This window comes from Muscardinus avellanarius, assembly GCF_963383645.1.
Source record: "Muscardinus avellanarius genome assembly, chromosome: 4".
NCBI lineage: Eukaryota > Metazoa > Chordata > Mammalia > Rodentia > Gliridae > Muscardinus > Muscardinus avellanarius.
The window spans coordinates 95,389,133-95,530,713 of NC_137789.1; the positions used below are offsets into that span (position 1 = coordinate 95,389,133).

General features: G+C 53.2%; 1 protein-coding gene across 2 annotated transcripts; it reads left to right on the forward strand.

Annotated features, from left to right (window-relative positions):
• Positions 1-1,546: 1,546 nt before the first annotated feature.
• Positions 1,547-101,889, forward strand: ZMIZ1 (zinc finger MIZ-type containing 1; the record flags this gene model as incomplete). 2 transcript variants are annotated; one of them, XM_080695263.1, is made up of 21 exons in its annotated part: positions 1,547-1,606; positions 6,807-6,920; positions 13,157-13,262; positions 72,405-72,549; positions 82,534-82,648; positions 83,599-83,816; positions 84,739-84,937; positions 85,867-86,157; positions 88,192-88,374; positions 89,389-89,466; positions 89,980-90,154; positions 90,613-90,754; positions 91,850-92,060; positions 92,989-93,094; positions 93,577-93,737; positions 94,659-94,726; positions 95,067-95,135; positions 95,530-95,774; positions 96,788-96,954; positions 100,228-100,491; positions 101,782-101,889. In XM_080695263.1, 21 exons carry the CDS (start codon positions 1,547-1,549, stop codon positions 101,887-101,889), a joined length of 3,225 nt encoding a protein of 1,074 aa, XP_080551389.1. The 2 variants fall into 2 exon arrangements, with proteins under 2 accessions (XP_080551389.1, XP_080551390.1); XM_080695264.1 differs by having other exon boundaries at positions 85,885-86,157.
• Between the last annotated feature and the right edge of the window lie 39,692 nt (positions 101,890-141,581).

A 141,581-nucleotide genomic window follows, 5' to 3' on the forward strand; every position in this document is an offset into this window, starting at 1 on the left:
AAACCTCTTGCAGGCCTCATGTTCCCCAAACTAAAACCAGCTGAAAGTTTAGGGGGACCTCAGAGTACCCTTGCTGTCCTGGGGATCTTTGAATCTAGACGCCAGTCAAGTCCAGCCACCCACCTCCAGACAGGCTTGCCAGTGAGTTGACATGGACACCAGCCTGAACATGGACAGTCCTGACTCCAGCTTGGCTGTTTGTTTCCAAAAACAAGATGTGCCCCTGCCCTGTCCCCTAAGTGGCTCAACAGGGAAGAATAGTCTCCAAGCTGTGAGGTCACTGGCTGGGAAGGCCTGAGCTCCTGGTGTCTACTTGAAGCACCCCTGGGTGGGCTGAGAATCCCCAAACTTCAGAAACCACTGATTATTGAGTAAGCATTTTTCAAAGCTCTACTTGATCTCTAACCCAGGGGAAAATGCCCTGCCCATCCTGGGAAAAGTTCTGCTTAAGGACAGAGCTTCACGGGACCATCTAATTTTCACCTGGTCTTGTCCTACAAAATGGGGAGGCCAAGGCCTAAAAGTAAGACAAGCCTGTTCAAAGCCCTCTCTGGTTGGGGACTTGCTGCGCTCCCTGTAGGGAGGGAGAGGCAAAAAGGCCCAGAAGAGCTTCCTCAGTGCAAGTCTCTGGCCTTCTGGGCATTTAGGTTTGCTGACAACGCCCCCTGCTGGCCATTTGGGCCTCCAAAACTCTTTCGTGGTTGGCTGCAGTCTGTGGTCGGGGTGAGGGCCTGCCCAGGCCTGAGGTTTCCTTGTGCCTCCCCTCAGTCTCCCATCTCAGTTTCTGCATCTGCAAGGCGGACATCTAGCAGTATCTGCCTATACTTATAGCCTAGGCCAGGGCCTGACTATTCACAGAGGGAGCCCAAAAAATGGCTGCCCCATAGGGGTGACCTGGAGTGAATAGAGGGTTGGACGCAGAGTTCCTTGAACACAGGTCATTTCATCCCAGTCCCCACTCCCCCTGCAGGTCTAGCTAGCACAGGACTTGGAGAGCTGTGCTGTGGCACCTGTACACGAAGGTCGTCAAACAGGAAGGTCCCTGCATGCAGGCAAGGTACAGCCACATCGGTGGACTGATCCTTGAGCCAGAAATCTGGGGATGGGGTTGCTGTTCTCACGGACCCAACACACACACACACACACACACACACACACACACACACACACACACGCAGAAAACTGCATACACCTGCGTGTGCATTTCCTCATCTCCTGGTGGGCGTACCTGCCCAGTCCTCACAGGAGCCACACATTGAAAGCACCCAGGACCACCTCCTGCCCTCAGCCCAGTGGGGTGCATCAGCCGTGCCTCACACAGCCCTGCAGAGCCAAGCGAGAGGAAGGGCTGGTTGGGCAGCTTGGGGCAGAAGCCACCACAGTGGGAAAAGGGCTCTGGAACTTGCTGGTGTTGAGGCTGCAGGGTAGCTGGGAAGCTGGTGCGAGCTAGGCAGGCCTGGAGACCCCCAGTGACCTCCCTCCTCCCTCTCTCTACAGGCTGGACACCGTTCATGGCTCTCGGGTAGAACCCAGCGAAACGGCCAGAATGAATTCTATGGACAGGCACATTCAGCAGACCAATGACCGACTGCAGTGCATCAAGCAGGTGGGTGTGTGGCTGGGGGGAGCAAGGCTGTGCCACAACCAGGCAGTCAGTGATGTGATGGGTGGGAGGCCCCTGACCTAGTGACCACGCTCAGACAGCCTCACGCTGGGCTTACACACACCTGGGCTTGAATGCCAGTGCTGCCTTCCCAGCTGTGCAACTGTGGGCCAGAGGCCTGCCTTCTCTGGGCTCTGCTTGTGTGCACTGAGCCATGGCGAGCATGCAGGGAAATGCCTAGCACTGAGATCTACCTTCCACTGCCTCCCTCCTACACCTAAGCTCCTGCCCCTCTGCTCCAGCTGTTTGCTGATAAAGTTACAAGAGAAGAAAGGACCCTGGAAATTAAATCATTTTACAGAAAAGGAAACCAAGGCCAAAAAAGGGAAAGGGAGTAGTCCAAAGTCACACAGCTCCAAATCGGACCCACTGGTACTGGGAGACATCCTGACGTGTGGCGAGTTCCCCATCCTGCTGATGCGCACACCACACCCCACAGCAGTTCACCCCAGAGGGAGACCCTGGTCTGGATTGTTGGGAGGTAGGAAACTCCTCACCAGGTGCCCCCCGTGGTGCTAAGGAGTGATGCACCCACCCTGTGGGTTCAGTGTCCCGTAGCTCAATGGGCAGCTTCCTGCAGACCCAGGAGTGTCGTGCAGGAGGGCAACGTGAGAGGGGCATGGGCTTCAGCAGCAGCAGCAGACACTCCTGGAGCCACATCGCCATTCCCCCACTTGCCCACAGGGAAACCTCTGGCTAGGCACTTCATCCCTCTAAGCCTCAGTTTCCCAGAATAGAATGTGTCAAAGAATTGCCAAAGGGAGTGGCTCACAGAATACTGAGAGAGCATTGTCAGTGACATACGCAGCCTGGGCCTGGCTCATAGCAGGTGACCAGCTAATGGCAGTGCAGACTGTTGTCTTCAGTGTCTCAGGGGTGGGGAGGGCTGTGCTGGGGTGCAGGCCCCTGGCTTAGGTGGGTCAACAGAAAGCTCAGGGAACCATTGACAGCCATTAGCCTCAGCATCCGGGCTGAGCAGAGCTCACAGACCTCTGCCCCTATTTTCCCTCCCTGAGAGGCAGGGCTCCATGGAGCCTCCCCAAGGTGCCCTCCAGTGGAACCTTGGCTACTCCAGGAACGAAGATGTGTCCTCTCATTAGCATCAAATAGTGCAATCTTAGAGCCTGTGCAGGGTCTGAAGAGAGGAAATTGAAGACTTGTTACAGACTGAACCCAGTCCAAACAGTCTCCTGAACACCAATTACACGCCTCTGCTCACGGTCACGGAAGAGAAACCAGACCATGCGCCCGCCTCCCAATCCCTCCTCCTCAGGCTCCGTGGGGCTCTTTGCAGCTTGGCTTCTGACCCAGTTTTCCCTGCCCAGGAATCATCAGGCAGTGACCCCAGCCCCCAACACAGTCCCACGCCCTCGGCATGCCCACAGCTTCTCCTGACACTCGCTCTGGACCACTTCTTCCCTGCTCAGATTGGTGCCACCAGGAGTCCCTGTGTTCTTAGCCCTTCCCTGAAGCTGCCCCCTGGAAACATGGAGCATGCAGCTCAGATTTACAAGTCAGCAAACCTGAGTCCCAAGCAGCACACAGAGCCCCATGATTTGGGGAGATGTCACATCCCCCTGCTGGCCTCCCCTAGCCATCCCCACATGTGCCAGCATCGAGGGCCCTGCGGCTGGGACAAACAGTGGCACATTTGTGAGAGCGAGCAGTCATCAGGTGCTGTTAGAGCCCCCTAATCCTTCACACCCCTCCTCCTCAGGCTCAGACCCCGCTGGGGCTGACATCTGTCTGCTCCGCAGCTGCCCAGGGAGTGGCTGTGGCTGGCTGAGGACTGTTGATTCTCAGGCGCCAGTAACCTAATCAGAATAGAAGGAAGTGTATCTGCACACACTGAGGATGACCATGTGTCTGCTGGGGAACTTTGGGCTGCTGAGGGCTGTGGCTCGTGTCAGGGACCTCACAGCCCTAGTCTCCACCTGCCTCACCTCCCAAGCACGGCTTTTCCACACCTATTCTAGCTGCCACAGCCCTCTAGCTGAGCTGCCCTTCCAGCCTCAAGGCTCTAGGAGAACCAGGGCTCCCTCTACAGTGCCCCACTTGGAGCTCCCAGTCATCCAGACTCCATGCAGAGTGCTCCATCAGCTGCTGCGCCCAAGCTTCAGGTGCCTTTTGAACATCTGCACACCCAGCAACCTCACCCTTCCTGCCCTTCTCCCTAGAGCTCTGGGCCCCAGGGGCATGCATCAGGGCTATGGCAAGGATGAATTCCCAGGAGGCAGAACTTGTGCCACAATCCTCCCTAAGTATGCAGATTCTAGCCTAGCACCCAGCCCAGGTGGGACTCAGGTGCATGGGAAGGATGGGCAACTGGATAGAGATCTAGGAGAACGGATGGATAAGTAGATGGATGGACACATGCATAGGAGGTAGATGGACAGGTGTAGACAATGGGTTGATAAATGGGCAAATGAATAGATGAATAGGCAGCTGGTTAAATTGACTCTGGATGAATAGGTAGATAGTAGAAGAATGAGTGGACAGATGAAGGATAGATAAAACAGTGACTGGGTGGAGGGGAAAGTAGATAGATGTAAGGATGAGTTGATACATTTGGGATGGATGGATGTTTCCACACATGGATGGATGTGTGGATGAGGGGATCATGTGATTCATAGAAGGACTGGCGGGCAGCTGGATCGATGAGATGAATCCATCACTTCTAGGGTGGCCATCTCTGGCCTGGGCACTGGTATCCCCTGCCCCTACCTCACAAACTGAGCAGCCATAGATGTCACTCAACTAAGACTCAGGAAGAATTGTAGAGATGGGGACAGGGCATTAGTGTCTAGCACCAGCTGCAGCAGACGGCGTCTTCCTATGACTCAGCACACACCCCTCCCATCATAGGCAAGCCACTCCTGCCCTGGCCCCAGCCCCTTCCCACATCACTGGGGTCCACTGTGAGGTGGCCAGGTTGCTGGACTACTCAGCAGGTGTGCATTCCTTTGGAGAGCTAGCTGCCCCAGCCACTTCCTGTGGGACCACACCTTGTGCCAGTCTCCAGGGCTCCTGAGGTGGCAGGAAGCCACTTCCACCCCCAAGGAGGAGCGAGGAGTGGTGGTGAGGCCCCAGCGCACACAACAGTAGCTGACATCATCTTGGCTCCTGCTCTGCAATGACTTCCTCACACATGGTGTTTCTAGGCTGCGGCAGCCCTGCAAGCTGTCCCCTCCCGCTCTCCAGCCCAGTGAAGGCTACGTGGCTCTGTGGCTGATGTGGGGCTTGGACTAGGTGTGTTCTGCACACATCACCAGGTCCTTCAGTCTCTCTGCACTTCAGCCACCTCAGGGTTGACAAGGACAAAAAGGGGATGGACTTGGCCAAGGCTACAGAGCTGTGGTCCTGTGGCCCCAGAGTGGATGCTCCACCCATGAGGTGTGCCCACGGCTGGGCAACCCCTCGGGTGACGACGAAGGATCACAGGGACCAGCAAGATACTGAGTCTGGGAACTCAGGTGCCTGAACAAGATGGCCCGAGATGGGCCACAGAGGTCACTTGTGAACCCAGAGCACCCATGAACCCTAACAGGGTGCTGTGGCCACCTGTGAGCAGGCAGCTCTGAGCACAGCACACAGTTGCAGCTGACTCTGCTAATTGAGTGTGACATGACAGAAATGAACGGAACAACTTGGTTAGCAGGGACGCTGCTGGACAGGAAGGGGTTTCCAGTGGAGCCCAGGGGCCGCCCATGGTCTCCAAGAGTCACAGTCTAGAGGCAGATGTGGGGGACAGAGGCGAGGACCCACCGCTGTCCTCTTGAAAGCGTGGCTATAGGTAAAAGGTTTTCCTGCCTAGAGCAGGTCAGGTGCTGGAAGCTCCACCTTTGCAGAGAGAGCTGGGGAAGCATGCCCCACGAGGGAGCACCAGTGCGCCAGGTGCCCGGGGGGGCCACACAGGACTTATTCTGTCTCACCCAGCCTGGGAAAGGGGCTCTGTTGCTGCCAGCTTGCCCTCTCTCGCCTTCATTTCTTTCTATTCCTTGGTTTCCATGGTGCGAGGCTATTCTAATTGATTTCACTTTCTTCTCTCTATTTTTATTATTTGTTTATTTATTTGTGGTCCCGGGTCAGCAGCTACAGAGATGTAAGGCAGAATGTGACCAGGGCCCCGCCCCCATTCACGGACCTGCAGCTCCCCAGGTTCTCCCCGCCATGGTGCTGGCTGTGTTCAAGGGACCACCCTGGGATGCTGCTATCTCTCCCAGCACCAAGGCAACCGAAATTAGGAGCTGCCATCCTCCATGCAGGGGGCTTATGCTCTGCCTTGTGGGTACACTGGAGGGCCCCCAGGAGCACAGATCAGCCACGCCACCACTGGGTCAAAGCCCCACTCAGAGCCACACCTGCCCCCGCAACCTGTCCCACGGCCCTGCAAGTCTTTCATCTCCTGCTCTTAGTGCCAGTCTCCGAGGGCCTGGGAATATGTGGGGCAGTGTTACAGAATGAAGGGTGGCCTACCTCCTCCCCTCTGTACGTCGACAGCCCTCCAGCCTGGGCATGAAATAGAATCCGAATTCAGACACCCTTCTCAGTAATGCCAGCAGCCCCCAAACTAAGGCACAGGCCCTGGAGAACTAGGGGCACTAAGCCACACACAGCAGCCCACACACTGCGTGAGGATGACCACCATCACCATGTGCTTTGGTCCCCCTTCCCAGCGGAGTGTGGCCTACCTGCACCCTGTCCTATCTGCCCAGCCTGAGCTTGCATAGAAAACTGGTAGGAATTCAGACCTGGGCTTGGGTGGGGGTGTTGATCGAGAAGGAATCTCCAGGGACAGCCTGTCATGGGTGGAGGAGAGCAGTCCTCAAGCATGGGGCCAGATGCCACTTTCTGGCACCCAGCACCCTGCAGAGCCAGTGTCCAGAGAACACGTGAATATCTGATATCACTGGCCTTTGCTACACCTTGGTTTTCCGGTCTTTACAATCTTCCCCCTGCAAAGGCAGAAATGTAGAAGGCAGAGGGGGCAGGCTGGAGTATGAGAAATCTCAGGATCCTTTCCTGCCCCTCGGCCCTTTTCTGTGAGTCACCTCCCTGGTGAAGCCTAAGTCCTCCCTGCCCCAGACCTCCCATGCTATACTCACTCCTGGAGCCTCAAGCTGCTTCCTTTTCCTTCCCATAGCACTTACAGAACCCTGCCAACTTCCACAATGCTGCTACGGAGCTGCTGGACTGGTGTGGAGACCCACGAGCCTTCCAGCGGCCCTTCGAGCAGAGCCTGATGGGCTGCCTCACGGTGAGTCTGCATCTATCGATGCGCTGGTGCAGAGGGAGGACAGCCGGGCCAGGGGGACTGTCCACGGGGTCAGGTAAACCATCAGATAATGGGGGGTGAAAGGTAGACACCCATGCGGGCAGTCAACAATGAACTCTTTTTCCCAGCCTGATTTTCTCCTGGTGGAGGTGGCTCATATGTATAGAAATGACTGAGAAAATCACACATGAGGTAGGGAGAAATGGAGAAGGGAGTCCTGAACAACTCGGAAGGTGGGCTGCTCACAGAAAACCAAGAAAAGGGGCTGCTTGCATATACACAGGAGTTTGCCAAACAGCTGGGCACAGCAAGAGCACACCAGACCAGAGAACATCAGTGCAAAGGCACAGATGGCCAAGGAACACAGAGGGCTGGGTGAGGCGCTGGGGTGCAGGCTGCAAGAGGCCAGAGCATGGCTTGCCAGGCAGAAGTTGACCACAGCATGCGATGTCCCTGGCCATGTGGCTTGCACTCACCAGTGTGAAGGTACATGGGGAAGGCCACCTCCCAGAAGTCCTTGGTCAGCTTTGAATGGAGGGTACCGAAGCTGACAGCTGGGAGCCAGCCTACCCCGAGCTTGGAGAGAAGGAGATGCCTAGCCTGGTGGGAACAAAAGGTCTTGCCCAAGGGCATGATGCTCTCCACAGAGCTCCAGGTATGAGACAAGAGGCACAGCTTGGTCCTGGCTCAAAAGGGAAGAAATATGACAATAGCTCAGGCTGCCATCACAAAGCACCTGCTCCAAGCCAAGGCCATGCTGGCCGCAGCATATACTATCTCACTGAATCCACTGTAACGTCAGTCCTGTGAGTCCCCATTTTATAGAGGAGGACACTGAGACTTGGAACTGATGTCCCAAGGTCACAAGGCCTTGGACTTTGGCCTGGGTTGTAGTTGAGGCCTGTCTGCCTCCAGATGGTGCTCCTGGCCATTAGGGATGCCAGACAGGGATGTGGCCCAGACCCTTCTGGAGTCTTCTGTTTGTCAGAAGCAAATGCCATCTGGCTCCCCGAAGCCCACCTGCACTACCCAGTCTTCCTTCTCCTTCAGTGATTGGGCTCCTCCCCCAACTCCCTTAATCCTCTTTGCGGGGATCCTGGTTCAGCCTAAGCCACATGTCCAGGGACAGATGTTGCCCGAGGTGCCCTCTCTCTCTCCCCAGCTGCCAGCAGCTGCAGGCAAAGGGGTAGGTGGGCCACAAAGACTCGTGACCAGCACAGGCCTCCTCAGTGCCCCAGCAGGTCCAGGGGCTCAAGACTGCATCAGAGTGGGCTGGCCAGCCTAGAGAGACCAATAACTGGCCCTGCCTCAGCCCCTGTCATGTATCCGTTCATTCAACAAGCATTCACCAAGCCCCTGCCATGGACCAGCTGGACCATGTCAAGCTGGACCAGTCAAGGAGCTTACGTTCCAATGACAGACTGACAGCAGCCATGCAGAGGAGAAACCAGAACACACCAGAGCCCAGGGAGAGGGGCAGTCAGCAAACATCTCCCAGGAGGCGACCTTGGGAGGATGGAGGGCAGGTGCTCCAGGGTAGACGAGCTGCCAAGGCAGAGGCCCAGAGGCTGGGTCTGGTGGAGTCAATGGGAGGCCCAGGTGCCTGGGGCTCAGAGGGGAGGGGGCCGAGATCCCACAAGGCAGGCCCCCAAGAAGAGTCTGGGTGTTCTCTGGAGGGCTATGTGGAGCCTTGCAGGGTGGTGGCCAACTCTGAGGTCTATGATTTATGCCTGGAGATGGAGCTCTGATGGGGAGCACACTTGGAGGGGAGGACAGGGATCACTGAGGGCTTCCTGGAGGATGGAGCCAGAGAGGAGTCTGAAGGCTCTGCCTAGACAGAGGAGGCCATGGCTTCCCAGGCAGGGGAGACTAGACAGGGCAGGTGCTGGCCATCCTGGTGTCCCTCCCTTACCCCACCACTCCAGTTTGCTGTCCAGCCAGGAAAGTGTCCTAGCTAGGGCAGCAGATCCTGACTCCTGCAGCTCAGTGGAGGCAGTGGCTGGAAGGGGCCAGGGGTTAGAGGGTAGGTGACCTGGAAGTCAGAGATCCCAAGGGATCTAGGCAGGGCAAGATGGCTGACCTCACCACATGTGAGCACTCGGGGACCAGCCACCATCCAGGTTGCCATGATCCCCTGGCTGACCTCTGGGAGTGAATTCCAAACTCCTCCAGATCCGGCTTACCCTGAGGATATCAATTAAAAACCACTTAGCCTCAAACAGCAAATGGATACATTTTTTGCCACTGATTTCTAAGCAGCTCAGGCAGAATGGAAGTGAGAGGCTCTGAGCTCTGGGTCTAGCCTCCTCTGGGCTGCAGGCAGGTTGGCCCACCCCTACTCACATCTTCCCTTCTAGATGTAGAAGTCCAGGAACCCAGGAGCTCCTGGAGGGTGGAGCCTCACCTCCCAAGCAGTGCTTCCTTATCCGCAACTGGTCCTTCTGGCCCTGCTGGAGGCTCCGCCCAGCTCCTTCTCCTGTGCAGGACTGGACCACCTCTCTGGGTGTCCTGCTCAGAGCCAGACCTCCCTGGATTGCCCCTCTCCCTCTTCATGCTGGTAATGTGCTTAGGAAATGGGACAGAGGCACTAGTGGCTACAGAGCAAGAGAGGAGGTGGAAGGGACAGCGGAACCCATTGGCATTCAGCTTCCCCTCCCAGCCCTCTGCTGAGTACTGCCCCGTGGCCCCAACCACTGAGGCCATGGATGTGTGTACACGCATTCAATGCATGCTGGCTACCTACTTTGTCCTGGTCTGTTATCCTGCAAGGAGGGCATTTGGCACCCATTTCACAGAGGAGCAGACTGAGGCTCCGAGTGGCTGAGCCACCTAGTGAGTTGGAATAGCCTGCAAGTGGCAGAAGCAGACCCCAGCATTGTTCCAGACCTCAAAGCAACAGCAACAGCAGCAGCAGCCACAAGTACCTGTACCCTCGCCTCTGTGCACGGTGTGGTAGCAAAGTGTGAAATCAGCGTTCTACCCCACGGGTCCTAGGGCATAGCCATGGAGACAGCTGAGACACACCAACAGTCTGAGCCCGTTATGTAAAACCCGGGAGATGGTCCCAACTTTAGAGGGGAGGAAGCTAGAAGAGTCAAGCCACTTGCCTTGGGTCACACAGGATAGGTGGGCAACACTGAATCATGCCTTCGGTTCCCCTACCGCCTCAGAGGATGTGAGTTGGAAGGACTGGGGTCCAGCCCCCTCCTGGATGCAGAGCCTTTCTCTCTCTCTCCCTCCCCTGCCCCCTGGCTGCAGCCTCATGGCTCCTTGCTCACCGCTTTCAGGGCAGCAAGCTCCCCCCAGGGAACTGATGATGGTGGCCACATCACCTCCCCAAGTCCTCCTCTCTGAACTTCAGAACTTCTCTGAACTTCTCTCTGAACTTCAGTTCTCTGGCCAGCAGAGCCCGAGCAGCCAGCAGAGGGCAGTGGCTCTCCTCTGGCCTGTGGAGGGGAGGGCCTTACAGATCCTACCATGCCCAAGGAATGGGGCTAGGGCTCTCCAGAGCTTCCCAGCTGAGCCCATCCACCCTGCCATTCAGAGCTGGCCTCCCGGGACTCCTGTGGTGCTCAGGCTGGGCTGAAGGAAGCCAAGGCTAGCAGTGCATGAGGCATTCTAGGGCCGCAGGATCTGGCTTGGCTCACTTTCACACCTGTGCTGTGTGGCCTTGGACAAGGCCCTGCCCTCTATGGGCCTCTGCTTCTTGTCAGTGAAAGGAAGCTGTTGGAGCCAAGGACGCTTCTAAACACAGAGCTGAGGACCTTGGCACCAAGCAGACATGTCCTACTTTTCTGGCCCGTCAGTCTTGCAACCTGCACACAGCACCAGCCTCTCTTGCTCAACTGAGCGAGTATTGTTTCTAAAACCAGAGCAACATGATTAGCCGGTATTGGCCAAACACAGAGACCTTTGCCTTCCAGCCAGTCCTCTGGGCAGGTGAGGAGTTATTGCCTAAACCCTTTGTAGGCTAGGGAAGAGGTCTTATCATAGAAAGAGATAGTCTTTGCAGCCAGACTGCCTGGGACAGGTCCTGGCTCTGTCACTGACAAGCTTTGGAAAACTAAGCTCGCTTTAGTTTACTCCTCTGAAAACAAGTAATAATTCCCACTGTGGGGTGTGATGTTGCAAATCATTTGCTTAGCCCTCCTTCCTGGGAGCCAGGATGCTCAGGAGCCTACTCAAGGGCACTGTTGGCTGCACTCGTCCAAACATGGCTGCCCGTCCGTGTTCACTGCCATTCACCCCAAGGCTCTGCTGCCAAAGAGGAAGGGCTGCCCCCACAGCCCAGAAGCGTCCTGACTCTCCTGAGAGTGCCTGCAAGTTTGAAATGCTCCACAAGCCAGAATGAGACAGGAAGCTTTGCTTTTCTCCTTGACTAGCACGAGCATGGCCCAGAGACTCTGGGACATGCAGAGGGGCAAAGGGCCCGTGGGAAAGAGCCTGGGGAGAAAGCACTCCTGGGTCAGGGGCTTCTATTTGCAGAGGAGAATCTGAGCAAACACCCTAACATGAGAACCAGCTCCTGGGCCTCTTCCTCCCAGCCAGGCTCAGACATCAGCCCTGCACAGAGCATTCCCAGGAGAGGGTGGCGAGGGCCCAGGGCTCCATTCCAAGAGACACTGGTGGTCCTAGGAAGGGAGCCTGCCTCTTCTGGCTCCTCCCTGATGCAGCACCGCACTCTCTGGGTCTCCAGGGCTCCTCTGCTTTAAGTAAGGAGAGAGACCCAGAGGCGTGGTTTTCCCACCCATTTTAGCCCCTGTAGCAAACCCCTAAAATAGAAAACAGTGGCAGTGGGCCATTCTGATGAATCCAGGAGCCAGGCCAATGGCCACAGCAGCCTGAGACCCCTCAGAGGCCTTCCAGGCACATCTGGAGCAGGTGGCCCAGGGAGTTAAAAACCAAAGTGGGCCAGGTGTGGTGGCACACACTTGCCATCCCGGTGCTTGGAAGGCTGAGACAGAAGGATTGTAGGTTCAAAGCCAGGTTTGGCAACGTAGTAAGGCTCTCTTATTTTTTATTTCCCAAATAAAGCAATAAAATTGGACTGGGAGTGTAGCTTGGAGGAAGAATGCCTCTAGGTTCAATCCCAGCTGGAAAGAAAGAAAGAAGGAAAAGAAAGAAAGAAAGAAAGAAAGAAAGAAAGAAAGAAAGAAAGAAAGAAAGAAAGACCAGAATGAGAACCCACCAAATCGGTGGGTTGTACTCCTTCCCACTCAGCCATGGCTGCCCCAGCTGCCTTCTGAACTCACTCCAGTTTCCAGGGTCCTTCCTTCTTAATAAGGAAACCTGGTTCTGCTGCTGTTCATGAGGAAGGTGTGCAGGAGGACACCTGGGAACCAGTAGGGACAGAGGGAAGCGACATGGACATGAGCTTCCAGGATCATCTGTGGGGCCCCAGCAGCACCCTCATCCTAGTGCCCCTACCCCCGGAGCCTTATGTGTGCCACACCAGAGCTTGGCACAGGAGACAGGCTGCACATGAGAGCTCTGCATTTGCAGGCATAGAGCCAGCGCAGGGGCACACTGGGTGTGTCACCCATGCCGGGGCCCGGACGTCTCCCTGAGGCTGCGCCCTAAGCCCGCACCTCCTGTGGGGCACAGATGCTCACACAGGTGGGCAGGGCTGGGTCAGACCTGCATTTCTAATAGCTGCCCCATATGCTGCTAGCACTACTGTGCACCTCGCAATGTGGGAGCAGAGCACGAGGAGAGCGCGTGTGGGAGAGTTCCAGGGAGCCAAGACTTGGTAAATAGAGACCCACTCATGTAGACGAGAGACCCTAGCTAGGCCACCCTAAAAAAGGTAGTAAGCCGGGCGTGTTGGTGCACACTTGTAATCCCCGCGCTTGGGAGGCGGAGACAGGAGGATCAAGCAGGTTCGAAGCCAGCCGCGCTAGCTTAAGAGACCCTGTTTCCAAATAAAAATAATATAAAAATAGGTCTGGGAGTGTAGCCTGGAGGTAGAAGGGTTTCCAGGAACCCCAGTACCACCCAAAAAAAAAAAAAGTAGTAAGGCATCCCCAGCTGGCAGCTCGTGTGTGACCCCTGCAGCCATTGCCACTATTTGCTGAGCAGCTAACTGGGGACGGTGGGATCCCAGCTCGGGCAGACATGGGGCTTGGCCTTGGCCTGCCTGGCTGGCCCACTGCACCTTGTAACAAGCATACCACCCACCCTATGACATGGCTCACTCTGCCTTCCTCCCCTGCCGCTAGGTGGTCAGTCGGGTAGCAGCCCAGCAAGGGTTCGACCTGGACCTCGGCTACAGACTGCTGGCTGTGTGTGCTGCGAACCGTGACAAGTTCACCCCCAAGTCTGCAGGTAAGTGTCTGCGGGGATGCCGCGGCTGTCATGGAGGAGGGGCAGGGAAGCGACTCTGAGTTGAGCTGCCCACCGTGCTGCTGCCTCATTGGCCTAGGTGTGGCACGAACCTCTGAGGCGCCAAGGCAGGACATGTGCCATCTCCTCCGTCACCACAGCAACCTTGGGCATGAGCACTGGGCTCGTTCCCCTTTTGTAGGTGAGGAAACTGAGGCTCTGAGAAGCAGAAGAGACTTCCCAGGGTCACACAGCCAGAGTTGACGTGCTTAACCCTCACATGCCACTGCCCTCGCTCATTTATTCGTTAAAAAAAAAACTTACTCAAAATAAAACACAAAATTTAAACAAAATGAATCAGTATATCTAGGATTCCTAAAAGTCTGCCTTGTGAATTATTCTCTGGCATTGTCATTGCACAAGGCCTTCCTGTACCATATTTCACATAGGCCACAAAGGGTGCCAAACAGCATTCTGTCTGTGGGGTTTTAAGTATGTTAAAGATTCAATTTTGACGCCGGGCGTGGTGGTGCAAGCTTATAATCCCCATGCTTGGGAGGTGGAGACAGGAGGATTGTGCAGGTTTGAAGCCAGCCTCTCTGGCTTAAGAGACCCTGTTTCCAAATAAAAATATAAAAATGGGTCTGGGAGCATAGCCTGGAGGTAGAAGGGTTTCCAGGAACTCCAGTACCACCAAAAAAAAAAAAAAAAGCAATTTTGGCCATTTGAGCAGGTTTGTGCATTTGTAGTCCCAGCTCCTGGGGAGGCCGAGGCAGGCAGATCACTTGAGCCTAGGAACTTGGGGCCAACCCAGGCAACACAGTGAGACCCTGTCTCTTAAAAAAGAAAGAAGAAAGAAAGAGAAAGAGTGCAGGGTATGGTGGCTCACATCTGTAATCCCAGTACTTGGGAGGCTGAGATAGGAGAATTACAGATCCAAGATTAGCCTCATTAACTTAGCAAGACCCTCTGCAACTTAGCGAGATCCTATTTCAAAATAAAAAGTAAAATTGGGCTAAGTGTGTAGGTCAGTGGTGGAACTCCCCTGGGTTCAATCCCTAACATAAGGAAGGCAGGAAGGAAGGAAGGCAGGAAGGGCTTTACATTTTACATTTCCCGCCTTCCTCTCAACTGTGCATGGACAGCAGATACTGTGCAAGCTTTACAGTGGACAGTCCTGTGGCCATCTGACCTGTCACTTGCTGAGTGTGTGGCCTGTGGGCCTCACTTTATTGACTCAGGAAGGCAAAAATGGTGAAACCTGCCTGTAAGAAGTCATGGGAAATTCTAGAAATACATAAAGTGCCCAGCACAGTGTCTGGGGGATAACATTCTTTATTGATTCCAAATAAGTAGTTGAAAAAGGAAAAATAATGGTATTTCTTCTGTATAACAATAAAACAGACAATTTCATTGAATTCCCTAGTCAGTTCTCTGGGATGTATTTAGAAATAGCCTTCATGAAAACCTTTGAAGGGAATTTCAAAACATGCTTATGTAAGTCCACTCACCGTTCAGGCTCTGATGTGGCCCTGTGCTCCCTCCTATGGAAAGGTATGACGGCCTCATGAGCCAATCACTGTCCCAAAACCCCGGACCCGGCAGCTTGTGCCCGGATATCACTGGTGCGCAGAACTGCTTTTGCTACCAGCCAGAGCTGAGGTCACCAGGGGAATAAGACACAGGGTCCTGCCTCCAGGAACTTAGGTTTGGGGCAGAGCTCTGCAAACATTTTGTGAAGGACTGAATGGTATCTCCTTTATGGTTTGTGGACCATTTGAAAGCAGACATTGATGATAGGTAAAGAAATGAGTGTGGCTAGTTTCAAGAGAACTTTATGAAAACAAGTAATAGCCTATAACTTCCTGGTCTCTAATCCAGAGAAAGAGGGAGCCATTGGTCAGATGATTATAGGGGTGTGTGTGTGTGTGTGTGTGTGTGTGTGTTTAAATATCTGTACCTTCCAATGTGCTAAGTGGTGGGAAGGACAAGTCACAGATGCCATAGTGTCCAGTGGCACAGACCATCTGGGTTGGGGGAAGGCATCTGAAAGTTGAGACAGTTTTTGGGTAAGGAAAAGGAGGATGTGCTCCTTTGCAGGTGAATGGGTGGCCTGTGCAAAGGGAGGGAGGGTGACTTTGTGTCAGCACCAAGTCAAGGGTTGTGCCTTTGGAGCCCAGAGCCAGGAAGCCGCAGGCAAGGCGAGGCTGGTGACGTCAGCAGCAGCAGAGTGTTCAGGGCCCGTCTTGAAGGTTGCAGTCTTTGTTTTAAGAATAATGTGAAAGTGGCTAAATTCTCATTTCCCAAAAACGACCCCTGTTCATAAGAACATGTAGCATGGTAGGGGGTGGTGTGAATGCCAGCAAGCAGATGACTGGGGAGGTGGGGGTGCATGGTGGCAGCTGAACCAAGAAGGCAAGGGTGGAGGGGAAGGAAGAGAAAGGGATATTTAAGGGGCACAAGCAGAGCCACATGGTGGCACGCACCTTTAATCCCAGTACTTGGAAGGCTGAGACAGGAGGATTTGAGGCCAGCCTCAGCATCTTAGCAAGGCTCTAAGCAACTTAGCAAGAACCTGTTTCAAAATAAAAATAAATAAATAAAATGAGGCTAGTGTGTAGCTCTTATGTTCAATCTTCAGTACAAGGCTGGGGGGTGCTAAAGTAGGCTGGAGCTGTAGCTCAGTGGTAGAATGCTTACCTAGAATGCAAGAGGCCCTGGGTTCAAGCCCCAGCGCTGCAATGAGTCTGGGGCAAGGCAGAATGCCTAGCCAGAGAGCTAGCCAGAGAACAGAAGAGTCTGTCCCAGAAGCCCCAACTCGTCCCTGCCTTGCTGGCAGGTTCTAGGTGTGCTCTGTGGCTTGCTGCAGTTCCCAGCTTTGAGAGACACAGGCTATCATGTACATTTATAGATGAGGACACTGAAGTCAGAGAAGTCCTGTGACTTGCCTGGGGTCACACAGCACATAAGTGTTAGAGCTGGTCTTGAACTCTAGCCTCCTGGCCCCAGGCACAGGGCTCTGCCTCTTTCGTCACAGCACACCAGGGCTGATCTAGGCCCTAGACTAGGAGGCTTGAGGTTCCTGGCCGAGGATCTGGGAAGCCACGCCTTTGGAGAGAACCTTCACTTTGAGCAGGTCTCTCCTGAATGGCCCTGTGCTCCTCAAAGCGGCATTGCCAGCATCACTTCTCCTAAAACAAATTTGTTCTTTCCTCCATCTGCACCCCCAGCTGTGCACAGATCTTTACAATTTATAGATCCTCTCCCCAGGCTCTGTGTCCACTAAGTCACATGTTGCTTCCAAGGTCCCTGAGATGAGCTCAGCATACCCATCTCACAGCTGGGAGCACCGAGGCACTGCAGGCCCATGGCCTGACCATCACTTTTGAACATTTGTTGGTGCCCACAGACTTACAGCTTTCACAGGCCACCCCCTTTACAAGTATGGGCCACTCGCTGTGTGGCAGGGCAAGGGACTGGTCCTGGGGGGAGTCTTAGCTGCTGGTTTGAATCAAGAATGAAGGGCCCACTGAGGACAGGTTGGGCTGTGAGAGGAGTGGAGGTCACAGGGAACAGAGCAGTGACCCCAAGTCACACAGGCGCCAAGCCAGGTGGGGTCACCTCACCCACCTGGAAGCAGAGAGGGCTTGCTCAGCGCCCACCTCGGCCACCTGTGAGCTCTTAGCAAGGCCCCTACCGTGGGGCCTGAGGGGCCCAGCAGTAGCTAACACAGGGTAGATGCCAGGTAGGTAAGTGTGACTCCCAGCCTTCCTCCCTGCCTTTGCTTTGCTCCCTAGCAAGGCTGCTCCCACTGGGCTCTCCTTGTGGCTCGATGGTATGTGCGTGGCCCCGTGGCCTGCAGCCACCTCTCCTCCCTCCTGTCTCTCCTGCCTGTCTGGCTCCTGCTCTCTGATGGCCTGGCAGTTGTTCCTGCTCTTTCTCTCCAGGGAATCAACTGTCTTTCTGTCCGTTCCTTAGTCCCCTTGTTTGTGTCTAGCTTCCCATTGCTTTCTCTGTCTGGATTCTTCTGGGTCTTAGACTTTCTCCCTGAGCATGGTATATATGTGGCTATATGCATGGGCGTTTGCATGTGCGTTTGTGGGGTGTGTGTGTGTGTGTGTGTGTGTGTGCGTGCGTGCGTGCGTGCCTGGTGCATTTGGCTGTGTGGCATGTACACAAGTCTATATATGCACATATCTGTGTGTGGCTGTGGGGGCTCTGTCTGTACATGTGTGCACAGCCGTGGCTGCATGGTGTGTGCACGGCCGTGTCTGTGGGCGCCTTTCCACCCTGTTCATCCCCATCTGTATGGTCAGGAGGCCAGGCTGGGCCAGGAGGCCTGGGATGAGCTCATGCAGTGCAGGAGAGGCGCTTTGTCAGGACATCTGGCGGGGGCTGCAGAGCAGGAGCTGGGCCCGGGGGCAGCACTGCGGCGCGTGTGCCGCATGTGTATGTGTGAGAGAAGGAGCCAGAGTGTGAGCGCAGCGCAGACACTGCAGCCGCCGCCAAGGCGGGCGTCTCCACGTGGGGCCCTCTGTGCCCAGCCCCCAGCTCTTTGTTCTGGTGCAGCCTTTAGCCTTGGTGCACGTGGAGCAGGAGCGCTGGAACGGCTTGGTCAGGAGCCTCCTCCTCTGGAGGCTGGCGGGGGGGGGGGCACCTCTACCTCCTGTAGAAGGTCACCTGCCCAGCCCCCAGCACCAAGATAGCATGCCCACCCCGCCCCCACCCACAGCCACATGCCAGCCCCCAGCGACTTGGCAGGCAGCACTGAAATGTCAGCCTCCTCAGCACCGAGTGGTCCTTGCTGGCTATGTGGGCGCTGAACACCAGGCAGTCGCCATGCCCAAAATCCCCAAGAGTCCTCTACATGCCTCAGCTAGTGTCCATGCTTGAATAAATCTGTGTCGCCTCAGTTGACCCCAGTGAGCAGCCAGTGCACGTTGAGATGATGCAGGAAATGTCAGGCAGAGACCAGAAAAGGGAAGACCTACCCTGAGTCACAGTGAAGCCAGGGCTGATCCCAGACCCAGTCTCAGGGGCACTGCCTTGCCAGAGCCCTGACAGCAGCGACAGCCATGACCTCTCCTGAAACTGTTGGCAGAGTTAAGATGTGGCACACAGCTGGTGTGGCAGGTGCCAGGGCACCCAGGGCCATCCTGAGAAGCACTGGAGCATTTGGAGAAGGGACCATAGAACTCAGGGGAGTGGTCAGAGCAGGAAGAAGCCAGCCATCCTTAGGGACAGGAGGATGTCTGTCAACCAGAGTGCACAATCTGGCCATTGTGGGCTGGCTGTGGCCTGCAGACATGGCAGGGCCACTGCTTGGTAGTTTTAGAAAATGCATATTAATGGCCCACATTTGCTTCTTGGGAGATGGCACTGTCACGTAAATGCACAACTTCCTTTGAACAGGAACCTTGAGCTCGAATTCCTCATCACTGACTAGGTCAAGGCGGTCCCGAGTGCTGTTCCCAGCTCCCTCCCTCCCTATTGTCCTACTCCCAGTGCACTTGGAAGCCACCCTGGCCCTGCGGACACCTGTATGTGTGACCTTTGTTTTCAGCACACTCACACATTTGAACATAGCAGCCCCAGCTTCAGGACCAGACTAAAGCCCAAGAAAAGTAGATCTCCAGCTTTGTATCCCCAAACATCTGCCCAGTCTGGTTTTCCTGATGTGCTCCCCAGAAGAGCCATGAGGATGTGAATGCGCATGCTCTGAGCCCCATCCCAGCCTTTGTCAGAGGTTGGGCTGGGACTGTCTTGGAAACCGAGGCTTCTTGCTCCCACCTGGCTGAATGGCTGGCCGGGCAGGGGGGTGGTCTTGGAATCCTGTGTGTGTGGTGGGGGGAACGTGTACCTAGTCTCTTATAGTGGCCTGGCTCCTGTCTCCACCTTCATGCTCCCCTGTCTCCCCTCTCCACCCCTCCCTGCCTCTGCCCGCCCCAGAGCACGCAGCCTTCCCATCACCGGGGAGGACAAATGACCTCATTCAGGGACACCCTGCCAGAGCTGTCTCTCTAAGACAAAGCTGTGCTCAGCTCCCCGTGAAAAACGGCTCCCAGCCGCCCAGGGAGCAGGCAGGATTGGTGGGTGCAAATTGCAGGGGATTTGTTAGCGGCTGCTGGCTTCCCCCAGAGACAGCAATCAGGGGAGACCTTGCCCTTGAGACTCCAGGTCGCCCAGCAGACTGGGGCACCTTTCCAAGGCCAAGCATGGACTTCCTCAGCACATCGCCCCCACCCCATCCCACCTCTGAGCTCAGCAGTACTAGGATGTAGGGGAGGGGCACTGCTTCCTTCCTCCTGCTGAACCACCCCCTCCCCCCAGGTCTCCTGGAAAGGGCTCTGGATTTCATCACCAGGGCCCTGGAACTGACTGCTGGTGGGGTCTGCATGATGGACAAAACCTGTCTGTGTGCTGCATCCCACTATTCACTGCTCTGGGAGAGCCAAGACTCTTTTCAGATGCCCATGTAGAGAGGGGGAAACCGAGGCTCTTAGATGGAAAGACAGAACCAAGTCACTTGGTTAAAGGAGCTGGAAGCAGGACTTGATCCTGCCCTTCTGAGTGACCGAGTGACCAGTGGACAGTGGCCTTCTCCTCCCAGCTCCCTGAGGGATGAAGCCTGGAATCTGGTGGCATCACTCTGTTCTTGGAGAAGAGGGAGACAGGAGAGGAGCGTTGTGGACAGCGATCCCAGGAACAGGAATTGGGAAGAGAACAGCTGCATGTTCCCTGGGGTACGGGACAGTGGGAGAGGGCAGGTATGAAAATGGTGTCCAGGCCAAAGGTAAGCAGCTGAGCACTCGTTTCCACGGTACTCCACCTATGGCCATGACAAACTCGGACATAACAGTATGAACTTTTTAGAATAGTAGTGAAATTGTACACATGGTATGATCTCAGTCAGGTGCAGAAATAAAAGCTGTGTGTCCCTGACAAAGAAAACAGGGTATGTTCCAAAATGTCAACTTACAGATAATGGCTGTCTGGATGAGTGCGCGTGAGACGCTTTTATTTTCCACATTTTCTGCAGGGGCCTTTTTTTTTTTTTTTTTTTTTTTTTTTTTTTTTTTTTTTTTGCAGTATGGCACTGGTCATTATGGCTTTCTTTCAGGGCTTGGGCACAGTTGGCAGGGCTGGCATGAGACCAGACCCCATCTCCTGGCTGGCTCAGCAGTTTTCCTGGAGCAGCCCTCTCTGGTTCCCCGAGAGCCCCAGGGACAGGCCTCTGCTTGTCAGGAGGCCACTCTTCCTGTCTCCCTCTCATCTGCAGGATTAGCTCATTGGCATCCGCCCTCAGCCAGGGAGTGCATGGACAAGACTGCCTGAGGCCCACCCCATGGCTGTTTGCTTTCCAGGTCTGTCCAAAATGAGGAGAATGATGGGGGCTATAAGGGTATCAGTCCATGCTGGAGAGGGTTCTGAGGGCCAACATCCCAATAGGTGGTCCAAAACCTGATTAAAATGGGCCTGCCCCTCTCACTTGGACCCTCAGCAACCCCAGCCCAGAGCCCCAGACTCCTGATCAAGGAGGAGGGGGTCCTGTGAGGTAGGGGGCAGGGATCTGTGAGGCACATGTGGGAGAGGCAGGCCCTGGAGTCTTCCAGCTGAATGATGGAAGGTGTCTGGGATAGGTCCCTGGTTGTTGCCCCTGCAGTGAGGATCCTGTGCACTCCTGTCACTTTGGTAGCAGGGTCCCAGAAAACACTGATTGACAAGTGTGGGGATGAGCAGGAAGGGAGGAAGCCCATAACAGGTGTGGCTGGTAAGCAGGTTTCCTGACTGCCTCAGGCCTCAGGCCTGCTGAACTCTGGCAGACAGGCAGAAGGTGCCTCCTCCCTCCACCCGCGTGGGTGGAGGGAGGAGGAGGAAGAGGTGGAGGGAGGTGGAGGGCTGCTTGGGGTCACACTGCTCTGTGTGAGGGAGAAGTGCCAGCAGGGTCCTGGTGTACAGTGAGCAGAGGGTGTGTCTACAGACACCCACAAAACTGGCTACTCAGATTGTGATTATATTACTAATAGTTTTACTCAGTTATTTGACTTCCATATTGGAATTATACAAGGAAATGTTATATCACCACCATAACTGAAGGACCAGTCTCACTAGCCACATTCAGAAACTGTCAAAATATAGGAGAAACCATCTCCTGTTTCTGAGTTGAGCCATAGAGGTCTGCTCAACAGCTGGAGCCTGGGCCCCTTCTCTGCCAGTGGGGGCATTTAGAAAAGGCTAAAATAAGCTGGATGTGGTGGCACACACTTGTAATCCCAGCATTTCAGAGGCAGAGACTGGAGGATAGAGGTTCGCGGACAGCCTCAGCTACTTAGCAAGGCCCTTCACAACTCAGTGAGACCCTGTTTCAAATAAATAAATAAATAAATAAATAAATAAATAAATAAATAAGGCTGGAGGCATAGTTTGGAGGTACAATGCCCCTGAGTTCCATCCCTGGTACCGCAAAAAAGAAAAGAAAAGAAAAGGTTAAAATATAGTACACAGCAAATGAGGACTCTCCTCTTAAAAGTAGAAACAATCTAGCCAGGTGTAGTGGCCCATGCCTATGATCTCCATACTTAGGAGGCTGAGACAAGAGGATCACAGGTTCAAGACCAGCCTCAGCAACTTAGACCTTGTTTCAAAATAAAAAATAAAATAGAACTGAGTGCACTTCAGATGTTGAACACCCCTGTTTTCAATCCCCAGTACCATACACACCCAAAAAGAAGTAGCAACATTCCACAGCTGGGAAGATAGCTGATGTGATAGCTGATGGGACCCGTGACCTCTTTGGTCATCCTGTGGGTATGTCACCTCATCCACACCTGAGGAGGCCTCAATCAAGTGGGACAATTCTACTGGAGGCTCTTGGGTCTCAGAAGGCTGTGCCCCATCAACTTCTCCTGGAGTCTGGGGCATTTGCACCATTTTATAGCTGCGGGAAGAGTGGCAAAGTTATGGGTATGAACCAGGAATTTTAAGGAATAATTAGCCTCTGTGCCAGGCCTGCCCCGCTCTGAGCCCGGGGTCTACAAACACTTAAAAACGCAGCACCACACAGTCCTCTCCCTCGTGGTTTGCAATGAATGAATTTCTCCATTCTTGTGGGAACGATGACAGGAACCCTGCAAACTGCACACTGCACCATCCTGCATCTGTCCTTTCATGTCCAGCTCTGTGAATTCTTAGTGCAGGCCCATTCCCATTCCAAAGAAGAAACTGAGGCCCCGAGGAGAGGACAGGTGGTCTCAGCACAGAGAAGTCAGACCAAAGCTCTGGCCAGGTCACCCCCGCTTCTCTGTGGTTGCCAGGAATCCAGTGGTGCCCTTGAGTAGCTGGAACCGCCTCTCTGGAGGTGCAGGCACCAGAGTTATAATTCTGCTGGTCTGAGGCTGCCTTTCTGAGGCTTCCTGCATCTGCCTCCTGCCACCTGACCCAAAGGGATATTAGGGACAGAGGTCCTGCCAAAATGGTCCCCTTTCACTACCCCAGGGTGTCCTGAGGATGCCGTGGCTTAATAAAGCCATCAGCAGCAATTAATTCTGCAGAGAAAAGAGCCAGGTAAGAGGATTAAGGAAGCCAGAGCTTTGGTTTTAAGATGGAGCTTAGCATTCTCGCCCCAGAGGAGGGATTCCAGGGGATTCCAGGGTGTGAGAGCGAAATGGAGCAGGGGCTTGGCAGGAAGTAGGCAAGTTGGTTATGGAACTTTTCTTCGCAAGTGTCATGAGCTGAAGCCTTGTAAAGGCCTTCTGGGTTAGACAGGGATTTAGGATGGTGCACTTATTATCAGCCTTGCCTACTTAAATGTCCAGGGCTAGGGCACATCAGAGAAGGGCACCTGTATTAGGAAAAAAATCTGATTTATGTCCCCTTTCACAATGCAACAAACATTTGATCAGCAAGGATAACGTACTCCTCTCAGCTCGTGATCCCAGGTGCTCAGGTCCACCTCATCCCGCAGGTGAGGAAACTGAGGTTTAGAAAGACGAAGAAATTTAACCAAGGCAACCTGGCTAAACAAGGCCAAGATTATGATTCAGACAAGCATATCTGACCCCGAAGCCATCAGCTGACCCCTGCTGTCTATGAACAGGTTAAAATAAAAATCCTGGGAAAGACATGGTAATGACTGAAGATAGCTGTCAGGATCACCTGAATCTCTGGCAGGGGGCCGTGTCGAGTGTATGACAGTGATTTGTCCCTGTTGGTGGTTAAGCACCGTCCCATCTTTGCACTCACAGCCCCAGGAGTAATGAGGAGCAGAGAGCCTGGGTTAGTCCCAATTTCAAAGACTCTTTCCAGAAACTTTTCAGTTGTTTTATAGAGAAAAATAAAGGTGTGAACTCACCAGTGCTCTGGCTTAGAAAAGTCACCTGACCCCGAGTGCCAGGTTTTCCTCATTTGTGAGGAGGGATCTTGGCCTGCCTCATTGGCATTAAGTCAGTCAACTTAAACAAGCCCGGTATCTAGAAATTGCTGTGCATGTGTTAGCAACTTTACCCCAGCACACTGACATTCAGACTCAGGATGCTTTGCACACCTGGAAGTAGCACAAAACCCAGGCTCTGGCTGACATGGCAGCGTACGCCTGTGATTCAAGTACTTGGGAGGCTGAGCCAGGAGGATCACAGGTTCAAGGCCAGCTGCAGCAATTTAACAAAACCTGTTTAAAAATAATAAATAAAATAGGACTGGGGATGTAGCTTAGAAGTAGACTGCCCCTGGATTCAAATCCCAGTACCCTCCCCCAAGAAAACCCAAAACAAACAAAACCCCCAGGATCTAGAAAATATGGAACCTATTTGCATAGGTACAGCCAAAGTAATGCCAGCTGCACCCTACTTTTTCTGGTAGTAGGAAATGAATGAGACTATATTACAGCCCTTTGCTGGCCCCGGAGCCAGAAGCCCTCGACTGCCTCCTAGACAGCAGAGGTTGAGGGGAAATTCCAAACTTTCTTTCTTTCTCCAAGAAGAGGAGACTCATCCCCAGTGGGGGAGACAGGTGACCTTCAGGAGTGGAGAGCTGGCTGAGAGAGGCTGGGCAGGGCCAGGGATACCCAATCTGGGCCCTAGGAAGGGAATTTTGAGGATTTTTCTCTTATCAAATCTTTCCAGCAACTTTCCCTAAATTCCAAGATTAGAAGGAGAGAGAGAGAGAGAGAGAGAGAGAGAGAGAGAGAGAGAGTGTGGGTATGGTAGCACACACTTGTAATCCCAGCATTTGGGAGGCTGAGACAGGTAGGTCATGGTTCGTGGACAGCCTCAGCTACTTAGTGAGACCCTTTGTAACTCAGTGAGACCCTGTTTCAAAATAAAGAATAAAAAATAGGGGCTGGGGGTATGGCTTAGAGGTAGAATGCCCCTGGGTTCCATCCCCAATACTGAAGAGAGAGAGAGAGAGAGAGAGAGAGAGAGAGAGAGAGATGTTTACTGAATTCCTGTTTCGTGCCTGGCACTGTCCTGTGTGTTTTATGGACATTAGAGCTGATCCTCACAATCAGCCAACCCACTGTAGAGACTGGGAACCAGACAAACAAAGAAATTCAGATGCCTGTGCCAGCCATCCAGGCCGCCACGTGCAGAGAGAAGGAAAAGACTGGAGTGGGAGCTCTGGGTTTCAGCCAGCTCTTCCACCACTTTCAATGACCCTGTCCAAATGTCCAAGCAGCTTTTGGGACAGAGCAGGTCTCAGCACAGGTAGAGCTCAGAGCAGGAAACTGGAGCTGGGGGAGGGATCTGGCTCAGACTTCAGGACCAAGCTGACTTGGTTTCTGTTCACCTCTGCCACTCCCATCCTATGATGAGTGAGCCTGGCCTGGTCTTTTAGCCTCACAAAATGATGGGTCCAAAGTACATAACATGAGTCGTCATTGCATAAGGGATCTGAACATGTAGTTCTGATATGTCATTAAGTCCTGCTTTGCGGTCCAGGCTCTGAAACCTCCCAGCTCTGTGACTTTATGCAAATCACTTCACTTCTCTATGCTTGGGGTCCAGCGATCTAGAATCTGGGTCTCTTGGCTGGAGCTGCAGCAATTCTGTTTCCGTGGCAACCCAGCTGTCTCTCAAGGGACCATCTGGATCGTGTCACCCTGGCAAGGTGCTGCCCCGGCAACCAGGTGTTTGTGTTTTGCAGTAGAAGCTCTGCAAGGTGGTAATTGCCCTCGCTGGGGACAGGGTGGTGGCCAGGCAGGTGGCTGGAAGCAGAGCCACCTTGGCCATGCCAGCTGCCTTTGCTGTTCCTGGACCCAGAGAGAGACAAATCCCAGAGCCCAGGATCTCTGGCCAAGAGCTTGCCTTGAGAGGCACTAACAGATGCTTCTCTCTGTTCCTGTGAACATTTCCTGGCCTGTTGAGGCTGGCCAAGTGGGAAACACTGCCCGCGGCTGGACTCCTACAGGGAATTCCAGAGGACCCCATCTCACCTGTTTGGGATGAAGAGATACTATTGTCTCTGCCAGGAAACAGGAATTACTGGGGGGTAAAAATTAGAAGTCTGCCTTTCACACAGGCTCATAATTATAATGAGAGCAGAAGCTGGGTGCAAAGGATAAACTAAATTCACCCCTGCAACCCAGCACCTGGGCACCTATTACCTGCAGACTTAGTGATTGTGCTTAGTAACCCAGAGATTGTCTGTACCCTCAAAGAGCCCACAGGGCCAGACCAGGCAGGGACATGCTCAGGAAGGAGCTGGTGTTGACAGACCCATTCACAGGGTAGGGAAGCTGAAAGGGGGGCGGGTGACTTAGAACTTCCAGAACCCCCCCTGGGGGGCCAGCCACTGGACTGGGTTGGTGCAGTGGGAGCCAGTTCAGGGATTGCCACCTGCTTTGGCTTTACATAGGCAAACCCCTGACTGACCACAGCCCAAAATGCAAGCTCCCGTCAGTCTTTTCCAGATGAAGAGACTGAGGCCAAGAGAGGTGTCAGTTCAGAGTCGTCTAGCCGGGGACGGGTTGGGCCAAGATCAGAACTGGGCCAGTGCACCTCTTAGAGGATGCTGCCCTTCTTGCCAGGCTGCTGTTTCCTGGAAGTCCGGAACTTCTTTCTCAGCCACAAAGCAGTTCTCTGCCTGTCTGACTCTCACCTCTCCTCTCTCCCTGCCCTCTTCCTCTCTTTCAGTGTCTCTCTCTCTCTCTCTCTCTCTCTCTCTCTCTCTCTCTCTCTCTCTCTTTCTGTTCCTCTCACCCCCCCCTGATCTCCTGATTTCCTTTGTTTCTCCCTACCTCCTTGGGGACAGCTCCCTGAACCACTGTCTGCAGCTCAACTCTGCCACAGAGCCTCAGTCTCTTGTGCCTGCCCCAGGTCCACCGCCCACAGGGCACAAAAGGCCCAGGGCCCAGCCCTAGAGGCTTGCTATGGTTCAGCTCCACCCCCCTTCCCCAGCACCCTCAGCCAAGGAAGTGACATAATTGCATATATTCCCATTTTCTCCAGTCTCTTGAGCTCACACTCAGATGTGCGCCCCAGATGTTTAGAATCACTTCCTTCCAATTAAGTGTCTGCTGGAGGCTGGGAGGCAAGGGGACTGCGTGTGCCAGGCCGCCTCTCTGCAGAGGGGGCGTGGAGGAGAGAAAACGGGAACTCGCCCTCCCCATGCACAGGCAGAGGGAAATTGTTGCACTGTTGAGCTCCATGGGGAGCCAGGCAAGCAGCTGTGCAGTGCGCTGGGGATGCCCTGCCCTTGGCTTTGGGGTATGCAGACACAGGGGCCTTGATGGCCCCATAGAGATTCAGCACTCATCCCTGGGCGGGGCCTCTGGGCCTCTGTGTCCAATGGCAAGTGGGACAGAACAAGAAAAGAGAAGAGAAGGAAGGCATTGTCACCTGAAGAACAAGTGTGGGGACCAAGGTTCCTGGGATCAGGGTCTGGGCCTCTGTCCTAGGTGGGAAGGGCTGCCACAGCTCTGTGGCAAACCCTCTGTGTAGACACCCAGGCAGGTGGTACCTGAGCAGAAGGCAGGTGAGCTGGGAATCTTTCCGCCCAGCCCCCACAGTGGACTGTGTAGCACACGGGCTGCCTGAGGCCATGCACAACATGTGCCTGGAACTGCCAGGACTCCAGATTCTGTAAGAAATCTGTGTTTTTCATGTTGTCAGCCACCTATTATTCAAGACCCTGTGCTGACCATCTCTGTGTGGCTGAGTGTTTGCTCTCGGTGGCCCATGAAGGTGTCAGGCTTAAATCACTTGAGCAGTGGGGAGGGACAGTTGGTCCTGTGATTGATAGAGAAAGGAGGATCAGTCTGCCAAGAGTCTAGTGGTGCCAGGCATGGAGGTGCATGCTTGTAATCCCAGCATTGGGGAGGCTGAGACAGGAGGATCTGGGTCTGTGTCCAGCCCCAGCTACTACTTAGTGAGACCCTTTGCAACTCAGTGAGCCCCTGTTTCAAAATAAAGAATTAAAAAAATAGGGCTGGGGGTATATCTTGGAGGTAGTATGCCCCTGGGGTCCATCCCCAGTGCCACCAAAAAAAAAAAAAAAAGGAGTCTAGTGGTGGTAGCCACCCTGGGCTTGCCTCCTGCTCTCCTCCTTCTGAGTGGTGTGGCTTTATTTACTGAATTGTTTGTTTGTTGGTGCTCAGGTTGGAACCCAGGGCCCTGTACTTGCTGAGCATGCCCTCCCCCACTGCATACACACCCCAATCCCTGCTGCTGTGTGGTTTTAGGGGACGGATGCAGCCTTTTTGGGCCTCAGCTGTTTCATCAAGAATTGGGAATGCCATCTCTTTAGCCCATGGTTATTTGTGTTGAAGATAAAACAGGACTATGTAGGGGAAAGCTGTGCCTGTTTACCATATTTCAGTGGCTGAGACAATGGATGAGTGGATACAACTCCCCCCAAAAAATCACTCTTCTAGATAAAGTGTTGTACACCTGTAATCCCAGTACTTGGGAGACTGAGACAGGAAGATCGAAAGTTCGAGGACAACCTCAGCAACCTAGAAAGACTCTGTTTCAAAAAATAAATACAAGCCAGGTGTGGTGGCGCACGCTTGTAATCCCAGTGCTTGGGAGGATCACACAGTTTTGAAGCCAGGCTCAGCTACTTAGTGAGGCTCTCAGCAACTTAGTGAGGCCCTGTTTCCAAATAAAGTATAAAATACGTTTGAGAGTATAGCCTGGAGGTAGAAAAGCCCCTGGGTTCCACCTCCAGTACCACCAAAAATAAATAAATAAATAAATAAATAAATAAATAAATAAATAAAATAAATACATAAATAAAATGGGGCTGGGTATGTAGTTTGGAGTTAAAGTACTCTGGGTTTAATTCCTAGCACCAAAAAAAAAAAAAAAAAAAAAAAGGGGAGGAATCATCTGTGGAAGGGAGATGTCTGGGGTGGAATGGGAAATACCATTTGTTGAGCAAGGAGGTGAAGCAGGCCAGTGCCTCTTTGGAGATCATGATGTATATATGAAGTATAAATGAGTATTAGATATTGCTCTCTGATATGAATACAGAATGAATTGAGAGTTCTCACCCTACCAGGGCCCCGGCTGGCTCTGAGCAATACTTCCCACTAGTACTCTTCCCAGGACTGCCCCCATCATGAGTACTTCCACTCCTACTACAGTTACTATTTCTACTACTGCTATTGCTATGACTACCACCATCCTATTACTTCAAATACTACTTTATTCTATGGGTTGACCATCCCTCATCTGAAAATCTAAAGTCCAAAATGCTCCAAAATGCCACATCATGTATGTAAATGGAAAACTCCACACCTGACCTCATGTGCACTAAAAATGTATAAGATCACCTTCAAGCCAGGCATGGTGGCGCATGCTTGTTATCCCAGCATTTGGGAGACAGAGACAGGAGGATCATGGTTCGAGGACTGCCTCAGCTACTACTTAGTGAGGTCCTTTCCAACTCAGTGAGACCCTGTTTCAAAAAAAAGAATAAAAAATAGGGCTGGGCGTATAGCTCAGAGGTAGAATGACCATGGGTTTTATCCCCAGTACGGGTGGGGGGGGGGAGAATTACCTTTAGTTGGGCGTGTGTAATCCCAGTACCTGGGAGGCTGAGACAGGAGGATTGAAGGTTCAATGACAGTCTCAGCAAGTACTGAGACTCTCGTCAACCTAATGAGAACCTGTTTCCAAATAAAAATAAAATAGGACTAGGGGTATAGCTCAGATTCATTTCTTCCAGTCTGCAAGTAGGTGACCCTAGGCCTGTTCCTTAAACTCCCAAAGGTGAGATCTCTTGTGTCTAAGACTGTCAGCTTAGAGTCTTGCAAAGAGGGCATCTCCTTTCCTGTCTAGGAGGTCAGTAAGACTAGGGCAATGAGTTTGCCCTCCAGCCTCTCTCCATCCACCTGTGATTGAGGGCACTCCTGGCACAACCCAAGGTGTGAAACTTCTTGAAGATAAGGCTCCCATCACCAAGGCCTGGAAACCAGCAGAGTATCTGGAAAAGATCCAGAGTTTAGAGGTAGGAGGTCATTCAACCATTCATTCAGCAAGCACCTGTCAAGCATCAGGGTGTCCCGGGCCCTGTGCTGGGGGCCTGGACATAGTGTGAGTGAGGACTGTCATCCTTCCCCCCAGGGCTCTGATAATGACTTTGTCATCATAATGTTTCTTCCAAGGACAATGAAGAAGGCCTTGAGGATAGGTGCTTAGGGAAGGCTTTGCTGAGGGAAGAACCTTTCAAAGAAGGCACCAAAGAGCAAAGCTGCCCAGAAAGGAGTGCAGAGGAAGGCATTCCAGATGGAAGGAAGAGCATGTGCAAAGGCCCCAGGTGCAGAAGACATGAATTCCAATCTCCTCTCTACTGCTTACCTGGTGTCCCTGTGCAAGATGCTTCTCTCTGCTAGGCATGGTAGTGCACAGCTGTAATCACAGTACTTGAGAAGCTGAGACAAGAGGACTACATGTTTGAAGACAGCCTCAGCAACTTAATGAAACTGTTTCAAAATAATATTAATAATAACAAGAATAATAATGGTCTAGGGTTGTAGCTCAGAGGTAGAATGCCCCTGGGTTCAAACTTCAGCACCAAAAATATAAATGACTAAGCAATGATAAGGTATATCGCTCTGAGCCCCTGTGTCCTCATCTGTAGGATGGGGACAGTGCTACCTGCCCCTGGGGTTCCAAGCAGTGAACCAAGAGGTGAAGGAAGGGCTGTGAAAGTTCTGGTGCCAGGCGAATGCCTGGGGGCTCTGAGGGCTGCCTCTCAGTGCCTGGCTCCCAACCATCCCCGACACCAAGGACTCTGTCAGTACTGGTTGTTCCTTGGTGTAATTAGGTAATTAGGCCAAATTCAATTACACACCACACTCCCGGGCCTGTCTGGGGCCCAAGGGGGGCACAGGCTTCCCTTGCTGAGGAGCCTTCAGGAACACTGGCTTGGTTCCCAGGGCTGGGCCTTCCCACTGTGCATCCCAGGACATGGCCTGCATCCCAGCTGGGGAAACCGAGGCAGGGGAGAGTCAACATTGCCTGGCTCTTAGTCCGCCTGGGCTGCTATAGCCAAATTCTTCAGCCTGGGTGATTTCTCAACAACAGAAGCTTGTTACTCACAGTCCTGGAGGTGAGTTCAAGGTGCCCGTAAGTGCAGGGTCTGGTTCTTCTTGATTCATCCTCACATGTCAGACAGGCCAAAGGGCCCCATGGAGGCTCTTCCTCAAGAACATTCATCCCATTTATGATGAGGGAGCCCGCATGACCTAATCACCCCCTAGAGGCCCCGCCTCTCAGCACCATCACATTGGAGATTAGATTTAACACATACATTATGGAGGTTCACAAACATTCAGACCCTAGCATCTCAGGGCTGAGATCCCTGAGGCTGATCCTTGCTCTTCCTTGAGAACCCCCACCTGAGGCTTGGGTTTGCCCTCCCTGTCAAATGCCTTTGGGGGTCCTGCTTTCTTATCTTCTTGGACAAGCCCAGAGACTGGTGGGTAGGTAGAGTGGGGACTCCATTTTCCTGACACTCCTGCGTGTGTAGCAATCCCCCATCCCTGGCTTCCAGCTGGCGCTCCCCTGCTGCCTGACACTTTGACCTGCGTGTGGGTCTTTTATAGAGCAGTACTGCCAATCAAGTTGGACAAACCAGGATTTATATGCCTTTAAGGGACCGGCTGGAGGTGTCAGACAGGGGCACTCAAGCCAAGAGCAGCAGACGGGTTCTTTTGGAGAGACTATGCCGGACACTTCCTTAGACATATTAATCCCAGGAGCTCAAATTTGGACTTGGTCCTGACAGCTCTAGGGAACCAGGGAGAGTTTTAGACAAGGGAGTGATATGATCAAGTTTGCCTTTTAGAAAGCCTGAGCAGATAATGGGAAGGACAGGGGCAGAGGCAACAAAAACAGTTTGGAGGTTGGTGCAGTGATGGAGACAGAAGTCTGTTGGGGCAGAAGCAGGTGAAGGAATTGATGGTGAATCTCCGGCAGTGCCCATCCATGCCCTGCTCTGGTTCACAGCAGACCGGCCCTCAGTTGGTAACGTGTGATCAGCTGATGCTTGACTTTCAAGTTGAACATCTTAACTTTAAATTTATTTAATTCCAAAATGAAAATGGTTCTATGGGGTTTTTCTTCTGATCACACTATTTGTAAGACAATCAAGGAATACAAAAGCAAATAAGCTAAAATCCCACAACCATGGGATAATAATTTAGTGAATATCCCTGCATCATTCATTGAACAAACATTTTATTGAGCACCTACTAGGGGCCAGGTACAAAAACAAAACTACCAGAGGATAAAATAGACAAAACCTTTGTCTATGTGGAGCTCACAGTCTAACCAAAATTTATACAATATACAAGAAGGGAACCATCATGGGCCTGCTATTTTGGAGCAGCTACTTTGCCTTAAAAGGCTGGTGGTTGGCCTTCACAGGAAATCAGCAGAGGTCAGCTCAGTGGTGACTTATTGGGGCCTGCCCAGCTGGACATGGGAAGGCTACTGCCCCCAGCAACAAAGAGAGGCACAGCACCCACACTAGATGTCCTCACTGCTGGGGGACCCAGGGTCCAGAGAGGGACAGGGGGCTGCACCTAGTCCCACAGCAAGCCCGAGTGAGACCTCTCTCCAGGCAGCATCTCTCTTGGCTGGGGACTTGGCCTCCCAGCCAGACTCTTGCTACTCTGCTGAGCTCAGCTCTGCAGATGCTGATTTCAACATCAGGCCTCCCACTCCTTGCCCCGCCCTGGCGGCCACCTTTGGATTTCCCCCAGTCAGACATTCCTGCGTGGCCTGTCTGCTCATGTCCAGAGCCCCCGGAGGTTCAGGGACACCTGGGACCACACTGGGGAGCAAAGGAAGCTGCTGGATCCTCTGGGCAGCTGTGGGCCAGGCACCGGGGCCTAGAAGGGGAGAAAGCTTTTCCGAATTGGACCAGCTGCAGGAGGAGGGCAAGCAGGCAGCACCAGGTGATGAAGGATGCCTGGCAAACTGTGTGGGCCCAGGAACTGCTACCCTGCTGCCCAGAGCGTGCAGAGGTGCTGGGGCATGCTCCCAACTGCCTTGCCCCTCCTTCACCTGCCCTGGCACCCAACGCAGAGGGCGCCTTGAAAACCAACCAGGAGGGTTCCCTCTGGTCACTTTCCATCCTCAGCTTACACATGTCAGGGAACTCACTGACATTTCTGGGCGGCCCAGACTATCAGAAACTCTCTCCTGCTTTTAAGCCCACCCTTCTTCAGGGTACATGTGACTCCCATGGTGGATGAGGAAAGAATCTCGAAGGGTCTGATATCCGGCCCCCAATCTCCTCATGAGTAAGAAAAACAGAGTGGGTGAAGCCTCTGAGTCCCATCATATACCGGGAGAAGAGGCCAGTGATGGGTGGGAATCCTTAAGAAGGGAAGCCCTCAAATCTGCCTGGCGCTTTACAGTTTGGAGACTGTGCCCTGGACACCGCAGTGGGCAGGAGCACAGAGCTGGGAGATGTAGCTTGGGGTCCTAGAATAAGCCAAGAGTCTTGGGTTCGCATCCTGGTTCTACTGCTAAATTTCTGTATAACTGGAGGCAGCTGCAATTCCCTCTCTGAGCCTCAGTTTTCTTATTTGAAAGGTAAGACAGGGGCATCTTTACTCCACACTGAATGAGTTGCTGATTCCACGCGGGCATAGTGATGCCATCTGAAAAATGAAGCTGGCTATAAAGCAGCAAGGCTTAGGGACACCTGGGCCGTTCCAGACAGGGTGGTGTGCAGCAAGAAGGGCACGTGGATAGACAGAACTCCAGCAGGAAGAGAAAGTGCCTTTCCAACTGCAGGGATCTTATGTTAGTCCAACCCTGGAGCGAGCAGGAAGCCCCCTGTCAGGGCTGTGTCCTGGAAGAAGCAATGAAACCCCAGGACTGCTGAGACATGGACATTTGAGCTGCCTTTGTGTCTCTTCCCTTCAAAAGCCACTCTGAAATCAATAGGAAGAGATTCATTAGCAGTCTGGGTGGCATTGACCCCACCAGCTAGGCAGCCCATTTGTTAAGTAAGGGACCTGAGCTTTCTGTCTAAACAGGCTGCCTTTCCTGGGAAACACCCATACTGGGCAGGGAGCAGGTTAGGGCCGAGTCCCTGAACCAGGTAAGCGACCCCTATTTTTGGAGCAGAGCCTGTGATAATTCACTCTGCATCATTCATTCATTCATTCCTTGACTCATTCATTCAGGCACCTGGTCCTTATTTCATTCATACAGTGAATGTTTGTCAAGCATCTGCCGGGCATATTTTAGATACTGTCAACACAACACTACCAAACAGACAAAAGTCCCAGTTGACGCGGAGCTTGCCTTTTAGTCAGGGAGACACTATTAAACAAGATAAATAATTGAAACACACCAGTTGTCAGTGCCCGGGAGAGGTCCTAGGATGGTGTAAGAGGTGGGGTGGGATGAGAGCTTGTGCTGCCTGGGAACCCAGAGAACCCAGAGTTCCTGGCAATGGTCTGCATGGTGCATCTGGCACATTTGCAGAGGTCAGACAGGTGACAGGGCGTGGGGTCACACGAGGTCTTAAGGGTCATAATAAGAACTCGGGTTTTTACAATGGCCATCCGGGAGCATTTCAAGGACAAATGCTCTATGACTTGAGTTTCAAAAGGACCATCTGTGTGTCTTGTTTGCAAGCACTGCCACAACAGAAATCCCCCAAACCTGGGTGGGGGTGGGGCTTTAACAACAGACACTGGCCGTCTTGTAGCTCTAGAGACCAGAAGACTGAGATAAGGTTCAGCAGGGCCAAGCTCCCCCAAAGGCTTGAGAAGATCCAGGCCTCTCTCCCAGCCTCTGGCAGCTCCTTGGCTGGTGTCCGCAGCACTCTTTCAGCCTCTCACTGTGCCTGCCAGTCTGCTTCTGTGTCCAGACTTACTTTTTTCCTAAGGACACAGTCACCAGGTATGGTGGCACAGGCCTCTAATCCTAGCTACTCTGGAGGCTGAGGCAGGAGGATCATAGCTCAAGGTCTGTCTGGGCAACTTAGCAAGAAACCCTATCTCAAAATGAAATTAAAAGGGCCGAGGGTGTAGTGTAGCTTATTGGTAGAGCACCCTTGGGTTCAATCCCCAGTACCAGAAAACAAAAGCCCACATAAGGACGTAGTTCTATGGGATTAGGACCCACCCTCTTGACCTCTTGTTAACTTATCTTTGGCAAAATTCCTATTTCTAAATAAGGTCATATTCACAGACCACGGGGGCTGAGAATTTAACACCTTTTCAGCATCTCAACCTTTTATTGTTTTTTTTCCTCCTTCAGTTCCTCTCTGGGACCTGATGTTAGTGGTCTCACCCCTATTAGGCAAAGAAGAAGGAAGCCCAGAAAGCCCAATTGCCTTGCCCGTGGTGGCCATAAGCTAGTTTGCTGAGCCTCAGCCCCCAAATCTAGGTGCATCCCCTCCCTCCCTCCACAGCCCCTCAGCTCAGGAGGAGCATGGGAGGTTCTTCCAGTCACCATCCCAGCCCTGGGGGCAGTACTGCCCACTCACTGCCTGCCAGCCTCTCTGCCCACAGGCATGCTGCTGAGGGATGGGAGGTAGGAAACTCTCTAAGACCCCCAGAGCCACCTCAGGGACCTTTCTGTATCTGCCTTACAGTCCCCTCCTAACCCCACATCCTTCTCTTTCCCCCCACCAGGAGAGTTTCCCGGATCTCCCAATACCTTGGAATTGCTTCTCAGACATACTGAGTGGAGGTGTGGGGTGGGGGCTAGTGTTGTTTTCAAAATGAAATGATCATAGAATTTGGGCAGAAGCCAAAGGCAGAGTTCTGAGAATGTAGCTGGATCTGGGATGAGTGACCCTGCTGGGAGATAAACCCAGGAAGGGGCGGTCTGCAGGTAGAGGTCTCACTCTATACCATGTTCTGCACCTTGTCCCAATCCCCCCTCAGGTGTAGCTCAGCAACTCAGATGCTAAATAGAGACTTACATATGCACAGAGCTAAACTTTAAAAAGAAAGTAAGGAGCTGGGCTTGGCGGCACACACTTGTAATCCCAGAGTTTGGGAAGCTGAGACAGAGGGATCACACAGGTTCAAAGCCAGCCTTGGCTACTTAGTGGGGCTCTCAGAAACTTAGTGAGACCCTGTTTCCAAATAAAGTATAAAATAGGTCTGAGAGTGTAGCCCAGAGGTAGAAAAGCCCCCCGGGTTCCACCCCCAGTACCACAAAAAAAAAGGTAAGGAATTATTTCAGTGTGTATAATGTGGTGTGTTTGTGTGTTTATGTGGAGTGGGTGTCATTATATAACTAACTGCTTGTATGACCTGGATGGTCTCCATCCTTCTCTGGGTCTTAAAATCCCATCTGGGGAACAGAGTATGATAGTTATCAGTGCAGGCTTTCCAGCCAGGTTGTCAAGTAGTTTAAATCCTCTGCAAAAGTTGTCTAAAACTCTCTGGGCCTCACTTTTACCCTCTGTGTGGTGGAAATAATAAGCTGCCCTAACCAGACATGGCTGTTGGTGAGGATCCAGTGTGTCGGTGCTTGGAAGGTACCTGTACCAGTGCCTGTCAACCAGCAGGCACAAACTAGCCATGGGCCCGGCTTTAGTGCCACACAGGGAGAAGCCAGGATCCAGCATGCGGCCCGCTACTCTGATGCCCATGTGTGGGCTACTCTGATGCCCATGTGTGGACAGGGTTCCGGGGCCTGGGGGGGGGACCTTTGTGAGCATGAGCTGAACCTTACCTGTGCCTTCCATTTTCAAGAGTGTAAGGTCAGACTTGAGATTGGCAAGGGCAAAGGACAAAGGAGAGAGACACTGTCACCCACTGAGATGTGGCCTTTGCACTCTGACCCCTCAGAGTTGGCATAAGGGTTTCTCTTATTTTTTTCTTTCAGTCCTGGGTATTGAATCCAGGGGCATTCTACGACAGTGCTATACCCCCAGCCCTTTTTATTTTGAGACAGGGTCTTGCTAAGTTACCAAGGCTGGCCTTAAACTTTCTATCTTCCTGCCTCAGCCTCCTGAGTAGCTGGGATTAAGATGTGCCCCACCACTCCCAGCCCCAGGAGGGGTCTTTGGATTGGAGTCCGTAAGCTGACTCATGCCCAGTGCTGCCACTGGAGCCTACTGTGGGCCGCCTGACTGACCGCCCTGTGCTCTGAAGCCAGTTCCCTGAATGCCTACTGTGCCTGTGTGCTCTCCTATGCACCTGAAGAAGGACCAAGTATGCGAAGGTGGATGGCCCAGGCAGCTCTCTGGGTGTGAGCTCAGGCCTGTCACACTCCGGCGGATACCTGCCTGGGGCCTCCCTGTTGACCTCGCCTTCCCCTGAGTGCTCCAGCCCACATGGGTGACATCTCCCTGTCTTCAGGATCCTTGTTGAGACCTGCTGAATCCGCAGATCTGCCTGAAGGCAACAGAGCTCTGTGGCTCAGAACCCTGTGCCCAGAAAGCCATGTCTGGCCTCATTGTTCTGGCGTCACAGGAGCTTGGCTTTTGAGTGCTGGTCCTTCCTTTCTTCCCAGTGGCTTCTCAGCCCCTAGGCGCCCCTCTGCACAAAGCCCTGTATAGGAGGTGACCCAGTCTGCAGCTACTTTTGACCCCTGGGTGACCTATATCCCAGGTAGGTGACTTAGCTCCTTTTCTCCTGGCCTGGGCTGGGACAGGACCCTGGAGAACCTGAGCCCTAGAGGGGGCCCCTCCTCCGTGCCCCAGCTTTTACTGTAGCAGTCCCCTCCCCCCCAGAACCCAGTTGGTCCTGCAGAGGTGGGTTCCGCATGACAGACTCCCCCAGACAGATGAAGCATCCTTTCTCTGGAGCAAGCTGCCGCCAAGTCTTCCCAGCTGCAGTGCCGGTGATTTATTGGTGGCTCCTCCTCACCAGAGCCCTTGGCAGGGGGAGTTCAAACACCCCCAAGAAAAGCCACCCGCTATTGATCCCATGTCGGGCCACGCTGGCGGGCATTCATCAAGGAGTCGCCGGCACCGGGCTGCAGCTCGCCCTTTCCTCTTTCTTTCTTCTCCCTCCCAAGTCATTCCCCTGGGACCGCCCCCCCTCCCTTACCCGAGGTCAGTGGGAAAGCTGGGGAGTGCCTGCCGGTGGAGGCGGAGAGCGCCTTTGTCTGCGGCCTCTCTGCTGTAGATCCTTATCAAGGCTGGGGGGGGGGGGGTTTGCTCTGGGCCCCAGGCTTTTGAGCAAATCTTTGGAAGTTGGAAAAGTGGAGTTGGAACTTGGAGTGAGAAGCCCTACTGAAGCCAGTACTGGTTTCTGTAGACTTCAGTTTGGCCGTGGTAATAAAAGAGCTTACTAACCAAGTAAGCCAGAGCGGGTCTTCAGTAGCCTAGGAGCAGGCTCTGAAATTAGCATGAGAAAAGGGCCAGTTTGGGGCTGGGGGCCTTTAGTGTGGACTGCTGAATGGACGCTTAATAACAACTTGTTCTCCTATTTATGCGAATCTGTTAGTGAAGAGTACCTTTTTTTTTTCTTACCTAGAGAAAGTCAAAAACTGATATCTATTCTCAGGCCCCACCCTGCAAGCTTCTCCCTAAGAGGGTCCCTGGGAGAGCCTTGGGGGTGAGCAGGCTGTGCTTTCCAGGCAGTTCCACCAGATTTCAGTACCGCTGCTGTCTCCACCTATATGAGTGGTCTTTCTGAATTAAGTGTGTGGGGAACGGACACATATAGAACATTCCGAGAATGAATTTAGAAGTCCCTCTTGTTGGCTCGAAAGGTATTAAGAAGAAAATTGTGAACACTCATTACCCAGTACTTCTGGGAGGGCAAGGTGGAGGTGGTGGCTGCCTTCTGGTTATTTGAAGGCTTACCTGTAGTCTGAAAATCCAAGAAGTAAACCCTGTTGTTGTGTTTTAAAACCAGATTAACAGGAGAAACCAGGCTCTAGGGACGTCCACCTCAGTGTTTGCTTCTGCTTTCTAAGCTGAGTAGAAGGATTCCAAGAAAAGTCAGTGATCTGGAAAATATGCAGCCTTCCCTTGCCTTTTGGGGTCCCAACACCCCGTGCAGCTGCTAGGAGGGGCAAGGCTCCAGTGAATGTCTCAGTGAGGTAATGACTGTCCCCAAAGAAGACAGTATAACCCAAGAGGAGATGAAACTGAGCAGGCCCTGAAATTTGTGCAGAACGGGAGGAAGCCCTTCCCCTGGATGTTCTGGGGCTGGCCCTGCAGGACTGGGATGCCGATTAATCTCTCTTGCAGAAAGTGACTTCTTGTCCAAAAGGCAGCAAGTTATGAAGTATGCATTAATCCATTTAACCAGCTCCTCGGAGGGAAAGCCCCTGACAACTGCATTTCCAAATGCCATCCCGAAAGTGATATTTCAAGTGGCAGTGGGTGGGATTAGAGCCTGCTAACGATTTATGTCAAACAAGAAGCAAGATCATAATTTCTAGATAAGTGATTTGTCGTGGTGACTTCCAGGGAGGGCAGCAGGACAGACAAGTAGGTTTTAGGGGCAAGCCAGCAGCTCAGGCTGAAAAGGATAAAATCAGGAGAAGCAACCTCAAAAACAAGGGTACTTGTCCCACACCCTGCTCCCAGTGCTGAGAGGACTAAGTGCCTAGTCCAACACAGATTTTAAGCCCAGCCTTGGCCTCTTTTCTGTGGGGGTGAACGACAGGAGCCTCTCCTACCTTCCTAATTGTTTGGGGGTAGTTAGGTCACAGTTCAGAAAACTTTCACTGCCTGGTGGGCGGACCTGGAGGGAGGGGACTTTAAAATACAGTTTCTCCAGGGGCCCACTCTGGGGAAAAAAAAAAAAAAAAACAGACCTTTGGACCTTGCCTCCTACGGGCTCTCTGACGTGTTTGCAGGGGGCAGTGGTGGGAGCCGGCAAGCTCAGCTCAAAGCCCAGAGCCCTTGTGACAGGCTGGAAGCTAGAGACCTCCGTCACCACCGGATGCAAAGTCAGGAAGGCAGCAGCTCCCTGAGCGGGGTGGGGCCTCGAGCCCAGCCACCCCCGGCTTCCCTCCTGCCGCCCTCTCCAGGGTGCAGGAACTCCCTGAAGTCGGGGAGCCAGAGCTTTCGTACCTGCGTTCACCCTGCCTTGGGCCCCGCGCTGGGGGAACCCCAGGGGTGACAGGGGCTCCTGAGCCAGAGAAGTATGATGCCAGGCTGCCGACCTTCCCCGCCCCCTAACCCCTACATAAAATCCTTTAAACTAACGTTTAATCTGCAGGCCCCTAGCCTGCCCCGCCCCTCCCCCGCTGAGGCCGCCACCAGCCCGGATCCCTCCTCCCCGCCCCCAGTGGACCCTTATTAGCATGACCACTTGGGCGGATTCGCTGGGGGGCAGGGAGACACCCGAAGTCATCCACCGCCAGCGCCTTCCCGGCGGCCCCCTCGGGCGACAGCGCTCCGGGAGCCCCACTCGCACAAGTGTTGCCGGCAATTAATTGCCTAGGCGGGGGAGGGAAGGGGCCCCGGTCGCCGCCCCCGCCCGGAGGTTGGAGCGCCACTGGTCGGGTCGTGCGTTCCCTCGGCGGCGGCGTGCACCAGCACCACCCCTGCGTGCAAGTTTGAAATGTGAGCTGCCTCCGATTCAGACTCGCTCGCGCTCCCTCGCAGCAAAGTGGCTGGGCCGGCGGTCTGCGCGCGAGTGAGTGCGGGCGGCGGGCTGGGGGCGGGGAGGGCGCGCGCGAGCCGGGGTTCCCTGGAGACGCCGAGACAGGTCTGCTCGCCTTTCATCTTCCTCCCGCGCTGCTCCTCCTCCCCTCCCTTCCCCCAGCCGCGCGCCCGCTCCCCGGAGCCCCCGGCCCCACGCGGCCCGCAGGGTGGGCGGTCACGCCCGCGTCTGGGGCGCCCCGCCGCGCGCGGGCCGTGGGAAGCTGCGCCCCCCGCGCCCCCGGCCCATCCCCGTCCCCGGGGGCTGTGGCTCGCGCCCGGCGCGCGGCTGGCTGCCTCCTCGGCGGCGGCGGCCCCATTAGCGGAGCCTCCGCCTGTGATTGGCTTCGCCCAGGAAGCTGGAGACGGGCGATGAATAATTGATGTGTGCGGTGCGGTAGCCGGACGGCGGCGGCGGCGGCGAGCGGGAGCGCGGGGGCCGGGCGCCCTCGGAGCGGGCAGCGCGGAGCGAGCGCCGGACCCGCCCGGGCCCCGCGCCGCCGCGGGCGCGGAGGATGCAGGCGGCGCCCGCTGCCCGCGCGCAGCCTTTGTTCGGCGCGGGCTGAACCCTGCCCGGAGCCGGCCGCCCGGGTCGCGGCGGGCGGCCCCCAGGCCCCGCGGGCGGCGGGGCGGGACCCCGCGTAACTTGTCGGTGAGTCGGGGCGGCCGGGGCGGGCGCGGGGCGCCGCGGGCCGGCTCCCTCCGGCCGCGGGTGAGTGTGCGTGCCTGTGTGTGACAGACCGGGCGGTGCATTGTGGGTAGCGCCGTGTGCTGCATGGTGTCAGCCCGAGGCTGAGCCGAGAGAGTGGCACCGGCGTGTGCCGGGCCCATTTTGTGCGCCCACAGAGGGGGCCGTCCTCTCCCCCGGAACCAGGGCCAGGATGCCCCCCACGCCTCTCACCCAGAGGTGAAGTGTTAGCTCTGCCGCAGACATTTTACCAGGCTTCGTCCTCAGACTCCCTTTGCAAAAATAAGAATCAGCCTGGAGGCATGGGGTGGGGGCAGTGGCTGAGGGTCTGAACTTCAAGCTGCTCCTTTGTCAGAATGCAACCCTGATGCCAGAAGCCTCCATTGCGGCGGGGTGCCCTTCCTAGAGGCCATGGGTGCAAATCAGACTTCTGACAAGTGTTGTCTGGGGAGCCAGCTGGAGGAAGAGAGAGATGGGTCTGCACTGGAGGCGGGAAAGGACCTTCCCGGGTGCCCACATCAGGCTGCTAGAATCTTGTTCCAGATGTTGGAGAGACCGTTTCTCAGAACATTGTCAGGGCTAAGGACAGCTGATGGAATTGCCAGCATGTGGCTTTGATGTTGGTGCCCTGGGCACCAGATAGGTCCCAATTCCTGGGTTTACCTGGAAGCCAGTTGTGAAGAGAGCACAGGTGGCAATCCTTAGATGGTCTTTAGGAGAGCATCATTCTTTGGGGGGAGGGCAGGTGCTCTATTCTTGACCATGAGGCTGGACAGCCAGATGGGCACTGGGCATGGCTAAATGGCTCTTTCAACAGAAAGGTTTTGTGAGACAGCTGGTGAGGAGTCCATGCCCGTGCCAGAATGCTTCTCAGTGGCCCATCCTTTAAGAGTGGACCACGGAGTGGGCTGAAACCAGGCGAAGGCGATGGAGTGATCACCCAAAAATCAGGGGATCCCTAGATGGTATGTAGGAACTCGAGCTCCTCCAGTTCTGGGGCTCTGGACCAAAGCTCATGTCCCAGCCATCTCAGAGTGGAAGGCCCCCATTCCACAGCAGGTGGGTGGGGTGGTGAGTCTTGGGGTCCATATGGCTGCTGGGGAGCCTGTTCCCCTTTTCTCTGTATTATCCAGGCAATGACTATCCTGTAACTAGCTGGATTCAAGTCCCTCCTGAGCTATTTTTACCCTGAACTTCCTCAGCGAGAAACCACCAAACGGCAATGCTTTGGTGAGAATCTGGGTCTTTACCAGAAGCAGCCACCTGCACAGAGTTTGGGACTGGCTTCTTAATTCCATCTCCACTCCCCTGTGAAGCCTGCCCTTTGCCCAGAGCCCCTTCACCTCCCTCACCTCTGAATTCTCATCGCAGCCCTGTGCCCTTAAACACTTGAGAATCTCAGTTTCAGATGCTTAAACGAAAGTGCCTGAGACCACTCAATAGGGGCTGAGGAGGAAGCAGGCCTAGATCCTGCTAGAACAAGGCCTTGATGGCAGACGAGCCCCTTAAAGGCAGGGGCTGTTCATTCCTCTTTATTCTGTGCCCCAGCGCCGGCCATGGTACCTATTGTTTTTGTGTGGGGAGCAGGCAGAGGGCTTGAGTCTACATCAATGTTGGTTGAACACCTACTAAGCACCCATCCGGAGTTCCTAGGAACTCTTAAGATAAATCCTAGATGAGTTCCTGGCCTGGGGTCAGCCAATCAGAGTGAGAGAGGCACTCCCCAGGGTCTTTAGCCAGATCCTGCCTCAGGGCTTCCTGGATGGCTCTTCCTGGGTCACATCCCAGGAAGTAAGGGATGGTGTGGTCTATGTCACTAGCCACATTGGCTGCTTATAACTTAAGTGAATTCAGAGGGAAAGTTTTGTTTCTTCTTAGCAACTAGCCACACTTCAAATGTTCAATAGCCACAAGAGGCTAGTGGCTACCTTACTGGGCAGCTCAGATTCACAGTGTCCCAAAAGTTCCACTGGACAGCTCTATCCTAGAAGGGTGGAGTCTTACGACAGATGTCAGGTAAGGACACTAGGCCGTAGCTCATAGGTGTGACAGTACAGGGCTGGTCCAGTATCTAGAAAGACCATCCGTGTTCTTAGTGTTTTGAGAATAAGTCTGGGCAGGTGCTCCCTTTTAATACAGGAGAAAGCTGAGGTTCAGCTTTGCCTGGGGTCACCTAACCAGGGAGCAGTGTGAGTCCCAGTGTTCCACCCCTGGGCCAGTGTTCTGCGGCGCAGCAGAGGTCAGCCAGGGCATGATGGGCAGCGGTCCCAGGTGCCTCCTTGGGGACGGTCTTGGTGCCTTGTAGGCGTTAGTCTCTGTGAAGTCATCCATCGATTGGGCGGGAGCGCCAGCCCGCCCTGGTCCTCAAGAACAGGCAGTTCTGTGCTGGCAGTGCTAGGAGAGTGAGAGAGGTACTCTGAACAAGGGAAGTGTTTACCGATGGATGCGGCTTTGGTCCCTTAGGGGAGGCTGACTTCTCCGCCGGGAGGGAACTTGTCAATGGGCTTGTAGCCAGCTGCCTGTTCCTCCCCCCCCCGGGGGGGGGGTATGCAGGCCTGAGCCCAAGGGGGAAAGGGTTTGGCAAATGATACAAAATGCTCCTTGCTGTCACTCGCCAGGGCCCGCTGCCCCTCATGTCATGGGGTGTCCGCTGGGTCACACTTGCCCTCACGCCTCCAGAAGCCTTGCTGCCAGAGGAGAGTCTCCCAGGGCCTGCCAGGCAGCCACCACCTCACAAGGGAGCCTGCTCAGGGAAAAACAAGGCCCCTGCTTTCAGAGTGCTTGAGCTTCCCAGGGAGCACCTGGGCAGAACCCACAGGAGGAAGAATGGCCAGCCAGAGGGGTGGCAGGGCAGGCCTGGGATGTAGCAAAGACCCTCACCTCCTGCTCAACTGTGAGCCTGAGGTTTAGGGTTTAACGTGGCCTGCTGCTCTAGTTCCCTGCTCCAGCCAGGTGGGGTCAGTTTGCCTGAGGCTTTGTCCCTGTGTCTGCAACAGCCCTCACTGCCACCTCCTGCCCCCTCACCCTGGGCCAGCTGCAGCTGGTGGCCTCCTGCCACAGGCCCCAGGACAGCTAAAAGGGACATCTTCAGGATGGAATAGTGGCCAGGGCATGTGAGAGCCCGCCCAGAGGAGCTCCTGGAATGATAGGATCTGTGTCCACATTCCCAGGTTTCTAGTCCCCTTGAGCGAGGACAAGAGGAAGAGACTGGACAGGACAGGCCCCTGCCGCCTTCTCCCTTCTCTGGAGCAAGGAGGGCTGCCTGGGTATGTCCCAGTGCCCTTGTTCCTCAATTCCATGAGCCATGCACCCTTCCTAACCCTCCAGGGAGTTGAGCCCTGCTCCCCTAAGAACATGGGAGGTGGCTGTCCCACTGCCCACTGCCCCTGCCCAGGCTGACTCAGGAAGAGTGGCCCTTCTCTCTCAGTGCCCCAGCTACAACCCTGGCTTGTGCTTGGAGACAGCTCTGGGGGCTTCTTTGGGACTTTGCTGGGATGGTACTGGGTGCTTCCTGTATGTTTGGTGAATGAAGAACAGGGAATCTAGCCAGGACACCCCTGTTCTCTGGGGCGGGGTTCTCTTGCTTTGTGAAGCTCCCCCACATAAATCTGATGCTGTTCATGGAAACACAGCTCCCCAGGCCTAGCCCTCAAGTGATAATGTCTATGGTATGGTGCCAAATTAGTGTGTGACCTTTGGCAAGTGATTTCCCTGGAGGGCTTGAGTATTCTCATCTCTGTACTGAGGGCATGGCTTGTCTCTCTGAAAGAAAGCCTCCAGTCAAGGATTTCAACTACCAGGAATAGTGACCAGGGCGTGTGAGAGCCAGGGGAGGGAAATGTGAGCAGGAGGTGGGCCCTGCCTTGGGTGCCACCGTCAGCGTCTCGGGGTGCACTGAGGGATAGTGAGGTGCAGCAGAGGTCTTGGTCTATACCAGAAAAGCTGCTAGAAGGAAGAGGGAGAAATGGTGACCATGGGCTGGAGCAGCCTGTTGCTCTTCTCAGAAGTGGGTGGGATCAGATCTTAGACCAGGGGGGATAAATGTCAGGTAGGAGGAAGTTGCCACACCAGCTAGGGAACCACAGAGATGTGGAACTTGAGGAGACGGGAAGGTTTGCAGAACCTGCAGTTGAGCTTATGTGGGCCCAGTGCTGAAACTCTGGTCCAGAACACAGACTTTAGCCCCAGGGCAGTGGGGAGCCACTGTAGGCTTTGGAGCCACAGAGGCTCCTGGGGCTCCGGTGGCTTCAGGAGCAGGGCTGCAGCTGAGTTGCAGGCAGGAATCTGCATGGAAGTGGGGAGGTCTGTGACCTGCTGCGGGAACGTCCCTGTCACTGCTGACGCAGTGGAAAGTCTCTTCATGTCGCAGGGTTCCTGTTTTGCAGTTGCCTGTGGTGGGGGGCGAGGGCTGCCAGCTCTGCCTTCTGAGGAGCTCCGGGAACTTGATGGAACTTGTCCAGGCCTCCCCGTGGCAGCCTTCTGCGCTGTCCTGGAAAAACAGAGAGTTGATCCTGTTTGTGAACAAACAGTCCCTCAGGGTTACAGCCTGGAAGGTTTTGAATCAACCCTAGGCATTTCCCTTGGGGTTGGGGTTGCAGAACAGGTGAGAGGGACAAACCTCTGGGCTTTTTGGTCTTACACCTCCTTTGAGCCCCAATATTTAATCTCTGCCCCAAGCACCAAGCCTGAGGCAGCTGGTGATTTAAAGGCGCCCTTCCTGCCTCCCAAGAGTTTATAATTTGATTGGTGAATCCACAGATTTAAAAAGGTCCCTTCATATGGGCAGGAGAACCATGAAAAATGGAGAGAAGGGGCTGAAAAAAGCCCTGTGAGTTTCTGTTTCTTTTGTAAATATGCTTGTGTTTCTTTTCTTTCTTTCTTTCTTTCTTTTTTTTTTTTTTTTTTTTTTAGCGGTACCAGGGATGGAACCCAGGGGCATTCTACCTCCAAGCTACACTCCCAGCCCTATTTTTTTTATACTTTATTTTGAAACAGGGGTTCACTGAGTTTCATAGGACCTCACTAAGTAGTAGCTGAGGCTGTCTGAGAACCACCACTCTCCTGTCTCAGCCTTCCAGTACTGGGATTAATAGGGAGGACCACCACACTGGACATGTGCTTCTTTTTTATTTGACACATAGTAAATATACATATTCATGGGATACAATGTAACACTTCAACACTTGTGTACAACATGTAATGGTCAGATCAAGGCAGGAGTCCTTCTGTGTCTTCCCCATTTGGCTGTGTCCAGGGCCAGCCCAATGCCACTTCCCAGGAAGCCCCAACACACACATATACCATTCCCCAGCAATCCTTAAGTCCCTTGTAGACCCACAGCCATATGCCAGCATGTTTTATATGATTGGTTGTCTACCTGGATTTCAGCCCTGCTAGATGTAAGTTGAAGGACAACATGTGTCAACACTAGGTATTCCATAAATGTCTGCAAAATGACCAGCCTGGTGGTAGGTGGCAGCAAAGGCGATCAACCAGGAAGGGAACGAGGGGCCCAAGTTCTTGGCCTAGCCCTGCATAAGTCCCCAATTGGCTGTGTGGGCTGTGTGGTGTCAAGGAACCTCTGCCTTTCTTGGTGTCCCCATTTTTTTTTTTTCTTGTGGTACTGGAGATTAAACTCGGGTGCATTACACCTCCAGCCCTTTTTAATTTTTGTTTCTGAAACAAGATTGCACTAGGCTGCTGAGAGTCTGGCTAAGTTTTCTAGGCTGGTCTCAAACCTGTGATCCTCCTATCTTACCCTCCCAAGTACTGGGATTATAGGCATGCACCACCATGCCCAGCTCTATCCCCATCTTTAAAGAGTAGCATCAGATTTATTACATTATCTACACAGAATCCACTAGCTACATGTGGCTATTGAAATGTATTTTAGGTACATTTAAATAAAATTAGGTTTTCAGTTCCTCAGGCCTGGGAGCCCCATTTCAGGTTCCTGGCAGCTCCCTGTGACTAGAAGTTACTGTACTACGTAGTTGGTTGGTGGATAGATATTCCATCAGGCAGGAGGCTCTGCAGGACAAAGCTGTGTCTGGGAATCCTGTGGCCCTGTCACCCCTAGTGACATGGAGGACCTGCCTGCCCCCTGTTCACAGGGCCCCACCCAGCCCCCCAGGGCTCTTAAAATGGGCCCACCTAGAGTCCGAGATGGTGTCAGAAAGTAATTATGAAACCCACATCTGTCATTTCCTAGGTGAGTTTAGGTGAGTCACTTCTTGAAACCTCTGTCTCCTAATCAGTAACATACCCCCCCCCAATACCTGCGTGGCAGGGTTGCTGAGGCATAGATGATCCACACAGGAATAGCTCAGGAAGCACAGCCTCTGTTCCCATCAGGTGGACTGGATTCCCTCGCTGAGCTCCAAAGCTAGCTGGGCTTTTTTTTGGTTCTCAGTTCCCAAGCCTGAGAGACTGGGTTCTATCTGGACCGGCTTCCCTGCCCCCACCCAGGCCCCTTTGGGCGTCAGTTTCCTCTACTGTAAAATGTTCCTGCCTGACTTTGCAACGTGTGTTGTGATCAGAGACTGCCGAGCGAGCCTGTGGAGGGGCTCGTCCCTCCTTCCAGATTGACCACTGTAAGGTGTATTCAGGGGCTGAGAGTGTACTTGTTACCTGTCTGTCCCTGCTGGTGGCTGCCTGAGAAGTCCCAGGTGTGCCCTAGCTCTGGAGGAACTATGAGGGTCAGCACCCACACACCCGCTTTCATTTCCCTCCTGAGGAACGAACTGGGAGTCTGCTCCCGAAGCTCTGTGGTGCTGCACAGTGCTCCCCTCTGGTGTCCACTGCTGGTTTGTCAGGGTCTGGGAGCTGAGCCATGTTGAGTAAGCACTGGGCCCCATAGCCCTAAAGAGGTAGACTTGCAGGATAAGGACCATGGTGCCAGGCCTGGCTTCCAGATACCCTAGGAGAGTCCCTTGTTGAAAGCAAGTTCTGAAGGCTGGTGGGCCTTGGAGCCAACACCCCATTTGCACTCACCCCTCAGGCCTTGGCACCGCACTCACCCCTCAGGCCTTGGCACCTGCTGGGTGCTGGGCTGGGTACTAGGAGGCAGAGCAATCCTCTGCCCAGCCTTGGGAAGGGAGACAGTGATACCATTCCAAGAAACAGACTGCGCAGGGACAGGACACAGGCAGCAGGGGTGAGGGGCATCCCAGGGATTTGTTGCATGGGGAGGGGAGGGCTGGGCATTCTGGAGGAGGCTTCCCCTCAAGTGCTCCAGTGATATGTTCCATGTGGGGAGGGCATGACTCCCCCAGTGAGGGCTGGAGGGCCTCAGTCCCCTTCTCACACCTTCTTACCAGCACCTCCCCCCTCACCTGTGCCCTCCACCCCTGGGTTCTCAAGCCCTCTCAGTTTCTTCATCTGCAGATGGGAGACTCATGCTTATCTTGTGGGGCTGTGGGAGGATTTCAGCATCGCTCAGCTGGAGCCCTGAGCTTCACACTAGGATGCAGTCATCTCTGAGTATCCTCTAGCTGTCCTTGCTGCTCTGGGGGCCCCACGCCCTGTGGCCATCCACTGCAGACCCAACCATCTGCATGCCTCTCCTGTGTGCATCTCTCTGTGGGCCTTCTCTCCAGTACGAGCCCCTTACTGATGGCAGACGCAGGGTGGCCACCTTCCCCTGAGCATGAGCGATCTAGACACGCCTGTCCCTCGGCCCCCAGAGCTTTTGGCCAACAGCTCAGGGCTTGCTCATTGTTTGCTGAGAAAAGGCTTGTGGCTTCTCTGCAGGACTTTGTGAACAGCCCACATTACACATAGTGCATCTGCCTTTTATTTGCCAGTTACAGGCCCCAAAAGTTCCCAGGCAGTCCCAGGATACCCTGGTAGGAGGACAAAAACCACTGCCCCAGGATTTCAGGGCAGCAGGACCCAAAGCAAAGGACCCCCTCCCTTGCCCACTGAACTCAGTACAACCTTGACTACTGGGTCTCCATTGGCTTCTGGGAGGCAGCCTTGGGGGAGGGGGAAGTCCCAGAGGTTACATCAAGACAGGGGAAGAGCAAGGGCCCCACATGTGCTTCTCTTGTGAGCACAGGTTCTAGTTCCTTCCATCCAGGCCAACTTTGGCCATTGAAATGGGACCGGCCGTCCCCACCCTGTGCACCTTCCCCTCCTCCTGCTGCCACCCAAAGGCCCCAGTGGGCAGTGGGCAAGCCCTTAGGAGGAGCAGAGGAAGCACCACTGCCCCACCTCCCTCCCTGGTGAGCAGGGTCCCCTGTGGCCCACCATCATGCCTAGAATTAAGCCTCTCCAGCCTCAGGGCTGATCAGGGGCCCTTAATCCTCTCAGAGCTTTGCCTGATAGTGTGCTTTCTCCAGAAATACCTTCAGTGACCTGGATAAAATCCTTTTCAGGTGACAGCCCCTGAGATGTATTTTATTTTTATTTACATGATGATGATCATGATGATGATGATGATGATGATGATGCAGAATTGGGGGGTGGAACCCAGGGGCATTCTAACTCTGAGCTATACCCCAGCCCTATTTTGTTTTTATTCTTTATTTTGAAACAGGGCCTCACTAAGTAGCTGAGGCTGGCCATGAACCTGTGATCCTCCTATCTCAGCCTCCCAAGTACTGGGATTACAAGTGTGTACCACCATGCCCAGCCCTAAGATGGAGATTTCTGCCATGAGGTTTCTTCCCAGGTTATAGGGCTTCCCTAGCCCCAGTGTGGCCTCATGAGCTCTTACCTAAGTGGAGTCTGACCTCTGGAAAGGCCCCCTCCTTACCTGGGCTCCTCCCTTGGGCGCCTGTCACCTGAAGCCCCCACTGTCACCTTTCTCAGGTGGTCTTGACCTTGAGCTGTCTAGCACCTACAGCATGTTCAGCTTCCTCCTCTGTAGAGTGGGACACTCACCCATAGACCTGGAGGTCTATGGTCAGGGTCCAGCAGGGCTGGAGCCGCATTATAACTGGTCCATTGGGTGCATGCGGTGTGCGTGCAGGCGTCCTGCTGAGGACCCTGGGTGCTGCCCTGCCTGCCTGTGCTGGTACTGTGGACACACCTGTGACCCCACCAGGTACCCTGTACCATCACCATAGCACTGGGCATCACAGGGGATTGTGCAGAAATATTGTATTTCAAGTTCAGATTTGTATGATCGGTATTCCAGAAGACAAAACTGTGCATGCTGGTATGCTTTTGAATGAGGGAATGAACAAAAGAGCTGGTTCTGGGTGGGGCCTCTGCTCCCCAGGAGCTGAAAGTCCCAGAATTAAGACATCAGGGATGGAGGGCACTGGGTACATAGAACCCTGTGCAGGTCTCTGGGTGAGGTGGGAATACACCTGCTGAAGGGGTGTGTGCTGGTGAAGAGCAGTATAGCATGGAACATTTGCAAGTGTTACGTGGGCTTTGCATCTATGTGCGTGTCAGAGAACATGCAGCAGAACACATGTGTACATGTAGACGTGTAAAGGATGTTTCCAGGTTGAATCACTGTTGGATGAGGACGTAGGGCGATGTTCTGGTGTTAGTGTGTACTTATCAACACATGGGTGTCTCAGCATGTTGATGATATGGGGAAGGCACTGGAGAGTTGTGTGGCATGAGGGTAAGAGTATAGACGTCCTGAGCACCATTCCCCCTGCTATGCTGGGCTGCATGGGGGAGAGGAAGGGCCAGCTCTGTGCAGCCCTGGAGCTGATGTCAGGAGCAGAGGGAGCCCAGGTGGCCTGTTCCATCCTCAGGAAGACACTGCAGCCCTCCCAGGCCTTCAAGAAAGGGCATTCCTTGGCTTCTCAGGGAAATCTGCCCAGGTACCCACAGCTTCTTCTTGCCTCAGTGTATGTGTGGAGGGGGAGGGGGTGGCCAGAGAATGCTGTAGATTCTCAAAGCCACCTTCAGAGAGGGCTTTGAGATGAGTCTACAGCAGAGCACCAGAGTCGAAACTCCTGCCTTCCACTGTGAAAGCTCAGGTGCCTCTCAGGGCTCCTTTTTCCCCATCTGAAAAGTGGGCCTGTCGATTCCAGTCCTGTTTTGTGCCAGGGTTGAAGGGCCTGGGAAGGGCTGGGTCACTGAGCCCTAACAGCCTGGTCTTTCAGGCACGGAGCTGTCCCTGGCCACTCTCTTCCAGGATGGCCCTGCCGCCACCTCAGCATCCCCACTGGCCACTCTTCCCCTTGAGGTGAGGGGAGGAACACCTGGCCCAGTTGGCCTTACCTCAAACTCAGACCCAAAACCCAAAGTGAGCTTCAGAGTGCTTAGCAGACCAGGGTCAGGGGTCATCAGCTGCTTCCAAAACCTGCAGTTACAAGTTAGAGAAGGCGAAGATATTCAACCTCTCTCGAGCTCTTCACAGGCCAGAACTTCGGTGTCTGCAGTGCCCTCTCACTCTGGAAGAGCAGGTGTTCTCTTTATGCCCAATGGGCAGAGGGAAACTCAGGCGAGAGAGCGTGGGGCTGTCACACGGCGCTGAGGCCCCAGCTGGGGCCTCCACTGCAGAGGCTCAGTGTTCAGCAGCAACCAGGAGACCCCAGCAAGGCCCCATCCTCCCTTTCTTGAGGTGCCTGAGGGAATCAGGTCCAGATAGCAAGATTCTCTCTTGGGTCTAGAACATGGTCAGGAGCTCTGATCAAAGTTCTGAGACCCTGAAAATACCCACCGACTCAACATCCAGCACACCTATATGGACACTTGGGCCTATTCACACACACACACACACCTACTGACGTATATACACACACAGGCACACACTCATATACCATCTTTAGGCTTTGCTTCTTCATTTAGAAAACTTAATTATAACTTAAATTCTCATTTTAACCAACTTTGCTCTTAATGTTGAATAACTATCGCTTGTTTGTATATACTCCAGAAACAAGGTCCCTAGGGAGAAGTGGTCTGTTTTCTTAAGATGAATCCTAGAAGTCCAATTAGGAGTGATTGTTACACTTCTAAGGTTTTCCAGTCGCTTTCTGGCATGCCCTGCTGAGCTCCTAATTAGGCAGCCAAGGGTGCCCCAGCCTGGTGGGGCTGTTGTGTTTGAGGGCCACCCGGGGCAAGTTCAGGGTCTGAACCCCCAGAGGCCCTGAAGGATCTGAAGACAGTCCTCTCCTCCATTCCAGGGGTGGGCTGGAGCCATTGTCCACATCCCAGGTCCCTGGCTGCCTCTGGGGACAGCAGTACAAGGCACAGAAGCAGAACTGGGGTGCTCTGGGTTTGAGGGAAGCCGCAAAAGCAGGTCCACATGGCCCTTGTACTCAGGCTGAACCTGGTGGGGGAGCCGCCAGATGCCCTTCTTGCTCCATCTGGAAGCTCACCCATGGCAGGGTGCAGCAGCTTGTCCCCCATTCACTGCTGGGCAAAGCCAAAGCAATGAGCTGATTAGAGCCAGGACCACCCCTGAGCCAGGCCCAGGGGCACCAAGTCCTGCATCATGGTTCACAGTGATGTTCAGTTCCATGGGGTCAGTCAGTGGAGGAAGGCTTCCCAAGGGAAGGGAAGTGGAGCTGTGAAGTAGGAAGCATAGTTTAGAGGGGCAGAGGAGGGCCCAGGCCAGCACGGAGAGCTGGCAGAGGCCTGGGCCGCCTAGCCTTGTGGCCTTGGAATACATACACCTACACATCTGACTGTTTTGGGTTTTTGTTTTTACCATGGTGTAGCATGCTGCCTGATGGTCTTGCCCGCTCTGGCTGGGGAAGAAGGGTGCATAGTTAAAATCCACATGCCTTACAGCCATGCTCAGCCGGCAACCTCCAGGTTTCCTGAGCTGCACACGACAGCTGGTGTCTGCTTGTGCCCTGCGGGGTTGCTGGCCTGCAGCCTGGGCAGACTAGGTCCTCTATGTTTTGCAGTGCCTGCCATCGCCCTGGAAGGCAGTGCCCCCACCCAGCCCAGGCCTGTTCCCTGCGGCCTCTGGGAGGCTCGGGTTTCTGCCTGCCAGGTGAGCGGCTCCCCTTTTTCCCCGAAGCAGCAGCTCAGCTCACAACTCTGCCCTGTTCCCGGCACCTGGGCCCCCAGGTGCCATCTGCCACCCTGTTTCCAGGTGGCAGGTAGGCGGCCTCAGGGCAGGGAGAAAGCAGACATATCCCAGGTAGGGTAGCTCAAGCTCTAATCTGGTGGCAGCTAGTACCCGGGGCCCCGCTACCTAACACCTGGCCTGTCCACCTTTCAGCAGGAACAGATAAGAGCAGGTCTGGTACATGTGGGTGTGGGTGTCTAAGGAATAGTCCCCCTAAAGTATATGTCCATTTCCACCCTGTGAGTGTGAGGATGGGGACCACCCAGGTACCTCTTTATGCAGTGGAGTTTCTAGGTACCCTGGGTCTTACCTCCATGTCTTTCTCTGTGCCTCCATGTCTCTCTCACCATCATCCCCGCTTCTCTGTCTCCATCTGATGCTGGGCTCGTGAGAGCGCCTTTGAGCCACCTCCCCCATGTTGGGTTGCTCTACTTAATTTCATTTTCCCGGGGTTCCAACTCACAGAAATAAACCCTCCCTCCCCACCCCGGCACTTCTTTGATTTAACAAGCCTGCTGGAAAACAATAGTGATTTCCGCATCGATCATAAACAGAAGTGATTACCATACAATTACAGCCTGAACCATCAGCCTGGTTGCAATCACAGAGCCGCATTGTAAATCGGAGGACAATTGCCTGCAGAATTACCCCCAAATTGGTTTAAGTGGCAACAAAGGAGTGCTGGCATTTTGGCATTTTGGGGAGGAGTGGGGGAATGCTAGTAGTCCTGGCAGCAGAGGGTCCCCACTGGGGAGCTCCCGGGTGCCATCCTTGGCATGAGGAGGAGCCTGCTATGGAAAGCTGCCTGCCACCTGCCTCCACCCCATTTTTTTCCTTCAATTACTGCCCTTTGCCCATCTTGGCACAGATTGTTAGCTACTGTAAGTGTGGCTTCAAGTTAGGACAGTGGAGAGAGGTGTTCTGGGGAGCTAATTCCACCTTTTTCACCTTTGGCTCTCCTCAGCGACCCCATCCCTCTAGGGTCTTCTGGCCCGGCACTCCTTCGGCCTTCCTCCCTGTCTCCCAACACAGCAGTGGTCTCTGGTCAGCACCTCTCACATTCCAGCCAGGACAGTTTCTTCCCTTCCTAGAGCTGCAGTGTGTCCCCAAATCCTCCCAACCACCCAGGCCAGCAGCAGCCCACAGTAGCCTGCCAGGTGGGCCAGAGCAGCCACTCCTGCCGGCCACGGGAGGGCCGCGGGTGGCTCTGGTTAGCCCGCGTCTAATCTTCCAGCCTGTGGTTTTACAGGAAGGCCTTTGGCAGCAGGATGCCTCTGGGTCTGAAGACTGGACTCTTAAGCTCCAGCTGTTTCTGCAGGGGGCATATCTCCGATGGGAGGGGATTGCTCTCCAGGTCAGGCTGCTTTGAAGCTGCCAGGAATGCCTGCCTACTACTGGCACACTTAGATCCTGTCACATGTGACGGGGCCCAGGCTGTAAGTGCTTATGCACATCCTGCCTGACTCTTGCAGAAGGGTGTGCATATGCTTGTAATTTTGCTTCGGTTTTCAATTATTTAAAAAAAAAACACTGCTTGTTCAGTGTCACACGGTCCACCAGTTGGAGTATAGGGTCTTCAGACCCTTGTGAGGGCTTATTCTCAGGCATGCTCAGGGCAGGCTGGGGCACAGTACTCAGGACAGGCTGGTGAAAACCCAGTGTCCATCCTGCCCCGAGACATCAACTGTGTGAGCAAGCACGGGCCTTCTTCTTTCAAACTGTTCAGTGCGCACATCATCCTACTGCAGCACTGCAAGGGAGGGCTGAGCCCCCAGGAGACAGCAGAGGGACAGAGTGGGGACTAGGCTCCAGACAGAAGGTGACAGAAGCGATTTGAATAGTGCCCTGCCAGACTTCCAAGCCCATGCCCACCTGACTGAAGGCAGGAGAAAGCCTGATGTCCCTGAGCTCTCTTACTGGTCACTGTGTGGCCGCAGCCCACTGTTGAGCTGCCTTGATCACCCTGCAAAAGCCTCAGGACAGGGTCCTATCCAGGACTGGCATAACAGGTCCTAAACATTCTGGCAGCTGCCCCGGCTCTGCCCTGAGCTCTGAGGCCTCAGTGTGGCCCTCCACTTGGCCCAGGGGGCTGGGGCAGATCCAGTGTAGACTGGCTCCAGACCATGGTGGAGTCAGAGAGGACCCTGTCTGCCTGGCACCTGGGGCCTTTGCTCTCAGTGTTGGCTGGGGAGCCAGATGTGCAGTGTAAAGATGATGGTTTCAGAGCCACAAAGACCGAACTCCGGTTCTGCCATGTTGTATCCTGTGCTATCTTAACTTCGGGGCTGCTGCTATTTCTCCTTCCTTCCTTCTTTCCTTTCTTCTTTCTTTCCTTTCTATCTTTCCTTCTTTCTTGGTGGCACTGGGGATTGAACCCAGAGGCATTCTATCTCTGAGCTTACACTCCCAGCCTGATTTTATTTCTTATTTGGAAATAGGGTCTCACTAAGTTGTAGAGGGCCTCATTAAGTTTCTGAGGCTGGCTTTGAACCTTTGATTCCCCTGACTCAGCCTCCCAAGTACTGGAATTACAAGTGTGTACCGCTACGCTCAGCTCCTATTGTTTCTTTAATAAGAAAAGCTACCTGCCTTGTGGGACTGCAAGACTGAAGAGGTGTCTGTTGTCCTTCCAGGCTCTCCAGAAAGTATCTGCTATGGTCCTTGGCCTCAGAATCCAGAAGGAGGCATTGTGGCTTTGGGGGTGTTTTTCAAGCTGGGCGCAGGGCATGCGTACCTTGCTTGTTCTCTTCAGAGCCACCACTGGATCTGTGCTGTCCAGCCCAGGAGTCTGCAGTACCCCATGTGGCATTTGCCACTTAAGTTTAATGAGTTAAAGTGGAACCAACCTCATACTCAGCTTCTTGGTCGCACCAGCCACCAGTCAAGGGCTCAGTAGGGTCGAGTGCCCAATGTGAATCTGAACCATTTTCATCACTACAGAAATGTTGTTGCAGTGCTACCATATGTTACCATCCCATTTCACAGATGTGCCATCAAGGACTAGGCCTGTGAGGTGCCAGGCACAGGGTCTCAGCTGATGAGCCCGGCTGAGATGCAAACATGCCCCCGTTTTAGCACATGGAGCTTGTGTTTGTAGCCCAGCTTAGGTGCCTCCCTGTTCACAGGCCTCCACTGGGCTCACAGAGGGCCAGGACAATGTTTTCTTGCTGGGCACTTGATGCAAGTGTGAGTTGGGTGAGTAGTGGAATGAATGAGTGAGTAAACATTGCCTGGTGAAACTTGGGGCCAACTTAGCTCCCCTCCTGATGGAGTTAATGTGGGGAGACAGAGCCAGCTGCTGAGGAGTGATGGATGGCCCCTCTCTTGAGATAAATGTGGCAGTCAGAGTAATCGGATTGTGTGTGACGGTCTAATTTGTAGGCGAGGGTAAGAAGCGCCCAGCCATGCCTCGCCCCAGCCGCCTGTATTAGTTTAATCAAATGCCCAGTATCTAAATGACTGGTCCCAAGTGATGGATGATGCGAGCTTTGTTAAATGCTGTTGCCCTGTCGAGCCAAACTTCCCAAGGCCCTGCCAGGCTTCTCGCTCTTTAATTTGTTTCTTCTTGCTTGGTTATCTCTGCATGGGGCATGGAAGGGGGCTGGGGCTCTTCTGCCTGTCTAAAAGCCCCTGGTTTTTTGTGGAGGTAAAAGAGATGGGGGAAGCCGGGCGTGGTGGTGCACGCTTGTAATTCCAGCATTTGGGAGGCTAAGGCAAGAGGATCACGGTTGGCAGGCAGCCTCAGCTACTTAGTGAGGCTCTTTGTAACTCAGTGAGACCCTGTTTCAAAATAAAGAATAAAAAATAGGGCTGGGGGCCAGGCATGGTGGTGCACACTTGTAATCCCTGGGCTTGGGAGGCGGAGACAGGAGGATCATGCAGGTTCAAAGCCTTGCTGATTTAAGAGACCCTGTTTCCAAATAAAAATATATTTTAAAAAATAGGTCTGGGAGTGTAGGCCAGAGGTAGAAGGGTTTCCAGGAACCCCAGTACCACCCAAAAAGAAATAGGGCTGGGGGTGTAGCTCGGAGGTAGAATGCTCCTGGATTCCATCCCCAGTACCACACAAAAAAAGAGAGAGCTTGGGGAGAGTGATGTAACGTCACCTTTCACCCCTTCTGTGAGTCCTTCCTGGGTTGCTGCAGTCTTGGGGAGCCAGAGCCTGGAGCTCCACCAGCACTGTGTTACTTGTCACTGTGACTCTACCCTCCCCTAAGCTGCTGGTCTTTTTGTTTTCTTAGCGGAATGTTTCAGTATACCAGAAGTTCTTCACTGGATGGAGGAAACTGCTCAGCTTTCCCTTGTGGCCAGTGCTGGTTGTCTCCTTGAGAGTCTTTTCAAGATCACAGAGATATTCTTCTATAGCAAGCGCTTTCCAGGCAATACTTTGTTGTGCCATTTCCTGCACTGTACCCATACCTTTTGTCTATGGTGTGAGGTAGGGATCAAGTTCACAATAAGGTTGCTCAGACCAGTTTGGATCCTGGGGAGAGACATGACATAGAAGAGACACAGTCCTGTTCCCTGGGATTGACATTATATTCGACCTGAAATATACACTCTTGAAAGGGGGGCTCATAACAGCATGTGGAATGTGGTCCCTACTTGTCGCTGGAGAGTTGGGTGCTATCTCTGTGGTCATGCCTGCAACACATGGATACTTTGGCACTGGAAGAGCTTTTGTTCCAGAGTAGGAAGCAGAGAGTCAGCTATTACGGGGTGTGTGTGTGTGTGTGTGTGTGTGTGTGTGTGTGTTCTGGGGATTGAGCCCTGGGGCATTCTACCTCTGAGCTACACCCCCAGCCCTGTTTTACTTTTATTTTGAAACAGGGTCTCGCTGAGTTGAATGAGACTCTCACTACTTGCAGAAGCTGTCCTTGGACCTTCAATGCTCCTGTTTTAGCCTCCCAAGTACTAGGATTATAGGTGTGTGCCACCGTGCCCAGCTTAATGTGATTTTTAAAAGTAGAAGGTAACAAGAGCTCTGGAGAGCCATGAAGCAGGAAAGGGAAATGGGGAGGTAGATGGCAGGTGAGGTGTTGAAATTTATAAACTGAGAAGTCCGAGATGCTAGCCAGCAGAGATTGTGACATCCCAATGTGACTTTATCTCAGAACAACCCTGGTAGGAAAAGCCACCAACCACCAGCAGTAGTTCTGGTGAGGGGAACTAGGCACCCTAGAGGGAGGGGAGTCAAGACATACCATTTTTATGCCTCTCTCTGTATATTTCTTTCTTTTTTCTTCAGTACTGAGGATTGAACCCAGGGGCATTTTACCTCCAAGCTATACTCTAAACTCTATATTTTATTCTTAAATTTTGTGTGTGTGTGGGGGGGGGGGGTCTGGGAATGGAACCCAGGGGCATTTGACCTCTGAGCTACATCCACTGCCCTATTTTGTATTCTTTATTTTGAAACAGGGTCTAAGTTGCAGAGGGCCTCACTAAGTAGCTGAGGTTGTCTATAAACTGAGATCCTCCGATCTCAGCCTCCCTAATGCTGGGATTACAAGTGTGCGCCACCACACCTGGTTTATTCTTAGTTTTTTAAATAGGGTCTCACTAAGTTGCAGATGGCCTCACTAGCTGAGGCTGGCTGTGAACCTGCCATCCTCCTGTCTCAGCCTCCCAAGTACTGGGATTACATGCACCACCATGCCCAGTTTTTTGTTGTTTTTGTTTTTGTTTTATACTGGGATTAGAACCCAGGGGCATTCTACCTCTGAGCTACACCACCAGCCCTCTTTTTTTTTTCTTTAAATTTTTTATTTTGTTTACTTATTTTTGCGGTACTGGGGATTGAACCCAGGGACACTCTGCTACTGAGCTATATACCCTTGGCCTTTTGTATTTTTTATTTTGGGACAGAGACTTACTACATTGAGTCCTGAGACTGGCCTGGAATTCACAAGCCTCCTGCTTCAGCTTCCCAGGTTGCTGGAATTGTAGGCATGCACTACCCCACCTGTCTACTTTTTTCTTTTCTTTTCTTTTTTTTTTTTTTTGTCCTGGGGATTGAACCCAGGGGTATTTTACTTCTGAGCTACACACCTAGCCCTATTTTTATTTTGAAACAGGGTCTCACCAAGTTGCTGAGGCTGGCCTGAACCTGCAATCCTTCTATCCTCCCATCTTGATCTCCCAAATACTTAGGATTGCAGGCACTTAACCACCACACCCATCTTCCGTATTTCCAATCACATGCCCACACTACCTCTTCAGAATCACTGTTCAGAAATGGAACTGTGAGGCGGAATCATCACATGTAATGGAAGAACTGTGGTTCTGGAGCTTGCTGACATGGGCTGTGATCCCTAACCTAGCCTTTATCCAGAATGTTAACTCTAAAGGGAATGGTTTTGCTGGTTGTACTTGGGCATGTTCCTTAACCTCTCTGAGTGCCAATTTCCTTCTGTAAAATGGGGGTGGTGACCTCCACTTCACAGAATTGTCAGGAAGATGAATGAAGGACAGGGATGTGCTGAGTTCCTGCCTGGCCTGTAGTTCAGCTCCCGAGGACATGCCCCTGTGTGACCTGGCTCCCTTAATGGCAGAGAAAGAGCACACATCCTTGTCCTCAGATTCTCTAGTGGCTCGAGGGCCCAGGAAGGACCAGGCCATGTGACTTGGCTTCCAGGGGTAGTTGCATTTGCCCCAGTCCCCCAGGCTGGCCACCATCCCAGGCCCTGTGGCCTGCTGGGTGGTCAGCTCTCTGTCCGGCCAGCCCTGGGCTCCAAGTTTATCCCACTGATGCTCAGCTCCGACCCCTTCTGCTCCAGTGTTTCCCTTTCTCTCTTCCCCATGTGCATCTGTGTTAATTTTTCATGGCCTCCATCAGAGGCAGAAGGCAGAGCTGTTTCCTGCAGAGAGAGAGCAGGCGCTGGAGGGGAGGAGGGAGAGCGGGCTGCATGGTGATTAAACACTGCAGAGGCCTCAGCAAATGACGACTCTGGCTCTGGAAGACAAGCAGGAGCCGGCTGAACTGCAGATGGCCCAGGCTGCTGTCTGCCCCTGGGGCAGCTTCTTGAGAGCGCACAGGGATGCTGAGCCCTGCAAGACCTCTGTTCTCATAGCTGCTCTGTGTGGTGGGCCCCAAGGCAGAGGGCTGAGCACTGCTTCAGGGGACAAATGTGTTACCTCTAGAGTGGGAGCTTTAATTAATTAATTCACGTGGGCAAAGCTCTCAGGAAAGGTCCTGCCCTGAATCAGCTCTCCACCTGCATCCACTGCCAGAGTCACCTTTAGAGCTTCTAGGAAAGGAAGGTTCACATGCAGAGGAAACAAATACACGCACCTTGTCCACATTAGTTCATAACTCATAGATACAACCAGCACTCCGCCCACTTCTTTTTATTTCTTTGTGTGTGTGTGTGTGGTACTGGGGATGGAATCCAGGGGCCTTCTACCTCTGAGCTACACTCCTAGCCCTGTTTTTTTATTCTTTATTTTGAAACAGGGTCTCACTAAGTTGCGGGGCCTCAGTAAGTAGCTGAGGCTGGTGGTGAAGCTGTGATTCTCCTGTCTCAGCCTCCCAAATGCTGGGATTCCAAGTGTGCACCAGCACACACGGCTCTCCACCCACTTCCAGGCCCTTGAATGCAAAGGCTAAGGGAGGTCAGTTGCAGCCTGAGAGCATTTGCTAAGCACGCAGTTCTTCTGGCCCCAAGAGCATGCCTACCTTCTGAAGGCAGAGGAGAGACAAAGGAACTGTTCCTTCTGACCCCTTCACACAGCGTCCGAGCACTTGTATCGTGCTGGACTCTAAGCTCACCCACTCTTTGGCCCAGAGCAGAGACTTTCAAAGTGGAGTCCCTACGCTGGTAGCATTGGCATTGCCTGGGAACTAGTTACAATGCAAGGTGTTTGGCCCCACCCCAGAACACTGAACCGCACCGGAGGTGGGGCCAGCACTCTTATGGTGCAACTCGCCTTCCAGAAGATTCTGATGTGTGGCCAGCTGGAGATCACCGGTTCAATCCTGCCCTGTCCTGTTCAGGATGTGGATCACCCAGACATTACCCAGGAGCACTCACTGTGAGTGACGAGTATGGCCAGGAAGCTCTAGATGTAAGCAGGACTCTTGTCAACCATTCTTACTTTCATTGCAGTGAGGCAACTGAAAATTTAAAGAAACCTCACAAAGAACTATTTTATCAAATAGAGGATATTCTGCAAAGAGAAAAATTTCTTTTTCTGCCCCACTTGCCTAGGGTTCTATAAAGTTAGAGTCTGTCAGGTTTCCTTAAATGATGAATAAAAGCTGGGACTAAAAAGTGGATATTATTCTACCAGGCGTGGTGGCGCACACTTATAATCCCAGAGCTTGAGAGGCTGAGACAGGATAATTGCACAGGTTCAAAGCCAGCCTCGGCTACTTAGTGAGGCTCTCAGCAACTTAGTGAGACCCTGTTTTCATATAAAATATAAAATAGGTCTGGGAGTACAGCCCAGAAGTAGAAAGCCTCTGGGTTCCATCCCCAGTACCACCAAAAAAAAAAAAAACTAGATATTATTCTAAGATTAAAATGATCCCCCTGACAGGAGGGCCTGGCAGGCTGACTAGAGGTCAGTCTGGTGTTTGGGGCTGGGTGCCTGAAGAGGTAATGACGCCATACGGGTGCAGAATGACCAGCCAGGAAATTGACACGGACATGTGAAATGTGCGGCGGTCAGTCTTTCTTGGATAAGGGAGAACCCCTACAAAAAGGATTTGAGTGGAGAGCCCTTTCAAGGTTGTCATCGTGCACTGTGTGGGTCAGGAGGTGTCCGTGTCCACCTCTGCATGCCACACTTGGAGAGGCTGAGACAGCACTAGGTGCCTCCAAAGTATAAAACTCCTACAGCTGATACAGAATCACCTTCAGACCTCAGGCTCCCTGGCCAGAGTTGGAAGCAGGAGGCGCAGGTTGTGTGTTTTTCATCAGGAGCTGAGAGACTCTTAGAGGTTAGCCAGGGAAGGGTGGGGGAGGCAAGGGACCCAGTGGCTGGATGGGGGAGGCTATAAGGCTCTGGTCTTTGCAAGTTCCCAAGTTGGCCCTCTGCAAGTGACCTGAACCCAAAATCAGTAGTCAAGAGTAAGGATTATGGGCCAAGTGCTCCGCACTCAAGTCCCCTCCTATCCTCTGTTACATGGTGCATAGCCCTGGGTCACTACCAAAGCTAAGGAACCATCCTTGTGGCTCCTTTGTTAGAAGCAAAGATGCAGCCTGCTCTTGGGAGGCGGAGACAGGAGGATTGCGCAGGTTCATATTCAGCCTTGCTGGCTTAAGAGACCCTGTTTCCAAATAAATAAAAAATATAAAATAGGTCTGGGAGTGTAGCCCGGAGGTAAAAAGGGCTTCCAGGAACCCCAGTACCACCAAAAAGAGAGAGAGAGAGGAGAGAGAGAGAGAGAGAGAGAGAGAGAGAGAGAGAGAATGAATCAAAGATGCCCTGGGATCAGCAGCTTCCCAAGGCTTTGTTTCAGCACCCGGATCCCAGGTTTCATGGGTGGAATGAAACCATTTGAGTTTGGGGACTGTCACTGGTCACTGGCTCTCTAGGGAAGAGCAAAAGACCTGGGATTGGACATGGGGCCCAGATCAAATTGAGGGAATGCATAGCAAGCCCTGACTCATGGTTTATTATCATCCACAAAGTCCAGAGGGCTGTGAAGCTGAGAGCCCGGGTTTAGTAAGGGCCTAGGAAGGGCCTCGCCTCCTTCCAACCTTTCCTTTTTATGCTGGCAGGAAGACACAGTAAGACAGCATACATCCAGCTGAGAAGCCTCAGAAAGTAAATTACACAGGGAAGAAACTGATTCCCATAACCCCTCCTTAGCCCTCCATCTCCTGGAGAGCCAGCAACGGGCAGTGGTGTTTAGCCCAGAGGAAAGTCTGAACATGCAGCTTGGAAAACAGGCCCGCAGGTAGCTCCTACTAGAATGAGGCCTGCGTGCAGCTCCGGGGTACCTGGGGTTGCAGGGCTGTGGGCCCTGGTGGGAAACACCGGGCATGGCTGTTTTGCACTTGGTAGACACACTGGCACTGAGTGTTGACCCCATGCCAGCTTGAGGACAGTCCTCACTCCTCTGAGCAAGCTGACCTCATTGCCTCACAGTCTCCCTGGCCTCTGCGCCCTGCTTGCCTGCTGAGTGCCCCTTGGGGAGCTGGAGGGAGGGTACTTGTGGCTCTCAGCGCCCCATGGACATTGGGGCATCCTTGGGTGCCAAGGAGATCTGTCCCCTTGGAGCTCATGTCCTTCCAGAATGTGGCGGGCAAGTACACAGGAGCCTAGCTTCAGTCTGTAGTAGAGGGAGGCTCAGGCCCTTGTCCAGCATTGCTGATTTGTTATTGATGATACCTAAGTTCCTACTGAGGTGGTCTGCAACTCCCCATCTTTACCCCACTCTGTCTTTGGAGTAAGATGACAACAGCCAGCCCTGGTCCTGGCCTGCCACACACTTAGGTGTGCCCTGTTTCGAGGCACCTCACTTCTCCAGGATGGGAGCTGTGACCATCTCTGCCACCAGCAGGCTTTTGAGGGTCTGGGAAGTGAGGAAAGGGTGATCCAGGCCCTCGTAGCGTGCAGGCCTCAGTGGCGGCTTCCTGCCAGCTGTTGTCTCTAACAGCCCTGTGTTGATCTGTGCCTAGCCCAGGCCTGTCCTCAGGCCGGCAACACTTTGGGGCACTTTGCAGAGGTGGAACCCCCCCCCCAAAACAAAGAGGCTTGCTCTTTCTAGTGAACGTGTTCTTGACCTAACACCGGGGAGTCTTTGCAATTGAACCTGGGTTATCTGGACAAACCCTACTGGGAGTGTGAGATAAGTGGGGGATGTTTCTGGCTGGGGCTTTCCTGAAGCCCACAGAGAGGCTCAACCTGGCATCTCCCTCTGGGTGAGGGACAGCCAAACCAGTTTGGGAATTGGCCCTGGAGGCTCTGAGGACCTCCAGAGTTTGGTTCCCAGTCTAGGCCTTGAGACTCCAACTCCTTCCAGCCCAGGAGGCCTTGGAGAGAGCAGGAGCAGGCAGGAATGCTGGGCGGGGGGGGGGAGCCTGAGGCCCTCTCCTGACCGGCTGGACCTGCCCAGCCTGGCTGAGCAGGAAGAACTACGAATGTCAGGCCACATTCCAGGCCAGTTCCTTGCATGTGGGGCCAGAACAGGCAGAGGCCTCAAGGTTACCAGCAGCCAAAGGGCCACCAGAGTGTTGTTCCTAGTTAGGCCCCCTCTCACCTACACACTGCTGGAGATGACAGAGCAGAGAGCAGAGTGTGGGAATGATCTAGAAAAACCAGTAGCAGTTGAATCTCAGGACAGGTATGGCTGATGGTGATCGAGCAGCAACAGCCTTGCCTCTCTGCAGGATGGTAAGATCCCCCCACCCCAAGACACCCACACTGGCTTTAGGTTACAGGGTCAGCTGTCAGAGCTACCAAAGTTCAACTCATGGCTGCCCAGAAATGACATTTCCTGGGTCCAAGGCAAGTCCTGACCCGCAGGCTCCAGGCCTCAGTCAACAGACACGCAGGCAGGCCGGGGTCTGCAGGGTCTTCTGTCTCAGCTCACACTCCTCTGGGAGACATAGGCCCTGCAGACGGACAGCTGGCCCACAGCACACCTACAGGCTGCGGAGGGTGTGCCCTGCCAGGCTGAGGTCCTGCTGAGAGAGCAGAGCGCCGCCCATGCCTCATGTGGAGTCCAGACTGGAGAAGTTGCCCCTAGTCACACAGGAAGTGGAGGCAGACTTGGAAAAAGGCTAGGATGGTGCAAGCCATCCCCCAGGGACTAACCTGCTCTCAGGCATGCCTGGGGCCACTGTCCTGTGAGTGATTGTGTTTGATCACCCCCACTTGGGACTCAATTTTCCCATTCTTAAAAGCACAAGCAGAGCAATCATCCTCGGCTGAGTAAAGCAGCAGGTGTGGAGAGGCGGGGACACTGGCAGTAGTACTGTGTGCTCTCGTGGTTTATCACCACCCAGAGTCCAGCAAGCAGGCACCGAATGCTCATCCCAGGCAGGCGCACACACTGGCCCCGGGCCTGCCCTTCACTGCCCCAGCCTGAGGCCCATCTGCTTCCTGTACTATTTCCTCCTGGGTGGAGGATAAGGACACCCTGCAGGGTGGGGTGAGGTTCCAGCAGAGAGCCCCAGCCCAGTCTGAGCCACAGTTCCTGGATAGTTCTGTTCCTGACAGGTCAGACCACTCGGAAGCCTGACTCCCATGCCTCTTCCACCTCCTGCAGGACACAGGCTAGGACAGGAGCTGACATTTGAGGCCCTGCGTGGGCTCATGCAGAGAGGGCAGCTGCAAAGCCCCTCCAGTCCCTGTGTCGCTCACCTGAGCCATAGGGACTGCGAAGCCTAGAGTCCACCATGTAGAGTGTCTGGCAGAGAAAGCACTAGGCTTTGCCCCAGGGAACCCCCAGCACAAAGAAGGCAGCACCAAGCTGGCTCTTTTGAGTATTTATAAGCATTTGTACAGTCCTGAGAATCAGGTAAAAGGTAAAGCTGATAGGGACAGGGGCCCGTCTTCCATTTCAGTGTATTCATTTGTGTGTGCTAGGGATTGAAGCCAGGGCATTCCACTTCCCAGGTACTGAGGTTACAGGCCACGGTGCCCAGTTTACAGTGTATTCTTATAGAGTGCTTTCTGTGTGCCAGCTATTGGCACCTGCATTTTGTGTGGGGGCTTATTTAATCCTGATAACTCAGAAAAAGAAGTAATAATCCCATTTTACAGAAGGAAAGAGCAAAGCCCAGGGAGCTTAAGGAACATACCCAAGATCACACAGCTACTGCGTGGCTAGCTGAGGTGTGAGCCCGGGCGGCCGAGCTCCAGAGCCTGAGGCAGGAGATAGCATTTTCCAGCTTCCTTGGGCCTTGGCCCAAATTTGCCATTCTTTGTGTGTGTGTTACAAGCTCAGCCTATACTTTTTCTCGGGGCTCCTCATTTCAGGCCTATGAGCAGCAGAGGATCCTGCTACTGTCTCCCCATTTTATAAACAGGGTGCAGAGGCGAGGCCTGGGTCATCTCAGACCGCATGTCCCATACTTACCCTGGCCCCCACCACTTTTCTGTGTACAGGTTTGGGCTCTGGTGCTGTTGGCCTGGGGACAGGCAGGAGACCCCATTGTCCCTCCTCTCACGCCAAGCCTTCCTCAGCAGTGGCTGCAGAACCCTGTGTATGGGAGATGAAAGAGAACGGTCGGGAATGGTGGAGGAGCTTGGCCCTGACACTGGAACCAGTTAACATGAGCAGCACCAACCCATGGGCACAGAAAAGCCAGGGTGGTGGCTGCCCCCTGGTTAGGCCACCTGTCATCTTTGTCAATCGCTTACCTTTGGTCCTCATTACCAGCATGGCTGTACATGCCATGGACAGGTGCCACTTCACTCAGTTGTAGGTTTTATTTGGTGACAGTGCTGGATACATCCTCACAGGATTCCATTCAGGACTCTTGGCTCTGAAGCTGTTCCTACCAACCCCAGAATGATGGGCTGCTGGTGGGTTTGCTCCCAGCATCTGGGTCTCCCGCCTGGGCTCGGTGACTGGCTCTCCCATCCTCTCTGCATCCCAAGTTATTTCTGTCTGTGACTCATAGCAACCTGGTAGTCATGTGTTGGCCACACAGCACGAGCTAAGCACCGTGCCGGGGCTGGGGTTGCAGAAGTGAGTCCCTTAAGCCCTGTAGGGTTCCTCGAGGGCTCGTGCTTGCACCCTGGAGCCTGCACCTTCACCAGCTAGCCTGGCTCACAACTCTAGTCCGTCTTCATTGATCATCTTCCATCCACCAGAGGCGAACAGAATGCATGGGTAGAACAATTGTTCTGACTGCCCCGTGGAGGGGGTGGCGGGAGGCAGATCTGGCCACCAAGACAGATGACAGGATGCTCCTGTCCTAATTCAGGGAGAACCTTCAAGGATGCTGAGTGTGGCTGGACTGGGATAAGCAAGGAGTGAAGGGGACAGGTTGCACAGGTGTCAGTGTGGGTGACCAGTGAGTGCCACAGGCCTTCCTCTGGAAGTGGCTAGAGGTGAGCTGGGATTCCAGTGAGTATCCTGGAAGGAGGGGAGGGAGTGAGGAAGGGACCCAGTTCCCCTGTCCCTAACTCACCTGACAAGGCCTCCCAGCTCCTGGAGGCAGACTCCCTGCCTGGGATCAGGACTTCCTGAAAGCCCTTCCCACATCAGAGCCACACAGTCCTTGTTAAGCATCTGAAATGCCTCATTAGCATATTTATTGGAATGGTGAACCCCATTGCATCTGCCCAGGGTCTCTTCTGCCTTACTCTCCCCACTTTTCCTGGCCCCCTCTCCTTCCCCAGAGCCTGGCCTGAGGATGAGTCCTCTCTGCTCCTCACAGGTCTCTTTCTGACCTCTGAGTCCTGCCCTCCTAGGTCTCAGAAGCCACACACACACACACACACACACACACACACACACACACACACTCTGCTCTCAGGCAGCCTTTCACTACTCACGTGCGCTTTGATATTCAACATGCCTTTGTTTCATATTGCGGGTGTTTCCCCAGGCTGCAGAGGGTTGGTTAGAGCTCCTGCTCTGCCTTCCATCCGGAGCACTTTACCCTTCTCAAGACGGCCTTTCATCTCTCCCAGGCTGGCTGCCTCCCTGCTCCCAGCCCTCCCTCATCCCAGGTTTTCCAAGGCAGTGAGTATTCCAGGCCCCACTGTGCAGACCTCCCCTGCGGGGCTCCACTGGGAGCACGTCTTTCCTTGTGGCCACTGTGGCCTCCTCTGGTTTCTTGATCCTTTACAAGCCCAAGCCCAGCTGGTGAGGGGAAGCTTTTGCTGTGTTCCCGACCAAGCCTGTCTGCGCCCTTCAATGCTCAGAACCAGCCTGCGCCTCCCTCCATCCAACCCCATTGGTGTCTGCTAACAAAGGCTGGCAGCGCTGCTCCCTCCCTCCCTGGCATCCAGACCATTCCCAAACCAGAGCCAAGCAGCATCTGCCTTCTGCCTCCTCCCTAGTCAGCTGGGAAGCAAGATACAGAGGCAAAAATGGGACCTGCCGCTGCCCCCAGGGTAAGCCAGGGTTCTCCACCCAGCCCCAACTCCACCTTCCTTCTGTTCCCTTTTTCTTTTCTCTAAAGAGCCTTGTGCTGACTCCTGACTGCAAGGGACATTTCTGGGAATACTTGGGAGCAGAACTTGGCTCTCCTCCACGCCCTCCTCAGACCTGGTTCCTGGGCTGCTTCTGGCCCTCCGTCCCTGTGTTCTTCATTTTCATTCCCACAGCACATGAGCAGCCTCCAGGCTGAAGGCCAGTGTGCCTGCCACCTTATCCGTAGCAGCCTTGGCTGTAGCTGGTACAAAGACACGTAGACACATCCCTGGGGACCCTGGGAAGCAGATATATCTTCCTTCTGGGGCTCAAGATCCCATCTACTGGCTGAACAAGAGGCACGGCTGCCTCAGGCTAGAGAATTGGGTTTTATTCCATATCTTAGAGGAAGATACTTGATGTCCACACTCTGCCACTTGACAGCTCAGAGGCTGGGGATTATCCTCATGTGCCTTTTGCACTTCTCTCTAGAGCTTCAGGCCTACCCAGAACCCTTGTCTTCCCCCTCTGCTGTGGGATCAGAGTGGACAGAGCTGCAGAGACCCCATCACCCTCCTCTCTGTTACTCCTTTACCAACCAAGGGCAGTAACACTAAGCATCACTGTAGGGAGCCTGTGGGTAGCACTGACTGCAAGCCTGATTGCCCTGATTCCGTGCCACAGAGCAGTGACTCAGTTCATCCATAAAATTACCCTGTGAGATGAGGAAAGCGAGGCACAGGACCCACTGAAGGCTGCACGGTAGCTGGGGCTGATCGGGCTTAGGTCTCCTGAGCTGGTCCAGTGGGCCTCACCAGCCTCTCTCTGTTCTATGCTGCAGATTTTCCATGGCTGCCAGGGTGCAGTCTTTGGCCCCTCTGGATCCTTCTTGCATACTCTCAGGCATTGATTACGATGTGAATTTAGACTTTACATCCACCCTGGAGAGCGCAGCCCATTTTACAGGTGGGATGTGGGCTCCAAGTGGGGACACAGCCAGGGTGACATCTCGCTGCTAGAAAGTGTCAGAACATGGCTGAAGCTGTGTCTGTGGGGCTCCAGGGCCCCATAGCCTGCTCGCCACCATCACACTCTTTCCGGGGCATGGTATAGGCTGCATCAACATCTCAGGAGGTCCTAGAAAGGCTTCTTGGAGGAGGCACAATCAGAGATGAGCCTTGATGAGATACAAGTTCTATAAAGAAAAGCAATGAAGCGTTTCCTAGGCAGAAGCCAAGAGGTGTGATATGTCCTGGCATCTTGTGTGGCTAGCTTGTGGGGAGCTGTAGAGAGATGGGCCTGGAACCCTCAGGGCAAAGGAGCCCCAGGAATAAGAGGACACCTCTTGTCTCTGTGGCACTGTCCTGCACAGAAAAGACCAGTTTGCAGCTGGATGTGCCCCCGATTCCTCCTCTCAGAAGGGCCAGGACTTGTCACAGGCCCTAACCCCTGTGGCTCACCTGTTTCCAGTAGCACTTGCGCTTCCCAGTTTCTGAAGGACCAAAGGCTCTGATTCTCGCCTTAGAAGTGCTCTCCGTAGAGAGTGGCCTTGGGTTAGAATGGCACCAGTTGCCAGCTCTGCAGGTGGTGTGCATATTTCTGGCCCCGGAGCCAGGTGGGAGGCCATCGTCTTGATGGGAGAGGATATCACGTACAATCACGCACTTGCTATCAAGCAAGTTGCCCTTTGTAAAGGGGAGGAAACATGGGACCCTGTCTGCTGCTTTCATGTGAAATGGGGGCCTTTGGAGCCATCCCTGTTACCTCGCGAGTTGGATTCTCAGGACCAGCGGTGCTGCACTGGCTGCCTGAGCAGCAGGAGGGGCCAGGGTTTGACTGAAACTGTCTTCCTGCTGCCAGGCACACCACGGTGCTCCACCCAGCAGGACACTGGGCAAAGGCAGGTCAAGCAAGTGTGCAGGCCAGCCCTGTCCAACCAGAGCAGACGTGTATATGACCGCGGTCCAGGTGTACCCAGCCAGCCCTGTCCAGCCAGAGCAGACGTGTATATGACCGCGGTCCAGGTGTACCCAGCCCCTGCCTGGGCTGTGTCACTGTGCCCTTGTGTAACTGCCACTTGCCTGGTTCTCTGACCAGGCACAGACCCTTTCTTTGGCTGCAGATTGCCCTGTGTCATCATCAACTGGCATTTGCCTCCAGCAGCTCCTTTGGGTTTCCACAGTCATGAGAACACAAGCTGCATCCACCAAGCAGGAGGTGCAGCCCTGGGGCTGCCTGCAGGGCCAGCGCCTCCTTGCTGCCCCTCTTTTCCTCTCCAGGCCTGTGACCTCGTGGCTGCCTAGTGTACACATCAGGCCTGCCTGCAGCATGCCAGGCCCTGCCACCAAGTCAGCCTGCTTTGTTCCCTCTGCAGAAAACCACTCCCCTGGGGTAGGAAGGCAGGGATGCCCTTGACCAAGCATGGGGCGGCTGTGACTTTGGAGGAGAGCCTGCATTCCCACAGTCCCAGCGTGGCAGCACCCAGGAGGGGCAAGGGCAGGCAGGGCAGGCAGCACTGTCTGCAGGTCCTTTGTGCCGGTAGCCGCACACTCCTGCTGCTGTGATCAGGCGGGCCTCGTGCCTGGTGTGCAGATGAGTCTTTCCAGATGTCTGGTGCCCCCACACAAGCAGCAACTGGAGACCCGAGAGCAGAATGGAGCGATCTAGAAATGCAAACAGGCCAGTTCCCCTCCAGCAGTGGCAGATGTGCACCAGGCACTGGCTGGAGGAGGCTTTGTCAGTGCCTGGGCAGACACACGCCAGGGTGGGGGGACCTCTCCTCTCTCACACCTTCCTGCCTGCTGTTTGAGTAGCAGCGAGATGACCCTACAGAGAGGGTCAGGGCACACGTAAGACTCAGCCCATCCACTGCCCACCCCTGGGGGTAAGTGGGTCCCCTCCTGGGATTGCAGCCCCACTTATCTCCCTGGCCAAGCATCTTGTGTACCATACAAGCCAAGAAAATGTACTTGGTGGACCTGGAGAGCCCGCTGTGTGGCTTCAGGCTGGGGAGCCACTCTGTCCAGGAGTGTTGAGTGTTCTGAGGCTGGAAGTGCTCCGCCTGTCCAGTCATTGTGCGTTTCGGCATCTCCTGCCAGTGCCAGCTGAGCATGGAAGGGGGTGACTCCAGGGTTCTTTGGAGCTGGGAGACTGGCCACTTGCGGTTTGGCCTCCAAAGGGTTTCTGCCGGTGGGAAACTCACTGGCTATGGGTGCAATGAGCTAGACTTCACCTGTCGTGCCTCTCATCTTTAGGGCAGGAACGTTAACAGGGATGTCCTGGATTGTATGCGACAGGCAGATGGGGGTGAACGATACGGGGGGATGTCATAGGGTGTTCTGGTGTGGCACCCTTGCAGCAAGGAATAGGTTTAGCATATAGCCAAGCAAAGGCCTCTGAGAGATCAGCTGCTTCCAGACCCTCATGATGTCCAGTGTGCTGAAGTCCTCAGCAGGAATCTGCCCTTCCCTGCAGCTGGGGGTGGGGAGCAGGTCATTACTCCTCTTTATCTTCAAGAAAACCAAGGCTGGAAGAGGGGGTCTGTAAGCATCTTAGAGTCACCAAGTGAGATGTGACAGACCCAGACTCCCCAACTTCTCTCCAGTTGGCTCCGTTGTGTACTATGGAAGGATGGCGGAGACACAGTGACCTTGAGGATTGCCTGTAGCCTCTAGTGGCTATATTGGGACAGTGAAGAATGAAAGGAGGGCCCCCTCTCTGCTGTCAGCCAATTTTTCCAGGGAAGGAGCACAAGCTCAGCCCCCTGCCTAGAAATCCTGTGTCCTCCCGAGCATTGTGCCCCGCCAAGCAGGGACCAGCATTGGGTGTGAGTGGAAGGCATGTGTGCGGCACACGTGTGCTTGGCAGGGTGAGTGCTGGGCAGGGCTTTCAGGGAGAGCCTACACACATTCCTGGCTTGTCAGCAGACTCGGAGAACACTGTGGGTTTTGTCCAAACCTTCTGATTTTTTAATCACACCATGGGGAGAAGCTAACTGCTTAAAGTACAAGAGGGTGGACTTCTCTAAAAGTCTAGAGGTGGCAGGCTGTGCCCCGACAGGTCTGTGCCAATCCCCCTTCTCAGTCTCCCCTTGGCTCCGTCTCTGCCCTCTTCTTCATCAGCCTCTCCTTGGTTCACCTGACCAGTACTTCTCCACGTGATGGCCATTAAAGCCTGCCCTGAGCCACAGGTGCTTCTGAACACTCCTTTCAGGGGTCTTAGTTCCATATTACCTTTGAGAACACTGAGGCCTCCCAAGAAGGCTCAGTGAGTCCTTGACTCTGGAGCAGAGCCAGCGTCCATGCTGCAGGGTCTGGGGAGCCCAAGGGGGGCAGGACGTGACAACAGGGCACCCACTGACCATCCTGTTCTTCCTTGCAGCCCTGCTGTCCTCCTGGTGTGAGGAGCTCGGCCGCCTGCTGCTACTGCGACATCAGAAGAGCCGTCAGAGCGACCCCCCTGGGAAACTCCCCATGCAGCCCCCCCTCAACTCCATGAGCTCCATGAAACCCACTCTGTCACACAGGTGAGTGGCTGTGCGCCTGGGTGGGGCCCCAGGTCTTGGAAACACACCTCGGGTGTGAGCACTGAGAGGGGCCCCTGTGCTGCAGACACTGTCTTCCAAGATGTCGTCACGTTTTAAATCCTTGCGTTGGACACTTCTCCCCCATAGAAACAGGTTGAGCTCACTAGGTTTTCCTATCCCGACTGCCTGTCCCTTTGGTGGGGGCTGATTCTTTTTTTGGATGCTAGGTTTCTGGTGGAACGTTCAGAGTCCTGCACTTGGGGACGTCCCCCTTTTCTACACAGGGTCTTGGGCAAACTCAGAAACCAGGGGCAACAGAGTCTCAGGAAGATTAGAAGGTTGGTCCCCACCCAGGAGGGGACAGAACCAGTTCAGACCCATCACAGTGGAGCGAAGTGAGGCTTGGCCAAGTCATCCAGAAGTCCTGGGTCAGAGGCAGGGACGGGCTCGGTGGAGGCACCAAGGAACTAGTCCTTCTGCCCTGTGCCAGCCTCAGAAGAGCACGTGGTCAGCACTGACAATTCCCCCAGTTAATTGTCTCAAGAGCCCCTTGCTGGGCAGGATGCTCTCTCTCAGCTCTGCAAGCTGACCCTGGGACAACAGGCCTGTCATGCTGTTTGCCCTCCCTGTGCGGGTCCCTGCTAATGACTTGGAGGGGCATTTGCAGTCAGAGCGAGACTCTCATTATCCAGCCTGACCGAGGGACCCGCAGCCCAGAGCACGCTGCAGGCAGACCCGACTGTACCATGAGGCCCTGCTGGGAACTCGGGTGCCAGCTACACTTTATAAATCAAATTAGAGGCTTGTTGACTCTCAGAACCAGAAAGGCCCTTGGTGCTCAAGTCCAGTCCCTGACTGGTCAGGATCGCCCTGACATGTGGTTCCCTGCCGCGGTCAGGAGCACCGTGTACCATGGCAGGCCCATGGCCACATGGGGTCACCAGCTCGCTGGGCTGCATCTGGCCGCTGACGGCCACGGCATCCTCCCTTCCACAGCAGTGTTGCTCAGCAGGCTTGGTATTTGGCCAGGGCAGTTTTTCATGGTGCAGAATTCTCAGGGCATTTAGCATCTTGATCACCACTCCACACGATTCTTCTAGTGATTTGCCCCTCCCCCAAGCATTAGAACAGCAGAAGCATTCTTGCTCATTTTGGGAAGTGGGGGTATCAACCTTGGCTGGGAACTACTGCTCTAGAGATGCAAACCTGCCTCCTCTTGCCTTCTACCCTTGCCCCTGGTTTAGCTTAAAGCTACAGGCCACCTTCATTGAAGCCCAGCCATAGAGCTGTGGCTGCATGCAAACATCATCTTAGCAGTTGCCCTTGCAATGGGTCAGTGTTTCTAGTCCAGCCAATCATCTGCCTCTCATCACCCTACATATCATGTACTTTCCAACTTTCTCTCCCCTAAGTCATTTCACTAAAGTTGATGCTGATGATGGCCAGAACCCCGTAGCTCCCCACTGGAGACCTGCCACAGACCTGCTTGACCATGGTCATTCAGGTCACTGAGTGCCCCAGACCTGGACCCTGGCCAGCCCTTTCCAGGTCTTTTTTGTCTATTGAGCTCAGGTGTAAGATTGGTCCAAGGATTTAATAGAGATGAGTGTCTCTGCTCCTGGAATGAATCAAACCACCTGAGGAAGGAAGACATGCTGGGGAAAATTGGGAACTGGATTAAGGCTGAGTTAGGATCAGGTGACAGGTAGAATGGGTTAGAAGGAGGAAGGTGGAAAGGGCTGACTGTCAGCAGGCTTCCCTGAGGATGAGGGGTCTTGGCCTGGAAGGACCTGGGCTGGCAGCAGGCATGGGCAGTCAATGAATTCAGATTGGCTCTGCCAGGGAGTCCTGTGGGACGAGGAGCCACTAGCCAGTACCCAGGACCCTCCATGCCACCATGCAGGAGGTCCAGCCCCCTAGACAGCCAGCAGAATGACAGGCAGCACAAAGCCAGAAGTATGGGAGCTTAAAAGCTAGTCTGGCGTTTAGTCTGCAGACCTTAGGTGGCCTTTCCAAGTCAAGAGAGCTGTGTCGGCCAGAAGATCACTAAGGGCAGATATTTGACCGATTGGCTCCATGAGTGAGGCCCCTCTCAGGAGTACCATAAGATGACAGGCCTTCTGGACAGTATCCCCCTCTCCAGTGGCAGAACTGGAAGGGAAATTGGGCTCAAAGTGGGAAAATGATTTGCCCAAGAACACAGTCAAAAAGGGGCAGAGCAGGGCATTGAGCGGGGACCGTGCTCTGCTATTTACCTGCCTGGTGACTTGAAGTCAGTGGTATCTGGTTGTCACCTTGGTTGTCCTGCTAGAAGGGGTTATCCACTCTTCCCGTCCACAGTCCACCCTATTTCTCATCATATAGTAGGGCAGTTGAGACCAGAAGGAGATGTGTCATCAGTTGAACAAGGGCCAGCACCGTCCCTTCTTTAAGCCCAGGGCTGTTCTAAGGATGCATTACAGTCTGGTGATTAGGAGTTGGCTGGTCTCTCTTTGTGACCTTCATGATGCCCCCAAGGGAGATATTTGCAGGGAACCCCAGCAGAGCCATCACTTTTGAAGTCCCTGATGTAATTTCCCAAACGTGAAGGGAAAGAAATGAAAAAATCAAGAGCTTTCAGTGAGGAAGCTTCAGATTTATTGCACTCAGCCTCGCTGTTGAAGCACTTGGAGTCACTGCTCCTTTTGCCCCAGTGTCAGGCCCGGAGACACTGGGCCAGGGGAGAGCTCAGTACTGAGGGATGCAGTGCTCAGAGGTGCTGTTTGCAGACTCAGGTCCTTGTCTGAGGCTCTGAGGACAAGCAGAGGGGAGGGGCTGGGGAGTGGGGCGCTTGAGCCCCACCTACACCCCCAGGTCTCCAGGGTCCCTAGCGATTGCAATATTCATGTAGCTCAGCTGTTCCCAGCATATCCACAGGTGTGCTACCATAGCCTGAGACCACGAGTGGGGCCTGAGCTCTCCTCCCAGGGCCGTGCCTCCTGCCGAGGCCCAGGCATCTCTGAGCTCTGAAGTTCCCATGGAGACACGATGGTGCCTGGCACTGTGAGTGAAGCGGTAGGAAAGATGCGTGTTGCCATGGCCTGGTGGCAGCTTCTGAGTGTGGCCATGCCGAGGAGCACGAGTTAACCACAGTTGTGGGCCTCTCTAAACTCCTCCTGTTCCGTCCTCACTCCGACCATAAACGGAGTATCTTCTCTTCTTAGAGAAGATTCACACAAGGTGTCTAGAATGTCACCAAGAGAAGGGAGGCGGGGAGAGGCCTGGTGAGGTCCGGCCACTGGCCTGCAGCAAGACACCTTTCATGTCCCCACGATGACCTGTATTTGATGCCAACAACTCTTTCTGCCCTCCTCTTCCAGATTTTTAATGAGTGGTTAAGAATGTCATTTGTGATTAGCACATTGTCTGTATGAAAATCAGTATTGCAAAGGTAATTAAGAGCCTAATAAATCTTGTTTATGCCGTTAATTTGATTACAATCAAAGCCAGCTGGGAAGGACTCCAAGATCAAAGGGCCACTCTTCATCTTCCAGGTGTGGGATTTGTGGCACCTAGAGGAGAGGTCCCCTGGGTGTAGCAGGCCAGGGCATGGGCCCTGGAACCAGGCTGCCAGGCCTCAAGTTTCAGCTCTGTTATTCTAGCAGGGTGATTTGGGGCAGTTACTTGGCCTCCCTGTGCCTCGGCTTCCTCATCAGTAGAAGGGTAATAACAGAAGGGGCCTGATGTCCGTGCTGTCGCCAACCATGGCATACCCGGAGCCCAGGGACTACTCATTACTCTTCTGAGCCTTAGCCTGGTGCTGTCCAGCCCTGATGAGCTCATTCGTGGTCAGCCGACAAGAGGGGTCCATCAAAGCCAACCTCATCCCCTGCCTTGGTCGTGTTGCCCCATCTGTGCAGCTGTCATTTGTAGCTCTTCTTTGCAAAGCTGCACCAGAGCTCGGTTTAGTGGGCCCTTCTTACCTCCGGAAAATAATAGGGGTGGGGGAGAAAGGAGAATTGAAAGACCCACAAATCCCAGCTCCAACATTTCCAGATTGCAGAGACGCAAGGAGCCTTTCCGTTCCTACTGAAAAACATCACCACCCTCTCAGGCAGTTAGTGGCAGCAGGCTCCCCTCCAAGTCTCCCTGCGGGGAGGGAAGGAAGCAGTCCCTAGTAATTGCGATGATGGAGAACGCTCTTAATGGTTCCCTTAAATTAAAGAGACCAGGAGCGTCCGCTGCTTGCTGGCTCGGCGTTTCATTAGCAGCAACACTACCGCCTTGCACGGAGCCGGGACCAATATAGCTGGATCAGGGAAATTAATTAGGGTCTGACAATACCCTTAATGAGAATTGGTTATTTCTCCCAAATAAAGCGGCTGCTACAAGTGCACAGGAAGAAATAACCTAGCATCCCCTCCCCCTGCCATGAATGTCTGTGTAGATGCTGCCACAGGGGGTACCCAGCAGCTAGAAACCATCACTTCCTTATCCCAGACCAGCTCATTTTCTCACATTCAGCAGACCTTCATCAGTGCCCATGTTGCTGCTATACAGACCTGTAAACTATGGTAATTGCAGTGTGAAGAACCCTCTGTAAAATATATGCAAAAAGTGCTGAACACAGGGAAGGGAACAGAGGGAAGTGCCCTTGGTTCTGCTTAGGAAGATCATAAGAGGGAGTATGCAGGCTTGGACTTTGAAGTATAGGTAGGAGTTCACTAGCTAGAGAAGGGAAGGCAAAACACCAAGGAAAGCCTCAGAGGCTTGGAAAACATTCTTTCTAGTTGACAGGCAAAGATAATGACGGGCTCTCCCATTAGTAGCATATTTGCAAAATTTCTAAGCACCTTCAATGTGTCATTAAATAAATATGGGTACCCATACCATTGCGGGGCTGGAGAATTACAGTGGAGCAGGGAGTGTCTGCCAGGCACCATGCTGGGCTTAACCCGCATTCTCACGTTTTTTTTGTTGTTGTTGTTGTTTTTGGTGTTTTTGTTTTGTTTTGTTTTTTGTTTTTTTGATGGTGGTACTAGGGTTCCTGGAAACCCTTCTACCTATTTTCCTATTTTTATACTTTTTTTATTTGAAAACAGGGTCTCTTAAGCCAGAGCATCTGGCTTCGAACCTGCACGATCCTCCTGTCTCTGCCTCTAAAGCGAGGGGATTACAAGCGTGCACCACCACGCCCGGCTTCATTCTCACATTTTATCTAAAGAACGTGGCTGCTCCCACTGGCAGATGAGAGGCCAACTCCACAGCCCACATAAGTGATCTCTCTCCTGCAAGGCTTCCCTCTGCCCCTTCCACATTAGCCTCAAGAGTACTGATACCTAGAGCCCCTGCCAGCAGTCGCAGTCCAGGTGAAGGTATCTTCTCTGTAGCTGGCCTTCGAGGCCCAACTCTGCATTCCCTTTATGTCTTCACGCTGAGTGACCCCCACCCCAAGGACCTCCGGAAGATGTCCCCCTTCTTAGCTCACCTTCGCAATACTTGTTCCCTTGGTTACTGCCACCTCTGTACAGGGCCCCTGAGTCCCCTCAAACAGTGTATGGGGTGTGGCCAGATGACCTCCAGCCTTGCCCGTGACTGCCCCACTGTCCCTGACGCCTCAGCTCCTGGGAGATGCCATCCGTTGCCACCTTAACAGGGTTGAGTGAGCTCTCAGATGAAAGTCCCTTCACAGAATTCCCTGAGTCTAGAAGCCATTCAGTAAATCATAACAATCATGACCTCAGCTTTAGGGTGACAAGGGTGCACTGAGCATTCCTTAAACTAGTCCCCAACTTCCCTGCAGAGTAAGCAGGGCCAGGGGACCCATCCTCCGCCCCCACCCCTGACGGCCACAGGACCAGCCCCTTCCAGACTGGGTTGGGTGGACGCTGGGGTAGTGTCCTGAGCCTCATACATGTTTGGCTGTGGGACTTGATCCTCATAATTGCCTTCTTCAGGAGGGGCTGAGCTCATCCCGTTTCACAAATGAAGACCTGAGCCTGGGGGAGGGATATGCCACTTCCCTCTCTGTTCCTTTCCCTGGAGAGCGGGGTCTTTCCCCCCGGGGCCCCATGCTTGTGTCACAGGTACACTCAGAGGTTGGCAACTGGCTTAATAAATGTGTTATTCATTCTCAGTGGCACTCATTCTCTCTGGCACTTATTCTTTAGCAGAGGCTTCCTGAGCTTCCCCAGGTATGTGAGGACATCGTGCCAGGCACGGGGAGTCCTAGGACTTAAGGCAGTTGCCCTGGGGTCAGGGGGTAAAAGCAGAGATCTTCCAGGCCTTGGAGCGAGATCAGCCAGTGGAACTCAAGCCAGCTTCTTGGGCTTTCCCGCAGGAGGCAGGCGAGGAACCTGGAGAGGATGGCAGGTGTGTTCAGGGTGATGCGGCACATCCCCAACTCGCAGAGATGGGGACACAGCTGCCCTGGGTTAGGAGGCCTTCAGCAGGCAGAAACCATGCAGATTCTGGGAGGCTTCTGGCCCTGGTACCTCTGTGGATGGATGAAGATGGCTGGGGCTACGGTGCCTGGAAAGGCCCATGACTGCAGGCAGTCTGTGGTGTGGGACCAGACCCTTGCTGGATCAGGGGTTCAGGGCAGAGCGCACTCACTACAAGTGGGTTCTCAGATCCTAGGGCTCTAATCTCCCTCTGCAGCCAGGTACAGGTAGAGGAGGAAAGTGGGTGTGAAGGGTACCCCTGAAATGCCCAGCACCCCTGCCCGGGCATGAGCACACCTACAGATTAAACACTGCTTGTCAGCAGAGGAGAAGGGGTCTCAGAAAACCCTGGGGACCTACTAGATTCTCTCTTTGTTACCGGCTTCCCTCCCACCCCAGCCAGCCCTCCTGGGCATAGGGACCGGGCCGGCAGAGGCATCATGTCAGCAGGCTGAGTGCCATGGTGGGCCTGTGGAGGCGAGAGCCCTCGTGGCGGGTGACAGCAGAAGCCACCTCCCCAGCATGAGATGAGTCACAGCTGCACCGCCCGGCTGCCACTTCTGCTTCTGCAGCAGGTGCATCTGTCGGCCCAAGAGACCCCAGCCACCCTCCCTGTGTGCGCCTGCCGCTTCCTGGTGTGTGCAACATGCCAGCAGGGCTCTGTGTGCACACATGTCCCCTGCCCACGGTGTGCACACTGCATGTGCATCTTTGCTCTGGCGTGGTGACCCTGCCTACCATGAAGGTGGGCGCCCACTTTGGGAACATTGGGTGACTTTGCTTCTCACTGAGTTTGGGGTAGAGTGGGCGAAACAGGAAGGAGCTGGTTTCCGCCCATAGGGCCCACCCACGGAGCTGCAGGGCAGTTGGGAGTTTGTTTGTGAGCCTGAAGCAGTGTCCCTGCAGGGTGGGGCCTCCCCAGCTAGGTGGTGAGGCTATAACTTCCCCGGCTGGGCCCCCCCAGGGGATTACTGCCTGAACCTGGCCTGGCATGTTCTAGAAGGATGAAAATCTCCATCTAGCCTGGAGAATTGATGGGAACTTGCAGGGCAGGAGTTCTGGGCAGAGGGCAAACCCAGGCTTGGTATTTGTTAGGTTGCTGGGAGGCCTGTGTTTATCTAGCACACCCAAGATGCGAGCCCTGTGGGACAGCAAATGTCCAGGGATCTCTTCTGCTTTTTTTTTTTTTTTTTTTTTTTTTTTTTTGGTAGTACTGGGGATGGAACCAAGGGGCTTTCTACCTCCAGGCTACACCCCTAGACCTATTGTTATATTTTTATTTGGAAACAGGGTCTCACTAAGTTGCTGAGAGCCTCACTAAGTAGCTGAGGCTGTCTGCGAACCGCGATCCTCCAGGTCTCAGCCTCCCGAATGCTGGGGTTACAAGCATGCCCCACCACTCCTGGAAAACACTGAGGGGGTGGGGTGGAGTGAGGTATCGTTCTCATGTCCATTTCACTGTGAGGAGACTAAGCACAGAAACTTAAGAGCAAGGCCCTGAGCTAATGAGGAGCAGGTCCAGTATCTGCATCTGGAAGCAGCAGTTTCCTGCTCAAGCATCAGGGCGTGGAACAGAGTGAGGTGGGGTTGCTCCAGGACCCCACAGAAGGGGAGGACAGAGCCCTTGGAACTCAGTCTCTGGGCTAGACAGGGGAGGTTTGACTGTGGGTGCAGAAGGCTATCTTGCTAGAGCTCAGGGGCTCCCTCTCAGGGACTGCCACAGCCCTGCATCTGCCATTAACCCTTTAATTCGCTCTGCCTGCAGACCCACTGGGCCTGGCTGACTTCCAGGAACTAAGGCAGAGGCTGAAGCTAGCAAGTCCCTGCTCTCGTGGCATTTCTGGCTAGTGTCAGATGGACAACAAATAAATCCATAATTATGACAGCAGTAAAGTGCTGAGAAAAGTATTTAAAAGCCAAGGAGAAGGAAAAAGGAGTTGGAAGGGATTGTTCTTTTGTACCTGGAGGGCAGGGTGGGTCCTTCTGAGCAGAGACTGGAAAGAAGCCCGCAGCTGGCAAACACAGGGGGCCCTAGAAGACCACAGGCCGCCTCAGTGGGGCAAGAGGGGTGCAGGGGTGGTGACACAGGCCTGTCCTGCAGGCTCATCACAACAAAGGAGCCCATACAACTTGGCCAGCATCGGCACAGGTTCCTGTCCAGCACAGGCACAAGACTGGCCACCCTGGCTCCCTCTACCTGCCTGCTCTGCCTCCCTCCTGAGACGCTCACCGGCCACTAGCTCCTTGCACCCCACTCACATACTCAGTGAACGTTATGTACCCCCATGACTGCCCCGGCCTCCGGGGCTAGACAGCCTCGTACAGGGCCAGGTGAGAGCCTCGCCTTCCGCTGACTCCATGGAAGGCCCAAGCCAGACTGAAGCATGAGGTCTTTGCTGCCACTCCGCCCTCCTCCAGACCCAACCCTAGCATGGTGCACATGTGGCACCACTGGCCTTGCCCCTAGGGATGTGCTGGTGTGTCGGGGGCCACAGAGGCAGGTGCTTCACTTTCCTGTTCTTCCTCCGGCTGCCATGCCTGAGATCCCGTGGTCTCGCTGAGGTGCGTGGTACAAGAGAGCCAGTGCAGGCTCTAGAGGCGGGGCAGCCTCAGCCCTGTACCCCCAGGACCCCTACTGGCAGGTCTTCGTGTTGTGACCCAGCCTGCCCCCTCCTCCCTGGGATCTTCAGCACCCTTCTTGTCCTTCTCCACTACAGCAGTTGGCAGGGCATGGGGGAGAGGGTCAAGCCTTTGCTTCTGTGTGTGAGGGCTGCCAGGGGAGATGTGCACTGGTGGGCCTGCTTGGGGGTGGGGATGGAAGAGAGGAGGTGGATGAGGACAGAGCCACATAGGATAGTATAGAATTAGCCCGTAAAGTAAATCATTCTCAAGTGTGTGTTTGGACTTTGCCTTGTCAACACTGGAAGCCACTGAAGGACTCAGATCGAGCTGAGGTTCTTGATCTGAGGGGGATTAGCTCGGCAGGATGTGCACAGGAGATGGGTGGGGGAGGACTGGGGCCACAGCCAGCTCTATACCTGTTGGGGTCAGAGGGGAAGGGTGACTTAAGAAGGCCTGCGTTCCAAGGGCCAGGTCACCTGGGCTCAGGCCGACCTGCTCTGGGAGGGGCGTGGAGAGGAAGGATTTTCCAGCCCTTACTGAGGAGGGACCGGCAGTCCCTAGGGAAGTGGTGTAGGAGCCCCAGCTCTTCCTAGAGGGCTGCTTGGAGTCAGGCATGGTTGAGAAGGGGGCTGGGGTCGAGTCTCAGGTGGCACCATTTCCTTCCTTGCATGGACTGTGGACTTCTGGCTGAGGTGAGATGACAGACAGGGAAGGCCCCCGCGATGGTGATGGGGAAGGGTGCTTACTCTTCACAGCCTGTGCTGTGCAGTCACATTCTGCACCAGTGCCCTGACAGGCCTGGGTGGAGTGTGCTGAGCTAACTGAGTTGGGGCCACCTGGGATGGACTGGGTGCAGCAGCAAAATAGTGGGGTAAAGGACAGGGTCCCATCCAAGCCCTGTCCTCCAGCCCCTGAGGAACTCCCCTGTCTCTCTCTGCAGTGATGGGTCGTTCCCCTATGACTCTGTCCCTTGGCAGCAGAACACCAACCAGCCTCCCGGCTCCCTCTCCGTGGTCACCACGGTTTGGGGAGTGACCAACACATCCCAGAGCCAGGTAAGACCCTGCCCAGGCCCCAGCCACAGCCCCTTCCAGGTGGGAGCATCCTCACCCCCTGGTCACCTTGCCACGCCAGCCCTCCTTGCTCTACCAGGCTCTGCAAACAGGAGACCTGCTTTCAGGGCACACCCAACTGCAGGCGCATTTCTACACTGCCTCAGGAGGGCCCCAGCTGGGCCCCAGCAGACTATCCCCATCCTAAAGCCTTCCTAGGAGACTGGCTTTTATCTTGACAGGCAACAAGGGTCTTCCCTAAAAAGTCGAACTTTCTATGCGGTATGTATTGGCCAGAGCACTCTGAAACCTGTCGTCTTTGACCCTAGATGGCCCAAGTCAGATTTCAGCAGAAGGTCATGCCTTAACCTTGGGACTGATCTCCCAAGTCCCCTTCGTCAAGCCTGCGTCCACTCGCATTCCTTCTCCTCCTTCATTTCTCCACTCTAACAGAGGGTCTCACACCTCTGCCAGGCTGGATCATGACCATATGGAAATCTCAGGGCTGCTTGCCACTCCTGAGGGAGCCATTGTGCTTATACCTGGTCTGAAGCCACGCAGAGCTTCTTGGCCAGGATCCTCAGCTCCCTAGGGCAGCAGCCCATAGCCTTTGTGTGCCCAGCCCTCTGGGTATCCAGGCCCCACTGCAGGCAGGGGCCCCTTCTCTGGAGTTGCCAGGGCCTGGAGGCCACTTGAGCTGGCTGAGTGGACCTTGTCCATACCCTCAGCTCACCCTACCACAGGCTAAAGTCCTCCTCCCCCTCTGCCTGCTCCCAACCCACCCCCTTGTCATCCCTCACACTCTGGGAGCATCTCGTGCACCACCACCCATTTCTTCCCTCGGTTTTCCTCTCTCCCTTTACTCTCCCTCCCCGCTTTCCCCCATTTCTGCCCTTTTTTCTTCCACTCCACCTGGGGTACAAGCTTGGGTGACAGTCACTCTCTGATCACAGGTCCTCGGGAACCCTATGGCCAATGCCAACAACCCTATGAATCCAGGCGGCAACCCCATGGCGTCGGGCATGACCACCAGCAACCCCGGCCTCAACTCCCCGCAGTTTGCTGGGCAGCAGCAGCAGTTCTCAACCAAGGCTGGCCCTGCTCAGCCCTACATCCAGCAGAGCATGTATGGCCGGCCCAACTACCCCGGCAGTGGGGGCTTTGGGGCCAGGTGAGTGGGGCCAGCCCCGGGGGTAGAGGTGGCCTTTGGCAGCGGCTTCTCTTCTGGCCACTTGTCTCGTCGATGGTTGTCCTGGTTCTCAGGGCTCACCTGCAGATTAGACACTGGGCTATGTTCTGACCCCATTGGGTCATAGGGATAGCAGGGCTGCTACGTTCTCCCTTCTCAAGGTGACCACTCTCTGCCTTATGTCTGTATAAATTTGAAGGCACTGAGAGAGCTGCATTGGGAAAGCTGAAGGGCAGCTATAAGTTGGCTCCACTTGCCCAAAGCTAGTTACACCACCTAGGAAAAGCCACTTGCTGGTCTGTGAAGGAAGATGAAAACAGGCATAGGAGTCTCCAATTGAGGAGGAAGGGAGGGAGGAAGGTGCAGAACACCGCAGGGAGGAGCTCCAGGGATGTGAGGCAGCATGGATGCAGGCAAGCAGAGGGCCCACCTTTTACCACACTGCCTTATCCAAAATCCCCATCTGGGCCTCATCCCTCCCCAGCTCCCAGGACTGACCACAGCCTTGCCAAGTTTCTGGCCTGGGGTTGGCAGAGCAGTACAGTCTCGTGGTTAAACACAGGTATCAGACACACCTGAAACTGCATCCACAGTTCTAGAGCACCTTGGGCAAGTTACTTAGGCTCCCTGAGGCCCAGTGTCCTCCAGAAGATGGACTAAGTGGACGGCCAAAAGCATGCAGCAAGCATGCTGCTCCAGCCAGGGTTCCAGGAACCCGGCACTTGGTCATCACCTGGGGCACAAAGAGCTGCCAACTTCGAGAGCCTCTTGTTCCGTTTGGGCTCTGCATCTGGGCACCAGGAGGGCCGAGCTATTGCCTCAGCCCCTCCTCCCAGTCCAGGCTGGTTACAGTTCATCTGTAGGTCCAGGCAGCATCTGAATCTCCCCTCCTTCTCTCCCGCAGTTACCCTGGAGGTCCCAACGCCCCCGCAGGCATGGGCATCCCTCCACATACCAGGCCGCCTGCTGACTTCACTCAGCCGGCCGCCGCTGCCGCTGCAGCCGCAGTAGCAGCTGCTGCAGCCACGGCCACAGCCACAGCCACGGCCACTGTGGCCGCCTTGCAGGAAACGCAGAACAAGGACATAAACCAGTATGGACCGGTAAGGGTCCCCCGCCCATCCTGGTGAGACTCACCCCGGCAGACAGACAGTCGGTCGGGGTCAGGGTGTGGGCGCTTGTGAGGCCATGTGTGCTGGGGTGCTGGTAGTGTCAGGGTGCATTGGGTTGTCTCAGAAGCACGTAGAGGCGTGCGTGTTAGGACATGGGTGTGGGGGTATGCGACAGATATTTGGGTGCTTGTGTGTTCTGTGTGGGCTGGTGGCTCATACATGTCTTGTATGGGAAATGAGGTTCTGATTTGCTCTCTGGGCCCCCTATTCACTAAAGAGTGGGCTCAGAGTCTAAAAATAGCCTTGTTACCAGCCTGTCCCCCAGATGGTTTCTGAGACCAGGGCCCTAGGCAGAACCCACAGATGGGGCCAAGGCCAGGGTGGGTCTGCTGGGACATCTGCTGCCAGTGCATGCCAGGAGTGCGAAGGGGCCCCAGGGGCATAAGGAGAGGTGCCCCCATAGTGCTGCAGGGCAGGAGGCATGGAGGCAGGGGCCGCAGAGCAGGAGGGCAGAAATGGGAAGTGAATCAGACTCTGGATGGAGCGTGTGTCTCCATTGGTCAAGGATCAGGGTTTCCAGGAAAGGGGCTTCAGCCTCCATCCCCATCAGCCTCCACACTCCAGTGCCCCTCCCCACCCTGCACACTCTTCCCTATCCCCTGCCTGCCTCCCTGGAAATGCTGCCTGCGCATCAGAGTGACTGCTCCCCGCCCACCCTGTAACACCCCCAAGCTGTGCCTTTCCCGTGCGGCCTGCAGAGGGCAGCAGTGAGCCCAGGAGGACCCTGTCCCCTAAGGCCTGATTACCAGCAGCAGCCACATGGGAAAGCGCCCTCTCCCCTTAGTCCCCCACCCTCTCCTCCCTGCACTTTCAATGCATGTGGCATTTTATTCTTTTTTTTTCTTCTTCTCCCGTTGAAGGTCTGTTCCTCTTTCCAGATGGGTCCCACCCAGGCGTATAACAGCCAATTCATGAACCAGCCCGGGCCTCGGGGGCCTGCCTCCATGGGGGGCAGCATGAACCCCGCAAGCATGGCGGCTGGCATGACGCCCTCGGGGATGAGCGGCCCTCCCATGGGTATGAACCAGCCCCGGCCGCCCGGCATCAGCCCTTTTGGCACTCATGGGCAGCGGATGCCCCAGCAGACCTACCCGGGCCCCCGGCCCCAGTCCCTTCCTATTCAGAGCATAAAGAGGCCATACCCCGGAGAGGTGAGTGTGGCAGCAGGTTGGGGCATGGAGGGAGGTGGGAAGCCTGGGCTTGAGGACATGTGGGGCTTGCCAGAGCCTTGGAAAGGGTGTGGTTGGACCACCAGAAAGCCAGGACCAGAAGCCAGGGCTGTGGGAGCTGGAGCTCCTGATATTGAGGCCTGGCACTGCCCTTTCCTGACTAAAGGCCCTAAGCAAGTAGTGCGACCTCCCTGTGCCACAGTTTCTTCATTTGCAAAGGGCAGTGGCACTCCAGCCCACCTCCTAAGGGACCCAGTGAGGGTCTGTGCAGGAAGTGCGCCTTGACAAGCAGTAGCACCCTTACTCTACTGTTCTGACCTGGTTCAGATGCTGCTTGGGTAAGGAGCTCAACCCACAGAGGTTTCTGCCTGTTGAGGCTTCCCCAGCTTCCCTTCAAGAGGCAATACCTTGAAATAAGGCCGTACCTGCCAGGGAAGTGATCGGGAGACAGGCAGCCCCTCCGGCAGGCTTATCTCCATCCACTCAGTGCTCTCTCAGGAGCCTAGCCTGGGCTTGCTCTGCGTGCTGATCCCCAGGAATGTAAGTTCCTTGAATGTCTGTGCAGCTCTCTCTCATCACCTCCCCTAGCACAGCTATGGTGGCCTGGCACCTGGTAGGGCTGTCCTGAGTCTAAAGGGAAAAAAATCCAAGACTGGGGGAGGGCTTCCTCCAAACTCAGGGGGCCCACACGATCCCTGACCCTCTCCCTAGATGGCACCAGCTCAGGGAGGGTCAGAGAAGGACCATGGGCCTTCCCAGGCCCTGGTTGGCCTTGCTCCTCCCAATGCAGGACCCCCACATTTTCTGGGTCTTCTTCTTAGCCCTCTCTTCCCAAATGGGCCACATTGGGGAAACATCTGTGAGCGGAGCCTTAAAGCTGCCAGCACCACAGTGGCAATCTCAGATGAGGCTGTGGAGCTCTTGGTCACTAGTGCCAACCATGCAGTGGCCCCGGTGTCTGGCTCCCCAGCTGTGGCCTGACCCTGGGTGGGAGGGCTGCCTTCATTCACCTCATCACAGCACATTTATCCTTAGGGCGAGTCTGGGATCAGGTCATCTGGTCTCACACAAGACCCTTCTCTGGTCAGGAGGGAGGGCAGGTACTTCCACACCTGCAGCGAGGAGGGCTCTCTGTTGCACAGAGAAGCCACCAGGTCCTGGCAGCATGAGTCATGGAAGGTTCTTTAGCAGTGAGCAGTCCAGTGTGTACCCCATGCACTTTATTTGATGAGCAAATGTTGGTCGAGAGCCTGCTCTTTACCAGGACCTGGGGCACAGTTACCACTGGAGCCCTCAGCCTAGAGGACTTGAGACATTTAGGGAATGTCAACAGACAGGGAAAATTTCACTCACTCCACAGGTTGTCATATCCTGCGCATCTGGCTGCAGGTGGCCCTGAGCATCACCTGGTTTTCTTGACTTGGAGGGTAGCACTTTCTTCTCTCTAAATTGCCTCTCCGGGAAAAGGTTATGCTGTCCCTGCACCAGCCAGTTCTCCTAGCCTTGGCATGAATGGCAGGTCGATGATGGCTCTGACCTGAACACTGGGTGTGCTTTCTGCTCAGCGGGGGTTCATGGACACTGCCACAGAGTGAGCCTCAGAATGCAGGGGAGTCACCAATGTGGAAATGCATCCTGTGGCCTGTGTTTCCCTGCACATTGGGGTACACACTGGGGGACACAGCCCAAAAGCAAGCAGTGGGAGAGACACCGAGGGCTTTAGTACTGAACCCTTTGAAATGACAGGACAGAGAAGCTCTGAAAGCTTCAGGGCATGCACTTCAGGAAGAATGGCTTCGTAGAGAGGTGCCCCGTGAGCTGGACAGGCAGAGCGGATGTATGTCCCTAGATGTCAAGGCAAGAATGGGCCCAGAGCACCTTCTGGTTCAGCCTCCCTTTCCAAGGCAGGAAGGAGATTTCGTGGGAAGAAGGACAGCGGGGGCAAGGAGAGGAGGGAGCAGCTAGGCGGTGAGACGCTGACGACCTTTCTTCCTCTGTCCTTCCTCTCCCACACAGCCCAACTATGGAAACCAGCAATATGGACCAAACAGCCAGTTCCCCACCCAGCCAGGCCAGTACCCCACCCCCAACCCCCCAAGGCCACTCACTTCTCCCAACTACCCCGGACAGAGGATGCCGAGCCAGCCCAGCACCGGGCAGTACCCGCCCCCCACAGTCAACATGGGGCAGTATTACAAGGTGAGTTCCACCCGGGGGCCCCTTTCTCCTCACCACGCACATCTTCAGTCTCAAGTGTCACTAGCAGGGTTGGGGGTGCTCTTGGGTTTCCTCGTGTGCTCAGAGCTACTTTGCAGGAAGTCAGGCTGGCTTCTCTTGGTTCCTGCCCCTGGATGATGGTCTTCCTACTTGTTGATGGCTTACCCAAGATAGTGATGCTTTTTTTTCTTTAAAGAAACTATATATCCTGAATATATTAACATTTTATTCTAAACTCTATCTACATGCAGATGGAAGCCAACTTTTTTTTTGGGGGGGGTACTTGGGAGCTCTACCACTCAGTCATATCCCCAATGCTTTTTATTTTTTAGCCCTGAGACAGGGTCCCACTAAGTTGCCAAGGCTATCCTTGAACTTGTGATCCTCCTACCTCAGCCTCCCAGGATTATAGTTATAGCCACCATGCCCAGCTACAGATGTGATCTTGAGTTTTTTTAACCCGCCCTGAATTTACTTATTGCTATAGTGTCCCTGTCAGTTTCACTTTTCATGGCTGCCTATTACTCTATGTAACTGTACCCTAGTTTACTGTTTTCTCTCTGTTGGATATTTTAATTATTTTTCTATTTTCTGCTTTTGGAAATAATACTTTGCTGAATGTCATCAGGCATCTAGCCATTTCCTTCCAGATTATTATAAAGTACAACCTCAGGAGTGAAGAAGACCCTTCACTGTTTTGATTCACTTGCCAAAAACCCATAGCAGCTTCCTTGACCATCTGCCATGTGGGCTTATCATTTTTATTCTATCTTCAGCACACTGTGTGCTGCTGGTTTTACAGGCTCTTGCTAAATTAAAAGTTACGTACAGAAGCAAAATACAGTCTTGAAAGATGGTCTCTTCCTCGCCCCACCTGGGAGCAACCTCCCCAGCAGCCCTCATTCTCCTGTGGGTTCTAGCAGAGGGAGGGCGAGCAGGTTATGGTGCCGGCCTCTCTGCCTTCCTCTCCTAGTGTAACTTACCTTGTTTTAACAGCCAGAACAGTTTAATGGACAAAATAACACCTTCTCGGGAAGCAGCTACAGTAACTACAGCCAGGGGAATGTCAACAGGGTAAGTCTGATCTTCATCTCAGAACTTCTAACCTGCCAGTTCTCAGCTATGCCTGCCCTAGCCCCTGAATGTTAGTGGGGTCCATGGGTGGGCAGCCTGCTTCCTGGTCATCTGCTCTGGCCACAGAAACACTCAGAATGGGAATCCACAGCTCTGGGTGGGTGATCCAAGGAGAAGTATGGGCCTGAGAGAGAACAGAGCAAGGGGGCCATGGGGTAGGCTAAGGGGATGTGGCCTAGAGTGGAAAGGCTGCCACCCTGAACCTCATTGTCCTTCTGACACTGAAGAAGCTCCGTGGGGTGAGCCCCAGTAGAGGAAGGGGTCTCCCCAGACCTCCCCATCTTGCATAGGGAACTGAGGCCTCTGTGCTAAAGCTGTCTCCCTGGGAGGATCCTCTTCCTGGGGCCTTGCCCTAGATGTGGGACCTTGGAGGCATAGGGTATGGGGCCACAGTCATAGCCCCTCCCAGCCCCATAATCCTAACCTATTTGTGTTTTCTTTCTTTTTCCTCAGCCTCCCAGGCCAGTTCCTGTGGCAAATTACCCCCACTCGCCTGTTCCAGGGAACCCCACACCCCCTATGACTCCTGGGAGCAGCATTCCCCCGTACCTGTCCCCCAGCCAAGATGTCAAACCACCCTTCCCACCTGACATCAAGCCAAATATGAGCGCTCTGCCGCCACCCCCAGGTGAGGGCCCCATACCCTCTCACAGTCTTTGGACCTCCACTGGGGGCTCCCCAGCGGGCCAGGAGTAGGGGTTCTGGAAGTCAAGGCTACCTGTGGGGGCAGCATTCAGAGTAAGAAAGGACCACCCAGGGGAGCATTTGAGATAGGCTGGGCTTCCTGCAGTCCTCAACACCCACTTGCATGGCTCCAGGCCAGCGGGGCTCGGTAGATGAGGCTGGGCTCAGGAGGAGAGAGACCAGTGGAGAAGAGGTGGGCGCGCAGGCAGGTGGGCTTGGAGCCACAGGCTCTGTGGCGTGCACTTGGTCACAGCCCAGCATCTGTGGCTCTGTGCTCCTGAGCATGCAGCCCAGGTGGTGTCCCATGGGTGAGGGAGTCCCACCCAGGGCCCTGGAGCCTGTGTTGCTCTGCTGAGCAGTAGGAGTGAGGGCTCACGCATCCCTGTCCCTGTCCCTGCCCAGCCAACCACAACGACGAGCTGCGGCTCACCTTCCCGGTGCGGGACGGTGTGGTGCTGGAACCCTTCCGCCTGGAGCACAATCTGGCCGTCAGCAACCACGTGTTTCACCTGCGGCCCACGGTCCACCAGACGCTGATGTGGAGGTGAGCGGCACCGACCAGGTGGGATGGAGAAGCCCTGACCATGGTGACTAAGGCCCTGGGCAGTGTAGCCTTACAAGGATGGTAGCAGCAGCTTCCTGTGACCTTCACCTGTTCAGCATCATGACCTGGCTCTACCCTGGCCAGGTCTGAGGATGTCACAGGGAACCAGCAGGCACAGGGCACAGGTGCCAGGGCATTGCTCACCCAGTCCTAAGTGTTGGGGGGACTTTCCAGAGGGAAAGGTAGCTAGCTCAGCCCTGGAGGCTGAGATGGTAGGCCTTGAGTTGGCAAGAGGGAAGAGCAGTCAAGAGTTGAACATTGTTCATGTGACCAGAACCATGAAAGAAGAGAGATGGGGCTGGGCTGGCAGGACTGCCTCTCATGCATGGGGACGCACTGCAGCACAGAGTCCAGGGGCATTCATGACCTGCTGTGGTCTTGGGAACAGTCGGTACTGCCCCCTTTCAGATGCAGAAGCTGAATTAGAGAACTGCCTTCGCATGTGTGAGTCCTCACAGCTAGCAAGGGGCAGAGCTGAGAATCAGGGTTGGCACTCTTGGATGCCAGAACCAACCTTGGTGTGTCTCTGTGGCTTCCCTAGCAAGACCCATTCATGCTCTTACTCAATGCCTGGGACTAGCCGCTCCCCTGAGATGGCCAGAGAGCATCTTGAGGGCTGGAGAGAGGCCATGCTCTGGACACATGCACACTTTTACACATTCGCTCACAGACACACACACACCTTCCCATCACCTGGACCACTCTGAGTGGCTGCTATGAGGTTGCCAGAGACAGAGCTGGGACACAAGTGTCCTCAGGACACAAGAGGACAGACTTGCGGCACGTTGACAGACCTAGGCAGGCCCTGCTCACCTGTGCTCTTACCCAGGAGTGCTGGCCTGGAAGGCCTCCCACCCTGGGCCTGGGATTGGAGAATCAGTCTCACAGCTGGTCTTGTCACACGGCATCAGTCCTTTGGTCCCTCTGGTTCTGTCCCATGGGAGGGGGACCTGGGACACAGGGGCCATGGTGGCTTAGAGGCACAGGCAAGGGATGCCTCACACAGATGACCTGAGCCCTGCCTGCCCCGCCCAGGTCCGACCTGGAGCTGCAGTTCAAGTGCTACCACCATGAGGACCGGCAGATGAACACCAACTGGCCTGCCTCGGTGCAGGTCAGTGTCAACGCCACACCCCTCACCATCGAACGCGGCGACAACAAGACCTCACACAAGCCGCTGCACCTCAAGCACGTGTGCCAGCCCGGCCGCAACACCATCCAGATCACGGTCACCGCCTGCTGCTGTGTGAGTGGCTGGGTGTAACCCCATCCATGTCTCAGAGCCCCTCCCTCTGGTCCCCAGCCCTGTCCAGGGCTACTGTCCCCATCCCCAGAGCCACTGATGTGATCACAGCCAGATTCAGCCTCTCCCCCTTTTATATTCCACCCAGTCCATCCTCCACCATCTCCACTGTATACCCCAGGCCCTCCCCGGGCACCTGCACCCTTCCTCCACTGGTGGAGTTCTGTGTCCTTCAAAGCTATGGTCAGCAACCACCTTTCATGTACATTCTCACCACCTTTAGACCTAGACCCACCCCCACTAGATCCAGAGTTAACTTCCTTCTTTACCCAGCCCTGTTGTCTTGGAGGTGTGCATACTCAACCTACCAACCAGTGAGCCATGATCTGGGGCCATATCTGAGTTGCCCTTGTGTCCCTGGAGATCACGAGAGGCACACAGGGCTTCCTTGGGAAACACATGGAGTAAATTGAGTGCTCCTCTTCCCTGGCACACCTAGAGGACCCAGGAGAAGAAAAGCTCTGGTCCTACTCATGCAAGCACAAGGACACTGAGGCCACAGAGATAGAATTACAAGACCAGGGATGCTGCGCAAGGCTACACAGCTATCAGTGTGAGGAAGCTGCTGGGAGTGGCTGAGTGTGCAGTCCTGAACGGCTGCCTGAAAGAGGGAGGGTATGAAGGGCTGAAGATGGAGACTGAGGCAGTGGTAGGGAAGCCAGCTGGGCTCCAGTCCAGAAGGTGTTTCCATGTCAAAGTCCCCTCTGTCATCCTGGAGCAGAGATGGCCATCCTGGAGCGGTGAACCCATCCTGAGGGCCCCAGGATTGCAATTTCTGGGACACCTTCTGGCTTCTGGGGGCTGCTACAGAAACTGCAGGTGGGGTGGGGCGTGGAGCCTGGCAGGGACTGAGCATTCTCTCTCCTGGCAGTCCCACCTCTTCGTACTGCAGCTGGTGCACCGGCCCTCCGTGCGCTCCGTGCTACAGGGCCTCCTCAAGAAGCGCCTCCTGCCCGCGGAGCACTGCATCACCAAGAGTGAGTGGGTGGGCGTGGGGTGGGGCGGGAGTGGGAGCTGGCCCAGAGGCAGTCAGGTAGGGTGCCACGGCCCCACCTCCCTTTGATTTTGCTTCTTGGCATTGCCTCCTGGAGCCCTGCAATTCCATCAGGCAGTTGTCCATTTTCATTTCCACCTTGCAGAACTGAGCGCAAACATGCCCGAAGGGGCTTTTTGCTGACATGGTAAATCAGAAGAGAACTGCCAGGCTGAGTTTTTGCGAGGTCTGCAGAAACTTGCCAGTTCCTAGTGAATGCAGCTTCTGTTCTGCAAAGATCTGGGTGCTGCGCTGGCCCCTGCTCAGGCATGGGCACTCCACACATGTAACTCTTGGAGGCTGCAGTTCCAGGGCCCTGGAGAATGAGCCCACCCTGGACCAGGACATGTTCAGGAGTGGGTGGATCTGCCATCTGGGCAGTACCTTTCACCCTCCTCACCCACCGCCGTCCCTCCCACCCCACAGTCAAGCGGAATTTCAGCAGCGTGGCCGCCTCCTCGGGCAACACGACCCTCAATGGGGAGGATGGCGTGGAGCAGACGGCCATCAAGGTGTCTCTGAAGTGCCCCATCACTTTTCGGCGCATCCAGCTGCCCGCTCGAGGCCATGATTGCAAGCACGTGCAGGTGAGCACTCCCAGAAGCCCAAGGCCAAGACGAGCTTCCCAGAGGCCCCATGCAGGGGTGGTAGGATGTGGACAGAGGGGCCAGCCCCCACAAGGACTCCCATCAGCAGACAGCCTTTATCCTTTGAACACCATCTTCACCTGTTCAGGGTCAGGGCCCAGGAGCTACGGAAGCAGGGACAGACCCTGGTAGATGGCAGATGCTAGCTAGAAATGCTTCCTGGATGCCATAGCTGGCTTGGGACCCAAGAGCAGGGACACCTGCCTGGTGCACCACTGTCTGGTGCCTCACCCCAAGCAGGCACTCAGGAAGAGGCAAAGGGATGTGATTTTCATAGTCCACACAGGCTGTGATGGAGCTCTGGGAAAAATGAAGGCAGCAGGCCAAGGGGCTGCACAGGAAGGCCTCTCAGGAGAGGTGCAAGGAGCCATCCCAATAAGAATTTGGGTGTGTTGTGACCTTTACCCAAGCCCCAGGTTCACATGCAGCTGGGCTGTGCAGGGGACAGGAGCTTCCCTCCCTCTGAGAATGCTGTGTGCGCGGCAGATGATCTAGTCACTCTGACACAGATTGATGGACTTAATGAGATCAGTCCTCAGTGCCTGGGCTGGGCTACAGGGGTGGCCATAGTCTACATCACCCCTGGGCTTGGTGAGAGAGGCCATTAGCATCAGCTGGGGAGGGCGCCAGGAAGGTTTTCCAAGGACTTAGGCTCAGGGTCACATGAGCCCAGGGAGGCCATGTGAGGGGCTGGGCGGAGACATCAGGGACTCACAGGGGTGGCTCTCTGAGCAGCAGAGGGTGGCATAGGTCTTGCTATTCCCTCTATATGTCTGTCTCCTGGTGGAAAAGAGGCACAACCAGCCAGTTCCTGACAGCCCTGGTCTTGTCTGTCTGTCTGTCTGTCTCTGGCCTCTGCAGTGCTTTGACCTGGAGTCATACCTACAGTTGAATTGTGAGAGAGGGACCTGGAGGTGTCCTGTGTGCAAGTGAGTGACTCCCACCCTAGCAGGAGCTGCCATGCCCAACTGAGGTGGGGCACACCTTGGGCCTTCCCTAACTCCCTCTCTTTGGGCTCCAGCCATCTCCAGCTGCCCTAAAAGCAACCCGAAGCCCTGCAGAGGGCTCAGGTCCTAGGGGCTCTGGCATCCAGCTGTTACAGGGCTGCCCTCTCCTGCGCCTGCAGGAGTTCCAAGATCCTTCAAGGGTGGATCTTGGAGATCACAGTGCCACATTGGGCAAAGAGGGTGTAGGGTGGGGGTGGTGGGACCGTGATTGTGCTGGCTCCTAGGGTCCAGTAGCTAAAGCCAAACCCCTCTTTTCTTCTAGTAAAACTGCTCTGCTTGAGGGCCTGGAGGTGGATCAGTACATGTGGGGGATCCTAAATGCCATCCAACAGTAAGTGGGAGCCCTGCTGAAGGGGTATGGTGGAACGAGGCCTAGGTGGGAAATAGAATGTGGACAGCCCTGACCACTTCCCTGCCAGGCCTGCAGACTGCTGACCACCCCTAACCTCCCTGCAACTTTACGTTGGGAGTGTCATGACTTGGGGCACATGAGCATTCCAGAAGGGACAGAACTTACCAGTGCGGAAAGCTTACAGAGCCCCACAGCAGCTGCCTGGGGGCTCTTGAGGTCAGCCCCAAGCCCAGCCACTTGCTTTCCAGCCTCAGTCCCTATCCCTCAGAGATGTGAACTTCCCCATAGGGTACAGTGAAACCAGGGCAGGGGCCTCTGCACGGGTCTCCCGCCGCCAAGCTGGGAAACGAACTCTACCCTCTTACTCCCCCAGCTCTGAGTTTGAAGAGGTCACCATCGACCCCACGTGCAGCTGGCGGCCAGTGCCCATCAAGTCAGACCTACACATCAAGGACGACCCTGATGGCATCCCCTCTAAGCGGTTCAAGACCATGAGCCCCAGCCAGATGATCATGCCCAACGTCATGGAGATGATCGCAGCCCTGGGCCCCGGCCCATCCCCCTACCCACTCCCACCTCCACCTGGGGGCACCAACTCCAGTGACTACAGCAGCCAAGGTGGGTGGTAGACCAAAGCAGACAGGAGGGAAGGGGAAGGAGGGCAGCCCGGGGCCCGGGGCTCAGGATTTCTGTGTTGATGGTAGCAGGTACAGAAGGGGCAAGTGGAGAGGCAGAGGTAACAACACCTCCCCAAAAGGTTCTCCAGTCACCGGACATGGGGGCTGGTGGCTCAAGCCCAGGGGCTTCAGAACCTGTTCTGCTGGGTTATAACAGCTGCTGCCTCTCCCCAGCCAGCCTGTGTTTTTTATGACATCTATTATTGTCCCTTTCCCTCCAACGCCCCCACCCTCCCAGGACAGAGTCCAGATTCCTGGAGCCCCAGCCTTTAGCCACCCAGTCCACCACCACTCCTGCTCATGCTCTGCTGGCCAGACCAAGCTTCATCCCTACTGCCACATGGTTTCTAGAAAATGCCTGACCCTCGAGTACAGAGGATGGCAGTTCCCCCAGCCCCCAGATCCTAGGTCCCCAGGTTTTCCCGGTGATTTGCAGTCCAGAGATGTTATCCCACCTAATTAGAGTCCCACAGCAGACTGAGGGCCTCAGTGTTCCAGCGTGCAGACCCTCTGAGCCTCCCCATCACCATGGGGTAGAGGACACAGTGGCTGGAAAGGCTGGACCGCTGTCCTTTAGCGGTGTCATCTTTGGCCTAGTATAGGTATCTTTATGGACTTGGCAGCCCTTTGGGCCTGGGTCTCCCAGTTGTGAAATGTTCAGGGGTGGGGATAGTTGAGCGGTTCCTGTTATATGCTCAGGCCTGGGCTTCATTCCGGTAGTCTGTGCCCTGCAAGGGCCAGCCCATCCCCTTTCCCCCATGCTGCCCCTCCTGCCGAGCAGCTCATCCCCTGGAGGGCAGCCAGAAGCCTGAGGCAGCAGGAGCTGCACGAGCCATGGGAGAGAAGGGACCGTGGGAGGGAAGGGACGTGGCTCTTACCTTGACACTCTCTGTTCTCTGGGGCGGCCACCTTCCCTCCAGCTGATGCCTCATCCCTGTCTCATTCCCTCCCCAGGCAACAACTACCAGGGCCATGGCAATTTTGACTTCCCCCATGGGAACCCTGGCGGGACGTCCATGAATGACTTCATGCACGGGCCCCCCCAGCTCTCCCATCCCCCAGACATGCCCAACAACATGGCTGCCCTCGAGAAACCCCTCAGTCACCCCATGCAGGAAACTGTGAGTACCTCCACCTTCCCCGTCCCCTGCCCCTGCTCAGGCCTCACTCCCAGCTCTGCTGGGGGCTGACTGAGGCAGATGGCTCCCCTGGGCCCTCTGTTGTGGGACCCTGGTTTCCTCCTGGGCAAAGTGAAAGACTTAAGAATTGGGTCTGGGGGCTCAGAAAGGAGTAAGAGGCCTGATGTGGTCCATGTGCAACCATGAACTTAGCTGTTTCAGGACTTTGGATTCTTGGGAGATTGAGGAAGCTCCAGGCTCCTCCTTACACACACAAACACCTGTACATGCATGCATACACCACTGCCCTCTCTCTATCCACCCCAAACCCTGCTTACACACACACACACACACACACACACACACACACACACACACACACACACACACTGACTCATGCGATTCCAGCCACCTAGAATTTTGTCCCCAAACCCATGCACTTACTCCTTAAGGGTCGGGGTCTTCAGGGTGTTACTATCCTGTGGAAAGAAATGCTTGGATGCCTGACTGCCCTGAGTCTGCACCTCTGTGTTGACTCATGTATTAACACCCTCCCATGCAGCTGGGAAGCCTCTCATGGGGCAACGTGTCCCTGCTAGCCCCAGGCCTTCCCTTCCTGTTCCCCCCACAGCAGTGGTTAAAGGCCTGACTGTCCTCTGGAGTCCTCATTTAGTGAGTGCTGGGTGAGCCCACTCAATGTAGCAAACTTTCCTGAGCCACACTCTAGGTCTTGCTGGTACTCTGTCGACAAGTCAAAGGGACCAGGCACTGTGGCCTGTCATCCCAGCTATTTGGGAGGCCAAGGCAGGAGGATCATGAGATCAAGGGCATCCTGAGCAACTTTGTGAGACCCTGTCTTGAAATAAAAATTTTAAAAAGGGTTGGGGCAAGTCAGGTGTGGTTGGCACAGGCCTGTAATCCCAGTACTTGGGAGGCTGAGACCAGAGGATCACAGGTTCGAAGACAGCTTCAGCAAGTTGTGAGACTCAGCAACCTAGTGAGAACCTGTTTCAAATCAAATAAAAATCGGGTTGCAGGGAATTGTAGTTTGGCGCTAGAAGGTTCAATCCCCAGCACCGTACACACAAAAAAGGATTGGGGCAAAACTCCAGGGTGTCCATGGAGCTTACCTTCTGAAAGAGTCTGGGTAGAGGAGGAACGACGGGAGTTTTGCAGGGCTTAGCTGAGGCCTCAGTTATTCTGGTCACTCACTTTGTGGGGGGCAGGAAGTTGCTGAAGATGACACCAGCCAGAGGGTCTGAGGTCTCGGCAGTGCCTGGCAGCAACACTTGGGGAAGGGGACTTGCATTAGAAGGGTTGGGCCTCTCATCTTCCATCCTGTGGCTAGAAAGAAGAGCCTTCTGCTTGTGCTGCTCACAAGCTGACCTGGAACTGGCTCTGCCACCAGAGGCCACTCAGTGGCCAGAGTCTCCCGTGGTTCTCAGCGAGAGTGAATATTAACACTCTGCCCCAAGGGGCTTCCAACTTCTGGGGGCTTGTCTCCTTCCTCTGCCCTGCTCCCCAGGACCTCAGCACTCCGCTCCCAGAGACACCCAGCTCGCACTCTCTTCACACAACACGCATCCAAGCCCTTACAAGTCCTGACCCTGTTGGAAGGCCATAAACTTCCTCTTTTTACCAGCCAGGCCCTCTGCCGACTTCTGGCATTCTGTGCTAGGGACCTGAGCCTGTCGGTCGACCTCACAGCCCCTGGGGATGTTCCCTAGATGTGCCCTGTCCTTCCCCATTTCTGGCCTGTCATTAGAAGGCAAGCAGATCCAAAGCACAGCTGTGCCTGGCAGAGTGAACAGTCCCAGGACAACTCCCAGCACCTGCCTGGCTGGAGGTGGCCTGGCCGTGCTGAGCATGCAGCTGGGAGGGATTCCCATATGCACCAGAACTAGCAGAAAGACTCTGACCAAGCGCTTATATGCCCAGAGACTCCCGCACGCCAGGCAGAGTTGACAAGGGCAGCGCAGAGAGACGCTCCAGCCCATTTCAGGCACAGCTGTCTCAGAAGATTCGGGAGCTGTCTTTCCTGAGCTGTTTGCAGGAGTTTGGTGGCTTCCCCAGTCCCCTAGGATGGGCAGTGGGGAGTGTCTGCAGGGGTGGGCTGAATGCCCACAGGCGTGAGAGCCTGGAAGTTGGCCTCTGACAACCCGGTGGCCTGTTCTTCAGCCCCTTTCTCATGTTGTCCCTCACGTGGGTTCCCTGGGGTCCCAGCACCGTAGCCCTATGGTCACCCTAGTGCCCTGCTCCCCAGAAGATGGAGCCACCTGCACTGTGGGCAGAGGCCAGCCCACCACAGGCCTAATAACAGCTCTTAGCCGAAAGAAGAGAGGCCCTGGGGACTGGGGAAGACCAGGGCTGGCACGGCTGCCTTTCAAACTCACTGAAAAAATGTGGAAATGTTTTCTGTGTGGCCCAAAAGGGGAGAGGGGAAGAGGAGGTACCAGATGAGAGGTACCAGAAGACCAAGGTCACCAGGGGCCCTGTCGGGATGCTCAGAGTATGGTTGAGACCTCTGGCTCAGCCTTCTCAGCCATCAGGCCTTGCACCCTGAGGAAGGCCTGCTCAAGCAGCAGACAGACCAGCAGGGGCATGTGTAAATCTACCCCCCCTACCACCCACCTGCCCATGGACTGCTTGTTTCTCAATACATTGAACATTGGAGGAGTGCATCGTCTAGCAGCTGTTAGCCCGGCCTCAGCAAGGCCCTCCATGGTGAACCATCATGAGGAGCCCCCAGCCTGAGGCCTGCTGCCGACGAGGTGGGCGGCCAGGTCAGGCCAGCAGTGCGCCGGGATGCCCCTGAACACCAGCGCAGCTCCATCCTGGGAGGCAGGCGGGCGCAGTCCCAGGCCTGAGCTGCGCTCCTGCCGTGCTGTGTGTGTGCGTCCGCTCTCCGCTGCCCCGCCCCCAGGGGCCTGCGCCACGCTGCCGGCAGCCCCTGCTGCCTCCCTGCTCCCCAGAAACATGCCCATTTTGCTTCTCCATCCTGCCCTTGCTGTTGTTCATTGTGGCTCCGGTGTCTGGGGTGGGACAGAGAGCCCAGGGCCCACCTTCCTCTCCACGGCCTCCCCGATTGGCAGTTTTAGGAGAGGACAGGGGGTTTTTTGTTTGTTTCTCCCCCCAAAGGAAAGCCACTCAGCTCTGTGAAGGGGACCTGTTGGGGTTCGTATCCCCCGGTTTGTTTGGTTTTCATTTTCTCCAGGCATCTCGTCGCCGTACCTCGTCACCTCACCTCTCTCTCTCCTGCTCTCTCCTCCTCCACAGATGCCCCACGCTGGCAGTTCTGACCAGCCCCATCCCTCCATACAACAAGGTTTGCACGTACCACACCCCAGCAACCAGTCAGGGCCTCCATTACATCACAGTGGGGCTCCTCCTCCTCCTCCTCCTTCCCAGCCTCCCAGGCAGCCGCCACAGGCCGCTCCCAGCAGCCATCCACACAGCGACCTGACCTTTAACCCCTCCTCAGCCTTAGAGGGTCAGGCCGGCGCGCAGGGAGCATCCGACATGCCGGAGCCTTCACTGGATGTAAGTTGGGGTCACCACGTGCCTCGGCCTGGGGCCAGGCCTCCCCAAGACAAGGGGAGGGTGTCGAGGGCTCGAGGCCCGGGTGGAAGAGGTGGGTGGGCGGCGGGTGGGCCCCAGCCAGTCTCCCCTGGCTCCAGGACCAGGGAGCCCCACCACAGGGAAGAAGTGTCACTAAAACCCCCACCCTGTGCCCCCGCCCCGGCCACAGCCCTGCCCCTCCCACCCAGGTCCTCGCAGGATCCCTCGGGGCCGGGCACAGAGGCAGCACAGGAGGGTCCCTGTCCTTCATCCCAACCCCCTCCCTCACCCCCACCATGTCGCGCTTGCTGTTGCTGTTTCTGTGTCTGCCCCTACTCTGGCCTAGGCACGGCAGGGCTGGAGCACCTGGGCCCCTCTGTCTGTCTCGCTGGTCTGTCTGTCTGTCTGCAGTTCTTTTGTCTGCGTGTCGTCCATTCCCTGCTTCCGCTTGCTCCATCGCTCACTCCAAGAGGCCCCCATGTGGGGAAACCGGAAAGGGGGGCAGCAGGGGCAGCTTCAGGTCACAATCAGGACAGCTGAGGTTCAGAGCCCCCTACCTTGAGGCCTTCATGGTCTGGAAGGTGGGGTGGGGCATGGAATGGCTGGGCTGAGCAGCTGGCCAGTGTGGGTCAGGACACTCGGCCCTCCTGAGTCTGGGCCCCCAGAGGAGCCCCGCCTGCCAGCTCTGAGGCAGGCCACTCACCGCAAGCCATCTTGGGATCTTACCAGCTCTCCTCCCCAGGCCGGGTGGGTGGGGCTGCTTGTAGATTCGTGACCCCTGTGTGACGTAGGACACCGGAAGTGTCAAGGTAGAGGGTAGGAGAGAGTGGGCCACAGGGTGGATGGTGCTGCCAGCCGGCCATAGGACCAGGGAGCTGTGGAGAGAGGTCCAGGGTGGGGCGCTGCGGGCACTCTCTGTGCTAACCGTGAAGCCGTGTGACCCGCAGCTGCCCACAGTGGGGCCAGAGAGGGTAGGGGACACTGACCATAAGGAAGGCCCTCGGTCCACCACAGGTTTCCCTGCGGTGGGGCTGAGGTCTGTGCCTGAGAGGGATCCGCTCAACTCGGTCTCAGCTGCTGGGTCGAGGGGCTCTGGTGGCCTGGATGTTTGGGGACAGCCGGCAGGCCCACACTCAGCGCCGTTAAGAGTCCTCTGTGGGCTAGGATCCTGGGAGGCAGGTAGAGGGGAAGCGGACAGGCCGGCAGGCGTCCCTGCGTTCTTCCCCAGCCACCTCAGCCAAGACCTCATCTGGACTTCCTCCTCTTTTCCAGCTCCTGCCAGAACTCACAAATCCCGATGAGCTCCTCTCATACCTGGATCCCCCCGACCTTCCGAGCAATAGCAACGATGACCTCCTATCTCTCTTTGAGAACAACTGAAGGCCACCCCTCCATTGGGGCCATCCCTCCCCACTCCACCTCCTGCCCCGTCTGTTCCACACACTTTTCCACCTGGGAGCCTGTGCTCAGGCCGCCGCTCACCCAGGCCACAGGCTGGGAGTGGACAGGGTGCACTGGGGAGGCTGTGTGGACCTGAGCCCATATCCGCCTGAATGCCCTGGGCTGAGGCCCGTGCCCAGAGCAGGCCCCGAGGACGACCCCGCAGCGGGGACCTGGCCCAGGGAGAGGCACTTGCTGACAGCTTGGGGTCCCTGCGTGCACTGTCTCCAGATGACCTCCCAGGGTCCCCACGGTTCTTCCATTTTCTAAACTGTAGCCTTGCCTCCCTGCTTCCTGGCCCAGAGCTTCCTTCAAGTGACTGGGGCCTGAGAGAAGGCCCTGAGACCTGGGGGACCCCCAACCTGGAGGAGCAGTGACGGTTGGCGACAGTGAGAATGGCCCACCACCACCACCCAGCACAGAAAAGCACAACCCTCTGGAGAGGCGCGCCCCTCAGGGGCCCAGGGCCTCCTCTGGCCGCTGACCTCGAAGCCAAGAAGCCCCCAAGACACTCACTCTCAGAAAGCAGAGAAAAAGGACCAAGATTCTGTTTCTGAGAGAGGGTCGGCCATTCCTGCTTGGGGACTGGTGGGAAAGGGAGGTCAGGGCCTCCCTGGAGTCAAGACAACTCATGGGAGGGCTCTGCGACCCTCGGACTCCGGCCAGGGCCCAGCCGTGGAGGGCAGAGAGAAAGCAGGCCTGCACTCAACCCGAATGACTGAGTCCTCGGGTGGGGGCTACGTGGGTGGGGGTGCTGCCTGCCAGAGCCAAACGGGCAGTCGCTTACAGCTTCGCCCCCAAGCCACTCCCTTCTATACGGCCAGCAGTGGGAAGCTCCAAAGCCACCCGGAAGAAAGGAACTTCGTACTTGGAACCAGCAAGTGAATGGGTTTCCTCGTGTGTTCTGTTTCCTTCCTGCTGCCCTCACCCCAGAACTGTTCAGTGGGACACCCGCTTCCCTGTGTGTCCTCGTTCTCCTGTGTCCAAATGGCAGAGGCGCGTGGTGGAGAGGCCGGTGCAGCCCCAGCAGAGGCATGCACTGTGCACCCTGGCTCTAAGCTGGGTCTGTCTCTGAACCCAGGCTGCCCCGACTCCCGCCCAGGCCATCACTGTGTGCACTAGGATGTCCCGGCAGGCGATTCACAGCGCACCTGTGGCTGCCGGCCTCCCCTCAGCATCCCCCCACCTAAAGCTCACCCCACACTCCCACTTGTTCCCACGGCCTCTGGTCTTCCTCCAGTGCTCCACTCCATCTGGCTTAGGTGTCCCCGGGGAGCTGCCCGCTCTGTTCCAGACTGGTCCACACCCCTGAGCTGTGTGGCCTGTGATGATGCTAGTCACTTGGGTCCCATCCGTAAATTCTTTGTGCCCTTCCTTGCTGCTGCCTGGGGCCTTTTCCCACCCTCCCGTCCACTGCAGGTCACCCCAGTTGCTGTCAATCTCCCAGTCTCCCTCTGTGCAGAGGTTGGTCCCTGGCACTCTTCTGTGGATGATACGGGAAAGGTGGCCCCAGCTGTTGATTCTGATAGGCAGCCACATACCGAACGGCACAAGGTTTTCTGTAGGAAAGCGTAGTCCCCACCCCTTTTCTTCCTTTATCCTGTTTGTCTCGTCAAGGTTTTTTTAAACAGTGTGTTGTTCAGTATGCAAATCAATTATTTTAAAAATCGCTTTTGTAAATATCTTTGTGAATATTTTAGTATCGTCTTTGATAATATTCAACATTTTCATGACCTGGTTATAGCCTTTACTGGTGTTTTTAAAATACCTTGACTCAACAACAAAAACTGAGTTCTTTTTTAAAAAAACAAAACAAAAACAAAAAAGAAACCAGGGCTATTTGTACAGATAAGGGATGAAGAGAGTGGGTGGCTATCCTGGGAGCTGAAAGACCAGACGGTCCACTGTTGACAGCCATCCCACAGTCAGCTGGTAGGGGCAAAATAACACCAGGCAGCATGTGGCTGTCCCTGCCCAGTGCCTATGGCCTGGCAGGTGAGTCAGACCATCTGGAATGTTCATCTTCAGACAGACTGACAGATGCCTTCCTTAGATGTTCCTGCTACTTGTCTCTACCCCAGAAAGGCCTGGGCCCCCTGCTGGTTCTTATCTCTGCGCCCGCCCAGGTTCCGCTCTCAGATCCAGCCACAGCATTGTAGTGGGAAGGCTATCCACTCCCCACAACTTGGGCTCCAGGCACCTCTGCTTGCCATTTCTGGGCTTGGCACCTGAGGCTGGTTTCCTGGGCTCCCTCCTAAGCATCGTCCACCAGCAAGTTCATGAGAGAGCTTCCTCCCGGCCAGTTCTGAACCCGAGTGCCTGAAGCCCACCCACTGGGGACATCCCTCCCACAGTAATTTTGGAGCTAGTCACGGGGGTGAGGGGGGTACAAACACTTCTGGAGCTGAAGTTGTCCTTTAGGGACAGATGCAGATAAAGGTGACATCCTTAAGCAGAGACAGGCCTGAGCTCTGGAAAGATTTCTCTAATCCTCTCAGCCAACAACTTGGAGCCATAAGTAGCCTAGGCAAAAATGAGGCTTCAGCAAGCCACATTCCCATGACAAACGAGCATCAACCCGCCCTGCAGGCACATCTCTGCAGCCACTCCACCGATGGACTGGGAGCCAGCAGGCAGGCAGAAGGGCCCCGTGCAGGCAATCACCCCATCTTCTTGGTTTGAAGCTTTATCCGTGTTATCATGTCCCCTGTAGCCATCTTATTTTTTAAGAAACTTCTAATACTTTCTCCCTAATGGAGACCCCAACCCCCAGAGAGCTACAGGTCCGCTCCCGATGGGCCCCGGGCCTGACCCATTCAGACAGGGCAGTGTCCGCAGCAGCAGCAGCAGCAGCGACTCCAGGGACGGTGTACATATGTAAATGAGAAACAGACATGTCCACAGATGCATTCATTTCTCTTGGAATGTGTATTGTTTTTATTTCACAAAACAAAACAAAAAAAATGGCTTGGAACTCCATCTTAACGTGGAAAAACTAGATCCTGTTTGTTAGCGTTTGTGAGTTCGCCACATCTGTCTCACTCATGTAATATACTCTGCCCCTGTGTGGAAAGGCATTTTTGTTCTGCTTTGTTTTTATTTTACCTACATGTACTCTTAGCTTCAGTGTGCTAGTCTTGCCACCTGTGTACTTTTAGGGTGCTATGGAAATAATGAAAAGAAACGGGGATTTCAGAAGAAAATTGTAACCAAATTCATACTTTGTATAATTTTTGATATCATGATCGCAGGTGATTCACACGTACACACATCACACACCCACACGTGCGGCCTGGAGTGACTCCCACAGAAACTGTCATCGTCTTTGTACATCGTATGTACAACGCAATCATTTCATACTTTAAACTGGTCAGAAAACTAATTGTGATTTCTAGTCTTGCAAAGCTGTATGTAGTTAGATGATGTGACGACCTCTAATATTTATCTAATAAATATGTATTCAGATGAAACCTGTATATTAGGTGTTCATGTGGTTATTTTGTATTTAAAGATCAAATTATTTGACTATTGCTAGACATTTCTATACTCTGTTGTAACACTGAGGTATCTCATTTGCCCATGTTAATTTTTTTCTAAATAAATTGACAAAAACAAAGGTTTTGGTGAATTAGCTATTTTGTGGATGTTAAGGAGTAGTCTGGGTGTTTTTGCTCTTGTTTTTAAACCGCCACTCCTGTCCTGCCACTCCACATACGTGTGCACTCACACGCACACACACACACGCAGCAGTGGAGTGCTTTGTTGTTGAGGGAGAAACACTCTGTTCTGGGTGTCCCTGCAGGAAGCCCTGGGACCTGCAGCCAGGTGAGTGTTGAGAGCCCACGGCCGGCCTCCTGGCCGGACCCCATCTCCAGCAGGCTCAGCTCTCTGCTGGGGTCAGGCCGGTGAGGCACCTGGAGTGGGGAGTGGCAGTGCTGTGTGACGCACATGGGCCCTCAACAGTTCCCACCCTCTTGGGGTGCTGGGGACTCAGGCTGTGTGAATCAGGTTGTCTAATGGTGGCCCATCTCAGAGAGCCTCCGTGGATCCCAGAACAGGAACCTGTTAGCTCACAGAGAGTCCTGTGCCCAAAGAGTCCAGGAATGAAGAAACATGGGCAGCCAGCCTTCACAGGAGGTGTGGTTCCACGGGCCCCTCGCTACACTGTTCCTCAGCCCAGCTCTCGGCTCGGGTTTTCTCTGTTCTCACCCAGCGCAGCCTAACTGTCTGATTTTACCTTTGGGGACGTGATTGTGGTAGGCAGAGCCCAATGGCCAGGGTGCCCCTTCCTCCCCTCAGCCTGACCATGAGAACAGGGAGGAAACACGGCTGTCTCTGCCCTCCCCACACAGCCGTCCCGGCAGAAGCAGGGATGGAGGACACTACAGATGTATCCAGTGGTGTGAGTCTGTGGGGACAGCGGGCAGGAGAGGCCAGGCATGAGGGAGGGGTGCCAGAGCCAGGCAGGCAGAGGTGGCACAGGTGGGCCCAGAGCCCTGCCTCTCGGGTGACTAAGGTGGCTAGAGTTTTGTTTTTCTTTTTCTTTTGTGGTGTGAGATGGAAGGTGAGGGGAGAAGAAGGGTTCATATTAAGAATGGAAACCTGAGCCAGGCACAGTGGGACGAGCCAGTAATCCCAGTACTTGGGAGGCTGAGACAGGAGGATCACAGGTTCAAGGTCAGCCAGCGCATTTTAGTGGGACTCTCAGCAACTTAGCAAGATCCTGTTTAAAAATTTAAAAAGGCGGGGGTAACCAGGCATAGTGGCACATACTTGTAATCCCGATAGTTGGGAGGCTGACAAAGGAGGATCGCAGGTTCACAGCCAGCCTCAGCTTAGTGAGGTCCTCCACAACTTAGTGACACCCTGTTTCAAAATAAAGAATAAAAAAATAGAGCTGGGTGGGGATACAACTCGAAGGTAGAATGCCCCTGGGTTCAATCCCCAGTACTGGGGAAAAAAAGCGGTAGAATGTCCTTGGGTTTAATCCTCAGTACCCCCCAAAAAATAGTGAAAATCTGGTCACAGCTAGGCTGCTGGTGGCCACTGTCCTCTGCCAGCATCTCCCGCCCAGCTGCACTTTCCTCTGAGCAGCTGCTGGAGGATGTGGATGTGGTGGGTTAGCACCAGGAAGGGCTTCCCAGAAGGGCAGGCCCTGGCCTCTGTGCCTTAGACCAGAGCCCTCCAGAGAGCCATGAAATCATCAGGGCGGGGCAGGACTCACACCTTTTATTGAAAATAAAGTAGAAGCCGGGTGTGGTGGCACACGCTTGTAATCCCAGCATTCGGGAGGCTGAGACCAGAGAATCGCAGAATCGCGGTACTCGGACAGCCTCAGCTACTTAGTGAGGCCCTCTGCAACTTAGTGAGACCCTGTTTCAAAATAAAGAGTTAAAAAATATAGGGCATGGGTGTAGCTTGGAGGTCAAATGCCCCTGGGTTCCATCCCCAGATCCACAACAAAGAGAAAGAAAGGAAGAAAAGAAAGAAGGAAGGAAGGAAGGAAGGAAGGAAGGAAGGAAGGAAGGAAGGAAAAGAAGGAAAGAAAATAAAGTAGAAAATATCAGTAGTGTCTTCTGCAGAGCCAGAAGATTGTCTCAGGCAACTCTCAGTGTGCGTGTGTACATGTGTGTGTGCATGTGTGTGCGCATGTGTGCATCCTCGTGTGCTTCAGACTGAGTCGTAATGTCAGTTCTTCCTTGTGGGTTGTGGTTGAAAACAAAGTCTGAATGGCTCAGGTAGGAAGTGGACAAGGGGTGGGCTGGGGAGGGAGAGGACAGCTGTTTCCCCATTTTACAAACAAAGCAAACCTTTCTGGCATTTCATTTCATTTTATTTCTCTTTTATAACTGGTATTTTATTTTGGTACCAGCATTTTATTTTATTTTATTTTATTTTGGTATTTTGGATTGAATCCAGGGGTGCTCTACCTCCAAGCTATACATGCAGATTATATATATATATATATATATATATATATATATATATATATATATATAATTTTTTTGTAGTGCTGGGGATAGGATCTAGGGGCACTCTACCGCCGAGCTACATCCTCAGCCCTATCTTATTTTTCATTCTTTATTTTGAAAAAGGGTTTCAATGAATTGCAAAGGGCCTCACTAAGTAGCTGAGGCTGTCCACAAACCCGGATCCTCCTATGTCAGCCTCACAAATGTTGGGATTACAAGCATGCGCCACCACGCCCGGCTTCCATTTATTTATAATTTTGAGATAGCCTCACTAAATTGCTGAGCCTAGCCACAACCCTGTGATCCTCCTGTCTCAGCCTCCCAAGTCCTGGGATTACAGGAGTGCACCACCATGCTCTGCTCCTTTTGTTTTATTTTTATTTTGGTATTTTGGACTGAACCCAGGGGCACTCTCCTTCCAAGCTACATCCACAGCTCGACTTTATTTCTTATTTTGAAACAGTCTCACAAGTTGCTGAGGCTGACCTCCAACCTGTGATCCTCTTGTTCCAGCCTTCAAGTACTGGGATTATAGGCATGGGCTACTTCTCCTGGCTCCTTCCTGACATTTTAGCTGAAACCAGGAATACAACAGGTTGCCCTCCCTCAGCAGGTACCCGCCCTCACTCAGATGCCCTGTGGCTCTCCACCCAGGCTTCCTCCTCTCAGCTATACCTCCCCTCATCCTGGCCCAGAGGGTATGTCCCTCCTAAGGAGACCAGCCCCTGACACCAGCACCCCCTTCTCTTCTGAGCTTTGCTCCACCCGCACACCCTTTGACTTACCTCCCTCTTCCTCTTTCCTATAGCATAACCATTTGCAGGCCTGTGCCATGTTCTTACAATTTCACGCTTGACTTTCTCATCCCAGAAGCAGGGCTCAGTGTCCTTGAATCAGCTTCCAGATCTTGGCTTTCTCCCAGTTTCTTGATGTGGCCAATCAAGATGTCTACGTTGCACAACCACCTCCTGGTGACCGCTTCCTAGGGTGCAGCTGGATGCTGCCTGCTCAACAGGCCCCGTGACCCCACACCCCTCACGGGCTATGCAAATGGGCCACCGTGACTGTTTCCCAGTCAGCGTGGCCTCCTGGGGCCCGTGCCTGCTCGCTCTGTCCCACCAATTACAATGTGCGTGGGGATCCCGTTTGGATAATGCTCTGGACTCAGCAAGGGTGTCAGCCCACGAGTCTTAATCTCTCTCCTTGAGCTCTTCCTGCCTTCACATATATGTGGCCCCAGGATCTGTAAGTAATATAATCATTATTTCCACTGTTTCTTTTAATTATCAAGAAATGCTTTCCATCTCAAAGATCCTAAATTAAAACACCTGTTCTCACTCTGTTCCCAGGAAAGCAGACATAGGATAGAGGTGCTGGGGTGGGCCCGGGAGGCAGGCTCTCAGGGTAGAATGCTGGAGGTGACCGGGTGGCCATGAGAGGCTGATAGAGCTAGCACACAGGGTGGCAGGGCGTCACCTGCAGTGAGTGGGATGGGACACGGGTAGAGGCTCCAGCTGGTGCTGTGTCTGCGGCATTGAGAGGTAGGGGAAGAATGACTAGGTATTAAGACTGTGGAACAGGGTGTCTATTGTTAAGTGTCAGTGATGCATTGAAGAGAGGAAATTACGCTGCACATTTCTTAATCAGCAATTTAAGACAAAGTGCCAGAGTCAGAGGAAAGCTCTTGGCAGGAAGCAGTGAAAACAGTTGCTTCTGCAGTGGGAGGGCAGACAGAGGGGAGATCAGGCAGAGGACTTCATTGTGAGAGCAGCAGAATGTCAGCAGAGGCTGATTTCTCCGACAAGGCGGGTCTCCTATGCCCCCATCAGGCCCCTAATAGAGACCAAATCAGCCCCCTAGTCTTGGCTAGTGAACTATTACAATTCTCTTTCTTGGCTCACATATATATATTGCCACATGGAGGGTGCCACGTGGCCAGGTAACAGTGAAGAAAAATTCTGAAGTTTGGTTCATAAACGGGCCAACTTATTATATTGAACCATCCCAAAGGCCAAAGGGTGGCCCCAAAAGATGGTGGTGGGAGGAAACCTCTCTGGCAGGTAGAGATTTGGCATTTGAGAAGTCACCTGAGGTACACAGAGGCGACCTCACAGATATAGCGGGCAAATTACAACTCAGTGAAAGAGGAAGTCCCAAACCCAAATGCACACAGCCCCAGACAGGAATAGTCGGTAAGAAAAGCCAGGTGCCATATACAATTTGCAGACAAATTATGCATTCAGAAATAGGAATATTCTCCAGGTGTGGTGACACATGCTTGTAATCCCAGCATTTGGAAGGCTGAGACAGGAGGATTGGGGTTCACGGACAGCCTCAGCTACTTAGGCCCTTTGCAACTCAGTGAGACCCTGTTTCAAAATAAAGAATAAATAGCCAGGCATGGTGGAGCACGCTTGTAATCCCCGCGCTTGGGAGGCAGAGACAGGAGGACCACGCAGGTTCGAAGCCAGCCGCGCTGGCTTAAGGGACCCTCTTTCCACATAAAAAAGTATAAAAATGGACTTCCGGGAAGATGGCGACAGAGAAAAGTGGGACTTACGAGCCCCGCTAACAACCAGTCTCTCTTACCACAAAATCAGCGCCTTTCATAGCCAGAAAACACCATCAGCAGAGAAACAAAAAATGTAATTACAAGGGACAAAGAAAAGGAGGGCTGGAAAAATGAGACACCAGAAAGAAACCAGACCGCAGTGCTGTTGCCAGAGCCGCGGCGCGGAGCGGCGGGCGCCATCTTCCCTTGCAGCACCAGGCCCCAGAGAGGAGGGGGACTCAGAATGGACCTCAGAGCCACAGAGGAGGTATGCCGGCCTCACGGCCAAGGACACAGCAGCAGCGCCTTACTGCCGGTGGCAGCAGTGAGTTCACCGGACGACACCAGACCAATGCACTCAACAGCCCACCAGGCTCTAGAGAGGAGCGGCAGACAGCTAGCCGAGGTGAGCTGCTGCGGAACAGCCGGGCGGACTTCGGCAGATTTTTCAGCACAGGGAGCATCTAAAGCTCCCAGTGGCTGGGCTTAGCACACCCTGCAGGGACTCAGAGCAGGGCTCAAAACCAGAGAAGAAATATGCCAGCCTCACAGCCAAGGGTGTGGCAGCGGTGCCATATTGCCACCGGTGGCAGCAGCAGTGAATTCACCGAGTCCACTACAGCTCCATCAGTGCACTCAACAACAGTGAGTCAAATTGCAGCCCCTAGAGAAGAAATCCCAGTACTACACTCCCAGGGACTTGACCCAGTGGGGGAGTGGCGGTGGCAGATATATCACACCATAGAAGAACGCCCAACCTGGCACCCCCCACCCATGGTCTAAAGCAGCCTCGATTGACTCCCTGGGTCTGAAACTCTGCCATACAACCTAGTAAAGGAGTAGTGGGGACTAAGATACCACAGACTTGAGATCCAGAGCACCTTAAGTGAAGTCATAGTGACCCAAGGGAAGAACCCAGAGAAGGCACAAACTTCCGAAATCATGGGAAAGAGGAATAACAATGGAGTAATGAATGCCCACAACCCCACAACATCAGAACCCGATAAAACAGAAATTCAGAGATTTCTAGAAGATCAAATCAGGAAAATAACTGTAGAAATAATAGAGGTGTTTCAAAAAGAATTCAGAGAGAGCCAAAAAGAGATAAAGGATGCAATTAATGAAGTAAAGGCCTCAATTCAAAGTACAAACAACTGATTAGACCACATGGAGAATAGAATCCCGCTCTTAGAAGATGATCATTCCAAAAATGAATGCATAGTTTCTAATTTAGAAAAAAAAAATCCGACAGCAGGAATCTGACATTGAAGAAATATGGACCCATTTTAAGAGAGCTAACCTAAGAATAATCGGAATAGAGGAGGGAAAAGAAGGTGAAACCAAAGGGATCAACAATCTCTTCAAGGAAGTGTTAGCAGAAAATTTTCCAAACATAGAGCAAGAGGTCGATACACAGGTCCAGGAAACATAGAACTCCCTTTAGACAGGATCGGAGAAGAGGATCCCCACACCACATAATTGTCAAAATGACCAATGTGGAAGCCAAGCAGAGAATCTTAAAGGCAACAAAAACAAAGGGCCAAGTGACATTCAAAGGCAAACCAATTAGAAGCACTCCAGACTTCCCAAACCAAGTCATGAGAGCCAGAAGGGCTTGGAGTAACATATTCCAAACTCTGAAAGAAAACAACTTCCAGCCAAAAATTTCCTACCCAGAAAAACTTTCTCTCAAATTAGATGGGGAAATAAGAAGCTTCCATGACAAACAGAAACTGAAGGAATTCATGTTGTCAAAACCAGCGCTAGAGAAAATACTCAAAGAGATTAACTACAAAGAAGAATTTGGTAACACACACCAGAACCAGAGAAACAAGATTTTCCATCCAACAGACAACTAAGATTGGTTATCTGTGGAGATTCATTATTTATGTTAGTCTTTTACATATCTCTAAATGGTATTGTTTACTTTTATTGTTGCTAATTTTTAGGATTTCTAGTTGGAATATTAATATGCCTTCAGATATAGCATTTGGAAATATTTTATCCCATTCTATCAGTAACTTTTAACTCTGTTTACATTGTCTTTGGATATACAATATTTTTTTTATTTTTTAGGGAGTTTGTTTACCCTTCTGTTGCCTGTGTCACTGAAATCATATCCAAGAAATCACTGCCAATTTCAATGTTGTGAGGTTTTATGACCCAGATTTTCTTCTAAAAGTTTATAGTCTTAAGATTTCTATTTAGGTCTTTTATCTATTTTGAGTTAATATTTGTATATGGTGTTAGGTAAGGGTCCAATTTTATTCTTTTTCATGTAATTATTATTTTTCAACAATATTTAGTTAAAAGATTATTATTTCTTCCACCAAATGTTTGTGGAAATCTTGTCAAAAATAACTTGACAATATATGGAAGAATTCATCTCTAGGCTTTTATTTAACTCCAATGGTTTATATATCTGCCTTTAGAACAGTACTACAGTTTCAATTATTGTAGCTTTATATGGTTTGAAATCAGAAAATATACATCTTCTAGCTTTGTTCTTTTTCGAGATCGTTTTGGGTATCTAGAGTCTATATTCCATATTAGGATAGATTTTTTTCTGAAAAATAAATAAATCAATGTATGATAGTTTCACCTAAAAAAAAAGAGAAAAAATATTCTCTGGTAAGAAAGAAAACAAAAAGAAATATTGAAATGTTATCTTTAAGTCATCAAAAGCTTGGTATCAGACATATGAAACTGTTATGTGAGATTATCATTGTTAATTTTGGATAAATTGCTATAATACCAGATGTCAACCACAAAGCCAAGCATGGGAAGGAGGGATGGGGAGAAAACGGGGTGGGGATCGGGTAGGGGCTAATTGGGCGATGTGTGCATGTATGTCTACAAATTTTTTTATCCCATTATGATGTATGAATACAGTGCACCAATAAAAAAAATCTAAAAATAAAAGTATAAAAATAAGATGGGCATGGTGGCACACGCTTGTAATCCCCAAGCTTGGGAGGCGGAGACAGGAGGATCGTGCAGGTTCGTAGCCAGCCGCGCTGGTTTAAGAGACCCTGTTTCAAAAATATAAAATACGTCTGGGAGTATATTCCAGAGGTAGAAGGGCTTCCAGGAATCCCAGTATCACCAAAAAAAAAAAGTATAAAAATAGGTCCGGGAGTGTAGCCCATGGTAGTGTAGCCAGAGTTAGAAGGGCTTCCAGGAACCCTGTACCACCAAAAAAATAAAGAATAAATAATAGGGTGTGGGGTATAGCTTAGACGTAGAATGCCCCTGGGTTCCATCCCCAGTACTGCAAAAAAAAAAAAAAATAGAAATATTCTTTATGTTCTTTAAAACATGCTTTTCCCTATTTTCCCCTAAAGACCTCACTTTCTTGGTTTACTGACTATTTGGGTAAGAGACAGGATATGTAAGTTTTCTATGCTATTATAAACAATTACCACAGTCAGTGATTCAAAAGAGCATGATATTATCATTTTAAATTTTCTAAGAGGTCCAAATGGGTCTCACTGGGCTCAAAATCAAGGGGCAGGCGGCCGTGGTGGTGCACGCTTGTAATCCCGGCTCTTAGGAGGCTGAGACAGGAGGATCGCAAAGGTACGGAGCCAGCCTCAGCTACTGAGTGAGGCTGTCAGCAACTTAGTGAGACCCTGTTTCCAAATAAAGTATAAAATAGGGCTGGGAGTATAGCCCGAAGGTAGAAAGCCCCTGGGTTCCACCCCTAGTACCACAAAAAAAAAAAAAAAAAAAAAAAAATCAAGGGGCCCGCAGTGCTGTGTTCTAGAAGATGGTGCATTCTTTTGCCTTTTCTAGCTTCTAGAAGCTGCCATATTTCTTGGCTTACTCCTTTTATCTCCAAAGCCAGTGAGTCTCTCTCACACCCAGTTGTGAACCCTGACTCTGATTCGCCTCTGCCACATTTAAGGGCCCGTGTGAGTTATGCTGTAGTCTTAAATTCAGCTGACTAGTCTCCTTCATTCCAGCTGCAAACCCAGTTGTCCTTAGCCATGTGCCATCCAGGTCCCAAGGACTTCCGGCATGGACTTCTTTGTGAAGCCATAATTCTGCCCACTACATACAGATACAGAAAGCCATTTCTCTGCTGTAATGAAACAGAACCAAAAGCCAATGCAGCTGGGCACTGACCCAGGGCATCAGGACTCGGAGGGTAGTCAGGGAAGCAGAGATCGGACAACGAGAGAGTGCTGGCCATGGCCGAGGGCCACCTTCTGCTCTGGGTGCTTGTCACCAGGTGAGAATGCAGATACAGTGGTCTCTGAGTCTTCTGCCTTCCCCAGGAAACCTACAAATGCAGGGTTTTTTAAATGCTGCAAATGAGTAAACAAAAATATGGACAGATACTGTGTGGCCCAGATAAAGCCCAGATGTAAACTGCATTTGTCTCAACGACCCCCAGTCAGGGCCATGAGCCGGCTTGGGGGCAGAGCCAAGATACATGACCAGTCCTGTGGGAACACAGCCAACCACCACATTCTCCTCTTCTCCTTCTCCTTCTCCTTCTCCTTCTCCTTCTTCCTCCTCCTCCCCTTCCTCTTCTTCCTCCTTCTCCTTTTCCTCCACCTCCTTCTCCTCCTCCTTCTTCATGTGTGTGGTTCCAGGGATAGAATCCTGGGACATTCTGCCTCCTAGCTATATCCTCAGCCCTATTTAATTTTGAAATAATGTCTCACTAAGTTCCAAGACTAGCCTCAAATCTGCAATCCTCCTATTTCAGCCTCCTAAGTACTGGGATTACAAAACTGAGCCACTAAGCCTGACTATGTTCTATATTTCTGAATAGTTGAAGAAACTCATCCACACCAGAAGCCCTTCAGAGGTACATGTGGCCTGCACATCCACGATTAGTCCCATCTCTGGCCCTGAACTCACTCTCTTCAGCCACCTTTACACACTAATGCTATCTCTCACTTCTTTTTGCCAATGGCTGCCTCCTCCTGGAATGCCAAGCTGGACTTTCGAGGAGTTCCTCGAGTACCCCTGTCCTCCTTCCTTGGAAAATGCCACCTGCCTCTGCTGCAGGGAAGCCATGCTGTCGCCCACAAGTGGCCCCCCTTGACCTCAGCCTGCTAGATGTGATGGACACAGCCAGAGGACCAGGTGGCCAGTAAGCAGTCATATCACCTCCTCTGTCAAGAATATCCCTGAGGCACCAAGACTACAGAAGGGCTGTCTGTGGCCCAGGTTGGGTCTGAAGCCTGCTCCAACTCTAGATTCTTTCCTTGTTCTCAAGGGATCTGTTACTGGGCTTTATCTTGCTCTTTGGCTTACTCCCTCCTCACCAGTCTGAGTTATTTCCCTTTTTTAAAAAAAGAATGTTCTGATATCAGAAGTTGAGTCTTCTGACGCCTATCATTAGAATAAAAGGAGATGGCTAACTTTTAACTAAAAGGATGTCTGTTACAACAGAATACCTGTCAAGCAAAGATGGGCCCTAGCTTCAGTGCACCAGGGAGCCCTCTCTTCCTGGGACTTCGCTCGCTGCCCAGGACCTAGTGTCTTCCCTAGGAGGTCATAGAGACTGCTGCAGCCAAAGCTAACAGGCAAGGTGCTGTGGGCCACCAGGCCCTGCCCTGGCAGACTTCCAGGTTTGCTCTGTGAGTCGGTTTTGTAGTTTGACACTCACGGTGGCTCCTGGCTTCTGAGTGGGTATTTAGTGTCCTTCCTGCCAGCAGCCCTCCCTTCCTCTGGGAAAAATGCCCTCTTCCTTTGTGTATCACTCTGCTCCTCTGTCTACCATCTCTGCTCTGTGAGCCAGGCCTTGCTGCTGTAATACATAAATGCTAAAATTCCCTGTGTTCAGCTGCCAGATGAGAAGAGTGAGTTTGTGGGCCAGGCCCATGTTCTGCTGGTTAGAGCTGGATCACTTGGCTGTGCCTAGCTGCCAGCGAAACAGAGAATGGGAAGAGGGCAAAGATCCAGGGAAGTGGAGTCTAGTTGTGCACCCAGAAAGGAGAAATCTCAGGGAAGAATTCTACTTAGTGTGGTTGGTTCTGTGTCTGCTTTCTGGATAAGTCACTGTGGACTAGAAGGCAGAGTTATTTTAGCTCCCACAGATGTGATCCGTATTTAGCCAATGTATCAGTTAGTCAGGTTTCTCTGCATAACAATAACAGTTATTTCTTACTAATGCCGTAAAACATTAACTTTTTCTTGTTGTTTATTTTCCCCTATGAGTTTGCCTCTCTGGTCTAGGCTTTTCTAATCTCAGTTGGGCTCACTCATGCATTTGTAGTCAGGAGCCATGTTGGTTTAGGATGGTGATGGAGTAACCAGGCCATTCCTAACAAGACCAGCCCGGGCTTGATCAAAAAGTGATGGCAAACCGGGTGTGGTGGCCCACGCTTATAATCCCCGCGCTTGGGAGGCAGAGACAGGAGCATCGCGCAGGTTTGAAGCCAGCCACGCTGGCTTAAGAGACCCTGTTTCCAAATTTAAAAAAGTATAAAATAGATCTGGGAGTGTAGCTCGGAGGTAGAAGGGCTTCCAGGAACCCCAGTACCACCCAAACAACAACAACAAAAAAGTGATGGCAAGTTCTGAGGATGAGGAAGATGTGCATGGGCTTCTTCTAGCTCAGAATTGGTACAGTGTCACAACTTCTACCTTATTTCATCAGTCACAACAAGTGCATGTCTGTCATGCCAATACTTGGAAGCTGAGTCAGGATGATTGCAGGTTTGAGGACAGCCTCCACAACATAGTGAGACTCTCAGCAACCCAGCAAGACCCTGTTTCAAAAAACAACAGCAAAATAGTACTGTGGGTATAGCTTGAAGATAAAATGCCTCTGAGTTCAATTCCTAATACCACAACAAAAGAAAAAGAAAATACCAAGGCCAGCCCAGATTCAAGGTAGGGGGGAAATGGATGCTACCCATCAATAGGGAGAAAAGAGTCTGCAATGTCAAATTGAAAAGAGGCATGTGAGAATAGAGGGGGGGCGTTTCTGGATGAAAAATTACAACCCACCACAGGCAGATTCTGTAACATCATCCTAAAGAAGTCAACACAACCCTGTCTTCTGGAACAGGACTGGTGTAGGGGGTGGGCCCATAACCCAGCTGGACCAACCAGAATCTGTCGCGCTCAGATATAACATGTCCCCTGAAGAGTTCAGGGTCAATATAGTTAAGTCATGAGAGTTATAATCTCATCAGTAGAGAAATGAATTTATCTGGATGGTAACCTAGGCTGGTGGAATGTGGTTGGAGAAGGTGGGTCCCTGGGGGAGTTGCCTTAGGGACTATCTTTGAATTTCCTTGCTTGCTGGCTCTCTCTTGCTTCCAGCCTCCATTAGGTGAGAGCAGAGCCTCTCTCTCTCACTCTGCTTTCCACTGCCATGCCCTGAGAACTGCAGACCCCAGCCTCACATGAACTAAACCTGGAGTCTTAAAAAACTGTGAGAAAACAGACCTTCCTTCCTCTCAGTTGTGCGGTCAGTTGTTTTGGACTATAGTAGTGAGAGTATTGACCAAGATAGACTTCTTCCCTGAGATTTTCTGTTCTGGTGCTAGGATGCAGGAACCTTTCATCCTCTGGCCATGGAGCTGTGTGCATGTGAGTGTGGAAGCAGCTAGCTGTCGTGTCTCAGGCCACGTGCAGAAGGAGCTGGCAGTAGGGGATATGAAGCTACCATGCACAGAGTGGCAGAGAAGAGCAGCAGTGAGAGCTGGGCAGCCTGGAGAGGCTGGGGCTGGTATTTCCTAGTCACTCCCAGGTCTTCCTCAGCGACATTGGCCAGTGGAGCTCTTTTCCTCTAAGAAAGTTTGATTTAGATCTCTGCCAGGCACCACTCTAGCCACAGGAGGAACAATCAGACAAATACAGTCCCTTAGTCTCCTCAGCCTGAACCAGAGCCACAATCGCCACCCTGATGGGCTCAGATGGGTTCAGAGGTGTGGCTTTGGGCAGTGCTAAAGTCATCTGTCCCCTCCTCCAGCTTGCGGTGTCATCCCACCCCAAGAAGAAGGGGTGAATTTCCTGAGTCCACCTGAATACATGGAGACGCCAGGGCCAAACAGAGAAGGCTCTCAAGTCCTGGGGCCACAGCAACTCTTCCAGGGCTGAAGGCTGTGGGAACCCAGCATCCTGGGCTTTGTTGGGTTTCTGTGCCCCAGAAGCCATGCTTAGAAACTTCCACTGTGGCTAGACAAAGGGAGCCCTCTAGTGCACATGGCAGTTAGGAAACTCTGGGTGCCAGCCACAGCAATCAACTGTGACCACCTTAAGAAAAGAAAAATGGCATTTCTGGTAGATGAATCAAGAGGCAGTGAAAGAGAAATGGAAAACAAGCTTGAAACAGACAGAAGCCTGCCCCAGACAGGCTTGGGGACAGAAACTGATGGCCTTACCGGGGCTGGTGTAGGAAAAAAATGAATGAACTGCAACTCCCCCCCTGTCCTGGCACCACCTCCTGCTAGGAGGCCCCGATGGGTACCCATCAGATCTCTGCTTCTGATGGTAAGAGGTGAGCACGTCTAAGGAAAGGTGCCTCGAAGACCTCCTTGGTTTACACCAGGGGTCAGAAAACCACATTCCAGGAGCCAAATCTAGCCAATCTAGGCTTCTACTTTTATGCCCCATATATTAAGAGTAGTTTTTAAGTGCTCACATTTTATTTTATTTTTGTTTATTTATTAATTTATTTATTGCGGGTCTGGGGATGGAACCCAGGGGCATTTGACCTCCGGGCTACACCCCCTGCCCTATTTTTTATTCTTTATTTTGAAACCGGGTCTCACTGAGTTGCAGAGGGCCTCACTAAGTAGCTGAGGCTGTCCGCGAACCGCGATCCTCCAGGTCTCAGCCTCCCGAATGCTGGGATTACAAGCGTGCGCCACCACGCCCAGCTCAAGTGCTCACATTTTAAATGGCTATGTAAATACCCATATTGTACTTTTAAGTTTGCCTCTTGTTCCACAAAACTTCAAGTGTTGGCTAAGTGATCCTGGAAGGAAAAGTTTGCAGACTCCTGGCTTACACAGTAAGACCCAGACACCTGGGTACATCAATCTATATGAAAAGAAGATATAGAGGAAGAAAGATGGAGTGTTATTAGAAAGGGGTCTTCTGAGTGGCTGGACATGAACAAGGGTGTGTGTGTGTGTGTGTGTGTGTGTGTGTGTGTGTGTGTGTATTTAGACCGAAATTGACTCCCCATCAACTCTGTCATCTAGGAAGAAACTCTGGAATTGAGTGAAATGCTTTGTACAGGATGCCCTTCATTGTCCTGGCCGGGTTAATAAGAAAATGCTTTTGCAATGCAGATCAGAGCTGCAAGGAGCAAGGGCGCTAAGCATGGTAAGTTGAGGTCACAGTCAGGAGGAAAGTGGGGCTTATGTGAAATGGAGAAATAAGAGTGTTGCTTATAGAACTGGTCACCTTTGGCCACCTCATGTGAGTCCAGTCTCTGAAACCGCTGTGTGGAAAGACTGCGTGGAAAGACCAGGTAGAAACTTAAGGTGCCCACAGAACCCTGCTGCTACAGCCCTAGCTGATAGCTTCCCAGCCAGGACACCAGACCTGTAAGTGCGGACTCTAGTTCAGCCACCCTCAAGCAGAGGCCTCGTGACATCGTGAGGGAGACGCACTTAGCTGAGCCCAGCCAGCCTCCATAGGCACAGGCAGAGCTTGAAGCTGCTCCAGGAAGGTTCTCCACACTGCAGCAGACAAGCACATGCTCACCTTGGGAAGCTGTCTTTCTGCACAGGGTGTGCTGGATCCTTAGCAATCTAAGAGCACAGTTCAGGGGATGGGGGTTATGGGTACACCCTGCTTAGCCTCTCCTCGCCTCCCAGGACCAGCCCAAGCAGGATGCATGGTGTCCATGGAGCCCAGGATTAGTTCAAGGACACACGAGGGCCCAGGGTTTCGCTGTGGCTTCCAAGAAATATAGGGTATCCCAGGAGAATGGGGGGTGTGTGTGAAAATAAATGGAGAACATGGTGGGAGGTGCCTGTGGAAGCTCTCCAAAGCCTGGGAAGAATCCCTACCTCCCCTCCTATCTGCAGGGAAAGCATTCTATAGGCATGGTGCCTACTTCTACCCAGCCCCAGTGTCTCTGAGACCCTGCACTGTCTCTCACTGCCCCTTCAACACCTTCACAGGAACACACTTCTGCGGGAGGTCGAGCTGTATGCCAAGGACACTGGCTTCCTGTGACCACACCAGGCCCATTTTACCTTCCCCATGAAGGCAATCACAGCAGTGATGAGTTTTGTAAAAGATGAAGAGATTATTTGTGAGGTGGTCAAACGTGTGGAGACAAGAGAGTGAGTCTCCAGTCTGCCTCCTCAGGGACAGGGCTGGGGGACGTTGATGGGCTGTGGCTGGAAAATTTGATGGGATGACCTGTATGTCAGAAGTATTATCTGTAAGTAACTTATTTTCAAGTTACTCCCGCAAACCCCCACCCCTTTTGTGTGTAGGGCTTTATTATCTGTTCCTATCTTTCTGTCTTTGTAATAATAAAATTGCTTAAGCTTACAGCAAAAAGTATTATCTGTAATCAACTAAAACCAAGTAACTAGAAGCAGGGGAGGCCAGTTGAGTCTGGAAGGTGCACTCAGGTTTTCCCTCCATCTCCTCCTGGCCCCCAAAGGTCGCAGCTTCTCTCTTACTGTGGCCTCTGAGCTGGGCAGGGTCCCCGCTCCTGCAGCTGCGTACCCTTACGCTGCCTATCTGCAGGACAGGAGGGTCAGGAAGCAGATACCCTGTGTTTCCGTCAGTGCTCTCACTGCTGTGACCCCAAATACCTGATCACACAGCTTAGCGGGAGGAGGTTTAGCTGCTCACAGTCCGCGGCAGGTCAGTTACACTGCAGAGCTTAGGACGTGGCAGTGGGAGCAGAGTGAGGAGAGCAAGGCTCTGCAGGGGAGAGCAAGCAAGCGGACTCAGAGACGCAAGCGCAGTCCCTAAGGCCACACCACCTGCCCAGCTCACACACACACACCACTGATGAGACCGCAGCCTGTGATTTAATTATAGCAACTCTCAACATCAATGCATGAGCTCTCTCTGGATAAAGTCAATGTCTAACCATAACACCCCGCTGCAGGCTCAGTCTGGAGAGCCCAGGGCTTGGTATCCCAGGAGGACAAAAAAGTGCCAGGAGCCACTTGCTCAACTCCTCCCCTCCTGCCAAGGCGGCAGAACTAGAGACAGTGACAGGAACCCCAGGCAGGTGATCCTACCAGCCCTCAGGGCCTGACCTCAGGCACCAAAGAGAAAGGAGCCAGGAAGGCCCAGGATGCAGGTTCCAGGGAGGCCCCAGACACCAAAGACTCGGCCCCACATCTGCTGCTATGGAACAGACCAGACGAGCCAGGTGTGTGTCGAGACAGTGCCACCATCGCTCCAGGAGCATTAGTCACACCATCAAGGAAGCCCCTGCAGGCCCAGTCCTGTGGCTTGCCCCGTCTACCGCATGCCTGCTGGGAGAGGAAGCCCAGGGACCACCTGATGCTCAGGTGTTAGCAACTCACCTGAGCTGGGCTGAGGGCAGGAAGCCAGGTGCAGGGGACTCGATGGTAGAGCACCCCTGTGTTCAATCCCCAGTCTCTCTCACACACACACACACACACACACACACACACACACACACACACAGCAACAGGGACCGTGTGAGGCCTGGAACACAGGTTGTACATTTACCAAGTGTTTCACAGACAGTGTACCAGCTCCAGCAGGGATTTGGTATGTTTTGTTTGCTGCTGTTTCCCAGTGCCCGGAATACAGCCTGGCACACGGCAGGTGCCTAGTAATTGCACATGGCATAAAGGAATGAAGAGATTAACAGATGAGAGTGAAGGAAGGCTGTCAGACCAGCTAGACCACGGACGGTGAGTCAGAGACAGGTGTGGCAGCATTAGGGGGAAGGAACAGATGTGCTCTCAGAAGCGTGGTGGCACACAGCACATCTGGAAGTGGCAGTATCCGTGGTGTCCTAGAAGAAGGAGATGAGTTTGAGGAATCTGGGCTCGTTACCCTGAAGACATTGTTGGTGGAGTGGGGCCTGGGGGAGAGGGTAGGTAGCTGCTAATTAGATGCAGTGAGTTTGGTCTTTTGACAAACTTAACAAACTATACAATTCACCCTCTAAAGTACCTAATTCATGAGCCAGGCGTGGTGGTGCACGCTTGTAATCCTAGCATTTGGGAGGCTGAGACAGGAGGATTGCGGTGTGTGGACAGCCTAAGCTACTTAGTGAGGCACTTTGCAACTCAGTGAGACCCTGTTTCAAAATAAAGAATAAAAAATAGGGCTGGGGTGTAGCTCGGAGGTAGAATGGCCTTGGATCCCATCCTCAGTACTTCACATGAATAAATGAATAAAGTAAATTAAATTAAGTGAGCCGGGTGCGGTGGCGCATGCTTGTAATCCCCGCACTTGGGAGGCAAAGACAGGAGGATCCGCAGGTTTGAAGCCAGCCTCACTGGCTTAAGAGACCCTGTTTCCAAATAAAAATATAAACTAGGTCTGGGAGTGTAGCCCAGAGGTAGAAGGGTTTCCAGAAACCCCAGTACCACCAAAAAAAAAAAAATTAAATTAAATTAAGTGCCTAATTCAATGGCTTTTTAATATATTCATAATCAATTTTAGAATATAACATTTCATTATCCTAAAAAGAAACCCCACACCTATTGGCTAACCCTAACCCTAACCCATCCTCCAGCCCTCTGGCCCCCAGTCCTAGGCAAGGCTAAGCTCCTTTCTGCCTCTATAGACATGCCCACTCTGGGCATTTAACATAAATAGAATCATACACTATATAGCCTTTTGTGACTAGCTCCTGTCTTTTGGAACATTTTCAAGGTTCATTCAAGTTGTAGTATATGTCAATACTTCATTCCTTTTTATTGCTGAATAGTATTCCATTGTATGGATTTACCACATTTGTTAACCTATTTGCCAGTTAATGAATATTTGGGTTAATTAGATGTGTGTTAGAGGATTGGATCCTCTGATGGCTAAAATTAACAAGACCAATAACACTAAATGCTGACATAGATGTAAAGCAACCAGAACTCCCACATATCCCTGGTGGGAGATTATAACAGTATGACCATTTTGGAAAAATTTGACAGTTTCTTATAAATATAAACATACATCTACTCTATTTTCTAGCAATTCGATTTATAGATATTCACCTAAGAGGAAATAAAGATACATGTCCAATCAAAAGCTCATGTATGAGAAGTCATATCAGCATTATCCATAACAGCCAGAACCTGCAGCAGCCTAGTTGTCCAACAATAGGGCGGTGGGTAAACAAATCGAGTCACATTCATACAGTGGAAGCCTACACAAGAATGAAAGTCAGAGTAGCATGGGGTGGGAAAGTTTGCGCGGGGCAAGAAGCCAGACACGAAGGAGCACGTACTCTGAAACGACTGTGGAAGTCCATTTGTTGTGAAACTCACAAGCCCGCCAAACTCACATGTGGGGGTAGAAGTCAGCATAGAGGCTGTGGGGGATGCAGGCTGGGTGGGGAAGGAGGTACAAGGGACCCTTCCCAGGTGATGGAAATGTTTTACACGTTGATTGGAGTATGGATCACACTAGGTACCTATTTGTCAAAGCTCCTCAAACTCTGTCCTTGAGATCGCTGTTTTGTTGAATCAATTGTACCTGAGTGAAGGAGAGGCGATGTTTCCCTGGGAATGCTGACGTGCTAGATGGCAGCCCAGGGTGCAGGGCAGCCGGGGTCCCCCACTGTCTCTAAGGTGAGAGCTGCGGGTGGCAGGAAGGATGGATGCAGAGCCACCATGCTGTCTGTTCTCAGAAGAGGCTGAGGGTGACCCAGCTTTCTCTCCCAACACCTGTGTTAACCTCAACCAATCCACTCCATCTCTGGGCACCCTGCGTGAGAGGTCCCAGTTTTGGCCACCAGCTTCTCACTGGGTGGCCTGAGGCAGGCTGTCACCTGCGTCGACGTCTTGTGACACCCCCTGACTCATGAGAGAGGCCCAGGTGACATCAGCTCTGACGTGAGTGGACAGAGCCCTTGGGCTCTGCAGATGTGCACGCTGCTGGAGGGGGCCAGGGGCCTTGGAGCCCCCTCAGCTGGTGAGGGGCTGGAGTGCTTAGGGAGCTTTCAGAACCTGTAAGGAGAACAATCTGAGGGAGCTAAACCACCACACAGGGAGAAGCCCCACCTGCTCCCCTGCACCTCTGATCTGGCTGGGACTCCCAGCTCTGTAGCTGGGACTGCAGCCCACACAGATCCCTCCTGCCAGGGCCCCAGAAGAGGGGTGGTAGGAAGCTTGTCATGGGTCACAATCCCTCTGAATGGGGTTCTGAGATGGAGTGAGGGTGGCACAGGAGGGCCTGGCAGGCTCGCCTGCGTGCCTCCACAGCTGAGGTGTGTTGGCCTGGGGCACTGCTGGTGGGAAAGTCCCAGGTGTGTGTCACCCTGCTGTGATCCTCCCCATCCCAAACACTTCTCCGACTTCCCAGTAGGAGTCTTCTCCTGATTACCAAGCTCAGTACCCTGGCTGCAGGCAAAACTCCTCCAAGACATCCTGTGTTGAGACCTGAGAACCAGGTGTCTCTGAAGGACCAGACAACACTCCCTTACACTACCCCCACCTCCATGCCACATGCTGAACTCTCCCAGAAAAAGGAAATGTGTCTGCTTTGGACAATGCTCCACTGAGGCCAGCAACGATGAATGGCCAGGTGGTCGATGTGGTGCCTGATGAGTCGACACACGCTCACACCGCAGATCAGGACAGGGCATTCCTAGGACTCAGAAGGCCTAGGACTCTGAGCCCCTGCCAAGCAGCCCCTTCCCCACAGGAGCCACTATTTCAACTTCTGTCTCTATAGATAAGCTTACCTACCTTTGTACTTCCTACAGATGTAAACACAGAACATTTTTCTTCTCTATATAATGTCTGTGATCTTCGTTCATGTTGTTATATGGATTTGTGGTTTGTTCTTTTTTACTGCTGAGTAATATTACACTGTATGGACGTGTCATACTCTTTGTATCCATGGACGTTTGGGCTGTTGTCAGTTTGAGGCTCTGATGAACATTCCTATCAAGTATTTGGGTGTACATACATGCCCATTTCTCTTGGATATATGCTTAGGAGTGGAATTTCTCAGTCATGGGTCTGCATATTTTTAGCTTTACTACATATGTACCAGTCTTTCATAGTGATTATACCAATTTACACTCCCACTAGCAACATAGGAAAGTCCCAGTTACACCACATCCCTGCCAACCCTTTTAATTTTAGCCATTCTAGTGGGTGTGAACTGGTGACCACGTCAGGCTCTCCTTTGCTTGTCCCAGTGACTGACGGTGCCGTGGGCTTCTCACATGCTGGCAAGCATTTGGAGACCTTTGTGTGTATGTGTGGCATGCCTGCTCAAGTCCTTTGGCTACTGTCTACCAGAATGTTTACCTTTCCTTATTGGTTTATGGGAGCATTTAAAATGTGCTAGCTATGAACTTTGATTAGAGGAGAGTCTTGTGACTCTCTCCTCCTGTTTCATGGCTCCAGTTTTAATTTTCATTTCCTTAATGAGGTCTTCTGATGAAGAGAAGCTACTAGTATTAGTGAAGTCAGAGTTACCCATCTTTTCTCTTTATTGCTTTTTGTATCTTTTGGGGGAGGGGGGAAATCTCTGACAAGCCTAGATTTCATGCTGGCCAGTGTCAACCAGCTTACCCCTGGTGTCAGAGTTATTACTCACCCAGTCATCCAGGCAGCCATCCATGCATCAGTTTACCCACCCCCAACCACTCACCACCACCCCATCTGTCCTCTCCCCATCTGTCTGATGATAGATGGATAATCATCATTTATCCATCTATCAATCCATTCAATATTTATTGCCCTTATTGTGAGCAGGATGATGATGGGCAGTTGGAGTCTGAGATGGCGGAGGACTTAGTGAGATGGACAAGACCCCCAAGGAGCATGTGACCTGATGGGGAAGACTGGGTTTTCAGCTGGACACAGAAAAACCCTTGGCAGATTCCTATCTGTTCTCATGTTGTCCTGGTGTCTATAACTTTCATTCTTCTCTGAAACATTCATTTATTTGTCCTTGTTCTGTGACACTCCTTCCAATGTTTGTAGTTCAGTTCTCATAGGTTTGAGGTACAAATAGAAAGGACGATTCTCGCCCCCCTGGTTTTAGATACTTGGCCTTTATTGATGTGGTCTAAGATGGCTGGAAGCCCTGGCTGACCACTGGTTTAAATCTTGTTTGTGACCAGAGTGTACTCAGAGAAGTGACCTCCAGTGGGCACTGCTGGTGAGGGGGAGTGCTGGAAGGCTGGCCCTGTGGGACCAGTAGGCAGCCTACTCTGGCAGCAGAGTGGGCAGAGGCCTGCTCAGGGTTTCAATGGGTTGATGGATTCAAGGAAATGGGAAGGGGGAGGAGAAGAAGCAAGGGGCGCTCCAACTCCCTTGTGGAAGTGTGCTCTCCTTCCTGGATTAAAATAGATGCGGCCTGTCGCTCTCTGCTGCTGGATCCTTGAGGGTGGAGGTGGGGCTAGGGCCAGTGGTGGGGAGAACAGAGAGCCTGTGTCCCTCCTGGGAGGCCCCCATCTGGCCTCTGGCCACCTGTCTGGCAAATGCACCTCAGCTCTGCAGCCCAAACCTTTGCCTGCCTCCCTCACCCTGACCTCTTCCCAAGAACAGTGGCTTAAAACCAAGGAAATCAACCAAGTATCTGCCGGCCCCATCCTGCACCTGGCCAGGCTCTGAGATCCGATGGTCCGGAGCTCCCCAGCAGGCCTGGCTGCTGTCCTGCCCTCTGGAGGACACTGGCCCTTTGTTGGAGGAGATGTCTTATGGGGACAGTGCTAAGGAGGGGCTGTGCTGAGTGGCCAGGCTGGCGCCAGGCAGGACGGGAGCCTCAGCAGACAAGGCTCCTATACAGCAGGCAGCGGATAGGGCGGGACAGGGCCTGCAGCTGGATGGGGATCAGGGAGGGCGGCCAGCAGCTCTTGCCCCAGACATAGAGTCCTCCCTCTCCCCTCCCCACCTTTCTGCACCAAGCTTAGTGCCTCTCACAGTGGCCCTGCCAGCCCTGCTTCAGGGACCACATCCAAGCCTGCTGGTTGTGACTGTCCCTTGAGCAGACAGATCCCGGCCCCTCCGCTCACTCTTCTGGGCGACAGAGACCCTTGACCTGCAGTCAGCCCTCGTGGGCCCAGTAGCTGAGCTGACTGAGACGTGGGCCTGGGCCACAGTGAGGATCCCTCTGGTCCTTTCTCTGCACCAGGCTCCACATGGAGTACTTTACCTGTAGCTTCTCCTCCAACTCCCACTGCCACCTCCAGAGACTGTTCAGATAACAGCAATGTAAGTGACTTCTCCAAGGCCACTCGGAAGTTGGTGGGAAGCCCAAGTGTGAGTCAGGCTGTCTGTTCATATAGCAGAGTCAGAGCAGCAGGAGGGGTCTGTGCTCATCTCATAGGAGGTGGGGGGGTGTTCTGTAGGTCTCTCAGGGAGAGGCCCTTGTTTCAAAGCTATTGCTGCACATGCAGAATTTGGGCAGAGAGTTGAGCCTGGGGGTGGAAAAGGTTGTTCTGATGATCCATCCAGGCAACAGCCATGATAGTGGCCCCAGGCTCTCCCTTCAGGAAGAACTTGCTGCTCAGCCACAAGGACCACAGAGCCCACAGCGGCTTCAGGAGCCTGCTGGGCTGTGAGGTCACAAGACCACCAAGCTAGCAGGCCTGGCCATACAAGCTCGGAGGGGCTCCTCTAACACAGCCTGCCCTGGGGTGGGCCTGAGCTGGGGCAGACCCCATCACAGTCCACGCTGCCAAGGTGGTCCTGAATCCCACTCTTGTCCAACATGGGCATGTCACCCCTGTAACTCTCTTGAGCTCCCAGTATGGTCTCAGATTCTGCTTCATGGAAGATGTGGTACAGAGCCTCAACTCCAGCAGTGGCAGGAGGGAACCATCGCCTCAGAGCTAGGGCTCACCAACCGCCAAACTCAGGCCTACACACCAATGCTCAGTGCCTCAGTTTCTCTATTTATAAAATGGAGCAAATAATCTCTGGGGCTAATTATTTCTTCCCTAGGACTATCAATGTTTCAATGAATGGGAAGTTCTCAGCATGGTACTTAATTAATGCAGAGTCGTTAAAATTTTAGGTGCACTTTAACCATCTGATGTGTTCTACTTTGTCTTACTAAAAGCATCCTGAGGACAGGGATCTGGTATACCTTGCTTTCTAGACCATGTGTGAATCTAGCAGGAAGCTTGGCAGGTACAGGCACTCCATGAAGGTGTATTTGAGGAGAGAATGAAGGGGAGTGGATTAGATGGGCGCAGGTCCAGGAGAGGAAGGAGCCAAAGGTAGCTTCAGTCTGTAGCTGGGGAGCCTGGAGGATGGTAGTGCCTTGAGGGCCTGAGAGGAGGGGAGGCAGGGGCAGAGAGGGAGGTCCCCACTGGGCCACAGTGTTGAGGGTTCTGTAGATGGCCATGTGGGAAGGGTCCAGACTGAAGGAGGCCCTGCCACCCCTCATCCCAGGTGCTCTGGTCATCTTTAGTTGTTAATTAGTATCCCAGATCTAGAGGTATAAAGCAAAAACAATCATTTAGTTTTATCTGTTAAAGACTGTGCTATAGTTTGGATCTGGAATGGCCCCAAAGGCCCATGTGTTGAGTGCTGGGTCCCCTGCATGTGGTGCTTATGGAAGGTGATGGAGCCTTTGAGAGGAAGGACCTGGTGGGAGGTTTTAGGTTATCGGGAGCCTCTGTGGGACCCTGATTTCTAACTCTCCCTCTCTTTTGCTCCCTCTCATGAAGTGAGTGATATTGCTGTGGCACAGGCCGAAGCAGCGGGCCAACTGGTCATGAGCTGAAACCTCTGAAACGATGAGCCAGAATAAGCCTTCCTCGTTATAAGCTGATTTCTCTCAGGTGTTTGTTGCAGTAATGGAAAGCTGACTAACACTGGTTGGATATGGTTTTAGTGTATCCTCCAAAGGTTCACACGCTAAAAGCTCCTTTCCTAGAGTGGCCATGTTGGGAGGTGTGGCACCTTTAAGACATGGGGTCTAGTAGGAAGCAATTAGGTCCTGGGAGCTCTCCCTTCATGAACAGATAGGGCGTGGGTCATGCAGGTATGAATTCTCACAAGAGTAGGTTGTTGCAAAGCAAGGCTACTTCACATGCTTGGCCTCTTTTGCACATGGCTATTTCCCTTTCTTCTTTGCCATTTGTGTGACATAGTCAAGGATCCTTCACTAGAAACACCATGCTGTTTGGGCTGTTAACCACCAGATTCATAAGCCACATAAACCTCTTTTATACATAAAGTACCCAGCCTCAGGTATTTTGTTATAGTAATTTGTTATAGTACACAGAATACAGTGTAAATTATTACCCCCTTTCTGGGTTCTTAGGACTGTCTTGTTCAGTTGGGTCATTCTCACCGAGGCTGTCACGTGGCTTTAATCAGATAGTGCTGGGACTAGAGTCAACTCGAGACTCTTCACTCACATGCCTAACAACTGGGCCCTCAGCAGGGGTTGTCAGCTGAACACCTACATGTGGCCTCCCCATGTGGCCTGGTATCTCACAGTGCAGCAGCCAGACATCAGGTCAAAAGTACAAGCGTGAGGGTCAGGTGAACACTGCATTGGCCTTTTAATCTGGTGTCACAGGACGTGAAGCCCTTTTCTATCACTTAAGCGAGTCCCTGAGGTCAGCCCAAATTCAAGGGAAGCCAAACAAGACTCCACCTCTTATTGTCAGAAGTGGAAAAAAAATTGTGGGCATGTTTAAAAATACCACACCAGGAACCACTGCAGACAGCCCTCCCCGACTCCGGGACAAGTCCTTTTTCTAATGAGGCATTTCGATCCTCCACCAATTATTGGCCTGGGTAAAGGGCTGGTGTCTGGGCACACAGTTGAGTCTAAATAGTAGCTGCTGATTGCAGCTGTGAGCGAATGCATGCAAAGGAGAGATGGAGGGGGAGGGATTGGCCTGGCCAGCTTCAAACTCGCCCTGCTCATTTCCTGTCCAACTCTCACATTTAGACCTTTCTGTTCCCCTAGCTTTGTGTCCTAACCCTGCCCCACCCCATTGCTGGTCCATAAGGGCTCTACGATGGAGATCCATCTCACTTTCCCTGGAATTTGGCCCAGCCCCCTGATGTTAGACACCCTATAATGGGTGGTGACCACCTGCCAGCGGAGCCCTAACTGCGCCCTCTAAGAACCTCTCTGGACTCCGCCTGCCTGACTCCTTGATGTCAGCCGAGGACTCAGACTCACACAGCCACCCATCCTGGATGCCAGCTTCTCCAACTTGCCGCTGCCACTGCCACCCCATCCCAGGGACCCTCCCAGACTCCCCTTCCTACATTGGGAGAATCAGGAGTCCTGATGACAGAACTGTCCTGGGAGTGGATAACAGACTGCGGACCGAAAGCAGGGCAAAAGAGAAAGCCCTGGCAAAGGCTACTCAAAGAGTTGGGCCAAGGAGATGAACTTGGGGTGGGCAGAGAGGGCAGCGAGAGACCAGGAGGCATAAGGAGAGCTGGGGCCAAGGACAGGAGCCCAGAGGAAGCTGTGCTGAAGGCACCACTGGTGGCCAGGGGTGGCCACCTAGGGGGCAGGAGCAGCAAGCGGGGGAGAGGAGCTGGATGGGGCAGGGCAGGTGGACACCCAGGGCAAGGTGAGCTGGTGTGAGAATGAGGATGGAGAGGAGGTGTGCACAACTCACCCCCAGCTTAGAACCGCCCACAAACTGGGCAATGAGGAAACCTTGGACCTTGGCCCAGGGCCCAGGAACCATCTGCAGCTGGTGAAGGCCCAGAATATTCTGGCCATGTGGGTGTTTCCCCAGAACAGAAAACCAGGAATGGCCACTCTCTTCCTAATCCTCTAACAACAGCCCCGCCTCAAGTCAGAGAAGTCCACAAGGTGTTCCGGTCCCGAGGGGTCCCTCCCTGCACCCTTCATTGCTTAACGGGGCCACGCGAACCCTGAGAGGTTCCAGAGTAGCTTTCAGTCTGTCCAAGTGTGCACCACCGTGTGCTCTCCACAGTGTGGGTAGAGACGCAAGTAAGACCTGTGCCAGACATTAAGGAAATCCCCAGGTGACCAGCAATGAAATGGAGGGCAGAAACAGCTGCTGCCCACGAGTGCTGAGTGCCCGGGCCCGAGCGCTTTCCAGGGATCACCCCACGACAGCTCCACATTGAAGGCACGTGCTCCCCACCCAGGTGTACATATGTGAAGCCAGATCCTCAGAGCGGGTCCCCAGCTAGAGTCGCGATGGGGCTTGACCACATCTGAGTGTGATGGTTTCTGTGTGGAAGGTCCCCAAAGGCTCCGGTGTTGCAGGCTTGGTCCCCAGCACAGCAGTGTTCAGAGGCAGGCTTTGGGGAGGTGACTGGACACGAGGGATCTGACTCCACCTCTGGATTCTCCCATTGGTACATTCACAGCCAAATAGACTGCTGGGAGGGGTAGAAACTTCCATGAGCTAGTTAAAAGCCTCAGGCTAATACGGGTGTGCCCTGGAAGGGTGAATCTCACCCCTTGCCCCATTTCCTCACCCCTTTCTCTCTTTCTCTCTTCCTGGCTGCCATGAGGCCAGTAGCTTTGCTCCACCATGATACTCTGCCTTACTTCAGGCCCAGAAACAATGGAGCCATTCGGCTGTGGACTGAAAGTTTTGAAACTGGGAGCCAGAGTAAGTCTTTTTCCTTTTCTGAGTGGCTTGTCTCAGGGTTTTTGTCACAGTGAAGAAAAGCTGACTATAGCACTGGCCGTGTCTTATGAACCAGCTGGCCTGGTAACAAATTATCTGAGGGAAGGGCAACTTGGAGGGACGACATGCTCCCAAGCCCTCTGGGTGGCTGAGACACTGCAGGAATGAGAGAGCCGTGATACAGACCTGTGTGGACCTTGTGTTGGGTTGAATTCTGTGGCCCAAATTCATATGCTGAAGTCCTAACCCTGAGCACCTCAGAATGTGCTTTTAAACCAGGTGTGCTAGTGTAATCCCAGGACTTGGGAGACTGAGACAGGGGGATGACAGGTTCAAGGCCAGCCTCAGCAACTTAGCAAGACCCTGTTTCAAATAAAATAAAATAAGATAGGACAGCGGGTATAGCTCAGAGGTACAGCGCCCCTGGGTCTAATCCCTAGTACAAAAAAATTATCTAGTGAAAATAGGGTTACTACACTGTAATTATTAAAGATTATGTCATCAGGGTGAGGGTTACTCTCATATGATCAGTGTCCTCATAAAAAGGGCAGAATTGAGATGGGTAGACATGGGGAGGGGGGCACGATGACATGAAGAGACACTGGGAGGAGGTGGACGTCTACAGGCTGAGGACAGGCCTCCATATATCTGTGCACAGACCACATATCTGTGGTCTAAGCCCCCCCAGTTTGTGGCCATTATGGCAACTCAAGCAAACCAATATATAACCCCATAAGAGCGAGGGGGAGGTCTTCGCAGCCACATCAAGGGCCTAGGGCATTGCTGGGGGCAGCTGGCCGATCAGGGACAGTCCTTCGAGCAACAGACCAGCTTGGGCTGCAAGTGAACCTTCCCAGAGGGTGGGGTCAGCAAAGCTTCGGCACCTGGTCAGGAGGTAGAGCAGAACCTGAGATGCTGTCAATGTTATGATCCTATTTGTGGCTGCCCCATGAAAGTCTGGATAAATATTTCTTCTTAAAGGCATAGCAGCACGGGCACTGTTCAGAGGGCCCAGCCAGCAATGAACCCATGAAACAGGAAGCCAGTTTGTGGGAGGAACAACCATGGATGGGTGTTATCAGGCTTCTCCAGGAAGCAGACACTAAGGCAGGATTACCTGAAGGAAACCTATTACGGTACCTACATATAAGGGGAAAAGATGGGGCAGGAGAAGGAGGCGTCAGAGACGTCAGAGTAGGAGTCAAGGCAGATTTTGAGTGATGGAGAGAGGGAGAGAGGAATGAAGGAAGAAAGGAGGGAAAGAAGGAAGGAAGGAAAGAAGGGAGGAGGGAGGGAAGGAAGGAAGGAGGGAAGGAAGGAGGGAAGGAGGGAAGGAAGGAAGAGAGGGAGAAAAGAAAGGAGAGAGGAAGGAGGGCTGGGTATAATGCCTATCAGAATCACAAATTGTGTAATCCCTGAAATTGAAGTCCTAAAAGATCTAAATCCCTAGTCCAAATTCCTGAAAATCACAATCCCAAAAGACTAAAATCTGCAATGTTGAAATCCTGAGGACAGTTCTTGTGGGGAGATGGTGATAGGAGAGGGTAGAAAGCTGAGTCCTGGGGAGGGGTTGGCCATGCAACGAGGCAACCAGGAAACCACCCGTCTAAAAGCACATCGTTTGTCTGCACCAACGTTCCTTCCTGCTGATGAAATTCCGGGAGCTTTTAATGAGTTAATGCCGCATTTGCCTGAAGCAGCTAGGAAAGTTACTGACTGGTTGGAAAATAATTATGTGCACAGTAGGATAAGAAGACACTTAATGCTGTTCCAGCTCCAGGAGAGTTTTCGCCACATTCCTAGTCTGTGTTTGAGTGCTTGGGTAATAGGTTTCTGTACCCAGAACAACAAAGAAACAGGGCATAGGAGATGGGGACATATAATATGGATGCTCCCTTCAGTGGACATGGAATCATAGCACAATTTTAAAAAGAGAAGCACCATGAAGAAAATGAATGTGAACATATTCCCCAAGGAGAGCCGTGCCCTAAAAGAAAAAAACAAAGGAAGTAAGGAAGTAAAAGCAGCTATCAAGCAAGACTTCAAAACATAACGATCACGAAGGTCAAGATAGCTCTTAGCTCCATGCAGTCACCCATAATCTCTGCCTGTAAGGCACTTTGTCATAGGCTATGGTTTCTTCCTAGTTTTTTCTTTTTAAGATTGTCCTCAACTATTTTAAATTGCCAGCATCAGGTTTTACAATTCACTGTGGTCTGTATTTTTTTTCTTCAAATAATTTCCAATATGGGAGATGTAAATTGTATACAGACTTTTAGAGAGTTCAAATTCATTGTATGCTCTTTTTGCAAATTTAACTCAGCAAAGGGCATGATCACATCAACTTTATGCACAAGACTATCCATGTATGTAAAAATTGTCAAAACTTCCTCCGTAAAGAGGATTCTTTATGTGTGTATCTTTGTGTGTATCTGTCTTTGTGAGAAAGAAGGTTTCTTCAGTTCTCAGCTTTTGGGGCAACTGCATGTGTTACGAGGAGCCACCAAGGCTTTTGAACAATCTCTTTGCAAGACTTAGGTTGTCCAGCACAGTATGTCAGATACTCCAGTTGCAGTGGTATACACAATTACACCACAGTGCTATGTGTTTATACATTTTGCTCTTTGCACCATTTCCTGGTGAATACAGTTTGCTCGTAACTGTTACATCTGTGTGAGTGTCATCAGTTTACCAGAGTATTGATGCTTGCAAAAATATGCATGTTGACTATAGTATTGTGTAAAATTGTCCTTATATTTCCTTCCATTTGCTTTTGTGCTTAGGAAACTTGGGCTGTTTGAAACCAATAATCATAACCCTATATTCTCTTTTGGCATTTATGTTTCCTGATGTTTTTTGCCCATAAAGAACTAGATGTTACTCTTTGAGGTCATGTCCTGAATTCCCTGCTCCCCCAGGCTGCCTTGACTTAGGGAGACTGAATCACAGAGTCTCAAAAGTGGAAGGAATCTCCCAGGTCACCCAGACCCCCCGCATTCCCCCACAGGCTTGCTCTCTGTGGTATATCTGTTTGATATCTCTTGCCCAACTCCAACCACAAAGATCTTACTACTTCAAAGTACTGTTGTGCAATACCACTGATAGATAGAAAGCTTTCTCATCTAAATTAACTCTGGCTCCCATGGACTTGGTCAGACTTATGGCGTTCCACTGTGGCAGCTCTCTTCTCTGGAGGGGGCGTAGTGTCCAACCAACCCGCTTCTCTAGTGGACAGAGACTCATAGTCGCTCCGCACACCCTTGACCATAGCTGCCCCCGCCCCTGGGTCTTCTGCTGAATTTTCAAGGTTGCTCCTGTGGAGGTGAGGCCTCTGCTATGATTTCCTGATATACCTGGATGAGCCCTGCCCCAGAGCCTGTAACAAAGACATTATCTTAGGAATACAGTCTGTGAGTCAATAAATTCTTCAAATGTCTGCTCAGACTAAAATCTGAGCTATCTGTCACATTAACTTAGACTTCTCCCAGCCTGGCCTGCTGACCTTTTGTGCTAAAATGAATGACACTAGAGGCAGCTGGAGGCAGGAGCCGAGTTCTAGGATCAGGCAGAGCAGGGCCAAACACCAGCTGCTTGGCTGCTTACTTAACCCGAGGGAGGGCCGGTGAAACCGTGGCCTGCTGTGTCTCTTCGGCCAGCTTTGCAGGCCACATTTATAAAGAGCAGTTAGCTCTAGTTCTCCTGGGCCATTCAGGGATCAAGAATTAAGATGATAAAAGCTTGCTGTGCGTGTGCAATTTATTAAGTTTCATTAAAGGCTAGTTCTTCTTATGGTTATCAAGCAGTGCTTATTTTATTGGAGGAAAAGATAAACACTTGTGATCAATGGTGGGCAATATTGATCAGAAGGTACACACTGTTGATTAAAGGGGGATTTATTTTAACAGAGGGAGAAAAGGTCTCAGTGTTTGTTAATAAGTAAAAATTAAAAGGGTCAAGCCGGTAGATTCAAGAAAATTACACAGGCCAATAGACTGAGAAAGAGAGGCAGCAAAAGTGTAAGCTGTGTGCCTCTTGGGTGCAGAGCCCAGAGTTCAGCGAGATTCGTCCAAGTAACATTACAGGCTTGGCAGAGGCTCAGGCCCCACTCCTTGGCAGAGGACTGGCACCTCGGCGATGGAACTCCTTCCCTAGATAACGAGGTGTTGAGAAAAGCCATTGCAAATCAGGAAATGGTAAATAAAGGTGGAGTTGGAAAATGTCCAACATGCTGTTCTGGGCTGGCTTGGGAACTTCTTGGGTTGTGCTAACCAGCTCCTTTCCTGTTGACTCTGGGTGGGAATTGTGTAAATAGCTCAGTTCTGCAGGGTTTTTCTTTCTTTTTTTTTTTTTTTTTTTTTTTTTTTTTTTTTTTTTTTGGTAGTACTAGGGGTGGAACCCAGGGGCTTTTCTACCTCCGGGTTATACTCCCATACCTATTTTATACTTTATTTGGAAACAGGGTCTCCCTAAGTTGCTGAGAGCCTCACTAAGTAGCTGAGGCTGGCTTCAAACCTGTGTGATCCTCCTGTCTCAGCCTCCCAAGCGCTGGGATTACAAACCTGCTCCACCACGCCTGGCTTAGTTCTGCAGGTTTGTGTCACTCAGCGGTGCTATTGGAAGCCATCACTGCAGGCCTGGAGGACAATGGCAGACCTGCCAGGGCAAAAAGGCCCAGTGTCCACAGAAAGCACAGGCTCTGGAGTCAGCCAGTCCTGGTTCAAATCCAGTCTGGCCTCCTGGGATCTAACACATGGGACCAAAGACCCTCTAAGGCAGGGTTATCATTGGAACTGCATGGGATGAGAGATCTGCAGTGAAAGGCTAGCTGGTAGAGAGCCGAGTAAAGTAGGGGATGAATGCCAGAATCCCTCCCAGAAGTGTGGCTTGGAGCCCATCCAGTCCTAGAGAAAGAAACAGCCAAGACAAGGTGGGAAGAATGCCACTCTCCTCTCTGTCTTAGTGTGACCTTGGGCACATGGCTCACACTCTTTGGGCCTCCCGTGAGACAGGGCTGACAATTTCCACTTTTTTCATGTGTGTCACAGGGGTGATATCCTAGTGCACAGCCCAGACAGAGTCATGAAGCACAGCCCAGGCCCTTCCACAGAGGAACTTCCTCCAGCTCCATGCACTCACCTTTAGGGGAATAACATTGGCCAGTTCACTCCCTGTATTCACAAAGACGAGGGGGCCCTGTCCTGCATGGCCAGTTCTCCCTGACTGTGTCAAACGCAACCCATGACACAGGCTGCTGAGGAGGCAGCTCAGTGACTGGCTGGGCATGGAGCAATGGGACTGTGGCTGGGGTGGGATGCTTTGTGTATTAGTTCCCTATTGCTTGAAGGCAAATGACCCAATACTTACTGACTCTGAACAAATGGGGAGTATCACAGTTTCTGCCTATCAGGTATCCAGGCGTGGGGCAGTCTGGCGTCTCTGACTGAGCCTCTCTGGAGGGTGCAGGTGAGCTGGGGCAGGAGCAGTGGTTCCCCAAAGCCTCCACTGGAGCTGCAGCATCCATCTCCAAGGCCACTCACATGGCTGCTGGCAGGTGCAGAAGACCCATAGCCGAGATTTTTTGTGCAGCTGCCAGCAGGCTTTGGTTCCCTTACACCGAAGCCTCCCCGTAAGTGATATGTGTGCCTGTGTGTATGCCCATGTGTGTGTGTGTGTGTGTGTGTGTGTGTGTGTGTGTGTGTGTGTGTGAGAGAGAGAGAGAGAGAGAGAGAGAGAGAGAGAGAGAGAGAGAAAGAAAGAACCCAGGACAGAAATCGCAGTCACTTTGTAACCTGATCTTAGATTTACCCATCATGTTGACCCAACTCTGTTAATTAGAATCTGAGTCACTAGCCAGGCATGGTGGCGCACGCTTGTAATCCCCGTGCTTGGGAGGCTGAGACAGGAGGATCACGCAGGTTCGAACCCAGCTGTGCTGGCTTAAGAGACCCTGTTTCCAAATAAAAAAGTATAAAAATAGGTCTGGGAGTGTAGCCCGGAGGTAGAAAGGCTCCCAGGAACCCCAGTACCACCTAAATAAATAAATAAATAAATAAATAAAATCTGAGTCACTAGATCTGACTCACATTGAAGAAGGGGACTGTGCCAGGCTGCCTCCCCCAGGGATCTCCGGGACCACTTAGAGACTGCCTGCCCCCACGAGGGTGGGAGAGGAGAAAGGGTGCTGGCAGGTTTCTTTTTAGAGTGGAAAGAGTCAAAACCCAAACACTGGCTCTCTGTGGAGCCTTGGGCTGACCCTCCATCTCCCTAGAGCCCCCATCTCTTCTCTGTTAATGAGACGTGGCCCGGCCCAGCCATGGGCTGTGTGTGGATCAAGGCTCCACGGCTCTGAGTTCACTTTCAGATGAGGAAAGCTCCAAAAGGCACACACAGAATGAAGACAGCACCATGACTTCATTAAGGGGAGCCCTGTGGGAAGCAGTCAAAATATCCCCCAAGAGCCCCGCAGGATCCCATCCAGGGGGCACAATTATTCACTCCAAATCACCTTTCTCTGAATCTGCGGCAGGCCCGTGCTGGGTGTCATTCATTCAATCATTCATTCATTCACTTGCTGAGCTCCTTTAGGCTCAAAGCCCTTTGTCATGTCATTCTGCTTAATATGAACAATTCAGCAAGGCAGGTATGATTAATTTCTCTTTACAAATGAGGAAACTAAGGCTCAAAGAAGCAAAAGCAGCTGGGTGCAGGAGTGCACACATGTAGTCCCAATACTTGGGAGGCTGAGACAGGAGAATCACAGGTTCGAGGCTAGCCCCTGCAAGCTAGTGAGACCCTCAGTAACTTAGTGAGACTCTGTTTCAAAATAAAAAATAAGCTGGACGTGGTGGTGCACGCTTGTAATCCCAGCACTTGGGAGGCTGAGTCAGGAGGGTCACACAGGTTTGAAGCCAACCTCAGCTACTGAGTGAGGCTCTCAGCAACTTAGTAAGACCCTGTTTCCAAATAAAAAATATAAAATAGGTCTGGGAGTATAACCTGGAGGTAGAACGCCTCTGGGTTCCACCCCCAGTACCACAAAAAAATAAAAAGTAAAAAATAAAATAGGGCTGGGGGTGGAACTCAGAAATAGAATGCTCGTAGGTTCAATCCCAATACAAAATAAATAAAATAAAATAAAAAACCCAGAAGCAAAAATAAAATCAAGTGAAACATTTCCCTGGGCTTACATAGCTCCCTGTGACTCAGTCCAAAGGTGTCCTCCATGGTCAGATCACACAGAACTTCCAGTAAGGTGCCCTCACCTTTGTCTCTATGGCGCACAATGGGTTTTACTTCAGTATAACATATTACACTTTCTGAAATTGTCTTCCTTTTCCCCCTTAAATTCTGGTGAGAGTGTATGTTACTTCCTGGTCTAGCCATCACCTATCCCAGGGCCTTGAGCATATGGCTGGGGCCCGGGGTACTGACTGTCAGCGGGGGATGGGAGTGCAGGAAGAAGAAGCGGGGGAGCCAGGTCCCCATCAGTCAATCTCCAAGTTCACACTTCCGGTGAGAACTGCCACCCTTTCCTGGGCCTGCGTCCACAGTTCTCCCAAACACTTCCCTTTGTTGGCAGCCCCTCAGGAAGACTTCCTCAGCCCCTGGGGTCCGACTCACAGAGAACATGCCATGAGCCCCGGAAGGTGGCTCCCTGGAGTTCCCAGGAGGCTGTGGACCGGCAGGTTGGGCCAGAACCAGGCAGCTAGGGCGTGAGCCACACCCTGCCCAGCTCTGCCCTGTCCGCCCCCTCTTCCTCCTCACGGCCCACGGTGACCTGGGTCACACAGCTGGCTGGTACAGTCAGCTGGACTCTCCCTTTGGGATCTCTCTAGTCACTATGCCCCTCGCCACCCTGGGCCTCAAGGGGAGCCTATTCTCTGTCCTCTCCCCGCCTCCTACTGTGTCTGGTTTCTGGAGGCCAGCAGAGGCTGGCTAAGTCCTTTATGGGGACTTCACAGAGCCTGGAGATGGCACCTTCACAGGCCATCGTGATCGCCCAATAGCAGGTCCCCAGAGCCTCTGTGCCAGGCTTCCTGTCGGCCACTCTGGCAGGCTTTCTCCAGCTCCAGGCCCCTCAAGCAGGAGCAGGAACGACAGTTCAAGGCCTCCGCTACCTTGCTGGCAGCCTAGGCAGCATCACTCGACATCTGACAATGAATGTGGGCTTCAGGAGAGAAATCTGACTCTGAGTTCACAACAAGGCTGTCTGCCTTCACCTTGGTTGTTCAGGGAGAACCCCTCTAGAGCAACCCTAACTTCACACCCCTCGACGGCTGCAACACCCAACCTGGACCACCTGTAATCCAGGTCAGCCTGCACTGTAATCATCTGTCCCCAGGGTGAAGCTTAGGGCCCAGCACACAGCAGGTGCTCTGAAAGCACATCTGGCCAGCCATCTTGTAGAAAGGGCCTTGGCAAGTGTAAAGGCAGGGTTCTGACCATAGTCTGGTAGCACCCAGCTGTGTGACCTTGGGCAAGTTTCTGTCTTTCTCTGCTCTTACTGGAATAGAGGCCTCAACTAGGTTATAGCTACATTGTTTGTGGCTCACTCCTGTTTCACTTTATTTTAATTTTGTGTGTGTGTTGCTGGGGATTGAACCCACGGGCATTCTACCTCTGAGCTATAACCCCAGCCCTATTTGTTATTCTTTATTTTGAAACAGGGTCCCACTAAGTTTCAGAGAGCCTCATTAAATAGCTGAGGCTGTCCACGAACCTGCGATCCTCCTGTCTTAGCCTCCCAAGTACGGGGATTACAAGCGTGCACTACCATGTTTAGTTCATTTTATTTTTAAATAAATTCTTAAACCGGGCGTGGTGGTGCACGCTTGTAATCCCAGCGCTTGAGAGGCTGAGACAGGAGAATCGCACAGGTTTGAAGTCAGCCTCAGCTACTTAATGAGGTTCTCAGCAACTTAGTGAGACCTGTTTCCAAATAAAGTATAAAATAGGTATGGGAGTATAGCTCAGAGGTATAAAAGCCCCTGGGTTCCACCCCCAGTACCACACACACACACACACACACACACACACACACACACACACACAAAGTTCTTAGCACTTAAAAATTAGATTTTTTTGAAGCTTATAGTTTACAGTTCTTGGTGAAAAATGGAAGGACCTGGCTAGCCCGCAGTAGTGGTACTTTAACTCGGGCATGGATGCAGCTCCCTCCCTGGCTCTCTCTGTCCTCCCCAGCTGGCATCCCTCACTATGGCACTGCCTGGCTCTCATGGGCTTCCTTGATGTGATTGGGAGTCAGCAAGCCCGGCGGTCCCTCAGCTCTGTGCGGCCTGCAGGCACTGTGACAGGATTCCTGATGACAGCCATTGTCACATCGGATAAGAAGCCACCTGGGCTGAGTGTGGAAAGCTGCTGTTTCTAAGGATGACAC